The 142,500-nt window shown below is 40.6% G+C and overlaps 1 protein-coding gene and 1 pseudogene across 1 annotated transcript; one reads left to right on the top strand and one right to left on the bottom strand.

The window, feature by feature from the left end:
- Positions 1–51,432: 51,432 nt before the first annotated feature.
- On the top strand, positions 51,433–111,531 carry LOC120538224 (sodium- and chloride-dependent neutral and basic amino acid transporter B(0+)-like). The gene is given in 15 exon segments (XM_039767678.1): positions 51,433–51,515; positions 60,255–60,417; positions 65,767–65,898; positions 83,562–83,723; positions 89,207–89,342; positions 91,715–91,847; positions 93,437–93,577; positions 94,407–94,635; positions 96,082–96,207; positions 97,592–97,710; positions 99,641–99,686; positions 99,689–99,739; positions 101,675–101,784; positions 110,760–110,927; positions 111,379–111,531. Coding segments are annotated over 15 exon segments (1,938 nt in total). The 5' UTR covers positions 51,433–51,446.
- A 7,615-nt stretch (positions 111,532–119,146) lies between these two features.
- On the bottom strand, positions 119,147–120,334 carry LOC120537508 (annotated as a pseudogene).
- Between the last annotated feature and the right edge of the window lie 22,166 nt (positions 120,335–142,500).

Raw genomic sequence — 142,500 nt, 5'->3', positions numbered from 1 at the left:
TATATGGTGTTGTGGCCATGCAGCTTATGTCACGTCCAAGACAACCCTCATGCCTTAATTTCTCACAGGAGTTCCTCCATCTGACTTCCCATTGTTAATGAAATGACATCCTCTGCTCTTCTGTATCTCTATGCTTCCCTTTGAGCATGTTATTCATAGCTTTGGACTGCAGATGATGCTTAGATCAATTTCAGTGTTAAAAGTGACATTCCTCATTCTCTCTCTCTCTCATTCTTCCTAGGGCATGAAGTGGAAACAGAAGCATTCAATGGCCGACAGTAAGGTGAATCATGTTGCAGTAGCTGAAGAACTCCAGGCACTTGACGAACAGATTCAGAAACTCCTGTCCCGACGAAGATACCTTAGAGATCTGAAGGCCCGGCTACTGGATAAACCGTCCTCGCCATCTGTAATCGGCGTAACATCAACCCCGCATTGTGCCTACCTCACCCCCGCGTCTCGTAGGAGCAACACCGCTGATGACCTCGGCGGATTTCAGCTATGCAGGTGGGGGTTCAAGCCCAGAGCACCTCCATTGGCACAGGCGAGCATCCTAACTCAGAACCAGTTCGACCCTCTCCGCGTCTCCAGTTCACCCTCAGCCCCCTGGTTATGTTATAATGGTAGGTGATTCTATTGTTAGAAACCTTAATATCGCATGCCTTAATGGAAAATCGTTTGTTTCTTGTTTTCCCAGTGCTCGTGTCCGAGATGTGATGAGACATGCGTCGGCAATCTACGAGAAGCACAATAAACGATATAAGGCACCGACAATCAGAAATCCTCAAGGCTGACTTCGCAGCTTTGATTGAAGACACAAAGGAGAGGACACCGTCGGCAAAGATCTTAATTTCGGGTCCACTACCTCTCGTCAGACGATCCAACGAGTACTACAGTTGTCTGCTAGGATTAAACAACTGGCTTCAGGGTTTCTGCAAGAAGCAAGACATCGGGTTTATCAACAACTGGAACCTCTTTTGGGAAAGGCTGCGTTTCTTCAAGCGAGATGGCCTACATCCGAACAGCTTTGGGCCCGGGTCCTCTCCGAAAACATATCTAAAGTAATTTGTTTATCTTGACTATCTATCTCTGCTCTTAACCCCTTTCGAAATAAAACTGTTGTACTAGGACATGATAAGTGTTTAATAGAATCTTCTGTTAAAGTGCACAACATTAATACTGTAATAACCAATCTCAATGCACATAGAAAATCTAGGCAATACGGCATAAACACCAATAATCTAATTAAAATTACTAATTTAGAGGAACAATGTATTAAAACTATAAAAACAGATTACAAATTAAACAAAAAATACACACAGAGCAGCGCTAATAAAAATAACTTAGTTCCCGTTCCGAATATCAATAATGGATATAGTATTCATCTCTGCCCCTCCGAAACATTAAATATGGCACTATTAAATGTTAGAGCTCTAACTAATAAGACGTTTTTGATCAATGATCTTATTAGTGATAAAAAAATAGATTTTATTGCACTAAGTGAAACGTGGCTTAGCTCAGATGGCGCAGCTGTTTTAATCGAATCTGCGCCTCCGGATTACAGTTTTACTCGTGCCGATCACCAAGGAAAAAGAGGCGGGGGCTTGGCAAACATTTACTCGAGCCGGTTACAATGTAAAGTAATGTCAGTTTTGGTAAGTTCAAGTTTTTTGAGTATCTCACCGTTGTTATCCATGGAGATTCTCAAGTTCTAGTATTATCCGTGTATAGACCTCCAAAATTCAACGGTTTTTTTTGAGGAATTCTCTGACTTAATGTCAATTTTAATTACGAACTATGACACACTCCTAATAGTTAGCGACTTTAATTTTTTTTTTTTTTTTTTTGTATTTTTACTAATTTTATTACAATCCATACAAAGCCATCAAGTTTTTACAAAAAGAAAAATTGAGTTAAGAACAGATCGATCCCCACCGCTGAGAGAGAGAGAGAGCAAGCCAAATGGCGTAAAATTTAAGGCTTGTAAACATACCTAAATTAATAAATTCTCTGTGCTTTATGAACTTATTTTAAAATATTACTGATTAGATCCTGCCATGTTTTGAAAAAAGTCTGTACAGATCCTCTAACTGAGTATTTGATTTTTCCAATTTCAAATAATATAACACATCAGTTTCCCACTGACTTAAAGAGGAGAGTTTGGGTTCTTCCAGTTTATCAGAATAAGTCTGCGTGCCAAAGTGTAGTGAATGCAATCACAATTTGTTTGTCTTTCTCCACTTTAAGCCCTCTGGAAGAACCCCAAACACAGCTGTTAATGGGTTAGGAGGGATTGTGAGTCCAAGGCTGTCTGAAGGTAATTAAAATTTTTGTCCAGAATAATGTTAATTTGGTGCAGGCCCAGAACATGTGACCTAGTGAGGCTGGGACTTGGTTGCAACGTTCGCAGGTTGGATCATGCCCTGGAAACATTTTGGAGAGTTTTAGTCGAGACAGATGTGCTCGATATATAATTTTGAGTTGTATAATTGTATGCTTTGCGCATATGGAGCTTGAGTGAATTCTCTGCATTGCTACTTTCCACTCCTTTTCTGATATATTAATTGAGAGATCTTTTTCCCAGTGTCCTCTTGGATCTTTGAAAGGAAGGGATTGTAAAATGATTTTATATATTGTAGAGATGGAGTCTAAGTCCTTGAGATTGAGCAATATTTTTTCCAGCATGGATGAGGGTGCAAGATGAGGAAAATCTGGAAGGTTCTGTTTAACAAAGTTCCTGATTTGAAGATAGTGAAAGAAATGTGTAGCTGGAATGTTAAATTTGGAATGTAATTGTTCATAGGATGCAAAGGTGTTGTCTATATAAAGATCTCTAAGCAAGTTAATTCCAAATTTTTCCAGATATTAAAAACTGCATATGTTTGTGAAGGTTGAAAGAGGTGGTTCTCTTGCAGAGGTGCCACAGATAGAAGCTTCTCCGTCTTAAAATGCTTTCTACATTGGTTCCAGATTCTAAGTGAGTGGAGCACAATTGGGTTATTTGTATATTGCCGATAGCGTGTGTTTATTGGAGCACAGAGCAAGGAATACAAAGAAGTACTGCAGGATTTTACTTCTATTGCGGTCCAAGCCTGTGTATGTTCTTCTATTTGTGTCCAGGTTCTTATCGCCTGTATATTTGCTGCCCAGTAATAAAACTGGAAGTTAGGTAGAGCCATGCCACCTTCTGCCTTTTGTCTTTGTAGGGTCGCTCTTTTGATGCGTGGATGTTTTGAATTCCAAATAAATGAGGTTATTGTTGAATCTAATTGCTTAAAGAATGATTTATTAATGTATATTGGGATGTTTTGAAATAAAAAAAGGAGTTTAGGAAGAATATTCATCTTAACAGTGTTAATTCTTCCAGCTAGTGTGAGATGAAGGGTTGACCATCTATGCAAGTCTTGTTTAATTTTTTCCATGCAGACGCGAAATTTTGTTGATAAGAGCTTTATGTTTACTTGTGATGTTTACCCCTAGGTATTTAAACTGTTCTGCAATGATAAAAGGTAGGGTATCTAATCTAATATTATATGCTTGAGAATTCACTGGAAAGAGTACACTTTTATTCAGATTAATTCTGAGACCAGAGATCTTTTGAAATTCTGTGAGTGCTGCTAAGACTGCAGGCACAGAATTTTCTGGTCTGATATATACAGTACCATGTCATCTGCATATAATGAGATTTTCTGTTCCAGTCCTTCTCTGCTAATCCCCTTTATCTGATCAGTATTTCGACAATGTATTGCCAGTGGTTCAATGGCAATCAAAACAGCAGCGGTGACAAGGGGCATCCTTGTTTAGTGCCACGTTCTAGTTTAAAGTATTCTGAGCAAATGTTGTTGATGCAAACTGAAGCTTCTGGGTTAGTATACAGTAATTTAATCCATGCACAAATGTTTGGGCCAAACCCAAACTTCTCCAATGTAGTAAAAGGTATTTCCATTCAATCATGTCGAATGCTTTTCTGCATCCAATGATAATAATATTTCTGGGGTGTTTGATTTAGTTGGTGAGTATATTACATTAAACAGGTGTCGAGTATTTGAAGATAAGTGCGGCCCCTAATAAATCCAGTTTGGTCTTGTGATATTACCGAGGGGAGCACTTTCTCCATCCTTCTGGCTATGATTTTAGAGAGTATTTTAACGTCGTTATTCAGAAGTGAAATTGGTCTGTATGATGCACATTGTAATAAGTCCTTATTTTGTTTTGGAAAGACAGTGATTAGTGCTTGGCGAAGGTTTGTGGAAGAGATTGGTTATCTCTGGCTTCTGTAAATGTTGCTAATAGGAGGGGAGCTAGCTGAGCGGAGAATTTCTTGTAAAATTCTGCAGGGTAGCCATCAGGGCCTGCTGCTTTCCCACCTTGGAGTGACTTTATAGCATCTAGTAATTCTGATAACGCCAGAGGTTTATCAAGTTCCTCCACACTAAAAGCGTCTATTTGTGGTATCTGTAATGTATCCAGAAATGCATTAGATTGTGTATTGTCTTCTTTAAACTCAGTAGTATATAGGGATTTATAGTAGTCTCTGAAAGTGTGCATTATATTTTTGTGTTCGACGATTTTATCTCCGTTAGTGATAACCGAGATTGCGTTGCGCACTTCTTGCTTGTGAATTTGTTGAGCTAAAAGGTTATTAGCTTTCTCCCCATGTTCATAGTAATGATGTCTGGATTTGTAGATTAGTTGTTCAGTTTCTTTAGTTGTCAAGAGGTTTAATTCTGAATGTAGAGCCTGCCTCCTCCTATGTAGAGTCTCGCTTGGTAGTCTGGCATGTTCTTCATCTATTTTAGTAATTTCGCTTTTTATCTCTGCTACTTTCTTGGCTCGGATTTATTTCTGTGGGAAAGATATGAGATAATCTGTCCTCTTAAGAAGGCCTTAACAGTTTCCCAGAGTATTCCTGCAGAGATCTCGGGGGATGTATTTGTCTCTAGAAAGAGTTTGATTTGTTTGGATATAAATTCCGTTACAATTCTCGTTAGTTAATAGAAGCAGGTTGAGGTGACTTTAATTTTCATATAGATAATCAGTGTGACCTAAAAGTAAAAGAATTTATGAACCTCCTGGACTCTTTTGATTTGAGACAGCTCGTTAATCAGCCTACACATAAAGCAGGTCATACCTTAGACTTAGTAATTACTAAAGGACTAAAAGTTGATGTAAAGCAGATCATTGATATTGGTCTATCAGACCATTTTCTTCTACTTTTTAATATAGAAATAATGATAAAAACATCCATGAGAAGCATATTGTTAAAAAACGCTTCTTTGACTCAGCAGCAGCTTTAAAACTTACAAACATTCTAAGCAATCAGTCCATTTATAGTGCCAACTATAATAGCGAGGATAATGTAAATAGTAAGGTGGAAAGATTTAATACTAAAGTGAGAGCTGCTGTTGACATAGTTGCACCTGAAAAGACAGTTAAAAATCTTCTAGCATTGTTATACCATGGAAGACCCAAAGAGTGTATGATTTAAAGAGAACATGCCGGAGAGCTGAGCGTAAATGGAGGAAGACTAAACTAACTATCCATTATGAAATATTAAAAGTTAAAATAACAGAATACAATAACACTGTCCGTCTTGAGAGGCGCTGCTATTTCTCTAAGATTATAAATAACAATGCTAGTAATCCCAGAGTCTTATTCTCTACGATTGATCGTCTGCTAAACCCAGGTAACTCAAAGGAATGCCTCCTAAGTACTTCCAGTAAAACCTGTGAGGCTTTTGCTGTATTTTTCAACCAAAAAATTAATGATATTAGAAATAACATAGTATATCTCCCCAACACTAAGGATCCTCCTAAACCCCAGCATTCTGTTATAAACAAATTAAACTCTTTCACTAGGATAGATTTACCTGATTTACATAAAATAATATCTCAATTAAAACCCTCCACCTGCGTCTTTGACCCAATACCAACAAATTTTTCAAAGAAGTATCAGGCGTGCTAATTGATAATGTTCTTGACATAGTAAATTCGTCATTAGATACGGGGGTCTTCCCAGACTGTCTTAAGACTGCTGTAGTTAAACCCCTACTTAAGAAACATAATCTTGACCCCTCGCTCTTGAAAATTTTAGACCCATCTCTAACCTGCCTTTCTTAAGTAAAATTCTTGAGAAGGCAGTCATTATGCAGTTAAATGACCACCTCAATAAACATGCTATTCTTGATAAATTTCAGTCAGGTTTTAGAACAAATCACAGCACAGAAACTGCACTCGTTAAAGTAGTAAATGATTTGGGGTGAATGCAGACAGAGGCCATTTATCTGTTCTCATCCTCTTAGATCTGAGTGCTGCATTTGACACCATTGATCATAATATTCTTAGAAATCGCCTTAGTCAATGGGTGGGCCTCTCTGGCAGTGTCTTAAATTGGTTTGAATCCTACCTGGCAGGGAGAAAATTCTTTGTTAGTTGTGGTAATTACAACTCAAAGACACATGATATCCGATATGGTGTTCCACAAGGCTCTATCCTGGGTCCGCTGTTATTCTCAATCTACATGCTTCCGTTAGGTCAGATTATCTCAGGGCACAACGTGAGCTACCACAGCTATGCTGATGACACACAGCTGTACTTATCAATAGCACCTGATGACCCGATTCTCTTGATTCACTAACACAATGTCTGACTTGTATCTCAGAATGGATGAATAGTAACTTTCTCAAGTTAAATAAAGAGAAAACTGAAATCTTAGTGATTGGCAATAATGGATACAATGAGGCTATTAGAAATAAACTGGATACATTAGGATTAAAAGTCAAGATGGAGGTAAAAAGCTTAGGGGTAATTGTTGACTGTAATCTGAATTTTAAATCGCATATTAATCAGATCACTAGGACAGCATTTTTTCACTTAAGAAACATAAGTAAAGTTAGACCTCTTATATCACTGAAAGATGCTGAGAAATTAGTTCACGCGTTTGTTTTCAGTTGACTAGATTACTGTAACGCACTCCTCTCAGGACTACCCAAAAAAGACATAAATCGTAACTAGTGAAGAATGCAGCTGCTAGAATCCTAACTAGGAAAAGAAAATCCGAGCACATTTCTCCAGTTTTGATGTCACTACACTGGTTACCTGTGTCATTCAGAATTGACTTTAAAATTCTGCTTATGGTTTATAAAGCCTTAAATAATCTCGCCCCATCTTATATATCGGAATGTCTGACACCTTATATTCCAAATCGTAACCTCAGATCCTCAAATGAGTGTCTCCTTAGAATTCCAAGAACAAAACTTAAAAGTGGTGAGGCGGCCTTCTGCTGTTATGCACCTAAAATCTGGAATAGCCTGCCAATAGGAATTTGCCGGGCTGATACAGTGGAGCACTTTAAAAAACTGCTGAAAACACATTATTTTAACATGGTTTTCTCATAATTTCACTGTAATCAAAATCCTGATACTCTATATGTCAATTCATTATAATAACTATTCATGGTGGCTCTAAAATCTGTACTGACCCCTACTCTCTCTTCTGTTTCTTTTCCGGTTTTTTTGGTGGTGGCTGTGCCACCACCACCTACTCAAAGCACCGTGATGTTCCAACAATGATGGATAGATTAAAAGCCAGAAGTCTGTATGACCATCAATATCAAGTGACTCCGTGAGAACCCTAACTACAAAGAGGACTATTTCATTTATGTTAGGTAGAATGCCCAGAGGGGACTGGGCAGTCCATGGTCTGGAAACCCTACAGATTTTATTTTTTTCTCCAGCCGTCTGTAGTTTTTTGTTTTTCTGTCCACCCTGGCTATTGGACCATACTCCTTTTCTATGTTAACTAATGTTGTCTTATTTTAATTTCTTATTTTGTCTTTTATTTTTCTTTTCTTCAGTATGTAAAGCACTTTGAGCTACTTTTTGTATTAAAATGTGCTATATAAATAAATGTTGTTGTTCATCACAGCTTTCTCAGCTCACAACTTACCTCAGTGAAATTAAATTAAAATTAAAACTTGAACAGAGTAAAGCTCTGTAAAATTAAATTGCAACATAACTGAACTCCTGCAAAGTGGCACTAAAGTGCAACTTAAGAAAACAAGTTCCTCTTTAACCATTCTTGGTGATGATCTCATCAGACCTTCTTTTACTGCAAATAATCTTGGTGTCACTTTGATTCTTCATTTTCTTATTTCACCCATGTAAGCCATATTAAGAAACTTTCTCCACCTGTGTCACATTTCTTATGTTTGCTCATTCCTCTCCTTTTCTAATGCTGAGACTCTTGTCCCTGCTTTTATCACATCCCACATTGATTATTGTAAGTGACTACTGGCAGGTGCCACTTCTAATCTTATATCACAGCTCCAGCTGATTCAAAACTCAACTGCAAGAGTCCTGATATGAACCAACAACAACGAGCACATCACAGCCATCCGGCTGCACATTCCCTGTGTCTAACAGGATTGAATATCAAATTCTGCTATTGACCTGCACACTAAGGTCCTCTGATTCTGTGCCCACACTAACCTGCACTCTGTAGGTGACAGCAGGGCCTTTATCTGTATACCGCCCTGACTTTGGAATGACATCCTAAAATTAATGAAATCAGTTGACTCCATTAATTTGTTTTTAACTCATTTGTTCAGGGAGACATTAAACAAACCTGACATTCTGCCCCTTCTTTCAGTTTACGCCCTCTGTCTGTCCAGGTACTCAGGGTTTGTATTTTTATCACAATTTATGTTATTTGTTCAAGATTTTTTTTGTAGTATTATATGTTGTATTTTAGTCTGAATTATTGTCTTTTATTCTATTTGAATGTTTTGTATATCCTGTGTATATCTTTATTTAGTGAGATATTATTTGTAGACAATGTTATATCCTGTTGTTCTTTCTCAATTTTGGGCATAGGGTGCTATATAAATAGTGTTCTTATTAGTATTTTTCTTTTTATTCTTTTGATGGCCCATTGTTTATAAAAATAAGTGACAAAAACTAGAGTAGTTCTATATAAGGCAATTAACATATAGCACAATTCAGTGTAGAATATGTTTTGCCGTTGAGGGTATTGCTACAGACCGGAGACATGGGCGGATCTGAAGGCGGGATAACCTGTGAATCAAATTCGACTACAGCAAATCATATTGTGCTAATTTAGAACTTTGACAAATGAGATTATTGTTACTCTATGACAATCAAAAACTCACCTGTCCAATTATCAGAGTTTGAAGTTGTCTATCAAGTGTAACTTTAACCAAATGTTTCACAGTTCGTGATCCCTACCACTTTGAGGTTCCGACTTATTGAGTTTCCTAACCTGCCTTTGTACCAAGCGACGAAACTCCATTAAACAAAAGGAGACAAAAAAAGAAGTTGAGGCGATGAAACTCCATTAGACAAAAGAAGAAGAAGCGACGAAACAAATTGCTCATATTTTTGACAATGGAAGTAAGTGTGCTTCGAAATGAAAACGTTTGAAATTTGCAGGTTTTTTTTTCGTATTTTTAATAATTCAGTTTTGCATGGTTATGTTTGTACCGTGAACCTTTACTGTTGTATTAATAATCATGTTCGCTGATTTATATTCAGTGCTTGATGTGGGCCGGCACTCAGAGGTACCGGCAACTCTTCAAATTCCACAAAGCAAGTTTCACGTGAACTCCTTGACTATGCATGGAAAACGGAAAAAAAACTTTTTACAAGCATGTAGGAAACGCTTGATCTTTTATTCTGTCGTTAAGTTGGCTGTTGATAAAGTTCAGATTGACTACAATTTTGCACGATATGACCTTTTTTCGTTTCAGTTTAGTTCCTTATGTTGGAGTAATGTGTCTAAATTGTAATACCAAGTAATCTGTTTTTGTACCGTCGATTTTAATAGAATTTCATGGTAGTTTTGTGCAGATGATGGCTGCCATTTCTAAATTGTTAAAGACTTTCAATTGTCAGTGCACCACTAAACTGTACAGGTGCTGGTCATAAAATTTCAAATGTTTATTCCTTTTAATTTTGATAGATAGATAGATAGATAGATAGATAGATAGATAGATAGATAGATAGATAGATAGATAGATAGATAGATAGATAGATAGATAGATAGATAGATACTTTTGTTAATCCCAAGGGGAAATTCACATAATCCACCAGCAGTATACTGATACAAAGAAACAATATTAAATTAAATAGTAATAAAATGAAAATGAAAAAATAAAATAAAAAGCAGACAATAACTTTGAGTAATGTTAGCATTTACTCCCCCGGGTGGAATTGAAGAGTCGCATAGTGTGGGGGAGGAACGATCTCCTCAGTCTGTCAGTGGAGCAGGACAGTGACAAAAGTCTGTCACTGAAGCTACTCCTCTGCCTGGAGATGACACTGTTCAGTGGATGCAGTGGATTATTCATGATTGACAGGAGTTTGCTTAATGCCCGTCGCTCTGCCACAGATGTTAAACTGTCCAACTTTACTCCTACAATAGAGCCTGCCTTCTTAACAAGTTTGTCCAGGCGTGAGGCGTCTTTCATCTTTATGCTGCCACCCCAGCACACCACAGCGTAGAAGAGGGCTCTCACCACAACCGTCTGGTAGAACATCTGCAGCATCTTACTGCAGATGTTGAAGGATGCCAACCTTCTCAGAAAGTATAGTCTGCTCTGACCTTTCTTACATAGAGCATCAGTATTGGCAGTCCAGTCCAATTTGTCATCCAGCTGCACTCCCAGATATTTATAGGTCTGCACCCTCTGCACACAGTCACCTCTGATGATCACAGGGTCCATGAGGGGCCTGGGCCTCCTAAAATCCACCACCAGCTCCTTGGTCTTGCTGGTGTTAAGGTGTAAGTGGTTTGAGTCGCACCATTTAACAAAGTCTTTGATTAACTTTCTGTACTCCTCCTCCTGCCCACTCCTGATGCAGCCCACAATAGCAGTGTCATCAGCGAACTTTTGCACGTGGCAGGACTCCGAGTCATATTGGAAGTCTGATGTATATAGATTGAACAGGACCGAGAAAGTACAGTCCCCTCGGCGCCTGTATTGCTGACACAATGTCAGACCTGCAGTTCCCAAGACGCACATATTGAGGTCTGTCTGTAAGATAGTCCACAATCCATGCCACCAGGTGTGAGTCTACTCCCATCTCAGTCAGCTTGTCTCTAAGGAGCAGAGGTTGGATGGTGTTGAAGGCGCTAGAGAAGTCCAAAACATAATTCTTACAGCACCACTGCCTCTGTCCAGGTGGGAGAGGGATCGTGTAGCATATAGATGATGGCATCCTCCGCTCCCACCTTCTCCTGGTATGCGAACTGCAGAGGGTCGAGGCGTGGCGGACCTGTGGCCTCAGGTGGTGAAGCAGCAGCCCCTCCATGGTCTTCATCAGATGTGACGTCAGAGCAACAGGCCGGAAGTCATTCAGCTCACTAGGACGTGATACCTTTGGGACAGGGTGATACAAGATGTTTTCCAAAGCCTTGGGACTCTCCCTGTTCCAGGCTCAGGTTGAAGATGCGCTGTAGAGGACTCCCCAGTTCCAACGCACAGGCCTTCAGCAGTCGTGGCGATACACCATCTGGACCCGCTGCTTTGCTGGCACAAAGTCTTTTCAGCTCTCTGCTCACCTGGGCTGCTGTAATTGTGGGTGGGGATGTCTCACCTATGCTGGTATCAGCAGAAGGATGGTTGGAGGATGCAGTACTCGAGGTGAGAGTGGGTTAGAGTGATCAAACCTATTAAAGAAGTTGTTCATTTGGTTTGCTCTCTCCACGTCTGTCTCGATGGCGGCACCCGCTTCGAGCTGCAGCCAGTGATAATCTTCATCCCATCCCACACTTCCTTCATGCTGTTGTTCTGCAACTTCTGCTCCAGCTTTCTCCTGTACTGCTCTTTCGCTGCCCTGAGCTGGACTCGGAGTTCCTTCTGCACGCGTTTGAGCTCATGCTGATCACCACCTTTAAAAGCCCTTTTCTTCTGGTTCAAAAGGCCCTTGATGTCACTTGTAATCCATGGCTTGTTGTTAGCATAGCAGCATACTGTTCTTACTGGAACTACAATGTCCATACAGAAGTTGATGTAATCAGTTGTGCATTCAACAGCCTCTTCAATGTTCTCACTATGTGACCCAGCAATATATCCCAGTCTGTAGTTCCAAAGCAGTCTCTCAGAGCCTGCTCTGCCTCAGGGACCACTTCCTGAATGAGCGTGTAGTTGTAGGTAGCGCCTCACTCTTGGTTTGTATTGAGGCTGAAGCAGAACCAGGTTATGATCTGCTTTCCCAAGCGCAGGCAGTGGGGTGGCGCTGTATGCGTCTTTAACGTTTGCATACAGTAGGTCGATAGTCCTGTTTCCCCGAGTGTTACAATCCACATACTGGGAGAAGGCAGGTAATGTTTTGTCCAGCGTTACATGGTTAAAGTCTCCAGCGATTAGCACAAGTGCCTCAGGGTGCTGCGTTTGTAACTTAGCAACTGCGGAATGGATGATGTCACTCGCCATCTCGCGTTAAGCTTGAGGGGATGTAAACAATAACAACAATCACGTCTCCAAACTCTCTGGGCAAGTAATAGGGGTTCAGACTTACGGCCAACAGTTCGATGTCCCTGCAGCAAGTGGAGATTTTAACGTTTACATGTCCTGAGTTGCACCACTTTGTATTGACATAGAGAGCGAGTCCTCCTCCTTTCTTCTTTCCACAGGTACTTGCGTCTCTGTCCGCTCTAACTGTGCTAAACCGGGTAGCTCCACGTTAGCATCTGGGATGGTAGTTGTTAGCCACGTTTCACTAAAACACAGCAAGCCGCATTCTCTGTAGGTTCTGACATTTTTCACCAGCACAGCCAGTTCATCGATCTTATTTGGTAGTGAGTTCACATTTCCTAGGATCACAGAAGGCACCGACGGTTTATAATGCCATTTTCTCTCAAGTTGTCTCAATTTAATCTTATCTTTTATCTTTGCACGGCTCGGCTGCCCGATATCGTCTTCTTACCTCGTCAGGTAAATAAGGAACTACACCGGCATAAGCATTTCTTCTCAGTGCTTTAAGCTGACTACTTTAATAGGCGATTCTCGGAGTGTAAAATCCATGTCAAGTAGTAAAATAGTAAAAGTGTCCAGGGAGCAATTCCACATAAAAGAAAGTGGTAGAAGTGATCAGTGAAATAGAGAAAAATAGAGATAAAAAGGTAAAAAGATAAAAGTCATATACGGAGCTGCTGGAAAGGCTGCCACTCGGATGCGGCGCTGGAAATGATTTAGAATATCATGACAATTATTGATTATAACTGACAACTAATGAAAGTCCCAAATTCAGTATCTCGTAAAATTAGAATATCAATTAAGACCAATGCAAAAAAAGGATTTTTAGAAATGTTGGCCAACTGAAAGGTATGAACATTAAAAGTATGAGCATGTACAGCACTCAATATTTAGTTGGGGCTCCTTTGGCCTGGATTACTGCAGCAATGCGGCGTGGCTTGGAGTCGATCAGTCTGTAGCACTGCTCAGGTGTTATGAGAGCCCATGTTGCTCTGATAGTGGCCTTCAGCTCTTCTGAATTGTTGGGTCTGGCGTATTGCATCTTCCTCTTCACAATACCCCATAGATTTTCTATGGGGTTAAGGTCAGGTGAGTTTGCTGGCCAATCAAGAACAGGGATATCATGGTCCTTAAACCAGGTACTGGTAGCTTTGGCACTGTGTGCAGGTGCTAGGTCCTGTTGGAAAATGAAATCTGCATCTCTATAAAGTTCGTCAGCAGCAGGAAGCATGAAGTGCTCTAAAACTTCCTGGTAGAAGGTTGCGTTGACCTTGGACCTCAGAAAACACAATGGACCAACACCAGCAGATGACATGGCACCCCAAACCATCACTGACTGTGGAAACTTTACACTGGACCTCAAGCAACGTGGATTCTGTGCCTCTCCTCACTTCCTCCAGACTCTGGGACCTTGATTTCCAAAGGAAATGCAAAATTTACTTTCATCAGAGAACATAACTTTGGACCACTCAGCAGCAGTCCAGTCCTTTTTGTCTTTAGCCCAGGTGAGACGCTTCTGACGCTGTCTCTTGTCCAAGAGTGGCTTGGCACAAGGAATGCAGCAGCTGAAACCCATGTCTTGCATACATCTATGCGTGGTGGTTCTTGGAGCCCTGACTCCAGCTGCAGTCCACTCTTTGTGAATCTCCCCCACAGTTTGGAATGGGTTTTGTTTCACAATCCTCTCCAGGGTGTGGTTATCCCTATTGCTTGTACACTTTTTTCTACCACATCTTGTCCTTCCCTTCGCCTCTCTATTAAATGTGCTTGGACACAGAGCTCTGTGAACAGCCAGCCTCTTTAGCAATGACCTTTGTGTCTTGCCCTCCTTGTGCAAGGTGTCAATGGTCGTCTTTTGGACAACTGTCACGATTGTGTAGCCTACAGAACAAGACTGAAAGACCATTTAAAGGCTTTTGTAGGTGTTTTAAGTTAATTAGCTGATTAGAGTGTGGCACCAGGTGTCTTCAATATTGAACATTTTCACAATATTCTAATTTTCAGAGATATTGAATTTGGGACTTTCATTAGTTGTCAGTTATAATCATCAAAATTAAAAGAAATAAACATTTGAAATACATCTGTCTGTGTGTAATGAATGAATCTAATATACAAGTTTCACTTTTTGAATGGAATTACTGAAATAAATCAACTTTGTCATGATATTCTAATTTTATGACCAGCACCTGTATGTGACTCAGATTAACAGTCGCGATGTTCACAGAGCCTTTTCAATCTAATTACAATTGACATTTATATTTTTTCCTTTCAGCCAGCTTGCTACAAGAATATTTTCTGGAAATTGGATGTTAATGAAAAATAAGGCTAAACTGCAAACACCCATCTGTTAAACTTGTATTTCACTTGTAGTGTTTGACTTTCATGTGTATTTGTTTTTCTTTCTTTCTTTTCCTAGGACATCCCTACTGGTTCAGTAGACTGGAATAGACATGTTGATGATATTTGAATATTAACTGTAAGCTTTATGTAGCTTTACATTTGTGTTTTAGATTGTGTATGATTTCAGTACTTCTTCTCTTATTCTCTCTCAGTATGCTCTTTATCTAGAGAGATAGATAGATAGATAGATAGATAGATAGATAGATAGATAGATAGATAGATAGATAGATAGATACTTTATTAATCCCAAGGGGAAATTCACATAATCCAGCAGCAGTATACTGATACAAAGAAACAATATTAAATTAAATAGTAATAAAAATGAAAAAAATTAAAATAAAATTAATGATAGCATTTACTCCCCCGGGTGGAACTGAAGAGTCGCATAGTGTGGGGGAGGAACGATCTCCTCAGTCTGTCAGTGGAGCAGGACAGTGACTGCAGTCTGTCACTGAAGCTACTCCTCTGTCTGGAGATGACACTGTTAAGTGGATGCAGTGGATTATTCATGTTTGACAGGAGTTTGCTTAATGCCCGTCTCTCTGCCACAGATGTTAAACTGTCCAACTTTAATCCTACAATAGAGCCTGCCTTCTTAACAAGTTTGTCCAGGCGTGAGGCGTCTTTCATCTTTATGCTGCCACCCCAGCACACCACCACGTAGAAGAGGGCACTCGCCACAACCGTCTGGTAGAACATCTGCAGCATCTTACTGCAGATGTTGAAGGATGCCAACCTTCTCAGAAAGTATAGTCTGCTCTGACCTTTCTTACATAGAGCATCAGTATTGGCAGTCCAGTCCAATTTGTCATCCAGCTGCACTCCCAGATATTTAAAGGTCTGCACCCTCTGCACACAGTCACCTCTGATGTTCACAGGGTCCATGAGGGGCCTGGGCCTCCTAAAATCCACCACCAGCTCCTTGGTCTTGCTGGTGTAAAGGTGTAAGTGGTTTGAGTCGCACCATTTAACAAAGTCTTTAACTTTCTGTACTCCTCCTCCTGCCCACACCTGATGCAGCCCACAATAGCAGTGTCATCAGCGAACTTTTGCGCGTGGCAGAGTACATCTGACTATGTAGGAGCCCTTTGCTTAAAGATGCTGATAATATATATATTTTTTCTTCATGTGTGGCATACCTTTAATTGTACCATTCATTTAATGTGCCCTCCACTATTAATAACACCCCTTATTAAAATGTTAATTTTAAAAATATTTATTTCTTGTTGAGGGCTTTGTTTTTCTTTGAATGAACTTGTTTCAATTAAAAGTCAGATGTCTCTAATTTTTTCAGTGCAAGGTGACATTTCTTCAGCAAACAGGGATTTTTTGTTTACCCTTCTTACTAATTTTTACAAGGGGTGCCAAAAATAGTGGAGAGCACTGTATTTATCCTTCTTATTTTAGATTGACATGCCTGTGACTTACATATTACTTTAGGTAGTGTCCATATTGGTGTATTCATAATACTTTGAAATAATTGATGTATTCTAAAAAACTATTGAGATAACCACGAACAAGAGTTTTGGTAGTGAACCACAGAGTAATTTTAACAGTTTGAACTCTATACCAAAGTGTCCACTTTATGAGAAAACAGGAGTGTTCAGACCAAAACCAGACAGCTTACACAAGACAAATACTCTATGTGACAATTTGATGCATTTATTTGTCTGTGTCCATAACGTAGGAGAGCAGACTGGCTGTGTGGCTGCAGTGGGGCAGCTGACTCGAGAACAAGGGGCTTGGATTTGAGGCTGCAGAGATCACCAGGGCCTACAGGAGGAATCAACATGAAAAACTGTTTGAGTTCATCATAAAGGGCCATGGAGCAGATGATCACTTGCTGGTAACTTAGTTCAGACAACAAGTAAAACTTTGTTATTGTAATCTGTAGCAAAGAGCTGTGATGACTTTATAGCACCAAACTTTTGTATTTGATTTTCCTACAGGCTGTTGTATCTGAAAAGGTGTCATCCAAATAGCTTAAAAAATATGAAGATCCTAAAGGTCATCGGGTAATGACCTATATGCAGTAGAAGATGAGAAGCTGACAGATGGCCTCTACAACTACCTGGATGAAGTGCTGTCAAGAGCTGTAGGCACTTTTGAAAAGATCAACAGAGTTCACATCATTCTGGTTGTGCTGATGCCAAAGTCAGTGAATCTCTAATGAGTACAGAGAGTGTCTCTATGAGTGAGAAGCAGAAGGTCTGTTCATTGATGGACCAGCAGACAGTGCTGTGTCATGTGGTGTTGGGGAGCAGACAATCGTTTCTTTTTATTTTCAGCACCATTATTCTGTTAATCAGAATGCCATTTTACTTGTAGTAAATTTAGACAAGAATATAAACTAAATACATATAAATGCAAATGTAAATATATATTTTTAAGTTAAATTTAAAGTACATATTAATACACTTTTAGTATTGGTAAAAGTAAATCTTATTTTTTTTAAAGTGAGTGAAGAGTTTGACACACTTGTGCTTCAACTGTTGGAGTACAAAAACAGACTCAACTTGGGATTTCATCTCAGTAGCTCCTCTAATAAACATGTCACTTGCTTTATTTGACTTTGGTCTTTTTTATTTCTGAGTGTTAAACTGACTGTGCATAATAGAGTTGTGTGTATTTGATTTTACCATTGATCTAAATAATAAAGGACACTTTGTTGATTAAGTTCTGTATATTAGAAATTCTCTGCTTATCTGTTTTAGCCAATTCATGCCATCTTTATTTTTTCTTTACTTTTTATATCCGGGTTGTACAGTTGTATTACTTTTTTGAGCATTACAAGCAAATATGTCTATCCCCATTACATATTAATTATTTGTAATATATAGAAGTGGGTGTGCTTCAATATATTCCCTGATCAGTCCATTTGTTAGAATGCACAAAGAAGATTAATTTTTCTTTCAGTTCAACTGATCCATCATAATTGTTAATTGTAAAAATTTCTTGAAATGGTTGTACAATTTCTGTGGTGGGCTGGCACCCTGCCTGGGCTTTTTTTTCCTGCCTTGCGCCCTGTGATTGGCTCCAGCAGACCCCCGTGACCCTGTAGTTAAGATGTAGTCAGTTGGATAATGAATGGATGGATGGTTGTACAATTTTTACTGAATGATTATTAATAACATTTTGTTTTTGGTAGTGACAATACTGAGTGTTTTAATTTGTGCTGACCAAGTCAACTCGTGTATTAACACAACTAGAACTCACAGATTTGAGCAGAGCCTCCATTTGTATCAATATGGACTAGAAAATGGCACTTTGCTGGACTCGCCGTTAATCCCACAGGATAAAACAGCTTGGAAACTGAGCATCCTGATCAAGACTTTGCTGTTCACTTACAAACATAGTCTACAACAATAAGGGTCTTAGTTATCTTTATTTAGTAGTCACATTTTCAATAAAAATTGCATTGTCTCTAACTGAAAATGCAGTTTGTTTATAAAGGAACAAAATTAAAGGAAAAGGATTGTATACTCTTGATAAATGGAGGGTCAAAACTTTTGAAGCTCAGTATTCTAAAATTAAGATCCACAGCTAGAACCTCATTATTCTAAGGTCTTGACATTAAGTGTGTGTCAGTGTTTATGTATGTGTATATAATATATACACATATATATATATATATATATATATATATATATATATATATATATATATATATATATATATATATATATATATATATATATATATATATATATATTGTGAACGCTGGCCCCGGCACAGACAGACGGACAACATATTTTCACCCATCACACTTTTATTTACACTATGTACAGCAAGTTATCGTGCACTCACAAAACCCCAGTGCCTCTTGCACCGATTCACCAAAAGTCCAGGGCTCACAGTCACTGTGCCTTTGTTCCTGGCCGTCTCCAGTCCTCTCCCCAGCTCCGTCAATACTGCCTCCCGACTTCCACCGCTGAATGGAGGGAGGCGGCTTTTATGGGAACCCGGACGGGTTCCAGCTGCTTCCGGCACTTAGCGGTGGCCACACCCTGTGTGGCGGAAGTGCCGGCTGCGCACTCGAAGCCGTCCGTCTCCCGGTCGTCTTCCCCGCACTTTTGGTGTGGCGGAAGTGCCGGGCTCCCGGATAAACAGGCACTGGGTCGCCGCCTGCCGGTGGCCACGGGTCCCTACAGGGCTGGGCTTCAAAGCCCCCTACCCGAGGCCCCCTGCATAACCAGGACGTCGCCTCAAGGGTCTGGAGGAGGCACAAGCCCTCCTCACATCCTCCTGGGCGTCCCGGCCGGGCTCCAGCCCCGGCCGGGGACCACAATATATACACTTACCTAAAGGATTATTAAGAACACCTGTTCAATTTCTCATTAATGCAATTATCTAATCAACCAATCACATGGCAGTTGCTTCAATGCATTTAGGGGTGTGGTCCTGGTCAAGACAATCTCCTGAACTCCAAACTGAATGTCAGAATGGGAAAGAAAGGTGATTTAAGCAATTTTAAGCGTGGCATGGTTGTTGGTGCCAGACGGGCCGGTCTGAGTATTTCACAATCTGCTCAGTTACTGGGATTTTCACGCACAACCATTTCTAGGGTTTACAAAGAATGGTGTGAAAAGGAAAAACATCCAGTATGCGGCAGTCCTGTGGCTTAAAATGCCTTGTTGATGCTAGAGGTCAGAGGAGAATGGGCCGACTGATTCAAGCTGATAGAAGAGCAACTTTGACTGAAATTACCACTCGTTACAACCGAGGTATGCAGCAAAGCATTTGTGAAGCCACAACACACACAACCTTGAGGCGGATGGGCTACAACAGCAGAAGACCCCACCGGGTACCACTCATCTCCACTACAAATAGGAAAAAGAGCCTACAATTTGCACGAGCTCACAAAAATTGGACAGTTGAAGACTAGAAAAATGTTGCCTGGTCTGATGAGTCTCGATTTCTGTTCAGACATTCAAATAGTAGAGTCAGAATTTGGCGTAAACAGAATGAGAACATGGATCCATCATGCCTTGTTACCACTGTGCAGGCTGGTGGTTGTGGTGTAATGGTGTGGGGGATGTTTTCTTGGCACACTTTAGGCCCCTTAGTGCCAATTGGGCATCGTTTAAATGCCACGGGCTACCTGAGCATTGTTTCTGACCATGTCCATCCCTTCATGACCACCATGTACCCATCCTCTGATGGCTACTTCCAGCAGGATAATGCACCATATCACAAAGCTCAAATCATTTCAAATTGGTTTCTTGAACATGACAATGAGTTCACTGTACTAAAATGGCCCCCACAGTCACCAGATCTCAACCCAATAGAGCATCTTTGGGATGTGGTGGAACGGGAGCTTCGTGCCCTGGATGTGCCTCCCACAAATCTCCATCAACTGCAAGATGCTATCCTATCAATATGGGCCAACATTTCTAAAGAATGCTTTCAGCACCTTGTTGAATCAATGCCACGTATAATTAAGGCAGTTCTGAAGCGAAGGGGTCAAACACCGTATTAGTATGGTGTTCCTAATAATCCTTTAGGTGAGTATATATATATATATATATATATATATATATATATATATATATATATATATATATATATATATATATATCAGTAATCCTCAATCGCGGGGGTTTCGTTCCAGAACCCCCCACGATAGATGAAAATCCGCGAAGTACAAACCATATGTTTGTATAGTTATTTTTATATATTTTAAGCCCTTATAAACTCTCCCACACTGTTAACATTATTAGAGCCCTCTAGACATGAAATAACACCCTTTAGTCAAAAGTTTAAACTGTGCTCCATGACAAGACAGAGATGACAGTTCTTTCTCACAATTAAAAGAATGCAAATATATCCTCTTCAAAGGAGTGTCTGCATCAGGAGCAGAGAATTTCAGAGAGAGAGAGAGAGAGCGCGCTCGCAAAGAAAAGCAAACAATCAAAAAATCAATACGTGTGCTTTTAAGTTTGCCAAAGCACCGCAATAAAGCAGCATTTTTTAGAGAAGCGTCAGTATCTTCTAAGCAAACAGCCTCTGTGCAAACAGCCCCTCTGCTCACATCTCCTCCGTCAGGCGCAGAGAAGGTCAGAGAAAGAGAGAGCGTGAGATTAAAGCAAACAATCAAAAAATCAATAAGTGTGCTTTTGTCCTTGTCTTCGGAAGCACCACGATAAAGCGGCATTTCTTAGACGAGCGTCCGTATCCTCTAGGCAAACAGCCTCTGTGCAAACAGCACCTCTGCTCACACCCCCTCCATCAGGCGCAGAGAATGTCAGAGAGGGTGAGAGAGAGGCAGAGACAAGCAAACAATCAAGCACCGCAAGGGAAGCATATCTTACAGCATTGAGGAGTTTTAGTTAATATGTAATACATGCTCTGATTGGGTAGCTTCTAAGCCATCCGCCAATAGCGTCCCTTGTATGAAATCAACTGGGCAAACAAACTGAGGAAGCATGTACCATAAATTAAAAGAACCTTTGTCCGCAGAAATCCGCGATCCAGCGAAAAATCCATGATATATATTTAGATATGCTTACATTTAAAATCTGCGATAGAGTGAAGCCGCGAAAGTCGAAGCACGATATAGCGAGGGATTACTGTACTGTATATATGTATAAATATATGTGTAAATTGCTCAAAAAAAATTAAAGGAACACTTTGAAAATACATGAGACCTCAATGGGAAAAAATCCTGCTGGCTATCTCTAATGATATGGACTGATATGGACTGATATTTGGGAAAGGATGGAAATGATAATGATCAACCTACAGAGAGAGGGCTGAATTTAAAGACAACCCAAAAAATCAAAGGGAAGAAATGATGCGGTGGCAGGCAGGCGAGTCCGTTTTGCCAAAATTTCATTGCAGCAACTCCAAAACGTACTCAGTAGATTGTATGGCCCCCAAGTGCTTGTATGCATGCCTGACATTGTCCTAATGAGATGACGGATGGTGTCCAGGGGGATCTCCTCCCAGATCTGGACCAGGGCAACACTGAGTTACTGGACAGTCTGAGGTGCAACCTGGTGGCATCAGATGGATTGAAACATAATGTCCCACCCAGAGGTGTTCTATTGGATTGACTTCAGGTGAGTGAGCATGGGGGCCAGTCAGTGATATCAATTCCTTCATCCTCTCACCACATGAGACCGGGTATTATTGTGCACCAGGAGGAACCAGGATAAGGTCTGACAGTGGGTCCAAGGATTTCATCCCAATACCTAATGGCAGTCAAGGTGCTGTTGAGTAGCCTGTAGAGATCTGTGCGTCCCTCCATGGATATGCCTCCCCAGATATACCATCACTGACCCACCACCAAACTGGTCATGCTGAACGATGTCACAGGCAGCATAACGTTCTCCAGACCGTTTCATGTCTGTCACATGTGCTCAGGGTGAACCTGCTCTCATCTGTGAAAAGCAAAGGGCGCCAGTGGTGGACCTGCCAACTCTGGTAATCTATGGAAAATACCAATCAAGCTCCATGGTGCCAACTAGAGGACATTGGGCCCTCATGAAGTCTGTTTCTCATTGTTTGCTCAGAGACATTCACACCAGTGGCCTGCCTACCAGCTGGATGCCATTTTGTAGGCTCTGGCAGTGCCCATCTTGTTCCTCCTTTCCAAAAGTAGCAGATACCAGTGGATCCTGCTGATGGTTTAAGGACCTTCTACGAGTCCTCCCAGAGTAACTGCCTGTCTGTCTCCTGGAATCTCCTCCATGCCCTTGAGACTGTGCTGGGAGACACAGTAAACCTTCTGACAATGCCATGTGGTATTGATGTGCCATCTTAGAGAAGTTGAACTACCTGTCCCAGCTCTGTAGGGTCCAGGTATGGCCTCATACTACCAGTAGTGACACTGACCGTAGCCAAATGTTAAATGAGTGACAAAACAGATGAGGAGGGACAAATGTCAGTGGCCTCCAGCTGTTAACTATTCATTCCTGTTTTGTTGCTCCTCTAGTGCACCAAAGCAGCTGAAACTGATGAACAAGCCACTCTGCAACTTAACTGACCAGATCGATAGCCTAGAAGTTTCATTGACTTGATGCTATACTCGGATTCAAAAGGGTTCCTTTAATTGTTTTTTACCAGTGTATATATATATTTATTCTATAAAAAACTGCATTGATGTAAACCGGTTTTTCAGTATAAACCTACGACCAACAAGAAAAAAAAATGCCTTACCAGAAATATCATTGCCAAAATAAATTCCCACCTGTTCAGACTGGATTATTTAATGGTTAAGATTAGATAGCCTCTGTGTAGTGTGTGGTAAAATGACCAATAAAGTGGAGTCGTTTAGAGCTGTACAAGTTGTTATGTCAGGGCCATCTGGTCAGTTCTACTGGAGAATACCCACTCGGTCTGCTCTTAATATGCCGTTTGCTTGGGTAGTCATATAGGATGATGCCCAGCTGAAATATCTGCCATCTCTATCTTGTTCACAGCCGTGAGGCTCTTGGCCTCCTCCTCCAATCTCAGAGACACTAAAGACAGGCTGATGTGTTCAGCACCCCAATAGGACCTGATGGAGTCAAATGGAGGCTAAATGAGGTATGAACTACAAACAAACATCTGTCAAGTTTTAATCTCTAAATGTAACATTTACATAAATAATATGTATTATAATAAACACTAGACATTAAGCCTGTTACAATAACGGGCGCTAGAACAGTAGTGCATAAACATTAGTAGGAACAGTGTACATTAAATGGCAAGGGACCTTGTATGTAGCTTTAATATACGTCACTGTATTGTGTGCCTTTAATTTTCTCTCTCAGTAATAATGGTTTGTATTTCCGTAAAATGGCTGTAATTTTGTATGACAGTAATACAGTGGAACCTCGGCTCACAACCATAATTTGTTCCAAAACTCTGGTTCTAACCCGATTTGGTCATGAACCGAAGTAATTTCACCCCATAGGATTGTATGTAAATACAATTAATCCATTCCAGACCGTATGAACTGTATGTAAATATACTGTATATTTTTTTATGTTTTTAAGCACAAATATAGTTAATCATACCACTGAATGTACAGCGTAATAGTAAACTAAATGTAAAAACATTGAATAACACTAAGAAAACCTTGAACAACTGTGAAAACTAAGACTGGATGAGTTCGCGCTATAGCGTTACAACCCGCTCGCTAAAAACACCTTTTTTAATGAGTTTTAAGCACAGGGAAAAAAATGAACAGTTGAAAAATTAATAAACAACCAAGAAAAGTAACACTGCAACAATGCACGCGCACACCTGTGTGTGTGTGCGTCCCGCGTGCGCCTGTGTGTGTGTGTGTGCGTCTGTCGCGTGGGCGCCTGTGTGTGTGCGTCTGTCTCTCACGTGCCTATGTGTGTGTCTGCACAGGGAATGCACAGGAAGAGACTGAACACGTGCCGTGTGACCCCGCGCATGCGCACTTCACCAGAAGAACACAGACACCTGGACGCACATAGCGCTTTTATTAAAGAGGATGATGTATTTGATGGTCTTAAAGAGGTATTTAAACCCCAAAGTAATAACGATCCAGTTATCTCAAATAACTGAATACCCTGATTAACAGGTGCACTGTCACAAAAACTGCAAAATTATTACTCTTTTTAAGGCATAATATTTGCCCTTCACAGATCTTTAAACATAGTAAACTTCATTATAAAAATAGTAATTGAAATGTGGACTATTAGCACTATGATAACTGTGTTTCTTATATTAACATTGATAACATGTAGAGACAGCCAGTGGATTCTTTAAAGTCACAATTTTATTGCCAGCTTTCTTAACTTTGTCTATTCCCAAGTATCCATCCATCCATCCATTGTCAAGTATCCATCCATTATCCAACCCGCTATATCCTAACTACAGGGCCACGGGGGTCTGCTGGAGCCAATCCCAGCCAACACTGGGCGCAAGGCAGGAAACAAACCTCAGGCAGGGCGTCAGCCCACCGCAAGTGTCGAGTATGTGATTTGTAATATTCTGTAATCATAATACAGATAAAATAACAAACTTGAATACGAGATCCACAGGCAAGAAACTCATTAGAGCTGCTGATATGTTGAGAACAGACACGAAGACCGCGGAATATTTAACACACATCAGCAAACAAAGAACAGAGGCTGATCTGCTGGCAGAAAAGGCTACAATGGAATATTAGGAATACTTAAATAAATAAACGTGGATAAAAGAAAGTAATAAACACATTTTAGAGTTGTGTATTATAGCTGTAAAGATTTAACTCTGACAGTTTCTTCAACGTTTAAAATTGTAATACGTTTATAGACGGTCTTTAAGGTGACTTGTTAAATGTTGGACATTCGAGTAACCAACAACAGTCAAATATTTGTTTTAATCTGACTGACTCAATCAAATAGAGCCCACACTTAAATCTACGTCAATCCATTAAAATTAGGCGGGCACAATTTTGTAGTGTTATGTTCATTTAAATTTTCTTCAGACGTTGTTCAGTAGCCTAACGATAAAAATCTCATATCCAAATGTTTATTATCATTATTTTTTCAGAAACGCTAATCATAAATGACGGTGGTAAAAATACACTGCAGTCTTAATAATGCACTCGATAGAGTACTATAAAGATAGTGGCACTAGTAGACTATCGTCGCAGATGTATTTTATTTTACGAATATACACTCAGTCTCTTACAGTCACTTTAGTGTACTGTCTTGACACGTCCACCTTTAGAAATTACTCCCACCTTTCCTTTCACGTATCCATAAGGCAATTGGCTAAAGTGGAACATTAAAGACAACACCGATTGGCTTTTTGTTAAATAAAAAGGCGATTGACCGCGACCTTTAAATTTTCGATTGGCTGATCAGTGCCTGAAGTACGCAAATTTAATATATGATTGGTTGAAGTCGAAAATGATATTCATGCCCATTTTACTCCGGTCTGCAGCAATATCTACTTGGAAACCTTCCAAAACTAATTTTACAAAGTTACGAAGATATCGTAGGACGTTCACGTTATGTCCAGTATTTCTGATTGCACGTGAACGCAAACAAACAAACAAACAAAAAAAACAACAGCTAATGGTTATAGGACGCCAGCTGCACTTGGACGTATGGCACAAGCGTTCATTTGCTGCGGGAGTTTGTGGAACTCCCAGTCGTTACGTTTCACCTTCCCCACTTTCTTCCTAGTCGGATTTTTGTGAGAAATGCGGGGTTACTGTTGCTTTGCTCTACCTCCGTGCAAAACTAAAGTTAAGCTAATTTTTTGGTGAAAATGTAGACGAAAGTAAACTAATTAAAACGGTAGTTCGCATCGCTCCAAATATAAATACAATTCTTTCTTTAAAATGGTAAGCACGGATCGCAGGATCTTCTCACGGACTCAACAGTACAAGGTCAATTTGAAAATACTAGTTACAAATCCTGCACTTATTGCGGAAAGTGGAATGGGGGAGAAACCGTAGGAACAACTCGTACGGAGCGTGGGATTTTGAAAGATATCTGTAAACGCATTTACGAGATCTTAACTGTCCATCCATTTTCTTAATACAGTCATTAACCGCATTCTTAAATATGTATAGCGGTTTCTTAATGTCATTTTACTGGATACTAGCTCCTCGTAGAATCTTTTCTGGTAAAGAACAATTCAAATCTATCTATCTATCTATCTGTTTTTTTGCGCATATGAAATCGGTCCTTTGAGCTTTTAATTGTTCCCAATTTACAGGCGAAACAGAAATATTTCACGTATAATAGACAATCTATCAGGATATTACAAGATCGAGAAAACCTGAACACGGCCTTTACTAATGTAAGCAGGAAGAGTGCTTTTAAAATCAGCAACCCACGGGTGTTTTACAAATGACATGTCATTTACTAATTTGCTTAATCCAGACCAAGTTAGTTCGTTAGTTAGTTATTGGGGGGGGTTTCCAGTCCATTGCAGGGCAAATAGATACACACACACAATCCAAACAAACACCAGGGCCAAATTAGCATCATCAATTAACCTCACCTGCATGTCAGCTTGGGAAAACAGGAATAACTGGTTATAATTACTCTGCCAATTCCAAGATTACAAGTGGGTGACAAAAGGCCATGTCATTTAATACTTCATTCAGACCAGGGTCATGGGTGGTGATGGAGCCTAACCCAGCCAGCATGAGGCACAAGGCCATTGCAGGATAAACACACACACAGTCCCACAATCCCTGCCCTGGATAAACAGATTAGGAAGACGGATGAATGGATGTATGGATGGATGTGTACTGTGCTCCATCTTGCCTATCCCAGGCTATGTAAATGTAGTTCCTACTTGGCACTCTAATTTAATCTGTTCACCTGGGATAATATAAGGGATTCCAGTAAATGGAATCCAGAAATTGAATCATCTTGAGAAACTCCATAGAAATAGGGAGAAAATGTGCAAATACAAACTCCACACAGACAATAATAGGAAAGGGATTCTAGAGCTGTTAGAGAGCAGTACAAACCATGGTGCCCGCATTTTTCCTTGAAAGCGAAACAGCCATTTATCCACCTATTATCAAAAACTAGCTGAAATACCCAGCATTGCCTGGGAGTAAAATAAGGTGTTTTTTTAATTGTTTGAGAAAAATGTAATTAAAAAAAAAAAAACATAACTTTAAAAATAAATTAACAAACAATGAAGCCTCATAACCGGCCAACTCTAATTAATTTCAAAAGCAACAGGGGCGAGGTGGTGCTCAAACATAAAGAATGCTGGCAGTCACCTCCAGTTTGCCCTGTACTTGTCATTCCGAGTGCCAACTGGATGACAACATGCATAGAAGACCACAAGATCACCCACCACCCTACCCAGACGAGGGTGGGTTATTGTTGCTTTCACCCTACAGTATTTTTAGTCAACTAATGAGAAACATGTATACCAAGTTTCACGAAAATCGCTTCAGCTGTTCGAAAGTGATACTGGAACATCCATACATACACACACTGACTTTTATATATATATAGATGGCTAATCCAGGTATGGGTAACCCAAACATAATATTTAAACAGTAACATATAAGACAATGGAACACTGATAAACACCTAGTATCTATACGCATATCAATCTCTCTATATATAAAATCCAACATCTGTCTGCTTTTCATGAGAGAACTACTTAACGAATTTAGATCAGGTTTTTTTCTATAATTTACTTGAACATTCTGGTTGACTTTGTGACTTCTGTCGTGATGAGCTAAGTATCATAGTTCGCATGCAGGAGCAATTTATTCATGCTTATTCGAGACAGAGGCTGTGGGCCAAGGGAGGAGGAAGTGTGACATAAAGCGTGAATTGCTTTATCTCTGGCTATGTTTTGCAGCTGATAATATACTTTCCTGTTTCTCTTTATATTTGAGATGCTGTGCACATGCGCAGTGAAGCTGGATTGAAACTTGTAAAGTCCAAAAATTAATAAGAGTAAAGGATAAAGTAAGACATGGAGAGATTTTAGAGAAAAGACCTCATCCTTGGGTCCGATTTTGTGCCTCCAAGAAATTCGGGCTCGTTTATACTTCACGCTCAGAACGCGTACTTGCACGTATCATGGCTGCACGTATCATTTGACGCATTGTCTGAGCAGGTCCTCAGAAATTAACATGACGCGTGCGGTGGTTGCAGTACCAGCAAAAAGTCAGAGGGCGCAATGTGCTAAAAATTGTAATGTGACGGTTCCTACGAGATCGATGTGCGTGCTTCGATGTTTGATGAATGGTTCGTTGTGGTGAAGCAAAATGGCGACATACAAATACATTAATGGAGCTTTTATATTCAAGCATCGTATATTCCCGATTGTAATGACACGGTAGATTTTAAAAGTCTCACATACCGTCTTCTGTGCCGTCTTATTTTTCTGAGGCTCCTCCTGACCTGACAGCAATAGATCGCCACACAGAACACATTAAATGTATGATATTCCAAATCTCTGCACATTTCGAATCCTAAGATTTATAATTGATATCACTTTCATGATGAAATGCAGTAAAGTATGTATGTTACATTTTACAGATAAATCGTTAATTTCATTTAGATAATGAATACTGTTAATAATTATACACATGGGGGTGACACGGTGGCGGAGTGGTGGCACTGCTGACTCGCAGGGAGTCATGTCGCTGGTATTCCCTGCCTGGAGTTTCCTTTCAAAGATATGCAGATTTGGTGACACTATAATCACGCTAGTGTATTCACCTTGCGATGAGCTGATGCCTTGTGCCCAATGCTAGCTGGAATGGACACATTGCTGGATAGATAGATTTAATCATTAAACGTCCTTTTCAGAGTATATTGTGGTAAGGTGTCATCGGAATTTAAAGGGTGTTCCAAGCAATTCACAACACAGCGAAGCCGAACCTGTTCTCACCATGATAATATCTTGCACTGCCACCTGGTGGATTCTTCCAGATTTACGTAAAGTATGCGCGCAAGTATAAACAGTACAATTCTTAAATAGCAGGAGCGTCCGCTGCCGCATGCGCCACGTCACGTGAAATATAAACCCAGCCTTTAGACTTTACTTTCTACAAAAGCTCAAGAAATGGTTTCTCTATGATATCCAGAGAGTTATTTGTGGAGGTGTTCAGCGCAGTGGTGCAGGGTTTAGTGCTCTTATTTGACAGATCCATTATGTTGATTTTAAATTCTGTGCCTAGTCATTGTCTCTATGGTTTTTACAATTTTTGATAATGGACTATCTGTCTGGCAGACCACAGTTTGTGAGGTTCAAGGACTGTGATATGTAACAACACAAGAATCAGTCTTGTCTCCTTTTCTTGTCACCTTGTACACCTTGGACTATAAATAAAACACCAGTTCATGTCACTTACAAAATTCTCCAATAACTTTACACTAATGGGTTGTATTGAGAAGGAGGATGAGACAGAGTATAGGAGGCAAGTGGAAACTTTGTTTCTTTGTGCAAGGAGAACTGTCTGCATCTTAACATCAGCAAAACCAAGGAACTGGTTATTGACATTCACCACACCAAAAGGGTCTCTGTGTTCGGTCACTTAAACAGACAGTGGATGTGGAGGTAGTCCGCTACTACAAGTTCTTGGGAGTTCAGATCAATGATTGGTTGGACTGATCTCGGAACGCAGAGGAGCTCTATAAGAAAGGGCAGAGCAGACACTTTTTTTGTTAGGAGACTGTATTCCTTTAATGTGGGTAGTGCCATCCTTGACGTCTTCTACAACTCTTAGAAGAGGCCCACCAAACTAACACACAGATTAAAAGGACAGGCTCAGTTATGTGACACACGTTCGACCCACTGGAATTAGCAGAGGAGGAGAGAATGATGACAGAGTTGATGGCCATTATGAACACTGCTGCACATCTCCTCTCTGACACACTAATACTGAGGACTTTCAGCTAACAAATTAGTCAGCAAAAGTGTGTCAAGAAACGCTACTGGGGCTATGCCTCACTGTGACTGCTCTTTTATCTTTAGCTAAGTCAGAGGTTTCCATCTTTGTAACATTTGCGTGTAATTAAGTGTGGATTTGTGTGTATTGCTTGTTGTTTATGATATTTCTTGAGCCTCTGTAAAAAGCTAACTTTTTTCTGGTACCAAATAAAGTGCTAACTAACTAACTAACTAACTAACTAACTAACTAACTAACTATCCTTCCGACCTCTGCCTTTGTTGATTTATTCCAAGGTACTCTTGCTCTTCCCACAACTCAGAGATGTCTGCTTTAACTTAACTCTGAATTGGCACTTTGTTAACTCATCCAGGGCTGTTACCTGCCTCAAATCTTGGGCTGCCTGGATAGGTTATGGCTCCACTAACGCCAGAGTGGGATTAATAGGGTTTGTGAAAGGTATGTTTTTGTGGATGAAGTATATCTCACAGAGGGCTGGCAGGCAGAAAGCCTAAGATATTGAACCTCTCATCAAATTAATTTCTGGTTCATTCATCCTTTAGGGTTAATCGCTAGCTAATCACTTTCTAAGGACAGGCTGTTGCCTTCTGTGACATTGAAATAAGAATGGAGATCTGTATTTTTTTATTGTTCTTTGTTTCGCCTTATACAATTTCTCGTTTTAGGAATTTGTTAGTTTTCGCATACCCCTTGGGGTCAGAGCACAGGGTCAGCTATTGTACAGTGCCCCTGGAGCAATTGAAGGTTAAGGGCCTTGTTCAAGGGCCCAGCAGAGTAGGACTTAAACCTCTAATCCCATTAATTAATAGCTAGGATATTGACACCCTGCATTGAGATGCCAACATCTACTGATACAGATGATGAAGTACAGTTCTAGAGCCAAATATGTTCCTGGAAAGCTCCTTGTCATAGCTGACACAAACTCATGGTATCCCTTATCCACTCTCCAAACAGAGACAGCTGAGCTCTCAGATGACATTGAAGCCCAAGAAGAAGTAACAAAGATAGCATGGCCCATCTCTCATTCACAGCTTGACAAGGTTAGAGAACAAACAAAAGAAGATCCTGTTTAGCAGTTACACAAATAGTTAACAAATATTGTCCAAAGTACATTTCTAATGTTCCTGACAGTATTAAGGCTTACTTTGCAGCCAAAGGTGTACTCACCACATCCAATGGATTACTACTACATGTTCTACATGCTGAAATCATTGATGGAGTTCATGATGGTCACCAGGGAAATGGCAAGTGCTGTGTATATGTCAAACAGAGCGTCTGGTGCAGAAACGGACAGTGAGACCATCTCAAAAGAGAGAAACATGTATCACAGCGCCCCTTCCAAGCTGACTTTGGGCAAGAATTGCTGCTGACATCCATGGAGATAATGGACTATTTCTCCAGATTTACAGAGGTGGAATTCTTACCAAACATGTCAAGCAAGACTGTGCAGTCCCATCTGAGTAATATGTTTGCAAGATGGGGATGTCCCTTCATCTTAGTGAAAGATAACAACCCTCAATTTTCTGGCAAAGATTTCCAAGAATTTTCAAGAATCTATGATTTCCAGCCTATCACTGTAAGCCCTCACCTCACTGTAAAAAAATCTGTAAATGTAACAGTAAAAATATGGTGAATAGTGAAAGTAGTGAAAAAAAGGAAAGTTACCTTATGTATTGTGGTGATTATTCTTCCCCAAAGAATACAGCACAAACAAAAACAAAGTTTTGGGGACCGTCCCCATATATTGTCGCCAGACAATAATGAATGTAAGTGATTCAGAGTCTCAAAAATAAAACAGTGAACAGTTTTCTTTAACCAAAATGGCGGCTTTATACAGAAAAGGATTATGGTACAGGAAATGGTTGGCAGGAAGTGGCGTTGAAAACAGGAACCGGAAACAACATCATTATGATTGGACGGAAGTGAGGTGAATTGATGGAGCCGGAAGTGACGTCATCATGGTTGACCGGAAGTGACGTCGTCGCGGCCATTTTGGAACCCTGAAGTGGAGGATTATTTTTCTTCAGGTTTTCTGTTGATCAAAAGAGATTTGGGTAAGTACCACGTGACAACCCTCTATCTCGCGATGTTTCACTCACCTTTAGGCTCTTTGACTGCCTCCTAATCGCACATGTGTGACATGACCCCCCTCAGCCCAGACCCATCGGATCGGGCAACCTGCACTGAGAGGTCGTGGACACAAGAGAGAGCATCTGCGTTGGCCTGCAAGGAACCTTTACGATAAATGACACTGAAACGATAAGGTTGAAGATTCAAAACCACCTAGTGATGCAAGGGTTAGACTCCCGATGAAGGGACATCCACTGTAAAGCAGCATGATCCGTCACCAGAGTAAACTCACGCCCCAATAGGTAGTACCTCAAAGACGTGACAGCCCACTTAATCGCCAAGGCTTCTCGCTCCACCGCAGCATACTTGGTCTCCCGGTCCAGCAGTTTCCGGCTCAGGTACATAACAGGGTGTTCAGCACCATCAACACATTGGCTCAGCACGGCACCCAAACCTGTGGCCGATGCGTCGGTCTGGAGGATGAAAGGAACAGAAAAATCAGGAGAACGTAAAACAGGTGCTGAAGTAAGGGCCAATTTTAAGTCACTGAATGCTTTATCAACGAAATGTCCCATACCACTTTTAAAGGTGCTGCGTTTCCTTGTTAAATTAGATAAGGGCACAGCAATTTCTGAGAAATGAGGTACAAAACGGCGATAGTAACCTGCCAATCCCAAAAATGCTTGTACTTGCCGCTTATTCATCGGACGGGGCCAATTCAAAATGGCATCAATTTTAGAACATTGTGGTTTAACAACACCCCCTCCTACTAGGTAGCCTAAATATTTGGCTTCTCTTAATCCAAAAAAACATTTTTTCGGATTAATTCGAAGACCAGCAGACGCTAGCTTGGAGAGTATTGTTTTAACCTGCCATACATGATCCTTCCACGTGCTGGAATAAATGACAACATCATCTAGGTAGGCAGCACTATATGAATTGTGGGGCCGTAGCAGTGTGTCTACCAGACGTTGGAAGGTAGCTGGTGCCCCGTGCAAGCCAAAAGGAAGGACCCTGTATTGCCAATGTCCACTGGGAGTACTAAAAGCGTTTTTTTCTTTGGCGGAGTCCGTTAAGGGAATTTGCCAATACCCTTTGGTCATGTCAAGAGTAGTTAGGAATTGAGCGTTCCCTAACCGATCAAGTAAATCATCTACTCGCGGCATGGGATACGCATCAAATTTAGAGACCTGATTAAGTCGACGAAAGTCATTACAGAACCTCCACGACCCATCAGGTTTAGAAACTAAGACAATTGGACTAGACCAAGGGCTATAGCTTCCTCAATAACCCCAATTTTAGCATTCGTCTAATTTCCAACTCTACTTCCGCTTTCTTTGCTTCCGGGAGCCTATAAGGTCTCTCTCTGACAATCACTCCAGGGTTAGTAATAATGTCATGAACAATCAACGCAGTACGTCCAGGTATCTCGTCCACAACTTTAGGGACAGACAAGATAGCCGTCTCGAGATCTTGTCGTTGTTTAAATGTCAAATCGGGCCAAAATTAAGGTGGGCACATGACATAAAAAGAGAACAAGGCTGGATTGTCCTTCCATGGTTTCAGCAAATTAATGTGATACACTCGTTCAATCGGTCGCTTGTTTAACCAAATAATCAACGAGACCTTTTCTTTCTTTAACTTCATAAGGGCCTTGCCAATGTGCTAACAACTTTGAATGAGAAGTTGGGACAAGCACCATCACACGATCACCCGGGACAAATTCTCGAATGGTGGTGTTTCGGTTATAATAACGGGACTGCGCTGCTTGTGCCTTTTCCAAATTTTCTTTTAGAATAGGTCTGATTTTCTCTAGTCTATCGCGTAATTGTGCGATATATTCAAGAATATTTGAAGTAGGGAGGACCTCCTCTTCCCATCCTTCTTTTAACATATCCAAAAGCCCTCTGGGTTGTCTTCCATATAATAATTCAAAGGAGAGAAACCAGTGGAGGTCTGAGGACTTCCGATAAGCAAACAAAACGAGAGGAAGCAACTGATCCCAGTTTCTTCCATCCTCGTTAACTACCTTGCGTAACATCTGTTTCAAAGTTTGATTAAAACGCTCCACCAACCCGTCAGTTTGGGGATGATAGACAGACGTTTTCAGATGTTTTATTCGGAGTAATTTGGCTACTTCCTTGAACGTCTCCGACGTGAAAGGAGTCCCTTGGTCCGTTCAAACCTCTTTGGGGATCCCAACACGGGCGAATATCCCTACTAATTCCCGTGAGATGTTTTTCGTATTAGCTGAGCGCAACGGAACAGCTTCCGGAAAACGAGTGGCATAATCTACTAGCACCAAAATATATTTAAAGCCTTTTAATGAGGGTTCCAGTGGTCCTACGAGATCGACACCGACTCGTTCAAAAGGGATATCAATAAGGGGAAGGGGAACGAGAGGAGCTCACGTCCTTCTTGGAATCTGGCGAAGTTGACACTCTGGACATGAAGTGCAAAATCGCCGGACCTCCTCGTTAATTCCCGGCCAATAGAATCGGAGTTTTATTCTCTCTAATGTTTTTTCGGAGCCTAAGTGGACTCCTAGAAGGTGAGTGAGTGCTAATTCACACACCTTTCACCGAAAAGTGCGTGGAATCAACAACAGCGCTCGCACTTCTCCCTCATGTTCTGCCACTCTATATAATAATTCGTTTTAAGTACAAAGAACGGCATCAGTGGCATGGGATCCAGGGTTGTATAACCCTCAGTAGATACTATTGCATTCCTAATATTTTTTAAGGAATCATCGTTCCATTGTTCTCTTTTAAAAGACGATGGTGTTAATAGAAATTGGGCAGTTAAATCTTGTATTGGGTCTTGTGCGACCTCTAGGGGTGTGGTTTCGGTCACCACGTCCTCTACGTTAACTGTACTAGTTCCGCAGAGGTCGATGGGACATCAATTCTTCACATTGGGTACCCGTATGGGTCCGTGCTACTGTGGGACATGGCATGGAGGCAGTCGGAGCAGTATTCTCCATTACTAAGCCTAAATGTTTTTAGGTACAGTTACGTTATTACCGCTGGTAATTTTATTCCAGTCTCTACCCAGTATAACTGGAAAAGGGGGATCCGGTAATACAGCCATGGCCATGCTTGTTAGATGATGATTTACCGATACCACACATCTGGCAGTTTTATAATACTGGATATCCCCATGAATACATTTTAGACTAGTTTTTATCCTAGTCCACTGTTGCGGTAAAGCGAAGCGGGTAGCAACAATGGAAATGTTACTCCCAGAATCAAACATTGCTCTTACCTTCCTGCCATTTATAATAACTGCACCTGTATATGGAAGAGATAAAGGATTAGTCACAGTGGCACAATACCTTTCTCCCCTAACTAATGAGCAATCCATGGGCTCAAAGGAACAGTTGGGGGACAGATGTCCGATCTCCCCACACTTGAAACAGCGGGGAAGATTAGCATCTCTGTCCCGTTTACGGACGGCAGGCTCGGGAGCTTGTCGGGTGGGCTCAGGAGCTGCCCCACGTGCTGGTTGGGTTTGGCGTGAGAACCGTTCTGATTTCCCTGATTTGCAAGCCGCCCAGTGGCACTCTGTGATTTGGATTAAGGTGTCCATGTCTTCAAAGTTTTGTTTGCGTACTTGCTGGGCGATATGGTCAGGGAGGGCATGCACAAAGGTTTCACACGCTAGAAGCTCGGCCATCTTGTGCGAATTTGTAATGTCAAGCCATAGCCAGCGACATACTTTCCCCCAGGCTTCAAAGCCCTGGGTTCTGATCGGTCTCTCCGGATCGAATTGCCACTCCCTCCATTCTCTCGCCTGCTGTTCCGCGAATACGCCGTAGCGCTTGAACACCTCTTTTTTTAGAGCGTCATAATCAGTGGCCTGCTCCTCAGTTAGATCATAATAGGCTCTCTGCGCCGTTCCCTTCAGGTAGGGAGCCAGTAGGTACGCCCTTTCCGACCTCGGCCATGCGTTCCGCTTAGCGGTACGCTCAAAGATCAAAAAATATGTTTCGATGTCGTCCGACTCCGTGAGTGTAGTTATGGCAATAGGAGGTGGCCGAGCGACCTCCGTTTGTACTCCTGCAGCAGCAGCATCAGCACGAGCGTTGGCTTCTGCTACTTGGGTCCTTGTTTCGCCCATATGTAATTTCAAGGTTTGAAGGTCGCCCATAATGGTGTTGAGAACGGTGTTCAGGTCCTGTTCCTCCGACATCTTTAAACAGACGAAAAACAATCCTTGTCGACTACGCCAATTGTGGTGGTTATTCTTCCCCAAAGAATACAGCACAAACAAAAACAAAGTTTTGGGGACCGTCCCCATATATTGTCACCCAGACAATAATGAATGTAAGTGATTCAGAGTCTCAAAAATAAAACAGTGAACAGTTTTCTTTAACCAAAATGGCGGCTTTATACAGAAAAGGATTATGGTACAGGAAATGGTTGGCAGGAAGTGGCGTTGAAAACAGGAACCGGAAACGTCATTATGATTGGACGGAAGTGAGGTGAATTGATGGAGCCGGAAGTGACATCATCATGGTTGACCGGAAGTGACGTCGTCGCGGCCATTTTGGAACCCTGAAGTGGAGGATTATTTTTCTTCAGGTTTTCTGTTGATCAAAAGAGATTTGGGTAAGTACCACGTGACAACCTCTATCTCGCGATGTTTCACTCACCTTTAGGCTCTTTGACTGCCTCCTAATCGCACATGTGTGACAGTATGTTCTACTGAAAATTACCTCTACATCTTAAAACAATTCTTTTCATCATTTTTTTAAGCCAAACTCTGTAAATTCGATATTCTTCAGGTCAGATAAGGTCAGGTTGGAGAGCATGCACTGGTACAGTGCATTGCTGCACCCACCACATGATGAAACAGCTTGAAATCCTGGCTGGCAACCCCCCAGGCAGACACGCAGTCTAGTACCACCCTCCGGAAATTACCCTCTATCTGCCACAGCCAGTTGTCATATGGGCGTCCCCTTGGCCCGGTCCAGCCACTCTGGTCCTCAACAATGAAGATCCTGCAAGCTGGATCAGCCTTGGGGAATCGCGTCACATGGCTGCAGTGCCATAACTGTCACTTCCACACAATGCAGGTAATGTGCCTGATTCGGGACTCAGTGAGCAACTGGTCCTTCAACACAAAGTCAAACCAGCGGTACCCAAGGATTCTCTAAAGAGACAGAGTACCAAAAGAGTCCAGTCTTCATCTCAGGTCACTGGATATTGCCCATGTCTCGCAACCATATAGCAAGACAGGAAGCACCAGGACTAAAGACTTGGACCTTCGTCCTTTGGCATAGATATCGGATGTGTCACACACCACTCTCCAGTGACCTCATGCCTTGGGTATGATGTTAAATGTCATCTGGCCCTGCAAGTGCTCCTCCATCTTGCAGGGAAATAATGGGGGCTGGTGGCAGGTTTGGCACTCTGGCCACTCTAAAAAAAATACTATATGCAGCTCTGAGACAACAGACAGGACTCCTTTCTGCTCTCCGCTGGAGTAGCTCTGCTGCAGCTGCCCATAGGAAGGCTGCTCGCATTATGAAGGGATGGGGAAAAGCCCTCGGGAGCCACATCCCCGGAAGAGTCAAAACTGTCAGAGAGTCAATGGGGTCAGGACTGGTGAGGATCAGAACTGATGTGGTGCTGAGGCATCACTCAGTGTACGGCAGGACTCAAATCTCAATTTGAGGCAGTCCATCTGGGTAGGTGTGTGGAACTTCCTACTCCTGAATTTTTCTACCTTCAAAATATGCCAGATACCATTTACTGATGCATTACAGTCACACTGAAAAAATGGCTGTTAATTTTATAGTGTAAAACTGTTAAAAATAGCAAAGAACTGCAAAACAGCTGGTAAAGCACTGTTACAGTAACACCAAAGTTATGATATTTGCATTAGGAAATGTCCCCCTTTACCATATTTTTCCTTTTGAACCACATACCTTTGCACAGCAGACTTATCTTTCCCGCATTCTGAAGGTTTTTTGAGGTTATGGATGCTGATTTATGGTGGGTTGTATTCGATAAGCTGATGATACACCTGTAGGTCACAATACACCACAAAATCAAACTTTATTGCTCCACCAGACAATGTGCCATAACTTTGTTAAACATTGAATTCTTTTCAATGTATAAAATTAAATAATACAGCATGTTTGGTATTGGTTATTGTTATTTTACTGATGCAGACTGTGTAATACTGGTATTTGATCCTGATATTTTCTAATGGTTTAATAATTGGCATAGCTAACACAGCTATTTACTATAAAGTTATACCGGTGACCTAAGGATATTCTTGCCTTTTTTTACTGTAAAATTTTGGCAACCACAGCTGCCAGTTTTTTACCGTAAATGTAACTTCTTTTTTTTAGTGTACTGTAGACCTAAAAATACTGGTACCTTCTTTTGTTATGGTAAAATTCTGGCAACCACAGCGGCTAGTATTTTACTGTAAATTTAACATTTTCTTACAGTGTACCACAGGCCAATGGAGAGGCTGAAAGAGCTGTATAAACAGTCAAACACATCCTGAAACAAAAAGACCCTTTTTCTTGCTTTGCTGAGTTAATAGAGCTAACCCCCTGCTAACAATTGGCTTTAGCCCAGTATGGTTAATCACCTGAAGACACCTAGCCCAACTCTGAAAAAGAACTTGCTTCCACAGTGGCCAGATCTAAATCAAGTTCAAATTAGCAACAAAAGAACAAGAGCTAGCTACAAAAGGTATTACAACCAAACTCATAACGTTGCTCATCTTCCAGAATTAAAACCTGGTGAAGAGGTCCTGGTGAAATTGGATAAGCAACAGAGTTGGGCAACACCCGCAAAAGTAATCCCAACAGTATACCACACCAAGATCTTACTTGCTTTAGACAGAAAATGGCATTCTTCGCAGGAACAGGAGACACTAACACCTCCTGCTCCAACCACTGCATTGCCTACTGAAGAAGAGGAGGAAGTGGACATGACAAAAAAAGCCAACCAGAAAAGGGAGAAAACTCATTGATAAACAAGAGGCACCAGTTCAGAAAACATAAATAGGGAGAATTGTGAGAGCCGCTTTGCAAGAATTTCTTAATGTACAAGTCAATCTGAAAATAATTGACAATGTTTCAGGTAAATAGTTGTTGACCAACATACTGTTTCTGTTTGTTATGTTAAAACAAATGGGTGTAGATAAATACTATAGAAGATTGTCAAGTTTGTTTAAATAGATAAAATATATCTAAATATATATTTAAGTAAATCCCTTTGTTTAACATCTCAAGGAGGGGGGTGTAATGTAATGGACTAATGCGTAGTAATACTGCAGCACATATACTATGCCTAAAAAACAAAGTCAGTCGGCAACGTTAGGCAGTTAAAAGAACTTTTAGTGACTTGGGGAGGTTTGTTAGTGCTGCAAATAAATATCCTTTATTTTTTAATCTCTAAAGAAATGTTCCAAAAATGTCACTGATGTTGCTCACCAGTGACAAAAAAAACCCATGCAGAATTATTAAGGGAACTGTAAAGAAAAGCCCAAGGGCAAATGCATATTACAGTTAAATGTAACAAAACTGAACCCGAGTTATTATGGTGACAAATACATAAGCGGGTATCATTCATCAATCTTCCAAAAATACTTCTTCCATTAACTGAGCAACATAAAGCCGAAGCCTCGCCTTGTGGCTGCTGCTTCAGTTTCACAGGCGTAATTCTGGGACATTACGTGGCACACTTTAAAACACTCATTCACTCAAATCAGGCCGATCTAAACTTTAATAATTAGTCTAAAATGTGCATTTTGTAGTGAAGCAAGGAACAGACATACTTTGAGAAAAACATTTGTGTACAAAATACCCTGCTTTATGCTAAAAATGGGCAAGACACACCCTCCACAAGACTATTGTGCATGCGCAGCGTGTTCCTGAATTGTAATGTGCTCAGTCTTTACCTGCTTGTTTGCGTTTTTCCAAGTTATAGTTTGCTGTTACCTTTTGTAACCGTTTGTTGTGCGTTACTGACAAATTAAGTCGTTTCTTTTTGTGCAGCGTTCACTGTAACTTAATATCTTAGTTAATGTTGCAACTTATGTTAACGGTCAGTGCAAGTATATAAAAGCGTTATTATGGCTATGTTTGCTGTTTGTGAATGAACATACAGTATTTTTAAGTCTGTGCACTGTTGGCCTTTGGGGAAATATGTGCTTTATTTTACTTCGCTCCAGGAGGGGTATTTTTCGTGAGTGGATTACTCGTTTAGCTGGATGTAATTGTTGATGATTTAACATGATCCTGGATCTGTCGGTTTTTCAAAACTCTTGCTGGATGTGTTGTCATAGCAGCGGATCCAAATCCTCAAACCTACTCGGAGCAGGTCTGTTCTATGTAAACAAGGATTAGCACACACACGTAATCAGTGATGGTGCGTGGAATTCATGCAGTCATGGCTTCGCCGTTCATGAATCAGCGACCAATTGATATTGGTGTGCAAATGATATGAAGAGAATTTCATATAGAGAGGGTTTTGCGCGATCGGCTAGATCCTTTATTGCTCCCGGAGGAAATTCTCTTCGAAAGATACCGCTTTAGCCGAGGGGGAGTGTACCTCAAAGATTTATTAGCTCCTTATATTCGAAGTCAAACTCGGCGAAGTCGGGCTCTCACAACTACACAGACAGTATGCATTGCTTTGAGGTTTCTTGCAAGCGGCACTTTTTTTATATACTGTAGGTGGTGCGGAACATCTATCGAAAAGTGCGGTTTGCCAAGCAATTTGTAAAGTCTGTTTGGCTCTGAAACATTTCCTTCGGGTTTTCATAGTGTTTCCTGGACACCTGCATATGCAGACCATAAAAGAGGGGTTTCATGCCATTGCAGGTAGGTAATACACAGGAAAAAACACCCACAGTTCCATAAAGAAGTTCACAATCAGCCTAACATTCTCATTACCTAGGATTTCCAAATGTAATTGGGGCACTGGATTGTACGCAGATTTGAATAAAGGCCCCATCAGATCCCAATGAGGCAGATTACGTCAACAGTAAAGGCTTCCGCAGTATTAACGTGCAGGTAATGTTACTTTTTGAAAGAGTTGAAAATAGCCAATAGGTATGTTGACAGTAAAATTGTTTGACCTACATGCTATCAATTCTCAAATGATCTGTGATGCCTCCTACCTTGTATCAAATGTGGAGGCTAAATGGCCAGGGTCTGTTCATGAAATTTTTAAGGAGTCACATGGGACATTTGAACATGGTAATAATCTAATTATTAATCATGGTGATGTATGTATTGTATTCACAATTTTTACATATTCCACAGGTCATCATGATGGAATCCTGCTTGGGGACAGGGGATATACCTGTAGGAATTTTATAATGACCCATTTCCTGACCCCAACCCTGGGTCACAAACTCGCTATAATGCAGCTCTGTCTAGGACAAGGGCATGAATTGAAATGACCTTTGGCCACCTGAAGAAGAGATCCATCCATCCATCCATCCATTTTCTAACCCGCTGAATCCGAACACTGGGTCACGAGGGTCTGCTGGAGCCAATCCCAGCCAACACAGGGCACAAGGCAGGAACCAATCCCAGGCAGGGTGCCAACCCACCGCAGGAGAAGAAGAAGAGATTTCAATGTCTAAAAAGGCTGAGGTTTGCACCTGACAGAGTATGTGACATAATTGTTGCATGCTCTGTCTTACACAACATAGCGACCATCAGAAAAGAGAGAGTCCCTGAGGTTCTGTTGCACCCTGATGATGACCCTGACCCAGTGCACCTTAAGCAAACCAGTGGCAGAGCTGCCAGAGACAGAATTATGGCCCAACATTTTCAATGAAAAAGACAACAGTGGTTTCACACAAAACTGATTTATTATATATTATGGACCTTCAGCCTGTAAAGAGGAGAACATAAATTAAGGATACACTCACGCATACACATCATGGGAAAGAGAAGAGAATTTTGTTACCAATTGTTTTTCTAGTATTTTTATCTGCAACTTCATTTTGATTGTCTTCAGTTCATGAAGTTCCATGTCCTGCTGTATTTTCCTCATTTTTAATTTCCAGTACGTGACTTTCTGCTGAAGATCTCTTGTTTAGATCCCTCACATTTTTCTGCAAATAAATACACAATTACAAATGCCTTTTTTCCTCTATATTGTATACACAGTATATCATTTGGAATCATTTCGTATCAAGTACAACAGATGGCTCAACCAACCTCACCATCTCCTTTTTTTGATGTGGATGTCCCAAAAGGTACATGTGTGCTGGCTACAGGCTCCTGCAACACAGTTATATCACGATTAGCACATGGGACTGATCAGAGTGGAGTTTGTCCAAACATTTGGAACATTTACCTCTCCTCCTAATGAATAATCAGACACAATGTCTTCATCAAATATTTGACATTCGTCAAAAGCTCGGTGGTCACACACAGGTTCTAGGGATATGACATTCCCTGCAACTGACCCAACAAAAAAATAAATAAAAAAAAGAGGGCTAAATGGGACATACTTATGGCCAGGGCCGGATTTAGATGAAAAGAGGCCCTAGGCTGTTCCACTTATGAGGCCCTTTCACCTCCCATTTTTAAGTTTGTAAATTACATGAGAGACAATAAAATACATCATTACTGTGATATATCAATATGTTAATAATATAATCATGAAAATATAAAATAAAGCACATAATATACATTTTAAAATATACAAATTAAAACATATGTTAAGAACTTACCTAGAATTCCGCAAAATGAAGATATTGTCACAAAAAATTTTTCAATAGTCTATAAACACTTCACTAAAGTATTAAACCTACTGAACTCAAAAGGCGAGAATCAAATGATGGTGTATGCAATCCTAAAATAAGAATCTTTTCTAATAACATTAACACGTGTTTCATATTATCGAAGTAACACGAATATAACCGAACATCGGGATATCAATAGGTCTGTTTGTTTGTCTGTTCCAATCTACACCAATCTGCACTTTATTTATGCAAGAACAAACCAGAGCTTAGTAGCATAAGGCACGTCAATATTTGCCATAGCAATCAGTGAACGTATGAACTATACTTTGGTGCAATCTAGTATATACAAACGAACAGACCCAATGAGCCGAACGCGTTGATCTTAACCAATACATTTTTATGTTTGTTTATTAGTCATATGCGTAGAATTTTTCCTTATTTTCAGTTCAGTGTTTTAGTGTTCATTGTTTTTAGAATACTGTAGTGTAATTTTAATTTTGCTAACAATTTGAATGTAGGCCCCTCTTGATCTTGAAGCCCTAGGCTGAAGCCTAGTTAGCCTATAGGAAAATCCGGCCCTGCCTATGGCACACATTGAGGACAAAATATATGTAATGACCATCCTTTACCTGAAATGAATTGACCACTGCATCCTGCCACTGGTTCTGAGAAGGAGCTTCCCCCCTGGAATGCCCTCAGAAACAGGGCGATGGGCATTTTGCTGGAGAGCCAACTCTTCTGCAGGGGTTAGGTCTGGACTGCGTGGACCTCCAGCTGTTTTTTGCTTGTCTGCCATCTTATTAGCTTTAAAATTAATGTTTTTTATATTATATATGATTCTTTATGTCAACAATTGTTTAAATTGTTATATACTAATATTTACCAGTTTGAAGTATATTCTTGTACTTCACTTTAACCTGTTCCCATGTTCTCCTTGTGCTCACGTTTGATCTGGAATTATGACATATTAAATAATAATGTGACACATAGGAAATGAAACGCTGTATTCAGTAAGTACAATGCACATTACTTACGCATTTAATTTGTCGGCCACTTTTTGCCAGCCATCTTTTTTAGTTTGGGCTGCTTTTGCAGTGTTACCCCTTGTACATATTAACTCTTGAAATTCTTCATATTCTTCGAGTAACAGGTCCTGCTCAGCTTGTGTGAAAGAATGCGCCCGATCGTTTGTCATTTTGTTGCAGCCTATCAAAGACTATTTTCTAGACTAAATATATATGGGCTTTTCAATCAGCGTGGGCGCACGCAATCATCTCAGATGATTAAATCCAGCTAGACTAATCTGCTACACCACTGCGTTTGAAAAACCGACCTATCCCGGATGAGTGTCAACGGCATTAACTTATCCAATATGAGGCACCTGATCTCGGATGATTTAAGCGACGTACGGAAAATACCCCCCTGGGCTTTTCACTCAGCACGGGCGAGCATATTCATCTCGGATGATTAGATCAAACTAGACAAGGGGCAACCCAAACCAGAAAAGATGGCTGGCAAAAAGTGGCAGACAAATTAAACGCTATGTAGTGTGCATTATACTTACTGAATGCAGCGTTTCATTTCTTATGTGTCAGATTAATTATTATTTAATATGTCATAATTCCAGATCAAAAGTGAGCACAAGGAGAACATGGGAACAGGTTAAAGTGAAGTACAAGAATATACTTCAAACTGGTAAATATTGGTATATAACAATTTAAAAATTGTTGACATAAAGAATCATATATAATATAAAAAACATTAATTTTAAAGCTAATAAGAAGGCAGACAAGCAAGAAACAGCTGGAGGTCCACGTGGTCCAGACCTAGAAGAGTTGGCTCTCTTTCTCGCCCTGTTTCTGAGGGCATTTTTTTGGGGGGGTCAGTTACAGGGAATGTCATATCCCTAGAACTTGTGTCTGACCAACGAGATATTGACGAAGGTCAAATATCTGATGAAAACACTGTGTCTGATTATTCATCAAGAGGCGAAGTACATTTCCAAATAATGTTTGATCAAACTCCACTCTGATCAGTCCCATGTGCCCCAATCACATTTGGAAATCCTGGGTAATGAGAATGTTAGGCTGATTGTGAGATTCTTTTTGGAACTGTGGGTGTTTTTGCCTGTGTACCTGCAATGGCATGAAATGCGTCTTTTGTCTGCACAAGCAGGTGTCCAGGAAACACTATGAAAACCCGAAGGAAATATTTAAGAGCCAAACAGACTTTACGAATTGCCTGGCAAACTGCACTTTTCGATAGATGTTCCGCATCGCCTACAGTATATAAAAAAGTGCCGCTTGCAAGAAACCTCAAAGCAATGCATACTGTCTGTGTGGTTGTGAGAGCCCGACTTTGCCTAGTTTGACTTCGAATATAAGGTGCTAATAAATCATTGAGGTACAATATTCCCCCTCAGCTAAAGTGGTATCTTTCGAAAAGAATTTCCTCTGGGAGCAATAAAGCATCTTGTAGATCGCGCAAAACCCTCTCTATATGAAATTCTCTTATTATAATTTGCACATCAATATTAATTGGTCGCTCATTCATGAACGGCAAAGCCATGGCTGAATGAATTTCATGCACTGACACTGATTAAGTGTGTGTGCTAATCCTTGTTTACATAGAACAGACCTGCTCCGAGCAGGTTTGAGGATTTGGATCTGCTGCTATGACAACACATCCAGCAACAGTTTCGAAAAAACGACAGATCCAGGATCATGTTAAATCATCAACAATTACATTCGGCTAAACGAGTAATCCGTGTACGAAAAATACCCCCCTGGGTTGCCCAATGAGTCGATCGCGATCGACCGGTAGATCAGAAAGGTAGTGCAGGTAGATCACGTTGCACTCAAAAAGTTATTTTTTAAATGTTAGTCTATCATATATCCTCCCTATTGCATTTGCCACTTGATTGACATACAGGGCGGCCAGTCTGAGATCTCTTTTCTTCTAACACATTGGTCATCCCACACTCACGATCAAACGCGCGAGCTACTGCAAAACTCCGGCTCTGATTTAGTTAGCCTTCCAATTTATATCGAGAAGGGATTAAAAAAAATTGTCTGGGGAGTATATCGGCTGGATGTGGAACTGGAAGAGGATTTTTTCTCACAATGTCACAATCGAAGTGTGTTTGTCTGATCTGTCAATTTATCATTGCTATTCCAAAGAAGGAAAATGTGGAAAGGCACTTTCGAACTGTTCATAAAAACTACGAAACTGACTTCCTTCCGAAAAGCGATCTGAGAAAGAGAAAAGAGAGGAAACTCAAATCGCAGTTAATCGGACAGCCATTATTTTTATCTGGGCTGAGTTCAAACGCAAAGGCAGACACACCGAAGCATCGTTCCGGTTGAGTCACTCGATCATTAAGCATAAGATGTCCTTCCAAAATGGAGAGATGATAAAAGATGCCTTCATTGAGGCAGATGGTTAGGGAGAAATTCCTGCTGAGATTTCAAGACCCCTGGCCGGAGAAAAAAGGGTTTCTCCTTGTCATTAAACATGCAGAATACAAACAACTTAATAACGATCAATGGTTGCAGCGCCTTGATTTGGAGAACATCCAAAACCTCGCGTCAGAGCTGGAGACCAATGGAAGGCGTGTGCCAACTTGACAGCATACGCCACACAGAACAGATTGAAAACTGCCTGTTAGACTTTGACAGACGGTTTCAAGACTCAGCTTTACTTGAGCCAATCGCTACATTTAAGCGCTATCCATTTAGGGAAGAAGTTGAGGGTGATTAACCCGCATCAAAAATTGCAACACTGTTTCACCTAAAACTCCTCTACAGTGGAGGATGAGATTTTGACACTACATGATAACATTCAGCTGAAGTCTGGGGCTCCTGGAAAGTTTTGGAACTTACTCACTGAGGACAAGTACCCAAACATGAGGAAATTAGCTACCTCCCTGCCTGCATTATTCGGCTCTACTTACTGTAGTTATGCCAGTCAGCCTTTTCCCACATGATGATTATTAAATACTGTAGTGACCATAAATGTATTGAATTGTTATTGTGCCATAAAGGTTATTCAGATATGCAAGGTACGATAGCATATATTTTATGTATAAAGTATACTCTCTCTCTCTCTCTCTCTCTCTATATATATATATATATATATATTATATATGTGTGTGTGTGTGTGTGTGTGTGTGTGCGTGTGTGTGTGTGTGTGTGTGTGTGCGTATGTGTGTGTGTGTGTGTGTATAATTTTTAATGTAAGCTGATCATTTCGACCTGGTCATTTTAAAAGTGGCTCGCAAGCCGAAAAAGTGTGGGCACCCCTGAGCTAGACTAATCTACTACACGGCTGCGTTTGAAAAACCGACCTATCCCGGATGAATTTCACCGGCATTTGATCTCGGATGATTTAAGCGACGTACGGAAAATACCCCCCAAAGATGTTAAAATGTGTTGATTCTTCCAGTATTAAACGTAGTTTTTTTGTAAACGAATGCCCTCTTGGGCGTTACGCTGTACCTTTTATTCTGGTCAATAGTGCCACCTACTGGTTTGATTAAACAATACATAAAGTTGAGTGATGTTTAACATTGCTCTTCCTGAATACTGTCATTTAATTAGTTATTTGCATATATGTATTTCATTTGTATTTGTGCACTTATTGTATTCCTTTATTTTTATTTAGATACCACACATACACATACATATACAAATATATTAAAGTACTTGATGCAAGCTGGAAAGGGTGTTATCTACTCTCTGGTGAAGCTGCGGTTCTTTCTAACCGAAGAATTAGGCCAAGATGTGCACAATCAGCACAATAACGTAAAACTGTCCCTCACACTTTGGCGAGGCAGAACGCAGTTTAAAGCAAAGAAAAACAATCAAGGATCGATGGCGATGCGCCTAGGTGTTGAATTCGATTCCCGCTCCATTCCCCGTTTCTGTGAACTTAATGGTTTGTGTTTATTTTGGGTTTTCCAGCTTCCGTGCTTTGCACAAATAAGTAATCAGGTGTGATAAATGAATGTTGGTGCGCGCTTGGGCGTTCTCTGCAGTGCTTTACAGTCCCGTCCCGGGTTGAAAATACGAGTAATGCGTTTTCTTTACAGTGGTGTGAAAAACTATTTGCCCCCTTCCCGATTTCTTATTCTTTTGCATGTTTGTCACACAAAATGTTTCTGATCATCAAACACATTTAAACATTAGTCAAATATAACACAAGTAAACACAAAATGCAGTTTTTAAATGATGGTTTTTATTATTTAGGGAGAAAATAAATCCAAACCTACATGGCCCTGTGTGAAAAAGTAATTTCCCCCTTGTTAAAAAATAACCTAACTGTGGTGTATCACACCTGAGTTCAATTTCTGTAGCCACCACCAGGCCTGATTACTGCCACACCTGTTTCAATCAAGAAATCACTTAAATAGGAGCTGCCTGACACAGAGAAGTAGACCAAAAGCACCACAAAAGCTAGACATCATGCCAAGATCCAAAGAAATTCAGGAACAAATGAGAACAGACGTAATTGAGATCTATCAGTCTGGTAAAGGTTATAAAGCCATTTCTAAAGCTTTGGGACTCCAGCAAACCACAGTGAGAGCCATTATTCACAAATGGCAAAAACATACCCCAAGAGCGCAGAGACGACTCATCCGAGAGGTCACAAAAGACCCCAGGACAACGTCTAAAGAACTGCAGGGCTCACTTGCCTCAATTAAGGTCAGTGTTCACAACTCCACCATAAGAAAGAGACTGGGCAAAAACGGCCTGCATGGCAAATTTCCAAGACGCAAACCACTGTTAAGTAAATAGAACATTAGGGCTCGTCTCAATTTTGCTAAGAAACATCTCAATGATTGCCAAGACTTTTGGGAAAATACCTTGTGGACTGATGAGACAAAAGTTGAACTTTTGGAAGGCAAATGTCCCGTTACATCTGGCGTAAAAGGAACACAGCATTTCAGAAAAAGAACATCATACCAACAGTAAAATATGGTGGTGGTAGTGTGGTGGTCTGGGGTTGTTTTGCTGCTTCAGGACCTGGAAGGCTTGCTGTGATAGATGGAACCATGAATTCTACTGTCTACCAAAAAATCCTGAAGTAGAATGTCCGGCCATCTGTTCGTCAACTCAAGCTGAAGCGATCTTGGGTGCTGCAACAGGACAATGACCCAAAACACACCAGCAAATCCACCTCTGAATGGCTGAAGAAAAACAAAATGAAGACTTTGGAATGGCCTAGTCAAAGTCCTGACCTGAATCCAATTGAGATGCTATGACATGACCTTAAAAAGGCGGTTCATGCTAGAAAACCCTCAAATAAAACTGAATTACAACAATTCTGCAAAGATGAGTGGGCCAAAATTCCTCCAGAGCTGTAAAGACTCATTGCAAGTTATCATAAGCGCTTAATTGCAGTTATTGCTGCTAAGGGTGGCCCAACCAGTTATTAGGTTCAGGGGGCAATTACTTTTTCACACAGGGCCATGTAGGTTTGGATTTTTTTCTCCCTAAATAATAAAACCATCATTTAAAAACTGCATTTTGTGTTTACTTGTGTTATATTTGACTAATGGTTAAATGTGTTTGATGATCAGAAACATTTTGTGTGACAAACATGCAAAAGAATAAGAAATCAGGAAGGGGGCAAATAGTTTTTCACACCACTGTATATAGCGCCGTTCCCATGCTCAAAGCGCTTCAGAGAAATTGGGTTGATTCCTGTTTTATAGCCCAGTGATGTGCCTGTCGGTAACCCGTGACCCAGTAACTGAAAAACAGAGATCGTGGGGGTTACATGAATGAATGTAAAACTTTGTTATTGTTTAAAACCATGCATGTTGGTGTTTATAATATAATATTTTATTTATATTAGCTTTACAGACTCTTGAATCCAAAGCGATTTACAAAAGGGGGTCTGCATAATCGGGTAATGTAATTAACATTAATATTTTATTAATCTGTAAGTGAAAATAAAGACTGATCGCGTGAACAAAGTGTAAAACTATTGTACATTACGAGATGTTTAATGAGAATTGATGGCGTCCAGTTTTTAAAGACCAATGGTCTTCTCTCATCCTCAATCCCGATAGAACCAATTCGGATTAGCTGGGTGTAGCACGGAATGAAATACTGTACAGTAAAGCCCCAGAGAGGATACAAGTAGTGAGGCCCACTCACACAAACACCGTCAAGGAGTCAATTGGGAATTGTTAATAAACGTACCTGAACGTTTTTGAAGTTGAGGAAGGAAAGATGGTGTGCTTACTTGAAATCCCTACAAACATGAGAAGTATAATACCCAGACTGTCTGGTCTCCCCAGTCGCTGGATCCATGGAGTGGCAATGCTATTCACCGCCCAACCCGTTAGCATTCCTAAACTGTTACACATTTTATAAGTTAGAAGACTTGTTTTATTTATCGTTATTAATAAAACTCAGATACTGAATACAGAATGTCACTACTTCTCCAATCTCTTATTACGTTTATATCCCAGCTTAAGTGGTTTGTGTGGGTTTTTTTTCGTTCACCGCGGTTTCGTGCTACGTCGACTGATCGGTGACTCTAAAGTGACCCATATGAGTAAGGATGAAGACCCCCACGGTAATGCAACGAACAGAGCTCCCTAACAGAGAGCTGATCAATTTTATCATTTCTTTCAGCGCACTGACTCGTAGTCTTTTCATGCAGCGCGATTCTTCCCATGCTTGACTTCGGTTTGCGGAGGCTCGATCGTTTCATAGAATAGAAGTAGGGATGTTGATCTGTCGATTGTTTCAACGAGCCGGGGAGCAAGATGGAAAGGTCCATTGATGTCAAGTGACCCTGTGCATGCACCCATAACACTCTCTCTCTCTGCGTGAGAGCGCGTGGGCCCCACGATTTGCCGGCCAGCAGAATCGACTGCGGCTTTTAGAAAGGTGGGTTCTGTCCCATCCAGTGCTTGTTCTTACCTTGCGTGTAATGCAGAGCGGCTCAATCGTATTCATGAAACGATCTAATCAGACTAATGACATACAAACTGAACATTAGTTCTGATTGATGGTTTCCATTGCTTTCGAAAGTAAATCCTATCATTAACACTTTCTCTAGTCCCTGAATGATGGCTTGTGTTATTTAACAGCTTATCATTATGGGTTTCTGTGTGTCTGACACAACATACTTGAAAAGAGAGTGAAAGAAAAATCAACCCCCCGAAAATCCCACTGTTAGGTAATTCTGCTTATCTTTCTTCAAGTACTGCCAATACAAGAAAGTGCTGTGAAAGGAGGAGGGGAGGTGGGGGGGTATTGGGGCCGACAGAGGGGTGTGGGTCCGTTATAAAGTAGGTAGCTGAGACCTGTAGAGCTCAGGTGATGAAGGAGCCGCGGAGCTCTGCTGGACAGAAGAAACGCCTCGAGTAAGAATGGTCAAAAACTTGGTGTCTAGAATGGAACTTCACTTTTCAAACCGTGCTGTAACGAGAAAAGAGAATGTAAGTGATATTTTCTTCTTCTTTTCCTTGTACCAGAAAAACAAGTGTAAATGTGCTTATTGCTTTAAAAGCAAAATAAATAAATAAACAACAGTATGCACAAGTCTGGGGCTATAATTTAAACGCCAATTCAATCATTTTGCAGGTAGTTTTAAGTTAATCAAACAATTGTTCATTTCTAACTCTACAGTACTGTGGGATGACAGCATTAGAATCCTAGAAAAAAAAGTCAGAGGAAGGAAGGATACTCCCAGAAGACACTGGTTCAAAGGTTTAGTTCCTACCTACAACCTTATGGGCTGCTCATACACTTTAATTGCTGTATATCTCTGGTGTATTTCATTATTTACCTTACACAGCAATATTGTGTGTAATACCTATTTAATGTGACAGTCCTTCGCTGCTTCTGCATCTGATTTCTTCCAGTTAAGCCAATTTTTCTTCCCACATCTCACAAACGTTCAGGCCAGGATGACTGCTGACACCAAGTTAGCCCCTTGTGAGTGTTAGTGGGTCCTGTGATGGTCCTGTCCAAGGCTGTTTTCCTGCCTTGCACCCAGTGTTGCTAGGATAGGCCTCAGTCACCTGTGGGTATAAAAATGCTATGTTTTTAGAGCTTTGGTAGATTAAGTGAGTCTTTTATAATTACAAGCTCCGTCAGACTTGTACTTTGCATTTCAGTGACGTTGCAGCTAAATCACTTTGTCTGCCCTATTGTGCTGTGAACATCTCGCAAATATTTGCCTTTTTAAATATCTGAATCTGATGAAAGATACTAAACTTAGTTCATTTAGCATTGCAACTTTTTACTTACTTTGTTTCTTCTGTATGAGGATGATTTGAACATATTGACAAAATATCCACATGTCAACTCTTTATTTTATATAATTTTCTCTATAGTCAGTTGATTATCTCTCTATTTTAAAAAAATCCTATGTGATGGAATGACTAAGAGACAATATGTGATCTTCACATTAAGATCACGACAGACAAATAAAAGACCCGAGAGAAACAAAAGAGAATGGCCAAGGAGCATGAAGCGGGGATACAGAACATGAGATTCTTGCAAGACATGCCCTACTTACAAGTAATATCAGAGCACGGCCATCAAAAAAATCAGTATTGTAAAGGCACGCAGCACACACAGATACAGGGGTTTCAGTGCATATAAAGGGTATAAAGGACAATACGTTATAAATGAAACGTCGACAACTAAAAGATCGCAATAGCGCAAACAAAAGGAAATGAATCATCAGGACCAGGTGTAATTGGAAAAAATAGCAGGACAAAGCAAGGTCAGAAATAAAAGGCAAAGAGCAGAAAACAAAGTCTTTTTGCATTCGCATCATTCAATGCACAAAATGTAGATTTTCACAATAATGGACCATACGCTATGAGAATCTGTGGTCCCGCAACAGTTAAACCAATGACAAGTTTAGTTTCAAAGAAAACACAATTTGGTCAGGTTTATATTTATGATCACAGAGAATTGATCACAACGCGAGCAGCAGAGACACGAAGTGGCAAAAAGGACAACGGCTGTATAGGTTTTACATAATTGAAGGGCAGTGCAACAGCAGCTAACCCCACACAAATGCAAGCGGCATTATACATCCTGCAAGAAAGAGATTTAACCACGCCCGGTGCCAGAAATAGAGGACAATTATTGTTTTTACAAAACATCACACGAGACAAGGCAGTGAGCCATCATTTAAAACATGTCCTCAGACATCTAACCTAACAGTTGTTGGATTGCTTTTGGCAGACAAGCGTCATGTGCTCCCAGCTCTTAAAACAACTACATGCGACAAGCAGAACAGGCAGCTCACCAGCAGCAAAAAGACAGCAGATGATCCGATGGCATATCCTTAGCGTGCGTTCAGCCACACCCCTTCACAACATGAGCAGCATTATATGACGGACAAGAAAGAGATGTAACCACGCACGGGGACGGAAATAAAGGACAAGTATTGTTTTTACAAGTTTTTAAAGTAAAAGTGAAAATAATGTATATGTAACAATTCCCATGAAAATAACAATCTCTTTAAATTGTATATCTGTTAAACCAAACACGGGGGTGGGTGAGTGAAGCAAGCAGGGAGCAGAGTCCCCTAGTTTTATATAATTTTCTTTATAGTCAGTTGAATGAAGTAAAGTATTGAGAAAATAAAGTCAGTAAAGGCTGGGAAAGTGGCCGTTGAGGTCTGTCCAGCACTAGAAAGGTCACTAAATGTAGAGTGTGTTGGGTGGAAGATTAGTGGAGTGAAATTATAATGGTCTTGGGGTCGCACAGATTCATGAATTTTGATATGTTTTACATCTCCAAGGGAACTCCAAAAATGGCTTTACTTTGTGATTTTTGTAGCATTCAACAGGATATCACTCGACACAGACTGAAGTGTCTTACCTTTTATGTTGTTGATCCCCAAATTCATGTCTGGGTACTCAATGAGATGCAAGTGCTTGTTATTTTTATATGTAAAGTAAAGTGTGGCACAACTGGAGCTTGACAGGACTATAAATTGACACAAATCATTATTCCTTTATGAGTAGACAATGGAAGAAGTGCTGTATATATACTGAGATACATATGGTGAACATTACTATATTTTTTCATCCTTATTTTATTGTTATGGTTATTCTGGATAGTCACAAATCTAAAAGTCTGTCAATATGCTATACACAAAAAAAAAAAAAAAATTTATTTTATGTTGTCTGTTTAAAGCGAACTGTGCAAAGCTGTTCGCATTACAAATTAAAGGGAATCAAGTAATACTTTAGATAATGCGTAAAGTTTGGGTAAATATGACAGATATGTCTCCATAAAAACAGAATTAACAGCAGATTGAAATTTAGATTAGCAGAGTTGCCACAAACTTCCAGGGATCGGAGCTCAGTTCTCATCCTAGTTCCTGACTGTGTGAAGTTTGCATGTTCCTGCCAAGTATGCAACAGGTTTCTGTGGGCATTTTGGGTCCTCCCACATCAGAACATAAAGTAAATATTCACTGGCAGTTCTAAGTGATTTAAATGAGATTGGTTGTATGTGCCTGACTGGTTCTTGTGGTGGAGACATATTGAGTGGTGGCCTGTCTTGTACCCAGTGCTCTCTAGAAATCCTGTGCACCCGCAATTCCTAGAAATTGATAAAGTGAGATCAGATGATAGACTGGTGTACATTGGGAATTGCAGAGGTGTTATTTTTCAAATGTAAGTGTCAGGGAGGTACAATATTCCAGAGGTGAATCACTTTTAATGCTTTTTGTGTTATTCACAACATTGTTTAGAAGTTAAGGGCAGTGGATTTTACACCACACAATGCTTGTTCAGTCACCATCACTATCTGTGTGACTGTAAAAGCACATCACTGAAAATTCTGTAAATAATATATGTATTTAAAAATTATGTTATCTGTTGGTAATTGTAAACCCCCATGGGATTGTGTCCAGTATAGAAAAATAATATATAAAAGAAATGGTACTGAACACAGTCATTTAATATAGTCTAATGATGTCCCTACATTTTCAATCTCTGGAAGTGTCTGACAAAGATTGGGCCCATAGTGATCTTTGTTCAGAAAGGATACCAGATACCTCTAGGTTATATAATATGTTCAATGAGCACACACTGAATGGTGCTTACATAGCAATAGTCTATAACATAAATCTAATGTTCTCAGTCAATAACAGCAACCAACTGGCCAATAACTTAAAAAAAGGGAAGGAGGTTTACATAGTTTGTAATGAAAATCAGGTGCACACAGTCTGCTCTGGGATTCAAAAGTTTTTAATCTATACTGGATGACAAATACTTAACAGCCCAATGCATGAATTAAAAGTTTCTACACAGTAAAATGAAACAAATACTTGTATTTAATTATGAGGTTCAAAAGTCTTTAGTCAACAATTATGAAATTTTATGGGTCTAATATGGGACAAAAAGCTTCAATTCTATAATAGAACCCAAATTATTTTAGTCTTATTTCAAATGAAATTTTGGAGTTAAGCATCATTTGTCCAGTAATAGTCATTTCTAACCCGCGTAGTCCTTAATAGAGTTCTATGCTGGAGCCTTTCCTAGCTAGTATGGGGTGCATAGGTAGGAACAAACCCTGGACCGGGCTCTAGTCCATTACAGGACTAACTCACAAACCCCATAAACATACTACAGCCAATTTAGGATAACCAGGATTGGCAGTTCACTTAACCTGCATGTCTTTGGACTGTGAGAAGAAACCTTCTCAAACACAGAGACAGCATACAAAGTTCATGGTGGGAAGACCAGGACACAAAGCCTCATCTCCTTTCTGTTCGGCAGCAGCACTACCTCTGTACCACCATGTCACTCCCATTTGTTCAATATATGGATTAATAGCTTCTAGTCTGTAATGGCAACAAAATACTTGCATTCTAGTAGTGAGGGGGGCATAAATGCCTTTAGTTTAACATGTAAATCAGTGGCTTCTATTCTATAATAGGAACTCTAAAAATCTCTAAATTAGGAAGTTTAATAGCCTCAAATTTACTTTGGAGTCTTTAATCTACAATGGGCACCTAACCTATTACAAATTCTGGATCACAACAAACAAAGTGGGGTTCAAGTTACATAGAGCCAGACATCATGTTCTGAATGTCTAAATAATCATCCATCCATCCATCCATCCATCCTTCCATCCATCCATCCATCCATCCTCTTCCGCTTATCCGAGGTCGGGTCGCGGGGGCAGCAGCTTGAGCAGAGAGGCCCAGACTTCCCTCTCCCCAGCCACTTCTTCTAGCTCTTCCGGGAGAATCCCAAGGTGTTCCCAGGCCAGGTGGGAGACATAGTCCCTCCAGCGTGTCCTGGGTCTTCCTCGGGGCCTCCTACCGGTTGGACGTTTTACCCAGAGGGGACTGGGCAGTCTAATGGTCTGGAATCCCTAAAAAGTTTATTTTTTTCTCCAGCCGTCTGGAGTTTTTTTTTCTGTCCACCCTGGCCATTGGACCTTACTCTTATTCTATGTTAATTAATGTTGACTTATTTTAATTTCTTATCTTGTCTTTTATTTTTCTATTCTTCATTATGTAAAGCACTTTGAGCTACTTTTTGTATGAAAATCTGCTATGTAAATAAATGTTGTTGTTGTTCACGTGCCCGGAACTCCGCACGAGGAAGGCGTCCAGGAAGCATCCTGATCAGATGTCCGAGCCACCTCATCTGACTCCTCTCGATGCGGAGGAGTAGCGGCTCTACTCTGAGCCCCTCCCGGATGACTGAGCTTCTCACCCTATCTTTAAGGGAAAGTCCAGACACCCTGCGGAGGAAACTCATTTCAGCCGCTTGTATTCGAGATCTCGTTCTTTCGGTCACTACCCATAGCTCATGACCATAGGTGAGGGTAGAAACGTAGATCGACTGGTAAATTGAGAGCTTTGCCTTATGACTCAGCTCCTTTTTCACCACTACAGATCGACGGAGAGCCCGCATCACTGCGGATGCCGCACTGATCCGCCTGTCGATCTCACGCTCCATTCTTCCCTCACTCGTCAACAAGACCCCGACATACTTGAACTGCTCCACTTGGGGCAGGATCTGTTCCCCAACCCTGAGAGAGCACTCCACCCTTTTCCGGCTGAGGGCCATGGTCTCGGATTTGGAGGTGCTGATTCCCATCCCAGCCGCTTCACACTCAGCTGCGAACCGATTCAGAGAGAGCTGAAAATCACGGCCTGATGAAGCAAACAGGACAACCTCATCTGCAAAAAGCAGTGACCCAATCCTGATTCCACCAAACTGGACCCCTTCAACACCCTGGCTGCGCCTAGAAATTCTGTCCATAAAAGTTATGAACAGAATCGATGACAAAGGGCAGCCCTGGCGGATTCCAACTCTCACTGGAAACGGGCTCGACTTACTGCCGGCAATGTGGACCAAGCTCTGACACTGGTCGTGCAGGGACCGAATACTCCCCCCATACTCCCGAACCCCACAGGATTCCCGAGGGACACAGTTGAATGCTTTTTCCAAGTCCACAAAACACATGTAGACTGTTTGGGCAAACTCCCATACACCCTCCAGGATTCTGCTAAGGGTGTAGAGCTGGTCCACTGTTCCGCGACCAGGACGAAAACCACACTGTTCTTCCTGAATCCGAGGTTCGACTATCCGACGGACCCTCCTCTAAAGAACCCCCAAATTGACTTTTCCAGGGAGGCTGAGGAGTGTGATCCCTCTGTAGTTGGAACACACTCTCCGGTCCCCCTTTTGTACTGTCCCCGATGTCCATCCCCACCATATACAATGTTGACACTGCACTGCTTCCCCTCCTGAGGAGTTTTTGACCACCTCGGGACCTCGGTGGACTAGAATCTCCTTGAAGCTGTCTTCAAAGTCATTCTCCGTGGCCTCCCCAAACTCCTCCCATGCCCGAGTTTTTGCCTCAGCATCCACTCAAGCCACATTCCGCTTGGCCTGTTGGTACCTATTAGCTGCCTCCAGAGTCCCACAGGACAAAAGGGTCCGGCAGGACTCCTTCTTCAGCTTGACAGCATCCCTCACCGATGGTATCCACCAACGGGTTCGGGGATTGCCGCCATGACAGGCACCGACCACCTTACGGCCACAGCTCTGGTTAGCCGCCTCAACAATAGAGGAACAGAACATGGCCTCTGGACGTGGTCAAAGTTCTGCTGGAGGTTGGAGTTGAAGGTACTTCTGACAGGGGATTCTGCCAGACGTTCCCAGCAGACCCTTACAACATGTTTGGGCCTACCAGGCCTAACTGGCATCCTCCCCCACCATCAAAGCCAACTCACCACCAGGTGGTGATCAGTTGACAGCTCCGCCCCTCTCTTCACCTGAGTGTCCAAGACATGTTGCCACAAGTCCGACGACACAACCACAAAGTCAATCATCGAACTGAGGCCTAGGGTGTCCTGGTGCTAAGTGCACATATGAACAACCCTATGCTTGAACATGGTGTTCATTATGGACAGTCCGTGATGAGCACAGCAGTTCAATAAGAAAACACCGCTCGGGTTCAGATCGGGGGGGCCATTCCTCCCAATCATGCCCTTCCAGGTCTCACTGTCATTGCCCACGTGAGCATTGAAGTCTCCCAGCAGAACGAGGGAATCTCCAGAATGTATGACGTCTAGCACCCCCTCCAGGGACTCCAAAAAGGGTGAATACTCCAAATTGCTGTTCGGTGCATACGCACAAACAACAGTCATGACCCGTCCCACCACCCGAAGGCAGAAGTAGGCCACCCTCTCGTCCACCGGGGTAAACCCCAATGTACAGGCTCCAAGCTGGGGGGGCAATAAGTATGCCCAAACCCGCTCGCCGCCTCTCACTGGTGGCAACTCCAGAGTGGTAGAGAGTCCAGCCCCTCTCAAAGAGATTGGTTCCAGAGTCCAAGCTGTGCGTCGAGGTGAGCCCGACTATATCTAGCCAGAACCTCTCGACCTCGCGCACTAGCTCAGGCTCCTTCCACTTCAGAGAGGTGACATTCCACATCCCAAGAGCCAGCTTCTGTAGCCGAAGAGCCAGCTTCTGTAGCCCCCCCTTCGGCCAACACTCAAGTCACACTACACCCAGCCTCCTTGGCCCATACCATAGGTGGTGAGGCCATGAGAAGGGGGACCCACATTGCCTCTTAGGGCTGTGCCCGGCCGAGCCCCATGGGTGCAGGCACGGCCACCAGGCGCTCGCCATCAAGCCCCACCTCCAGTCCTGGCTCCAGAGGGGGGCCCCGGTGACCCGCGTCCTGGCAAGGGAAAATGCCGTCCAAATTTTTTATTCATCATAGAAGGTCTGTTGAACTGCTCTTTGTCTCATCCCTCACCTAGAACCAGTTTGCCTTGGGTGACCCTACCAGGGGCATAAAGCCATGGACAACAGAGCTCCTAGGATCATTGGGATACGCAAACTTCTCAACCACGATAAGGTGGCAGTTCGAGGAGGATTAAATAATCATTTTTCAAATGATATTAAAACAAATCAGCCATTGAAATTAGTGAGCAGCAGCCAAAACCTCCATGACAAAGCTAAGTCTTACCTGTGAGCCTCCAGTTCTATTTTTTTTTCCTCCATCACTACATTCAACTGGCAGCTTTACTCTGCATGAATTGTCTTCCAAAAACCATCTCAGAATGATCAAATGACCAAAAGAAATGTGTGACGCTATTACTGCAGTCACTACCTCATTAGTTAGCTCTTCCTTAATTATACTGTAAATGCAAAGTTTGTGCTCTTTAAGGAATTAAGAGCTATGACTTCTTTCAAGGCATCTTATTACTGACAACCACTTTGTATAAGAGGCAAAAATCTAACATTACATTCCTCTAAATGCTTCCTCCATGTGCCTTCCAAAGTAGCAAAAAGTGCAATTCATTTAGCATGGTGTGTAAATTTGAAAAATGCAATCTTTTTAAGCACATCTTTGATAGCTCAATGGTATATCATGTAATGGAAATGGAGGGATTCCTTCACCTGGGCCATTGACTTAGCTTGCATATTAATAAGCTTAAAAACATGTGAATCTGTTTAGGTCTTTTAAAATTTAGACATTCTGAATTCTTAGTCAAATATGACAATGGCAATTATCACTTAATTTCATCTGTCTCTGATTAGAGTAATATTTGCTCTTAAGTAATTTGTTAAAAGTCTATATGTCTTACAGTCACACTATAGCTCTTGTTTCATTCTCTCTTTATTGAACATAATTTTGCAAAAATGTAAAACTTATTTCTTCTCAAGGACAAGACTGATGTTCAGAACAGTCATGTTGGAACAACTGACGAAAACTTGGATCGAGGAAACTGGTCAAGTAAAACTGATTACTTGCTTTCGTTGATTGGCTATGCAGTGGGGCTAGGAAATATTTGGCGATTCCCCTACCTTGCCTACAAGAACGGAGGAGGTAATGATATTGTTAAATTTAATTGTTTAATTATTTAACATTTGAACATCATTGAAATACATAAGCAGAAGCAGGTAATTTTAACAATATTTTACAAAATAAGCAATTGACCATACATTGTTTGGATCATGGCAGGCATTTGGTATGCTGGTAGAGGTCTGAAAGCTTCTGAACTTAAGAGGTGGCTTATAATCATTTAATATGTGCAGAACAATATCCAAAAAACAAAATACTGGAAATGTTGCTAAACTATGTATGTCGTACACAACTTTGGGACCACATCTTTTAGTAAAATGACTGACCCCTAAGTTTATTGGAACAGCTTAGCTATTAGCTAAACAAATGGGCTTGACATAATGAATGGACTCTTCTCATTTGTTAAATTTCTTATGTTCGCTTCGGTGTGCATAGTGGAGCTCATGAACATGGAAACAATTCATGGTAGCACATTAATTATTGGTTTGGGCAGAAAACATATAGTTCCTTTTCTGGCAAAGGTGTGCTCATGAATCAGCCAAGGTTTGACAATTGATAGTTCATATATGAACTCCCCATACCCTTTCCTACCTGTCAGATCTGTCAAAAGGTGCCACATTGGAAGGTGTAGCTTGTGTAGGTTGTGAACGCTGGCCCCAGCACAGACAGACGGATGACATATTTTGCACCACACACTGTTTATTTTTCACTATATTTACAAGTTATAAGTTGTGCACTCCGCCCCCAGTGCCTTCAGCACCGAATCTCCCAAAAGTCCAGGGCCCACAGTCACTGTGCCTTTCCTCTGGCCGCCTCCTGTCCTCTCTCCAGCTCCGTCTTCTTCCTCCCGACTTCCACCAAATGACTGGAGGGGCGGCCCCTTAAATAATGCCCCGGATGAGCCCCAGGTGTTTCCGGCCTCTTCTCTTTAGCCACACCCCAGCGTGGCGGAAGTGTCGGCTGCTTTCCTGGCGGCTCTCCGGGCGCCACCCAAAGTCTTCCCAGGAAAATTAGAGGTGTAGACTGTGCCCCAAAGTTGCCTCTATACTTGCTTGCCAGTTGCCAGATTTCAAGCACTTCTCATATTTCTATCATATTTCAAATATAAATAAAAAATAACAGGAAAATTAGTAGTGTATCACTGTATATAATAATCTATATATATAATTCACTAAGGCAAGACAACCATGGAAAGCTGGAAGGGGCGTGGACTCACTGAGCCGCCGACAAGTAAGACAACTATGGCGCACGCAGAAGGAGCCACACCCACCAACTCCTGGCACCTCCGAGCCACGTTGACTGTTCATAGAGGCATGTTTCTCGCGGAGATGAATCGCCATATGCAGCGTGTTAAACGGTTTGTGAGGGGTATCCCATGGGATCCTCAAAACAATCCTTTACAACTGAGGTTAAAACACAATGAAGTAAGCAGTCTTTAAAAACCGAGTTTTCGGTTATGACGCACAACCGCGTACACCATAGCAAGCTGTTTTACTGTGTTGGTTCGTTCCGTGCATTGTTATAATGTTGCTTTTCTTGCTGATTTATTACATTACCAATATTTCAAATGTTAATTTTCTCCCTGTGCTTAAAAATCATTAAAAACCAGCCTAATTATGCAGCGTATGGTACGCCGGGGGTTGGCTAGTTCTTTATATTTATATAGCACTTTTCTCACTACTCAAAGCACTTTATACATGGACAGAGGGGAACCACTTCAACCATCACCAATGTGTTATACCCACATGGATGATGCAACAGTATCCATAGTTGTGCCAGTATGCTCATAACAAATTATCAATTAGGTTGTGAAGTGCTGAGGGACAGAGAGCTGATTAGAGACAGAAGATAATTAGGAGGCCAGAATGGACGAAGGCCATAATGGGCAATTTAGCCAAGACATTTGAATACACCCTACTCTTTTGAAAGATGCTTGGGGATCTTTAATGACCACAAGTCAGAACCTTGGGTTTTATGTCTTTTCTGAAGGATGCAGCATATTGTCAGCACAGTATCGTTGTCTCTGAACTGGGGTTGGGGCATTGGAATCCACACATAGACCACAGAGTAAGTGCCCCCTGTTGGCCTCACCAACACCTCTTCCAGCAACAACCAAAGCTTTACCTAAATGGTCTCCCATCCAGCTGGCTGGTCGCAAACATGCATAGCTTCAGGTGGATGACCTGTTCTGAAGCTCAGGTGGTATGGCTAATTGATCCTTTATGCTTAACATTAATAACATTAATTTAATTATGCAAATCTGAGATACATTACAGAGGAAGATTCTGAAGAATAGTATTCATCAAGTAATGATGTACCTACAATGGTTTTTGAGAAACGTAATTGGTGGTCTCGTGCTTCCAAGCCAATAAAAATAATCATCATATAGCAGACTATTATTCTTATCACAAAAAAGCAAAATATCATGCCACTAATCCAGATGTTCAAGCTTAAGTCAGATGGCACCTGGTTTTTAATCTGGAATCAATGATGTGCACTTTTCCCACAAACTTGGTGATTATGTGCAAAACACATTTTGACAGAAAAGAAAAATATAACAAAACAATGTAATTAAGTATGAGAGAGAAATTAGACTTCCTCAGCTATGCTCAGTTTGGAATTTTGAATAAGGAGCTGCACTGAGAGCAAAACATAGACACTTTCACAACCAAGTAATTGTTTATTTGCATTATAAATATAACACAGTATAAGTTGGAAAAATGCAGGCAATGAAGCACCACAGCCCTGGAGTTTTAGTGCTCTGAGGTGGCAGAACCAAAGACCAGAGGGACATGGTCTAACATCCCATTACCACAATGTAAAATATACCATAATATGATATAACAATCTTGTTTCAAACTCAAGTAACCAAACTCTGGGTCATGTGGCAGCAGCAGGCAAAAGGCATTAACCAGCCTTGGATAGGGCTTCTGTTAGTTATAGGGTCAACACACTTGCACATTGGGCACACATGGCCACTTTGAAAGTCTCCTAATAAACCTAAAATGTACAAAATGTGAAAGGAAATGTGCAGACTTCATATGGATAAGGACCAGGTGCAGGATTTGAACTCAGGATTCTAGGACCATGATGCAACAATGCTAGCAGCTGCCACTCTGCAATCAAATGCTTTGTTATACAATAGGATTAAATGATTTACCGTATATGCAGTTAACTCATTTAAAACCCACCTTGTGCTTCAGTTTTACTAACTCATCCAACAGCTATTTAAAATCAATATAGGCTTTGTGAAATGAAAAGCAGAAAATCCACCTACTTTGCAGTGTGTGGCATTAATTACTGAAAAGACTAACACTGCCTGGAGTCTTTTGAAACCTAAAACTATTCTGTCCCAGGGAAATGGGAAACTGGTGTTCCTAAACTACTGCACAGCGAACCAAGACAGTGCAAGTGTGCGATAGCATAATAAGGGCCTTGTGAGGAGGTAAGGAATATCTTAAAGGTCAGGTAACCAAAACAGACTATATTGTGCATCCTTAGGTCAATATTCTCTGTGAAGCCAAGCTGCATTATATATATTTTTTATTCTTGTTTGATGGTCTGAGTTTTTTAAATGCTTACAAGAGACATTTGACTGCCACAGACGTTTTTGACTCCATTGCCATTCAGTGCAATCGAAAGCAAAGAAGATCCGTTGTGTGCTAAAGTATAATAATTGCATAATGCCAATAAATGTCCAGAAATAAGTTGCATTAATAAGTAATCAGTGGAGTCCTGCACACATAATAAAGTAAACAACATTTGCAAATATTTTACATCGAATTTCCATTATTGTAACTATGTATGGGCAGCAGGTACTCTTGATGTCTAATAGCCTGGGCTCACGTTTTGATTGGTAGTTGGGGTGCCAATAATACGCTTGTTCTCTCCATGGCCAGGTTCCCCAAACTTTCTCTTTTTTCTCTTACAGTTCAAAGACATGTAGGAAAGATGCACTTGAGACTGTGATTTGCTCATGTGTGTGAAGATATGCATTTCTAAAAATGAATGGTAAAAGCTCTTACATTTTGGCCTTGGTCACCATGATGAGTATTCATTTCCCGAGTGTAAATTTACCTTACCTTCTTGGTGACTATGTTGTTCACTTTACCATATTTGTTTCCATAGAAAGTGAATTTGTTCCATCAGTGCTGTTATGTATTAACAATGGATGCTGGAGTTGAATGAATCATAGAATTGCTAGTCGATTATGATTATGTTCATTACACATCTAGCTCTCTTCTGTGATAACAGTGCAGTTTTATAATTTTAATTAACTATTTACTTAACCTAGCCACAAGGGGAGAAAACCAGCCCAACCTGATGCCAGTCACAAGACTTGGTAATTAGGGAGGTTTAATGTCAGGAAGGTCCTCTGGCTGTAAAATGTAATCAAAATTTTAATGGTTGATTTTCAGAAAAAAATAAAGTGTACCCCACCGGTGACACACACTTTTGCATTTGTGTAATTACCTTCCGTAGTGTGTCCCCTTGGCTATCTTCATGTGCCTGCACCTCATTGGCACTGATACCTCTTGTCTTGTTATTAGGGGTCCTATTCTCTGGTGATCTCATATTCCCTGGTAGCATGTTAGTAGTCTGTTTTGACTTTGATGTTCTGTTGTCCATATCACATATATCATGTGAAATTTTTATATGTATGTATCACATTTACCAAGAAATAAATTGTCACGTGCAAAGCACTGCATAATTATACATGCTTACCATCCATTATGTGAACCTAATTCATTCATTGCTGAGCTGTGAAGAACCAGAGCATATTCCAGTGTATCCTCCAGTATAGCATACCAGGCAGGAGCAAATGCTGAACAGAACTTCAGTCAATCCACACAAGAGAACATAAAGACTCGGTATAGACAGTGGTGGACCAAGATTGTCACCAGCACAATCTAAATTAAGAAAGCTTAACACATTACTGTTCAGTTTTTTTACCATAATTAATATACTTATGCTTTCTTACAGTTTGCAAAAGAGAGAAAAACAGAAACATGGCACTTAAAAACCCATCATTAAATTACAGTAATACAGATTAGTAGTATTTTATCCAGTCATCCATTTTTCTAATCCTTCTTTTCCTAATAGGAGAGCAGGAAACTTGCCCCACATGCCAATGTTTTCCAGATTAGTAGACCATGGAAGTAACTTGGAAACTCAAAGAAATGGAAGTTGTATCAGCCCAGAAGTCAAAGTGCTGCTTGTCCTCAACAGTATCAACTGACTTGTTACACAGAATGTGATTTCTGAAGGCCTATCTTTTAGAAGATCACTTGTAGTAAATTTTTACAGCTTTGAGTATTTTAATGATTTGATGCAAGGTCTTAGTCTAACATAAAAATGTGTATTATTTTGTAGGTGCATTTCTGATTCCATACACCATAATGCTGGCCTTTGCTGGCCTCCCCCTCTTCTTTCTGGAATGTTCCTTTGGGCAGTTTGCAAGCCTTGGTCCTGTTTCTGTGTGGAAGGCTGTCCCAATCATGCAAGGTCAGTATAAACTGCATTGGTTTTAAAAAATGGCTTTTAATATTTCCATTAAATGTTGATTTTAAACCCTAGCTTTGGGGCATTAGTACTGGGGTTTGTGTTTATTTCCTTCTAATGCACCAGCAGTTTGCTCTTTAATTGTATTTTAACCAAAATGAAGGGTAAAGCATGTTTTTGTTGCCTGGAGCATTGCTACTCAAGCTGGTCTCAAATGTATCTAGCACTTTCTATGTTGGAACCCTTAAGCATGGAAAAAATTAAATTAAAACAGTAATTCTTTTAAGATATGCTTTGTTGATAGACGCTGCTTAGTGGCATGCAAATTTTGGGCACCATTGCTTAAAACATCTGTTACTGTGAATAGTTAAGTGAGCAGAAGATGAACTGATCACCAAAAGGTATAAAGTTAAAGATGACGCATTTCTTTAATATTTTAAGCAAGATTACATTTTATTTCCATCGTTAACAGGTACAAAATACCAAAAAAATTAAATGGGCCTGAAGCAAAATTTTGGGCACCCAGCATGGTCAGTACTTAGTAACACTCCCTTTTGGCAAGTATTACAGCTTGTAAACACTTTTTGTAGCCGGCTAAGAGTCTTTTACTTGGGGTATTTTCACCCATTTGTCCTTGCAAAAGGCTTCTAATTCTGCAAGATTCTTGGGTCATCTTGCATGCACTGCTCTTTAGAGATCTATCCACGGATTTTCAGTGATGTGTAAGTCAGGGGATTGTGAGTCCATGGCAAAACCATCAGATTGTGCCTCTTGAGGTATTTCCTTGTAGATTTTAAGGTGCGTTTCAGATTATTATCTTGTTGTAAGACCCTTTTTCATTTTAACTTAAACTATTTTACATATGGTGTGGTGTTTGCTTCCAAAATGTGCTGGTATTTATTTAAATCCATTCTTCCCTCTACCAATCACATGTTCTCTGTGCCACAGGCTGCAACACAAGCCCCAAGTATAATTGATCACCCCCATGCGTAATACTTGAAGAGATGTTCTTTTTCTGGAATTCAGCACCCTTTTTTCTCCTAACATATCTTTGCACATTGTGGCCAAAAAGTTCTGTTTGACTGCATCAGTCCATAGGACTTCTTTCCAAAATGCACCCAACTTGCTTAGATGTTCATTTGCAAACTTCAGGGGCTGAATTCTGTGGCTTGGACACAGGAAAGGACTCTACCATGAAGGTCATACTTGTTCAAGTGTCACTGTTATAGAACAGTGCCCCACCACTACAGAGTCTGCTAAATCTTCCTGAATGTGTTTTGCAGTAAAACAGGGTTTTTATTTGCCTAAATCAATGAGCAGTTCTTTCAGAAAGTGTTCTTGGTTTACCAGAGCTTAACTTGACCTCCACCGTTCTGTTACTATTAATGTTTCTTAATAACATTATGAACTGAGGAAACGGCTATCTTCCTGTAGCCTTCTCCTGCTTTCTGAGCATCAAGTATTTTATTTTACAGAGTCCTAGGTAGCTGCTTAGAGGAGCCCAAGGCTGTTGAATGTTGGATCAAGGTTTAAGGGGTCAGAGAATTTATACAACTTTGCAGTATGCATCACCAGGGGTTTCCTAACGATGACTGTGAATGAGCCATTGCCCTAATAAACTAATGAAGGTCTGAGATCTTGGAAAAAGCTATCTGAGACTTCATATATCTTGGGGTGCCCAAAATTGTGCATGGTGCTCCTTTCATTGTACACTTTACAATTGCACAAAACAAAAACAATACACTAATCTTGCATAAAATGATGAAAAGAAATGTGTCATCTTTAGTTTATGCCTTTTGGTGATCAGTTCATGTTCTGCTCACTTAACTGTTCACAGTAGCAAACATTTTAAACAGGAGTGCCCAAACATGTGCATGCCACAGTATACCATTATGTCTAAGTGAATTACAGTAGCTTACATGGTGTAGACACATGAACAAACCAAGGAGACGTTTTCTACCTGCACTGAACTAATCCAAACAACAGGAACAAAGAAAACCAACGTGAGCAATGCAGCCAGTTAAATGAAATGATCAATCATTGACATGTAACTTAACCTGCTGAGGGTGCCAGAAGCAACACACCAAATGGACAGACCAGGCTATCCCATCCACTAACCTCTAGTTGGAGAATTCCCAGATGCTCCCCAGGTAATTTCAGATTAAACCCTCTGTAATCTAGATTAAGTAGTTCCATGCCACCTCGGTTTTACTTGATTAAAGAAAGTCAAGACTCAAACGGGTTACTGAAAGCAATGCACGTTTCTTATTACTCAATCCAACAGCCCCACAAAATCACCCATCACTTTCTGTATGTCCTGTCCGAAAGCATCATGGAAACTGTAGTGCTTATCATATAATTATATACAATTATATATACACACACACACATCTCACCATATCGCCCCCTTTTGAGAAATACCCTTGTAGCTTAATATACTGTACTAGCAAATCTATGCTAATAAAAGGCAAAGCCCTCACTGACTGTCTGACTCACTAACTGACTGACTGACTCACTGACTCATCACTAATTCTCCAACTTCCCGTGTAGGTAGAAGGCTGAAATTTGGCAGGCTCATTCCTTACAGCTTCCTTACAAAAGTTGGGCAGGTTTCATTTCGAAATTCTACGCATAATGGTCATAACTAGAAGCTATTTTCTCCATTTACTGTAATGGAGTTGAGCTCGAAAGCCGTAGGGGGCGGAGTTTCGTGTGACATCATCACGCCTCTCACGTAATCATGCATTACGTAGAAAACCAGGAAGAGCTACAAAAAGCGCTGAAGAAAACATGCATTATATAATTAAGAAGGCAGCGAAACAATTAGAAGTGAGCGAGTGACATAAAACCATATTCAGTGGCTCACGTGAACTGGCGCGTGTGCAGACAAAAGCAACAGTTCCAAAGAGTGCTGAACAAAACGAATTACACTGCTACGATCAAATAGACAAACCGCACAAAATAGTAGAGGCTTAGCCTCTAGACTCGAGGTTCGATTCCCGAGAGGGGATGCACTAAGTATGTACGCGCGCTTCTCGATTCATTTTAGCCTCGCATCCCCTTGGTTTGAGACGTATGAAAAAATATGCGGTTAACGCAGAAAGACAGATCACCAATTGAAGCTTTATGAATAATGGATACTTTATTCGCGATCAATGATTGTTTTGGTAAAGCCATACTCAGTGTATTCATTAGATGAGCGGTAAAAAGTAAGAGCGAGGGAGGGTAACTTATTGAGGCACACAGGCAAAACCACAATAGCAGCGGGCTCGATGTACTGTAGTGCGTCAACTCGATCTGAATTGCGATCACATTGAAAAATATTTCTTTTCAAGTTCTATTTAGTCCATATGTGTCAAACTCAAGGCCCACGGGCCACATCCGGCCCGGCGTGTAATTATATCCGGCCCGCGAGATCATTTTATATACTGTATTATTGTTATTAATGGCCCGGGGATATGAAGCGCTGGTAACACAATAAACTACAGATCCCATAATGCAGCGCTTCAGCTGCCTTGCCGAACACTTCCCGCGTTAATCAAGTCTAGCTTATGATGCTGCAAGTTATTGCGAAGCTAGCCCACGATGCCAAGAGAAAAGGTGATTCTGAACATAGAGCCTTTAAAACCGATGGGAGGCTGAGTATATGTTTACTGACATTGCCGGTAAACCCGTGTGTCTCATTTGTGGAGCTAATGTGGCTGTAATTACAGAATTTAATCTAAGACGGCACTATGAGACAAAACATCAAGATAACCTGAAAGACCTGAATGCAATGCACAAGATACAGAAAGCAGAAGAGTTAAAGAAGAATCTGACACTTCAGCAGACGTTTTTACCGTGCAAAATCACAAAGTGATTTCAAGTGAAGCTACTTTTATGGGAGACACAAATGCACCAGTGCAACTTGCCCCACTTTCCCTGTTGCCAAGTAATGTTGAACCAAATCGGCACAACGGTGTTCCCAAATCGCACTTTGCTGATAAACTGGCGCACTGAGTTCGCGGCGCTTTGGTGACTTTGAAGAACAAAAAGAATTTTGAGTTGTTTAGCAACCCATTTGCCGTCGATGTGGAAACTGCACCTGTGCAGATTCAGATGGAGGTGATTGAGCTGCAGTGTAATGGCACACTGAAGGCAAAGTACGATACTGCAGGCCCGCACAGTTTATTCACTCCATTCCGCAGAAATGCTCCAGCTCCGTCTACATGCGGCTCGAACCTTGTGCATGTTTGGTAGCACATATCTGTGTGAGAAGCTCTTCTCAGTCATGAAGACTAACAAAACAGCACACAGGAGTCGCCTCACTGATGAGCACCTGCAGTCCATCCTGAGAATCTCCACAACACAGAACCTCACACCAAACATAAACGAACTTGTTGCCAAAAAAAGATGCCACACGTCCAGCTCTGATAAAATGACATAAGAGCAAAGACAACTGAATGATTTGATTTGTTATTGCTGAAAAGAACAAATTTTATTTATATTTCCAGGTTTTGTTATGCACCATGTTCATATTTGAATTTGTATAATTTTGACAGGATATATTTTTATGGAGAGCCAAATCTTTTGGGATATTTAAAATGTAAGTTTGTTTTTTATATAAAATTACATAAGAGTAAAGAAATTTGAATGTTTGTTCTTTTAACGTTTACTTTATTTCTAACTTGTATAATTTAGACAGGATATATTTTTATGGAGAGCAAAATATTATAAGTTATTTAAGGTTTGATTTGATTTATTCGGAATAATATTCTGTCGACTAAATAAAAATTCCTTCTATTTAAAATTTAAATAGAACTTGAACAGAACGATAGTTCATAATATCCAGGCAGACTTGCACGTAAGGCGGAGTCATCCGTTTTAACAAACAGCGTATTGCACTGATCTGAAATAGCCTGCCCATTTAATTATTTAGGAATGGATAAATAAATTAAGATTTTGTACAAATAATGTTTTTCATTTTTCTTCCTTCATGGATTCTGGCACCCCCAGCAACAGTTGCTCGCACCCCAAAGACTGTATATACACACACCTAAAGGATTATTAGGAACACCATACTAATACGGTGTTTGACCCCCTTTCGCCTTCAGAACTGCCTTAATTCTACGTGGCATTGATTCAACAAGGTGCTGAAAGCATTCTTTAGAAATGTTGGCCCATATTGATAGGATAGCATCTTGCAGTTGATGGAGATTTGCGGGATGCACATCCAGGGCACGAAGCTCCCGTCCACCACATCCCAAAGATGCTCTGTTGGGTTGAGATCTGGTGACTGTGGGGGCCATTTTAGTACAGTGAACTCATTGTCATGTTCAAGAAACCAATTTGAAATGATTCGAGCTTTGTGAAATGGTGCATTATCCTGCTGGAAGTAGCCATCAGAGGATGGGTTCATGGTGGTCATGAAGGGATGGACATGGTCAGAAACAATGCTCAGGTAGCCCGTGGCATTTAAACGATGCCCAATTGGCACTAAGGGGCCTAAAGTGTGCCAAGAAAACATCCCCCACACCATTACACCACCACCACCAGCCTGCACAGTGGTAACAAGGCATGATGGATCCATGTTCTCATTCTGTTTACGCCAAATTCTGACTCTACCATTTGAATGTCTCAACAGAAATCGAGACTCATCAGACCAGGCAACATTTTTCCAGTCTTCAACTGTTCAATTTTGGTGAGCTCGTGCAAATTGTAGCCTCTTTTTCCTATTTGTAGTGGAGATGAGTGGTACCCGGTGGGGTCTTCTGCTGTTGTAGCCCATCCGCCTCAAGGTTGTGCGTGTTGTGGCTTCACAAATGCTTTGCTGCATACCTCGGTTGTAACGAGTGGTTATTTCAGTCAAAGTTGCTCTTCTATCAGCTTGAATCAGTCGGCCCATTCTCCTCTGACCTCTAGCATCAACAAGGCATTTTCGCCCACAGGACTGCCACATACTGGATGTTATTCCCTTTTCACACCATTCTTTGTAAACCCTAGAAATGGTTGTGCGTGAAAATCCCAGTAACTGAGCAGATTGTGAAATACTCAGACGGGCCCGTCTGGCACCAACAACCATGCCACGCTGAAAATTGCTTAAATCACCTTTCTTTCCCATTCTGACATTCAGTTTGGAGTTCAGGAGATTGTCTTGACCAGGACCACACCCCTAAATGCATTGAAGCAACTGCCATGTGATTGGTTGATTAGATAATTGCATTAATGAGAAATTGAACAGGTGTTCCTAATAATCCTTTAGGTGAGTGTATGTGTATATATACTGTATATATATGTGTGTGTGTATATGTAGATATGTATATATATATATATATGTATATATAGATGTGGATGTATGTGTATATATGTATGTATATATATATATATATATATATATATATATATATATATATATATATATATATATATATGTGTATGTATATATATATATGTGTATATGTGTATATGTATATATGTATGGATATGTATATATATATGTTTATATGTGTGTGTGTGTATATATATATATATTGTGGAAACCGTACCCCCAAACACAGACGGACCAACACCAGGATGTATAAAACACGCTCCTTTATTTATTTTTCTTTACTGCACCACAATGCCTTCTCTCATCAACTCTTTCCTTTCTTCTTCTTTCACCAACTCTTTCCTTTCTTCTTCTTCTTTCTCTTCTTCTTTCCCTCTTTCTTTCTCTCTCTTTCTCTTGAAACTCCTCCTCCTCCTCCTCACAAGCTTCGTCTCCTTCCTCCCAACTCTGGCTCTCTGTCTGGAAGGAGGCGGTCCCTTTTATCAGGACCCGGATGAGCCCCAGGTGCTCCCCTTGACGTCACTTCCTGGTGTGGCGGAAGTGTCAGGAAAGCCCCTGGAAGCACTCCGGGTCATCTTGGAACTGTTTCGGAGCACTTCCTGGTGTGGCGGAAATGCTGCCATCCAGGACTCCCCAACTGACCGGGCCCCCTGGCGGTGGCCACGTCCTCTCACGGGCATCCCAGCTCCGTCTCTGTGGCCCCAAATAGACCCGGCGGCTGCCCTCTCATGGCCGAGGAGAAGTATTGTCCCCGTTGGGGACTGTCCAGGCGTCCCGGCCGGGCAGTGTCCCCGTACATCTGTGACAATATATATATATATATATATATATATATATATATATATATGACAGTAACACTCATCACTCACAACAGTGACAAAACAATTACATTGACAATCATGTTACGTTATTTTCAAAATGTTTCCTTTTCTTTTTCGTTACTTCTTTAACACACTACTTCTCCGCTGCGAAGCGCTGGTATTTTGCTATATATAGATATATATATATAGATATATAGATATGACAGCAACACTCATATCAATGACAAAACAATTACATTAACAATCATGTTACGTTATTTTTAAAATTTTTCCTTTTCTTTTTCATAACTTCTTTAACACACTACTTCTCCGCTGCGAAGCGTGGGTATTCTGCTAGTATTTATATATATGTACAGTGCATCCAGAAAGTATTCACAGCGCATCACTTTTTCCACATTTTGTTATGTTACAGCTTTATTCCAAAATGGATTAAATTCATTTTTTCCTCAGAATTCTACACACAACACCCCATAATGACAACATGAAAAAGTTTACTTGAGGTTTTTGCAAATTTATTAAAAATAAAAAACCTGAGAAATCACATGGACATAAGTATTCACAGCCTTTGCTCAATACTTTGTCGATGCACCTTTGGCAGCAATTACAGCCTCAAGTCTTTTTGAATATGATGCCACAAGCTTGGCACACCTATCCTTGGCCAGTTTCACCCATTCCTCTTTGCAGCACCTCTCAAGCTCCATCAGGTTGGATGAGAAGCGTCGGCCACAGCCATTTTAAGATCTCTCCAGAGATGTTCAATCGGATTCAAGTCTGGACTCTGGCTGGGCCACTCAAAGACATTCACAGAGTTGTCCTGAAGCCATTCCTTTGAAATCTTGGCTGTGTGCTTGGGGTCGTTGTCCTGCTGAAAGATGAACCATCGCCCCAGTCTGAAGTCAAGAGCACTCTGGAGCAAGTTTTCATCTAGGATGTCTCTGTACATTTCTGCAGTCATTTTTCCCTTTATCCTGACAAGTCTACCAGTTCCTGCCACTGAAAAACATCCCCACAGCATGATGCTGCCACCACCAAGCTTCACTGTAGGGATGGTATTGGCCTGGAGATGACCGGTGCCTGGTTTCCTCCAAACGTGACGCCTGGCATTCACACCAAAGAGTTCAATCTTTGTCACATCAGACCAGAGAATTTTGTTTCTCATGGTCTGAGAGTCCATCAGGTGTCTTTTGGCAAACTCCAGGCGGGCTGCCATGTGCCTTTTACTAAGGAGAGACTTCCGTCTGGCCACTCAAATACTATACAGGCCTGATTGGTGGATTGCTGCAGAGATGGTTGTCCTTCTGGAAGGTTCTCCTGTCTCCACAGAGGAACTCTGGAGCTCTGACAGAGTGACCATCAGGTTCTTGGTCACCTCCCTGACTAAGACCCTTGTCCCCCGATCGCTCAATTTAGATGGCCAGCCAGCTTTAGGAAGAGTCCGAGTGGTTTTGAACTTTTTCCACTTACGGATGATGGAGGCCACTGTGATCATTGGGACCTTCAAAGCCACAGAATTTTTTCTGTATCCTTCGCCAGATTTGTGCCTCAAGACAATCCTGTCTCGGAGGTCTACAGACAATTCCTTTAACTTCATGCTTGGTTTGTGCTCTGACATGAACTGTCAGCTGTGGGACCTTAAATAGACAGGTGTGTGCCTTTCCAAATCATGTCCAATCAACTGAATTTACCACAGGTGGTCTCCAATTAAGCTGCAGAAACATCTCAAGGATGATCAGGGGAAACAGGATGCACCTGAGCTCATTTTTTAACTTCATGGCAAAGGCTGTGAATACTTATGTACATGTGCTTTCTCAATTTTTTTATTTTTAATAAATTTGCAAAAATCTCAAGTAAACGTTTTTCACTTTGTCTTTATGGGGTGTTGTGTGTAGAGTTCTGAGGAAAAAAAATGAATTTTAACCATTTTGGAATAAAGCTGTAACATAAGAAAATGTGGAAAAGTGATGCACTGTGATGCACTGTGTATATACAGTATATACAGTATATATATATATATATATATATATATATATATATATATATATATATATATATATATATATTAGTTTTAGGACATAACAAGGTCTCCTTTATTTTGTGGAGACAAACATTTATAACATAACTAGTCACAATATCGTGCAGGGGGTTTGATTACCCTTCTTCTAAACTCTTTTGAAAGTCCCTGTGGAGTATTCCCAACACTTGGGGTAGGAAAAGAATTTTCCAATGATGTAGATGTAGCAGGTGAACCAAGATCCTCCTGAGGTTCAGGTAGGCTACCTACATCTTCTCTGCTGTCAGTTGCCACCGCTGGTACTGACTGAAGGTGACGTCTGTTACAGCGCACTACCGAGCCATTACCTGTTTGCACCAAATATGAGCATGGCTGATCCGTTGGGTTTATGACAGTTCCTGGTGTTTGCCAACCCTTTTCTCCATCCAATTTAAGAAGCACCTTCTTTCCTGGTTGCAAAACAGGGAGTGTGCGTGTTGAATGTCTTTTATCAAAAAAACCTTATAGTCTGCTATAGCCTTAGAGTCCTTTTCGGCTATCTTATTAAAAGCAAAGATGTGTGGTTGAAGTTTTCCCTCTACCACTGGGACCCTTGTATGTATTTACCTTCCCAGCATTAACTGGCCAGGACTTGCCTCTGTACCTGTAGTACGGGTAGCTCTATAGTTTAAAAGGGCCAAGTAGGGGTCCGGTTGCTTTAAAATGCTCTTGGTCGCCCCCACAGCTCTCTCAACTGCACCATTTGCCTGTGGAAAATGTGGGCTACATGTGACATGTTTGATACCCCAATCAAAACAAAACTGAGCAAATTCCATGGAACTGAATTGAGTACCATTGTCTGTAAAATGTTCCAGTGGAATTCCCCATCTTGCAAACATGGTCTTAAGTCTGGCAATGATGTGCTGACTTGTAGTTGATTGTAGCTGTATCTATATCTCTTGAATAATAATCCACCATCACTAGGTACTGTAATCCTTTCCAGAGAGCTCACACAGGTCTGCCCCTATCTTATGCCAGGGTCCTGGTGGTAAAGTGCTAGGTATAAGTGGCTCTTTCCTCTGAGTAGACTTATGTTCTTTGAAAAAGTTACAGCTTGACACCTTTCTGTGAATCTCTACTCCAATCCCTGGCCACCATACAGACATTTTAGCCCTTTGTCTGCACTTTGTTGACCCAAGGTATCCTTCGTGTAAATGATCTAAAATTTGTTCTCTTCTCTAAGAGCAATTGGAATGACAATCCTGTCCTCATTCAAGAGTAAGCCCTCAGCTTCAGTTAAAGATGCCCTTACCGCAAGGCAAATGACGAGGCCAACCAATACCGAGAAACTCTTTAACCTTGCATAATTCAGAGTTTTTCTCTGTAGCTTCTTTAATATTTTTAGCTTTGCTTCCGACATTGCCCTGGACTTGATCACCGACTCAACATAGGCCTGTACCTCTGACTCTGTATTGGAGTATTCCTTATCATGCACTGGATTACATGACAATGTGTCAGCCACCACAAGTAACTTGCCTGGAACATGCCCAGCTCTTACATTAAATCTCAACAAATGCATCAGGAGATGTTGACATCTCAGGTGTGTTTTATCAAGATCACGTGTTAATTAATGGGACTATGGGTTTATGATCTGTTTGCAGAATGAACTCTCTTAACCCATGGAGATAACGGGCAAACCTCTTGCATGCCCATGCTGCCGAAAGACACTCCTTTTCGATTTGTGAGTATCGCTGTTCTGCCTTTGTCAATGTTCTACGTAGAGCAAAAGGCCACAGGCTGTGCTAGATCTCCATGTGTTTGCAGCAATGCAGCTCCTAAGCCATAGGTCCTAGCATCAGCTGACACAATTGTGGGCCACTGCACATCATACTAGGCTAATACTGGTGTGGATGATAACATACTTTGACCCGTTCAAATGCTTGCTGTTGTGGTGCGTCCCACACCCACACTGCGTCTTTCTTCAGTAACTCTGTTAGGGGATGATACTCTGTTGAAAGACCTGGCACAGACTTACCCAGAGAGTTTAACATGCGTAGAATTTGCCTAAGCTGTGAAATGTCTACTGGGTTTGGCATATCAATGATTGCTTTTATTTTGTTAGGATCAGGTTTCACCCCCTCTTTGCTAATAACATGCCCAAAGAATCGCATTTCACTCTTACTGAACTGACATTTATCTCTGTTAAGCTTCAGTCCTGATTTTTATCATGTTCTGCTTGATCTTTACCATATGCTAAAATATCATCCATAACAACCTCTGTACCAGTGTGATCTCACAACATTTGCTCATTTCTCATTGAAATATCTCAGGTGCTGAGGAGATTCCAAATGGTAAACGCCTGAAACAAAACCTGACTTTGGGAGTTATAAATGTAGTTAGCATTGTACTATTGGTGTCCAACGGGATCTGCCAAAAACCAGTGGATGAATCAAAAGTGGAAAAGACACTAGTTTTTGTAAGTCTCGGTACTATATTCTCTAGTGTTTGAGGTGCTTGAGACCTACACAAATTCTTATCTTGTCATTCTTTTTTATTACTGGAACCATGGGAGCACACCATTCAGTGGGCTCAGTTACTTCACATATTATCCCAATTGACTGCATACATTTCAATTCCTCATTCACCTTTTCCATCAAAGGTAATGGCACTCTGCGTGGCGTGGCTAAGCTGTATGGCTGCGCATTGGGCTTTAGTTCTATCTTAACTGGCTTACAGTTTAAAAGACCTGTTTCCCCAAAAACACATGCACTGACTTGGTCAGCTCTAATGACTAACCCCATACTGCATGCTGCACGTCTACTCAAAAGGTTGTTAGCATATTGTCCATTCACTACAAAAATACACAACTTTTACTTTGCTCCTTTTCTCTCAGTTTCTGCAAAAAAATTTCCAACTATTTTTACTGGCCCACCTGGACTCTTGGGGATTACTGATGTTTTAAATAAAGGAGGGTGGTTTGGGAGAGCCACATTTGTGCTACGTGACATAAGTGTGATATCTACTCCAGTATCAACCTTAAATGTTACTTTACAACATACTGGGAGTTTTACTTGACAATGGCTCTCAGAATCAGGTTCCTCCACACTCCCCAAGAAAAATGGCTCATTATTGCTGTCTGCATCTTTTACCACAACTGCTCTGTCTTACTTTTACAAACGGCAGCAAACTGTCACATTTTATTACACTTACGGCATTTCTTATTATAATCTGGGCAGTCTCTCGGGCCATGCAGTCTGTTGCACCTTGAACAGTGTGTTTTCTCCGTCGGCTTTTGCTCTTGCTGTGCCTTCTTGCTGTACTGTCTTTTACTTCCTGGATGCCGTTTTTCTCCACTTTGCTGCACCATTTGCACCCCCACGTCCGCGTCTGTGATCGTGGCATTCTGTTTTGTAACAAGCTCTGACTGGTGTGCAATTTGCACAGCTCGACCTAAGGTTAAATCGCTTTTTATCTGCAGTTTCTGTGAGACTTCTCGGTCCACAATTCCTATCACGACTGTAGCAAAGGACCACTTTATCTGTAGTGTGTTCAGGACATATAGTGTTCACCCCAGAGTGTCGATCAGGACACTGGCAAATGATGCAGAGAATTCCACACAGCAGATTAGAATGAAATTGAATTAGTTTATTCGAGCATATACACCTGTATTCGAATAGGTACTGTATAGGTGTATTTGTGTGTGTGGTCTCTGGTCATTAACGCACACTTCTTATTTATTCAGGACACTACTGACTCTTACTTTTAACAAACAAAGGTTTCTCTACGCGGAAATGACTACTGCAGCACACGTGCATCTCCTTCGCCTTTTTAACATCCCATAATATGCGCTCTCGTGCATGCTGGGAGGTGCACCTTGATATGTGAGCCATGTCTCTTTATTATTGATATCTCTCTAAAGTGATGGGCGGAGTGAAGCCTCACGAAGCATCAAAACATTTGAAGCAATTGTGTCGGAAATCATATCGAAGCTTCGAAGCATTTGACACTCACCTCTCTAGTGACCCCTCCTGGCCATTTTCATTAACATTACACAAACTCATGATCCACTACAATGACGTCTGTTGTAACTCTTATTGCTTTTATTTTTTCACTGCTACAGACTGACAATGAAGAGAAGGGTTCGTCAGCAACTTCTAGTGTCTGATGTCTAAAAAATATAAATATATATACAGTATATGCCAGCGACATTCATAACAGTGACAAAACAATTACATTGTCAATCATCTTACGTTATTTTTAAAATGTTTCCTTTTCTTTTTCATTACTTCTTTAACACACTACTTCTCCGCTGAAAAGCACGGGTATTTAGCTATATAAAATATGTATATGTGTATATGTATATATGTGTATATGTATATGTATTGTCACAAGAACGAGACATGGACAGATAAAGGTTTGGGGCAGCCACCCGTATAATGTGGTATCCTGGCTGCAAAAGTCGTTTTAACAAATAATCAGCACTGAAGTGGATTCAACTGAGTCCAAAACAAGACTGAGGAAACAAAGGAAAAGGGGCAGGTTTTAAAGGGGGAGACAGGAAGTGAGGTCATATGGATCCGGCACATGGTCTTCCACCATTGGTTCATAGCCGGATGTGACATCAGAGGGACTGGAGCTGGTGTGGCTTCCATTGGCTCAGTCCCGGAAGTGATGTCAGGAGAGCCAGGTGAAATCCCCCGGGAATGGTCTACAGGCAAGGGAGAAAAAGAGTCAGTGCACTCTGCCACACCCCAGCATGCCTCCGAACTGCCTTCACTCAAGCCCTTTAGCTGCCTCCCATGCGCATGTGTGTGACAGTATATATATGCATATATATGTATATGTATTGTGGAGACGACCCAGACACAGACAGGCGGACATGTTCTTAATCACCACCACACGTTTATTATTTACAAATATTTACAATTATTGGTCACTCAGACTCAGTACATTAAGTGCACAACCCCCAAAACACACAGTCCTGGCCAACACACAATGCCTTCTCCTTCTCTCCTTCTCTCCTTCTCCAGGTTTGGGCTTCCAAGCTTTCTACCCGTGGCCCCCAAAGCAACCAGGATGGTGGCCCCCACGTGATCCCAGTTGGGTGCACGCCCACTTCCGGTCCCTGAAGGAGTCCCGGCTGGGTAGTCGCCCCTGGCATCCCTGACACTGCCCCACAGCCAGCGAAGACCACTCGGGAGGAGTGGCATGTCCTGCGAGGGCAACATACCCCCAAAGCAGGTCCTACTCCTGGGCCGCTGAAGTCCGGCCCTGTTCTCCCAACAGGGATAGGGGTGGAGACGCCACCTGGACACCACCAATTGGTGTCTTCCTGTGCCTCGCACAGGTTGCGTCCACCCCTCTTACCAGCACCCCAGTGCCCACTCGTTCGGCACCCCCTCCGAGGTTTCCGCACCCCTTTGGTAGGAGCCACTCACTCCTCCGTGGCTTTCGGCAGCCGTGGTGGCACCCCCTTGCCAGCGGAGAGTCCTTCCCGCAGACGGCCCGTCTCCTGAGGGAAGGTTCCCAACGAAGTGGGTCCTACTGCCAGTCCGGGGTCCGGTCCTGAAATAGACAGAAAGAAAGGGGCAGAACTGCTGCCTGGACACCCTTCCCTGGCGTCCCTTTGTGCCACGCACTGGCAGCGTCCCCCCCTCCATCCGGCACTTGCCTGTTCGGCACCCTCTCCGCGGGTTCCGTGTCCCTCCTATCGCTGGAATAGACGGAACCGTCTGCACTCCTTTCCTCTCCGCTGACCTCAAGGGTTCCCTCTGCCCCTGTAGAGGGCGGCCAGCACCTGGACGTGTGCACCCAGCACCACGTCCCATCCTATTGGAGGAACTGGCACTCAGCCTCCAATTCCTCCTGTTGCTCTGGGACACCCTGATGGTCTGAGTCTCCTTATGGAAAAGAAAGAGACTCCGTCCCGTCTGCGTCCCTGTAGAGCGGCGCGTGACTGCCGCCGGCTTGGGGTGGAGGGCGCTAGGACCTGGGGCACTCAACAGCCCGTGTTCTGCCAGCCCCATCGCTGTCTCTACCCTCACCGCGCACGCAGCCCTGCGCCGCATCCACTGTCGGAGGGCTGCTTACTTGAAACTGCTCATTAGCTTCACAGCCGTTTTCAGCAGACCCTCCTTCATGCTGTACGGGGACGGCTGTACTCACCTTCCCCGCCGTACACCTCTGACTGAAGAATCCAGCATTGCACCGTTTAATCGCCATCAAAAGCTCTTCAATAGACACGACCACCTTCATCTCCAGGAACCGCAAATCCGCCCGGACGCGGAGCCTACCTGTCCTTCAGCCCCGGACGCTGGCAACTTCCTGTGGGCCTCTTCCTCCGGCCCAATCGGGTCTCCCCCCTGCACGTGATGGACATTCCTTGGTCCCGCCTCTATATAGTCATTGGCGGGCACGCAAGACACACCATCCAATCACATGCCTGTCAGGGGGAGGGACTTCTGGTCCACTGCCATTTTGGCTCCCCTCCTGCGGCGGCGACGTACTTGCCGGCAGCCTTGCTGTTGCTGCAGCGGCTCCTTTTCCATGACTCCCGCAGGCGCCGCTGCGCCGTCGAAGCCCCGGCGACCAGCATGCATCTGCCACTGACACGGATCCGGGCAGTCCCTGCCTGCAAGAAAGAACACATGCCCGGCCCCCCAGGGCCGGCTGCCGATAGGCAGGGAACTCATCTCCTGGGTTCCGTCTGTCCGAGGAGACGTCCTCAGCATGGCCTCCGTAGACGTGATGCTGTCCCGGGTGCCTTTAGCACCGGTGCACCCACAGGAGCCTGCTGCAGTCCGGCTCCACACACCGTCGATCCGTCCTGAGGAAAAATGGCTCTCCTGCGGACCCCTGGCGGTCCATGGGGTACCTTTACCCCGCGGGGCTGTGTGCACGCTGCTCCCGCGGCACGTGGGTAGGATCCCCTGCTGTGCCGGGCCGTCCACAACAGAATATTTGAATTCAGGTCCACGTCTTGTACCAGACGGAGCATCCTGCCGACTACAGACAGGCGGACATGTTGTAAATCACCACCACACGTTTATTTACAAATATATACAACAAGATCAAGTGCACACAAAGTCCTGGCCAACACACAATGCCTTCTCCTCTCTCTCTCTTCTCCTGCCTCGTCCTGCTTCCACCCGACTCCAGCCTCGAATGAAGGGAGACGGACCCTTTTATATTGTCCTGGATGAGCTCCAGGTGTGTCCCGGCATTCCTCCCTTGACACACCTCTTCTTCCCCCCAGCACTTCCTGGTGTGGCGGAAGTGCTGAGGTCCAGGGTCCCCAAGGCATTGGGGCGCCCCCTGGTGGTGACCACGGGTCCCTACAGGTTTGGGCTTCCAAGCCCTCTACCCGTGGCCCCCAAAGCAACCAGGATGGCGGCCCCCACGTGATCCCAGTTGGGCGCACGGCCACTTCCGGTCCCTGAAGGCGTCCCGGCCGGGTCGTCACCCTTGGTATCCCTGACAGTATATATATATATATATGTGTATGTGTGTGTGTCTGTGTCTATATATATGACAGCAACACTCAGTGACAAAACAATTATATTAAAAATCATCTTATGTTATTTTTAAAATGTTTACTTTTCTTTTTCATAACTTCTTTAACACATTACTTCTCTGCTGCGAAGCGCGGGTATTCTGCTAGTGTAAGATAAATGTGTTATGTGCTCCACGTCTAATGTTATTAGAAACCTCAATTCTTTTGGTAAACAAAATAAAAATAAAACTGACAAAATGCACTTTACCCCATAACTGATCCAGAAATGTTGAGAAATTGCAGGAAAAAATTGTTTAAAAACTGTGACATCTGTATTTTTATTTCATTACAAAACAATGTCAGTATGAATTGGACAAACGATTGCTTCAGTGTATTTTTGTTTTGTGAATTAGCTGCCTACAGACAGAACACAAATGCTTTTAAGGTGCAAGTTAAGTAGGAGGAAAACATTTTAAAACCATTTTGTTGAAAGCCAATGAGAGTTCAATTGACAGGGCAGTACTTCCTATTGACCCCCTGTGATCTGATCGACTAGTATGTTATGCAGTGGAGTTTCTCTCAACAAAAATGTGCTCTTTTTGCCTAAATGTATGCCACTAGTCCTGCAGCCTGTTCTCTTTATGAAACAAAGTAGAGACCTTAACTCAGGATGACAAGTGCAGAAAGATGTTACTGGAAAGACTACCATGTCATTTCAATTACATTCAACACAAATAAACTTTTATTACACTTCCTAAATTAATATTCTCATTCTTTTTCATCTATTGTCACTCGCATGGGTGCAAGTCTAGAATGAGAAAAACACTCAATTATAGAAGAAAGCTGCAGTAGTTGCCCACACGAGCAGGTTTTAAATGAGATATTTCTGATGCAATAGGTTCTCATTGTTGTGAGATGGTCTGCACATTTTTATTTTTAGTAAAATAAAGCCATGCTTTATACATAAATATTCTATTCCTAGAGGCTGACACTCTTTTTTAATTATTATTAAACTAAACATTGTTTGTTTGTTTTTTCCCAATTTTTCATTCACAGGTGTTGGTGTTACAATGGTGCTGGTATCAACTCTTGTGGCAATCTACTACAACTGCATCATTGGCTACAGTATCTACTACTTGTTTGCATCCTTCCAGTTCCCCCTTCCATGGAGTGACTGTTTTGAATGGTCTGATGAGAACTGCAGTAAGCAGCCCAAAGGTATGGATAACTGACCTAACAAACAGAATTGCCACCTCATGGTACTTGCGCTTTCTCTGCAGAATTTGTATTCTAACTCCATGTTCACTTGGATTTCCTTGGGCAGTTTTTCAAATGCTCTAAAAGTATGCTTTGAGCTTTAGTGATAATTTTAATTGATCACTTGTGTACAAATGTGACCCCTGGACAGGTTTAAGCTCTCTTAATAAACATCATAAATATATACACCAATGAAATGTACTACAGAAGACAGATGGAACATGCATAACATGCCATAATTAATTTAGACAGTGAAAGGCACTATATGATAGGCAGATACATAACCAACTGAGTTCTCACTGAACAAATGACATTCTTTTCAGATGGCATCCCCACAGGGTGACTTAGGTGCAAACCCCATATTAGAGTGCAGAAAGCAACTATCTTAGCTGGGTGAGCCAAAGGAGAACTCCGTCAGCATGAATCAGTCTTCTGTCTCCTTCTAAGCCTAACTTCAGAAAAACAGTGCATATAGTGTTGTAATTAATTGACTTGTTATTTTGCAAAATATCTGATGAGACTAATGCGCCATGTTGGGTTGAATTGCCTGATTTTGTGAGTTTTTTCTTTGATGGAAGATAGTGATAAAGATGGATGTGCAGGTTGAATTGACTGGTGAATATAAATTGGTGTGGTCTAAAGTGTACTACAGAATGACCTGGCACTCTACCCAGGGTTGGTTGAGGCCTTGCACTCAGCAGTGCCAGGAAAGGCATCAGCTTCACTGACGTAAGCATGTACAGAATATAAAATCACTAAGTAACATTTTTTTTATGATTCCTCTAAAAGCAAAAGCATATTAATGTTGTGTCTGAATCCCTTAAATGCAACATACAAGACTGTTACACCTGCAGATTAAGTAACCAGTCTGGAATCTCTCAGGAAGTCAGTAGTGTAGGCTGAACTTGCAACCTTGTGAGTTCTTCACATTCTAGACCACACTCTGTGTATACCAAAACGCTGCACTGCTTGCTCATGGCTTATGACTGATGTTTGAGGGTATTGGTAAAGCTAAATTTCGATTCATATGTTTTTTTACCCTTAGTCCCCAAAAGTGAACAATTTCCTAAATAAAAAGCTAGTCTGACCTAAAAACCAAATAATTTATAGAATGAAACATCGGTCGTTCTATCAAAAATGCTATTGTTCAAATGAGAGGGAGTACTCATTTACAAGGACAGCCTAGTGTGATTGTAGAGTGTAAAACATAATAAAATTAGTGATTTATTCAAAGGCAAAACACAAGGAAGGAATAAACACGGGAGATTTAAAATAGTAGAAGAATTAAACCAAAAGCTCTAGCCTTAGCAGGACTACTTATTAACTCTTTTATATCACTACAAAGTGCTCCTTGCTACTTCATTTCACTTTCTTTTGCTATCACAACCCCAATTTGGCCTTTCTTCCTCCATATCCCCAAGATATCATCAAACTCATACCCCTAAATATATACACTTGGCTGTTATTTGGGACAGCATACTCCAAGGTTATTATAGTTTTATCTTTTTATATTAGTTTTATTTCTATATTTTTCTGACCTTACTTGGAAATTCAGTTTAGTTTTTCTTCATCATATATTTTTTGTTTTAATTTAGTTTTTATTACACAAAGACATTTCTATTTTATTTTTATATCTATTAGTTTCAGTTTTAGTATTAGTAATTACGGTCTGGTTAAAGAGCTAATATGGAGTTTAGTTTTGTGTCACAATCAGACAGATCTTTACACTTTACAGGTTCAGATATGAGTTTAATGTTTGTGGAAGATTACTACAGTACTTGGTTTACTATCTGGTTTTGTTTTTGTCTGATAAAATCAAGCATAACAACAACAACAACAACATTTATTTATATAGCACATTTTCATACAAACAGTAGCTCAAAGTGCTTTACATAATAAAGAATAGAAAAATAAAAGACACAATAAGATAACAAAATAAATCAACATTAATTAACATCGAATAAGAGTAAGGTTCAATGACCAGGGGGGACAGAAAAAACAAAAAAACTCCAGACTGCTGGTGAAAAAATAAAAAAGCATAGTCAAAACCAGTTACTGAATATAAACAATTTTACAAAATTTTAAAATTTTAAAAATATATTGTATGTCATTTGTGCTAAACTGTTGACACGTTTCATCTTTTCTGTTTATTGCCCAGAATGGGCCAATTTGAAGGGAAATTTAGGTGAATTTTAATGTCTGAGGGTTTTTTGTGTCTACAGCACAAAACATATCCTGCTTCAAGAAATTGTGCTTACAATGAATGCCTTCAATATTGCATTAAAAAAATCTCCCATACAGGGCTTTGTTAATTTTTACCTGCCATATTGACCTCTGGCACATACAATTTATAGACAGAATGTTGCCACCTGGAGGCCTGAAAGGATATAAAAAATCAGAAAATAGATTGTACTGTGTTCTGACAGGTGTGATCATGAAAACCATGGGGGTTTAGGAAGAACAGAGCTTATGAGCTTGAATCAGTGTGCAGACCCCACCTAGCTCTGCTGAGGGAAACAAAGAAAAACAAGCATGTAGTGTCAAGGTTAGAGGCAGTGAAAGTTGAATAGCCCATCATAGGAACAGTAAACCCTTAATGAGCAGAATAAGAGCAGGTAATAAGAGTATGGATAGACACAAAACAACAGAGACAGCAACTAAGATTAGGAACAATATATAGATATCTAAACCTGTTTTTCCAGAGCAGGATGGCAGGAAACCTGGAGCCTACCGCAGCAGTTTGGATGGAAGGAAGAAAAATCCCTGGTATGCAATATGTATGATATGGCAGATGTTAAGAACAAAAAGAATATGATATTTCAACTATTTATTTTAAGAGAGAGAGAAAAATCAAAAAAAAGGGGGGTGAATATTTTAAAACATAATTCTGCCACTGGATTATTTTCACAATATCAGGTATTTTGAGCTGTGAATATGAATTAAAAAGATAAATGAATAAATAGAGAATACAGTAAATACAAAAACACATTAGTATGTTTAGTTTTCCACCAATTGGCAGACTCTCTTCACCTACCTATCTGTAGTTCAGTAGAGACGATGTCAACTCAGGAATTTTACAAGGTTTGTATCGCTTTGTTGTTAAACAACCTTTTAAAAAACAAAAGTGATTGTTCAGTAACAGTATGCTGTTCTTGTATGATGACCTGGTCAGTCTCTTGATCAGTGCCATTTATTTTCAGAAAGTATTTCTCCTGTGTAAAGTGGCAGGTAAATTATTGTCAACAAATGCAGCCACCTGGGAAATAAACTGAAACGTTACTCACTCCTAATTTTTCTGCCCATACGGTAAAGGTTTTGTTGACCAGCACATTCTGATTTCAGGCATTTGAATTACACAGTAAATCACTTTGTATTTCACACGCTTCATGCACCAGTAGTTAACTTGCTCTGTCACCACAAATGCTGTATGAACAGTCGCCCTCCGTCACCAGTCACTGTTCACTGGCTGAATATATGCGGGTGGCTTGTGGTGCATGAGTTTCTATTTTACAGATAAACATTACAAGGTTTAAAGACTAATGGCAAGTATATTCATTCAAAAACAAAAACTAAAAACAGTTTTAGAAAAATTATTACTTTATTTCAGTTAGTCTTTCCAGCTACTTTAATAGTTTAGTTTTAGTTTTTCATTTCGGTTTTGTTATTTATTTCACTTTACGAAAATGTGTTTTTAGTAATAGTTTCAGTTTTGATTTTAGTTTTAAATAAGTATAAAAACCTTGGTATACTCTACCAGGAGTTACTCCAGACCAATCTCTGTAATTTCACCTTGAGCCAGAAGGGTCCAATGTACTCCAGGGTCACTTGCTCACATTGGCATCCATTAGAACCTAGAGAGACCATCCCTGTAGCTAATGCATTGCTAAAGGGCCAGACTACAAAGGCAGCATTCAGGACACCAGTTCGTTTTGTTGGAAGGCCAGGTTCCAGCTGTTCCATCCTGGATATCTCTGCTCCCACCTATAAGGACAGAGACACTGTATTGACTTCCTTCTAGTATTCCTTGGCCTTTGTCTCCCCAAGGTGTCATTCAGGAAGCTGCTTCCAGGGCATTTCATCCTGCACCAACCCAGTCTGCCAACATACATATGGATAAAGCAACAGTCTGTTTACTACTGCGAGTATACAGCTTGCTCTTTTAACTGTATCTTGAGCATTTGGTGCAGTTTTTGCCCCCACCCATCCCTTGCCAGTTTTTCAACCTCTTATGAGCTCAGAGGATGCTGCTCCAGAACAGCCCTTGTCCGCTAAACTCTTTTCCTATTCTTGTCTAAACATAAGGAAAATTGGTTGAATCTCAATATATAGTATGTTCTGTTCCTGTTAAACCAATTAACATACATTATGTTAAAAATGTCTCATATAAAAAAAAGAAAGGCAGTCAACTGTAGACAGGGAACTTGAAATAAGCAGGTTAGAAAAGGATGAATGGAGATAACATTTTACCAAGGGTTACTGATGTGCAGCTTTAGAATTCTGTTGGGTGTGCATTTTGCAACGTTATGTTGCAGTGCAAGTTAAATTGAAGGCATAATATAACACAAGTGCTATTTTATTTACTTTTCTAAAAGCTTTGTTGAAAGTTCTAAGGGCTGCAGTGTGTACATAAGCAACAGTTAATACTTAACCAGACAAACAACACTGGAATTCCTGACCTCACCTTGACTTGTAGTCTAAATTGGACTAACTATGGACATTATTTCCTGTACTTCCCCATCACACTTTCAAGATGTCAAGGCTTAGGGTTAGCACCAGTATTTACAGTGCAATAGCTATTAATAAACATTTTCATGTGTAATTTGTTACAAGGAAATATGCAGAGCACACTTATCACTAGGAGCAAGGAAATAACAGCATGAATGGAATAAGTCAACAAATTCATCATTGGTTCATTTACAGAATTCTAAATCAAAAGTCATCTTTTAAAGATGTCAAAAATTTCTGTCCATTTTCTAATGCATTACTTTAGTTCAGGGTCATGGGAAATTGGTGTCTATACTGAGGGGATTGGGCCCATGGTGGCAACAAGCCAGGTGTTCTACTCAGGACTGGCAATTGTTTTGAAGCAGAAAAGCCCCCTGGATTCCCATATCTTGTAATAGATAAAGCAGGTCCCCAGTTACTAATCAGTACTTCACTGTATCAAGGGTTGGTCGTTCATTTTCATGGACTCATTTCTTGACCTAGGAGTTTTTATGATCCTGCTCTCACATATACAGTATAGTTGATTAAATAGGTGATTGATTTGTCTCTTAAGAGGCCAAGTACACCACAACATTTTGTTCCATTACTTGGTCTCCAAGACCATTGGTGTTATCTGTATAAGATGAAGACTAGCGGAACACTGTGAAAGTCCTAACATATTTCAAATTGATGATCTGTTTTTATTAAGACCAAAATTCTTATGAAAGTTTTTCTTTCAGAATATTGCAACATTACATCTGCAAATGGAAGCTTTGTATTGGTCAATTCAACATGGTTAAACGACAACAATGCCACCTGTGAGGGATCAAATATCTTCTCCATCTCTGTGCAGAGCCCGAGCGAACAATATTGGGAGTAAGTTTATGTTTTGTGTTTTATTTGTATGAAGTTTATTTAAGCCTTTCTGAGTTTGTCAGCCAGCCCATAGCATGCTGAAATCCTCATTCTGGATCAGGTCTTAGGTCTTCTAAAGTGCTCAAAGCTTTCCTTTGCCTGGACCTCAGGCATAACTGACCCTTTGTGATGAAGCGCAAACCACTAGTAGTGTCAAGCTTTTAAGTGTTAGGCCATTCATGTGGCAACATGACAATGTAGATAAATGCTGCAGCAAGTAAACGATCCAAGTATGAAAAGTAATGAAAAGATGAAAGAACATGAGTATGTAGAATGTCAGATAACAAGGTTTAAAACAAAAAGAAAGGCAAAAAATCATTGAGGCTCAAGGAAAAGATTCAAAACATCAGTAGACAAGCAACTTGAAAGAGACTAGTATTGTAGTCTGGTATAGGGCCAAGACACAGCTTAAATTAGAAAGATGTACATTTCATACATTTTCTGGAAATGCCAGAGCAGTTCTATAGCATTGGTAAACAAGAGGCAGAGCAATTACAGTACTAAATAACATTCCTCCATCCTGTTATAAGTGATGTGAACTGTTGATGGCATATCTTCACATACAGTGTTAAGTTTTCAATACATTAGCCAGCTTCACTACATTTCATGTAAAATATATCAATATGAATAAGTTTTGAAGAACAAATTTCCATTTTTAACTTGGTTGATTTTCAGTCTGTACCTTTGGTGAAATAGTTTGTTATTTTGGCAACTATTACCTCATCCATTCTCCATTAGTGAGATGTTATGGAAGAAGAACTACAGTGGTCCTCAAGTTTGCACAAAATATGTTTTTTTATGTGGTCACAAGTATTCTTATATATTTTTGGAGATTTTTTGAGGGTATATAACTAGTAATTTAGTAAAATGAGTGGCATAGTGGGAAAAGGATGGCTGCTTACCTAACTTGACTCCTTCCATTGTGACCAGTTTCCATCTAGACCCAGTATTGTTGTGCTCTGTAATCTTTTTTTCTTGGTGTAGTTCCCAGACTGGCCCCATTGTAAATCAATAACACACCTACAAGTACATGAGCCATTTTGGTATTTTGGCACACATTCAATGTCATGATTATTTTCAATTTCAATTTGATTTATTTTTAACATTATTTTTGCCATCTCCCTGATGATTTTGCAAACATTTGCGTTATAGTGATGTACAGATTTGCTTTTACATTGCGGAGATGCTGCCTTGCTTGCACTAATAATGATAAAGGTGTTCACTGTCTTTTTGTGAGACTGAGAGGTTGTGGAAGCTTTCCAATCTGAACACTGAATGTAATTAAAGGAGAGGCTCAACTTCCGGTAAAATAAATAATATCTTAATAATTTTAGGTTTACAACTTTAGCTCCTTTATACTTCTAATTTAATTATACCCCTGTAAAAAAATTCACATTATTGATCAATCCTTGCCTTTTTTATTGTTACTAACTCGGCCTACTACTCAAAATCAAAGTGAAACAAGAATATTTTTAAAGAACAGATATGCAAATTCGTCATAATTGTCACTAACAATAAATTACGCAGCAATGTTAAAGTCTAAATAATTCCATATCATGACACATTGTCAGGGTCTTGTCATTATGATAATGATTTAACTGCAATATTTTTATTTTTCTCTTTTGTTAACTTTCATTTTTTTATTTATGATTTGCATTTCTGAAATGTTAAACAGGCGTGTGACACTATTTAGCCTGAGCTGGAGTCGCTGTTCCTCTGCACTTTCAGTTCTGGGTACCAAACCTTTCTAAATTTAATGTGACTTCTAAGTTTACAATGTTTTTGCAAATTTTCAAGTTCTGTAACCACAACTTCATTTAGCCTCATGCACTGGGCTACTACAGTAATTCTGAAATGTAAAATATACTGCCTGTACATGCTCTCATTTATGCTACTAAATTACTTTAGAACTGTTATCATTGATCAACAAATGAGAAATTAAAGCAAAAAGGAGGCTTTTGAAGACATTGGTATTTCTTAACAATTAAATGCCATCTGCTCCGTTGGGCCCTTGAGCAAGACCCTTAACCTGCAATTGCTCTGTCCTTGGTATTACGTTAATCTGAATCCAGCCCTGCAAACAGGTCTTCCAACTTGCAAGGAAAACCTGGGGGTTGGTGGCAGGATTGGCACTCCTGCCACAATAAAAAACCTCACACTCTTCAGTGTGATGCTACGGTGTCACCCGTTGCATGGCTGCACTCCAATCTTAATCTGGGAGGTTTGTTGTGTTGCCTTATATTGCATGCGTTGTATGTCCAGCTCATTAAAGCAGGTTTTTATGTTGAGCTTCTGTTTGCATATTTAAAATTTTATCTTTGTTACATTTTCAGCAAAGTAGCCCTTCGTCGATCAAGTGGATTAGATGAATCTGGAGGCGTTATCTGGCATCTTGCTCTCTGCCTCCTGCTGGCATGGATAATAGTTGGTGCTGCATTGTTTAAAGGAATAAAGTCATCAGGAAAGGTATGATATATTTTTATTTATGTAAATACACTTCATTTTTATTGTAAACTGAATTAAAAATAAAGAAAATAGAGCTTTCTGCTTTATATGGGAGAAGATAATCTGGTTGTTTTAATCTCTGAAGAGAAGATATTGAACTGTTAGAATAGTTAGAAAGATGGGATAAAGGCGTTATCTGCTCATTGAGATTCGGCAATCATACCCAGTTCCCCAAGGCCTTTCTTAGCTTTCAGCATGTACCTGTCACACATAAGGTATTTTCCCACCATAGGAACTTTATTTTCAGGAGCTAACTAGGGGGCTTCGCTCACCAACCCCTTCTAACCCAACCACCCGGCTTCGCTTCGCGCTGTTGTGAAGATGGGGACTGAAAGCACCCCAAGGAGACACGTCCGCTCCTCCTAAACTTTAACTCCTCTTTGTTCGATCAGCTGTGGGCTTGGTGCTGCTGATGTTCTGCATAATCTGCGGTTCACTTGCTCATCCCTTCCCTACGCACCATTGTGAAAAGGTGGGCTGAACACACCCCAAGGAGACACAGCCTCTCCTACTGAAACCAACTGCTAACCTGTCAGCGCCACACACCATTGTGAAGAGTTTGGCTGAATGAAACACTATGCCATCTCTTTTCTATGTTCTATTTTAGTAAGTAATAGTTTCTGTTTGTTTGCCCTACTGTGATGATTTCACTCATTTCAGCAAAATTTCTTAGTTCTATTAACTTTAACCTGTTGTGCATGTGTATCACGGGACTTGCTTACAAAGGTTGCGAGTATGATGTCAAGTGCCTGTATCGCGGGACTTGTGGCTTGCTGTTGTCTTAACTCTCCACATGTAGCATTTACTGCTTCAAGCACTATGAAATCTCTGTTCGTTTTGAGATTTTCGAATTTTCCTACTTCCATTATCTGAAACTTGCTCTGTATGTGTAGCAACGAGTCTTGCTTACAAAGGTTGCAAGTATGAATGCCTGTCTCTGAGCGGCCGTCTCCCAAAGCACTAATGTTCCGTGGGATGTGTGTATCTCGATCGAAAGTGTACTCTGATAGCATGGACGTCTTGTCGCAAGTTTATCTTTTTAAATAATAGAGAGATGGGTTTCTGCATAACGTAAGCCATCGACCTTATCTTGTTTAACATTTACACCACACAACAGGAACAACCTGTGAACTAACCTTCATGCAAAATGTGCAGCGTGCAAAGAAGAGCAATGGGGTACAAAGTGATGCATGATCTGGAGTTCACTCATTGCTTCAAGGTAGCGCAGCGCACCATCTTCACCCATAACTCTCCAAAGTACAAACTACTTTGTAAGATGGCTTCAGTGCTGGTGGTCAACCAGTCAGCACAATTCATCACCTACCATACATGATAGTACCTAGCTGATCGAAAAGTACATCGCGTGGAGTAGGAGTTGAAAAATGTGTCAGGAACCACAAAATGTACAAGTTTCTATGGAGGGAATGCTACAAAAGTTCCTGAGCTTCTAAAAAATTCTTGGTTCCAAAAAATGTCCATGCAGTTGGAAAGTGCCTGCAGATGATGCACTTGTGCAACACTAACTTACTTCTTGTCCTTGATGTTCCTAGGTGGTGTATTTCACAGCGATCTTTCCTTATGTTGTTTTGATCATCCTGCTGATACGAGGAGTAACTCTGGAAGGAGCTCGGGAAGGAATCGAATACTACATAGGAACTCATTCTGACATTTCAAAGCTGTCTGACGCTGAGGTACACCATGTGTGATTTGATATCCTTGTGTGAAAATTACAGCTTCCTCTTTTGATTTTGAGGCTTTAGGCCTTTGCTTGTCTTCCTCTATGGATAAATGCTAATTATTTTCACCATACCATATAATATAAACATGTTATAATATCTATATTTTACAAATAAATTTAGAGGAGATTACATGGAGCTAGTAAATAAAAATTTATTAGCTACAAAAAAGTACATGTTGTAAGAGACAGACACACCAATGTTTAGGGGTGCACCCCAGGAAAACATATTCTGTTTGTTCTGAGATTTTTTAGGGAAGGGAGAGTGGTAACATATTGTTTTTTTCTGAGCATATGTAAGCAAGAATTTCACTGTACTCTGTACTTGTGGAAACAAAAACCCTATAAACCTATAATACCAAGATATTTCTAAAATTTCCATCAGCTAATTTTCTAAACCAGCATAGTCCAAGGCAAAGCAAATAGTGTGATGCTGTGACCAAGACCTTGGACTTCAAACAGCTAACAACAAGGTTGCTGTTTCAGTTTGAGCCTGTAACTCCCGTCTTCATCTTGTTAGAAGAAATGTAACATTTTTTTCAGAATTTAATCTTCAGAGTCATGTAAACACATGCATTAAAAAATTAGATTAATGAGTAAGCCCAGACATTCACTGGGATCTTCAGGTTATTGACCAGAGTACATAAACTGGCTCTGTACATCCCCTTAAACTGTTACTGAGTTTAGGCCAGATGCTCCCATTGTTAGGATGTAGCAGTAATCAGCCCTTAAGTTAATATTTAATATTAACTTAATATTAATATTTCATTTTTGTTGTTTTAAAGGTTTGGAAGGATGCTGCCACCCAGATCTTCTTTTCCCTTTCTACTGCATGGGGAGGCCTTGTTGCTCTGTCTTCGTACAACAAATTCAACAACAACTGCTATTCAGATGCAATTGTCGTTTGTGTGACCAACTGCGCTACAAGTGTCTTTGCTGGATTTGCCATCTTTTCTGTTCTTGGGCACATTGCTCATATATCACATAAGCCTGTTTCTGAAGTCGCCCAGTCAGGTATTTGGGACTACTCTGTACTCTCACTAAGAAAGGAATAAAAAGATGTTTGTTTAATTGATCAATTGTTATTAAAAGTATTCTGTATTGGAATACTAGGTGGTTTTTCCCCCTGGTCGCTTTGCTTGCCAATCCCCCCCGAGTCTGCGCTACATGCCAGCCACTTCTCATCTCTGCCGCTCATGTATGTGAATTTTATTTTCACCAAACAACAAATTTTTTAATTCTTGCAGATATGCCTCTTCATTGGGAAGAAACAATACCTTTCCTTGAAAGCAACACGAATTAGATGAAGTCTCCAACTTAAAGTTTAAATGCGAACAATATATTCGATCTGTTTTTGCTGTTCCATTATTTCACCGAGTAATAATTTCCGTTTGTTTGCGTTAATGCTATGTTAACCATCATTTTTTTGAGACTTTCAAATTTTAGTACTTTCATTATCTCTAATCTGCTCTGCATGTGTATCGTGCCACCGTTTTTGACTTCTTAACGACGTTTTACTTTGTCATCTACTCTTTGTCTTTTATTTCCGGCCCCGGGTGTGGTTAAATTTCTTGGCACAAAGTCTTGGCTCATGGAACATGAAGGTATCTCTCTCAGAAAATCATGTCTCGTCCCAGGATTTTTTTATTATAATAGATAGAAAATGCAGTGGAAGCACAAAGTTGTATATTGTTTAGTACCGATACATAGATTCAGTGTCTTGGGTTCAGATCAACATGCTTGATCAGTGTTTGTGTGGAACATTCTCCCTAGTGAGATGTCAATACACAAATTTTCCTCACAAATCCCAAAGATGTGTATGTTAGATTATTTAACAAGAGTTTATAAATTGGCTTCATGTGGGCTCTATGATGGACAGATACCATTATCAATATTGACTCCTGGTATGTGCTCAGTGCTGGCCACATCAGTTTTCCCCCCTAAATTCAAACTCCACAACAGTCATCATTTGAATGGAATTTCAAGTTCTCTCCATGTAAGTTTTTGTTGGGTATTATGGTTCCCGTAACATCTCAAATAAGTAAGGATAATGTAACTAGTAAACATAAATGTTTTCTTTTAAAGGTAGTGGACACTTTATCTGGGCTGGAATTCCATCCAGTGTTGGTTCCTACATTGCACCCAGTGCTGCAGTTATAGCCTATTGCTCTCCACAACTCTATATTAGAAAAAGCCAATGCACAAACTAGTTGAAGAGATATTGTTAATCCTAAATTGTAAATCTGACACTTCATACTATTCTGATATTTGCTACTGCTACATCAGTTCTCAAGTGACCAACACAGATTGGACTAAGAGTCAGTGAAAGTCTGCCATTTATAAGTAAAATTTTGTCAGACTTGAAATCCTGGACTCCTGACTTCTCCTTCTTAGAGCCACCTTTTACCCCTGCTGAAATGGAATATATTTGACTTAACCCAGTTCTTTTTATCTCTTTAGGCTTTGGCTTGGCTTTCATTGCATATCCAGAAGCCCTTTCAAAGTTGCCCATATCACCACTGTGGTCTATCCTTTTCTTCTTTATGCTACTGACGCTCGGTCTCGGCACTCAGTTTGCAACAATTGGTAAGTCTCCCAGTTTGTAATGGTTTGCAGATTATTCTGTCCTGATATGTGATTTGTTATGTATACCTGCTCATTTTTTGTCTACCTGAACATATCAGTGTAGGCTGCCATTTTTAGTTTCCAGCTGAGGTGCCTTTCTAGGCTCTCCCCACGTTCACATGAATTTTTAGTTTGAATACTCTCCTAAAAACCCATCACCACTTCATCCTGGGTCAAAAACTGGTAATATGATTAGAATTCAGTTCTTGTTTAGGAATCTGCAACACAAGTACAGGTGCATTATGTGGTTGTGCAGGAAATAGATGAAATTTTCAGAATCAGAGATAGATTTTCTGTATTTATTTAGTTAGAGATCTTCCAGTCTATCCACATTTAGAGAAATGTGGTACAAGTGCATATCATTATTTAGCATATCTGAGTGTGATATCACACTGATGACAATCAAATTGATGCCTGGGTAAAAGAATCGGGAGATGGGGAAAGGAGAAGATCTAGAAGTGTTTAATATTGCCTGACGTTTCAGTCCAGCCTGTCTTTCACTTAATTCAGTAATTCAGAACTCCATTCTCTATGTCAGCTGACAATAGGGGAAAATGGTCATCTTGCCCTTAGATTGTCCTCTTTCCATTTTAGCATAAAGCCCATGAGAATACCCACGCATTCAGTAATGATTTCTATATCATTTAATATAGCTACTTAGTGTTATGCTGAATCCACAGGAAAAAAGGTCAGTCCTACTATCATGGTGGTGTGACCACACATTGTAGGCCACATTCTCAGTCTTCATCTGTTCTGTAATTATGTTCTCCCATTTGGACCACTGCATTTCATTAGTGCATGTAAAAACCTGCTGCTGTGTCAGGACTAAAGTAGAATGCTAAACTGTCTGTCTATAGCAAGAGGCTGTAATTTTCTAATAACAAAAATGGCAAAGCGTGCTGATGGGATGAATGGAAATCAGGACTATCTTAACCAATATCATTGGCCCTGGGGCTAAGTAGTGTGCTGGGGCCCCTGTTTTGATAGCAAAACAGAAACATGCATAGCCATCAGAAACATTGTGGGCCCCTATGCTCCTGTGGCTCCTAGCCAGTGCCATTGTGCCCATACGTTAAGGCGGCCCTGATAGAAATACTGTTTTCCTATAGTGCTTTAGTAAAGTTTGCAATAACAGACAAGACAAGAGAAATGGAAGTTATAAAAAAGGGTAAAACCTGTCTGGGTTGAGTGACATCCAAAGGTGTGTCAGAACCAACTCAGGGTTGCTATGTTTCATATAGGGTAGACAACCATTGGCTAGAGGTCATCTAAGCACATATTGCTTCATGAAAAACTCTTGATTTTTTTCTGGAGTTGCAATAAATGAATGCTTATCTTTTCTTAGAAACCATTACAACAGCGCTACAAGATGAATTTCCCAAGTACCTTCGTTCAAGGAGAGCCCTCATTACAGTAGTTGCCTGTGTTGTGCTTTATCTTCTTGGTCTGCCCTGCGTAACTGGGGTAAGTAAATCTTTTGAGTTAACCTGATGGGGGGTAGGTGGAGGGAACAGTTTAATATGGAAAAATGGTTAATTTGTCAAAAATGATAGTGTTATTACCAAGTAGCTGATAATGTAATGAAAACTGACGATGATGTCTTGTAATGACTAAGGAAGTGCACTTCTGATCTCAAGGCTGAAGGTTTCAAATCACATCCCTGGCTGTCTAGGTGATACTGAACACGTTACTTCTACCACCAGTGCAGCAGCAGTTAGGAAGTAAGGATGGATTTTAAGAGCTTTACCATTTGATCTTCATTATGGAAGATCATCATTATAAAGTGCCTTTCACTGCATTGCCCATCACAAAGTGATTTTCCAAAAGCAAGACACAATTGCAAGATAATTAAAATATAAGGCAACCACAGATGTTCTGAAGTTTATTATAACATGAGACAGATTTTGTCAGGAAAAGGCAATTCATCACTAAACAGCTCATTAACAAATAAGTCATGATTTGAAGGATTGTAAGGTGATAATTCAGCTATACTACTAATTTGCTGAGGTACACCATGTGTGATTTGATATCCTTGTGTGAAAATTATAGCTTCCTCTTTTGATTTTTATCAATATGCTAAATTAAAATTATTTTTCACTCAATCAATTGTTCTTCATTTAATAAGACACGTCTTGATATGAATGTTTTTTAATGTGCTAATACTACAAAATCTTAGAATGGAAAGAGACACTGAAGTGTTTTCTGAATGAACTTGGAAAGTGTTTTGTAGCAGATGCTACATAAAGTATTTAAAATACAGGCAAACTGTTGTCAAGGTCAAAATAATAACTAACCATAATTTGTTATGAATATCTTCAAATATGATCTGAACATCTGTAAGGTGATAATTCAGCAATACTATTAATTCACTTGTTCTAAAAATAAAAAGTCATACATCTTTCCATTTCTCGAACCTTTCTAATCCAGTTTTAGGTTAGCAGAGATCAAATCTTCCAGCTTTAACATCAGCATCAAACTGTTGCAAGATGCAGTCACACTTACTCTTACCAGGCCATTTTGGAGTGGTCAGTTAACTTGCATATCTGTGGCATGGGAGGAAATCAGAATAGCCAAAGAGAAAACCCCTAACAATCTCCACAAAGGCCATGATTGTGAGAAAAACTGATCTAAAGTACCTGGAGCTGTAAGAAAGCAGTACTAGCTACTGTACTCCCTTGCCACATTAAACAAATTTGGGTAGTTCATGTGTCTGGGAAAACATTCTGTGATATAGAAGTATGTCTTATGAAGTACATATCATAATATAAAAGGAAAAGTAATTCATATCAGGATGTAAATACCAGTAAATAGGCAGACCAAAAAAAGAATACACAAAACTAAGTGAACATGGCAGTCGACTGACGAAAGTATTTATTAAATGTATGGCCCTAAGGGCCTCCAAGGTGAATGACTGTTGAACAAAATTTAAGTGTAAATTTATCATTTTTATTATTTGTGCATTTTTACCACTATAGAAAGTAAATCCTGTTAAGTGCCACTGCATAAAGCAAGGGGCCCAAGGTAATTCAAACACCTTGTGTTATTTATTTGGTGTCATTTCAATATGCTAATTTTTATTTAGATTATGGAAATGTTTATTTATTTATTGCTGGTAGAGTAGTTAGCCCCATGGATCCAGTGTTCTGGGTTCAAATCATGCTCTGGATTATTGTCTTTGTGGAGTTTGGATGTTGTCCCCATGTACCCCAGTTTTTCTCCCAAATGCCAACTGACATGCAGGTCAGACAAACAGAAAAACAGGTGACCCTAAATTGGACCAAAGAGAATGTTGATGTGTGACTGATCGGTCTGTCGGTCAGTCGATCTGTAGGTCTGTCTGACTGTAAGGAATGTTGTATCAACTTCATTAATTCATCATGGATGTCTTCCATAGGCTGGAATCTACTGGGTGAATTTAATCGATCACTTCTGTTCTGGATGGGTACTTTAATATCTGCTGTCTTGGAACTCGTTGGGATAATCTACATCTATGGTAAAATAAACTTACTTGCAAACTTCTTTGTCAGGCTTATTTTTAACAGCTGATAATGAGCTCAGTGTGTATGTTCAAATGCCCCATGTGAGAAATGAGATATTTTTTTCCATTTTGATTTATGGAAGCTACTGTAAGAATTACTGATTGTAATAGCAATTTTTTTTTTTTATAATTTGTGTCTTATAGGCCAAGGTCATTTTATTATACACTGTTAGTGAAAAGAATGGATATGTCCAGAAATTTTCATGATATTGATTGAAATGTATCCCTTTTTCATCAAAATACCATTTCATTTTAAAATATATCCAATACATTACTAGAGTTTTTAATGACTGTTGCTGCTTGGACAAGCTAAGGGAGTTGACCATTAGGACACTGAAGGAATTGCTGCTGAAAATGGAAGTTTGGAGTCATATGTGAATAATAAATAACAAAAATCAATCATTTCTAGCAGTAATACCCATATTATTAATGTTGTATCTGTATTTTTAAGTCAATTTCATGGTATTTAGATAAAAAAATCATGAAAATATCTTAAGTGTGTCCAAACTTTATATATGATAGGAATAGCGAGACATCTTTTCAGGTGCAAGTCAACAGATCAGACTGGCTGAAGATGGCAATGGAACCCATTAAGAGGAAGCCATTACTGGAAGAGGGCAGCATGGTGGCGCAGTGGTAGCGCTGCTGCCTCGCAGTTAGGGGACCCGGGTTTGCTTCCCGGGTCCTCCCTGCGTGGAGTTTGCATGTTCTCCCCGTGTCTGCGTGGGTTTCCTCCGGGCGCTCCGGTTTCCTCCCACAGTCCAAAGACCTGCAGGTTAGGTGGATTGGCGATTCTAAATTGGCCCTAGTGTGTGCTTGGTGTGTTTGAGTGTGTCCTGCGGTGGGTTGGCACCCTGCCCAGGATTAGTTCCTGCCTTGTGCCTTGTGTTGGCTGGGATTGGCTCCAGCAGACCCCCGTGACCCTGTGTTCGGATTCAGCGGGTTGGATAATGGATGGATGGCATTACTGGAAGAAGCAGGTCCAGAAAACCATGACCCAGAAGTGACATCACTGGTGCTTTCAGTTGTCATGAGGCAACAGTGCCAACCCTTCACTTATGGTGGAATTACGATTAGATGTGCCCCCAAGCGCACATGTATGACACCTTTTATGTATACCTGTATACATACAACTGTCAAAACATACAAGAAAAATGGTGTTGTCACCATCAAATTCATTAAAGATGATGGTTACAAATAAATGAATCACTTTATGGTGCATACAGACATACATGTAATTTTTAGGAGTTTATAGTCTTGTAGGTTATTAACCTATAAATGTAAGTAAATAACAATATAAATTAGGATATGGTAGAAGCAATTTGGAATCAAGATGAAAACAAATTAAAGTCATTTGGATCTTGAACAAAATGTTACCTTGGGTGTCCATCATGATTAGAAAATGGAAGGTCAAAATCTAGGTGGTCTGTCATTGCCACTCGGGTCTTTCTTTGGTACTCAATGGAGCCCTGTGTTCATGGCTCATCTGGTGGTCTAACTTTAGAGTCTGCCAGTAGTGAGTTTGTTGTCTTTCATTTCCTTTGAGATCCATTTTCAAGGCCAAAAGTACAGTGATGTCATGCATAACTTTCAGGACACTGAGAGAATAAAAAGAAAAAATGTATACAAGCTTGTTTAACAGGAGATTTTCTAAAGACCTAAAAACCTGACTCAATTGTAACTCTCTGCCATTCTATGGATATGAAGAGATTGGAGTTAAATTAAAGTTGTACTGCTTTGTAAATACTTTTTTCTCATTATCGCATCTTTTGTTATTTTTGTGGGTCAAGGCCAAATCAAACCCTTTTGGTTTTTGTTTCATAAATTTTATAAAACTGTTATGTGAAATGTTTCACTATATGATTTTGCTTCTCTTTATTTTTTCTCCAGGAGGAAACCGATTCATCAAGGATATTGAAATGATGATTGGCAAGAAAAACTATTATTTCTGGTTGTGGTGGAGAGCTTGCTGGTTTTTCATTTCTCCCTGTTTACTTACGGTGAGTACTGCATTTGAGTTTCATTTTAATGTTGAAAAATTCATAATATTGGAGATGTAAAAGTGAGGATCAATCAGACAGGTGCTGTCCATCTCCAAACAGAAAAATCGGGAGTGGTCTCCCCTCGACTTTCTCGTATACTCAGATATGGGGATGGAAATTTGAGGAGTAAACTGCAAGACAATGATTATATTTTTATATTATGTACATTAAAAGACCATCAACAACAATCCATCCATCCATCCATCCTCTTCCGCTTATCCAAGGTCGGGTCGCGGGGTCAGCAGCTTGAGCAGAGAGGCCCAGACTTCCCTCTCCCTGACCACTTCTTCTAGCTCTTCCGGGAGAATCCCAAGGCGTTCCCAGGACAGCTGGGACACATAGTCCCTCCAGCGTGTCCTGGGTCTTCCCCGAGGCCCTAGCCACCTCATCTGACTCCTCTCAATGCGGAGGAGCAGTGGTTCTACTCTGGGCCCCTCCCAGATGACTGAGCTTCTCACCCTATCTTTAAGGGAAAGCCCAGACACCCTGCGGAGGAATCTCATTTCAGCCGCTTGTATTCGCGATCTCTTTCTTTTGGTCACTACCCATAGCTCATGACCATGGGTGAGCTCGTTTTTCATCATGACAGACCGATGCAGAGCCCGCATCACTGCGGACGCCACACCAATCCGCCTGTCAATCTCACGCTCCATTCTTCCCTCACTCGTGAACAAGACCCCGAGATACTTGAACTCCTCCCCTTGGGGCAGGATCTCTCCCTCAACCCTGAGAGGGCACTCCACCCTTTTCCGGCTGAGGACCATGGTCTCGGATTTGGAGATGCTGATTCTCATCCCAGCCGCCTCACACTCAGCTGTGAACCGATTCAGAGAGAGCTGAAGATCATGGCCTGATGAAGCAAACATGGCAACGTCATCTGCAAAAAGCAGTGACCCAATCCTGAGTCCACCAAACATGACACCAGTAGTGCAGGGACCAAACAGATCTTATCAGGGGGTCTGGTACCCCATACTCCCAGAGCACCCCCCACAGGATTCCCCGAGGGACACGGTTGAACGCCTCTTCCAAGTTCACAAAACACATGTAGACTGGTTGGGCAAACTCCCATGCACCCTCCAGGATTCTGCTAAGGGTGTAGAGCTGGTCCACTGTTCCGCGACAAGGACGAAAACCACACTGTACCTCCTAAATCCTAAGCTTCAACTATCCAACGGACCCTCCACTCCAGGACCCCCGAATAGACTTTTCCAGGAAGGCCGAGGAATGTGATCCCTCTTTAATTGGAACACACCCTCCGGTCCCCCTTTTAAAGAGGGGGACCACCATCCCGGTCTGCCAATGCAGGGGTACTGTCCCCGAACTCCATGCGATGTTGCAGAGACGTGTCAGCCAAGACAGTCCTACAACATCCAGAGCCTTGAGGAACTCCCGGCCTATCTCATCCACCCCAGGGGCCCTGCCACCAAGGAGTTTTTGACCACCTTGGTGACCTCAGCCCCAGAGATGGGGGAGCCCACCTCCGAGTCCCCAGGCTCTGCTTCCTCATTGGAAGGAATGTTAGTGGGATTGAGGAGGTCTTCGAAGTACTCCCCCCACCGACCCACAATGTCCCGAGTCGAGGTCAGCAGCGCACCATCCCCACCATATACAGTGTTGACACTGCACTGCTTCCCTCCTCCTGAGACGCCGGGCAGTGGACCAGAATCTCCTTGAAGCCATCCGAAAGTCATTCTCCATGGCCTCCTCAAACTCCTCCTATGCCCGAGTTTTTGAGTCAGCAACCACCGAAGCCGAATTCCGCTTGGCCTGCCGGTACCTATTAGCTGCCTCCAGAGTCCCACAGGATAAAAGGGTCCGGCAGGACTCCTTCTTCAACTTGACAGCATCCATCACCGCGGGTGTCCACCAACGGGTTCGGGGATTGCTGCCACAACAGGCACCGACCACCTTATGGCCACAGCTCCAGTCAGCCGCCTCAACAATAGAGGCACGGAAAATGGCAATTCGGACTCAATGTCCCCCACCTCCCTCGGGACTTGGTCGAAGTTCTGCTGGAGGTGGCAGAGGACTCTGCCAGACGTTCCCAGCAGACCCTCACAACACATTTGGGTCTACCAGGCCTAACCAGCATCCTCCCCCACCATCGAAGCCAACTCACCACCAGGTGGTGATCAGTTGACAGCTCCTCCCCTCTCTTCACCCGAGTGTCCAAGACATGTGGCCGCAAGTCCGATGACACGACCACAAAGTCGATCATTGAACTGAGACCTAGGGTGTCCTGGTGCCAAGTGCACATATGAACACCCCTATGCTTGAACATGGTGTTCATTATGGACAATCCGTGACTAGCACAGAAGTCCATTAACAAAACACTGCTCTGGTTCAGATTGGGGGGGCCATTCCTCCCAATCACGCCCTTCCAGTCTCACTGTCATTGCCCACGTTCCAGAGTCCAAGTTGTGCGTTGAGGTGAGCCCAACAATATTTTGCCGGAACCTCTCGACCTCGCGCACTAGCTCAGGCTCCTTCCCCTTCAGAGAGGTGACATTCCATGTCCCAAGAGCCAGCTTCTGTAGCCAAGAATCAGACCACCAAAGTCTCCGCCTTCGGCCACCACCCAACTCACACTGCACCCGACCTCCTTGCCCCCTCCTATAAGTTGTGAGCCCATGAGAAGGGGACCCACATTGCTGTGCCTGACTGAGCCCCATGGGTGCAGGCCCAGTCAACAGGTGCTCGCCATCGAGCCCCAACTCCAGGCCTGGCTCCAGAGGGGTCCCCGGTGACCCACATCCAGGCGATGGAAAACACTATCCAAATCAACAACAACAAATCAAATCAAATTAATAATATATTAAACAATTATTATAAAAGTAAAGTTGAATAAACTGGACTCTGCAGCTGCAAGTGTAAAAGGTAAAGTACAATTTCTGGATAGCGGAAATACCCCAAAAGTTGATAGAAATCTTCGTTTTGTACCTAATACTTGTATTCAAAATTTGGTTGACTGAAGTGAAAGCGTACTCAAGTAATCGTGTTTACATACACACATGCACACATACAGAAAATCACTCAAAAATAATTCCAAAAATGGTATTTTCAGTCTCAGGGAGGTCTAAAACATCGAGATTCATCAAAATCTCAAAATGGAATTTTGGACGCTACTTTGTATAAGAGAAAGTAAAAATAATTTTGCAATTTAAATTTACAAGTGAAGTTGAAGGACATTAATAGCTTCATGGAAGCACAAAGGCATTTAAGTCAAGTTGTTTACATAAATAATGCCAAACTGGATTCAAGTACCTCTAAGCATATTCGGCTGAAAATAACTGTATGAGAGAGATGCACTTCTTGTTAAAATGAAAGCTTATTTTGTTATTTTCTGAGAGAAACAGACCCAAACCTATCTTAGGTCAAGTTTAAATGAAGCACTATAAATGTACAGTGTGTGCTAAAACTGCAAAACAAATCTTCACAGTCTCTGACCTAACATTGGTACTGCAAAAGCTTCTTCTTTGTAATATGGTATTTTGTACTGTATTCATTTGTGGTTAATTTGTTCAGTCCTGAATTTTATGCCAGCTTAAGGGAAATGTCATATTGTCTTTTTTTGGGTTGTATGCCCCCCACCCCACTCCTATATTGGGGCATAAATAAAGAAAATGGTAAAAATTCAGTGCTCAACTCCATTAAATAAGGGCACTCATCTGTCAGGATCATTAGTGAAATTAGGAAAATTGCTATTTAAATTATAATAATTAAAAAATAAATTTTAAAAATAAAAGCTGACTTTATGCAAATTGTTGTTTATTACAGTGGTTGTGGCTGTAGCTTTATTTATCACAACCTGGCATGTACTTTAGCAATGTATATGACACAACCCACCCCAAAAATGGTCAGCAGTGAGCCCCTTCAAATACCACAGAATAGTTCATACCTGGGAAATAATACGTCATATATACAACCCAAGCAGAGCTTACCAGGAACATACTTGTAGACATAAGTCTTAAGAATTAGTAAGCTGTAATACCATCCATCCTTCCATCCATTTTCTAACACTCTGAATCCAAACACAGGGTCACGGTGGTCTGCTGGAGCCAATCCCTGCAGTCAAAACAGGGTGCAAGGCAGAAACCAATCCTGGGCAGGGCGCCAGCCCATCACAGGACACACACACACACCAAGCACACACTAGGGACAATTTAGGATCACCAATCCACCTAACCTGCATGTCTTTGGACTGTGGGAGGAAACCAGAGCACCCGGAGAAAACCCATGCAGACACGGGGAGAACATGCAAACTCCACACAGTGCTACCCAGATGTAATACCATTGTACAGTACATAAACATTAAGAATTAGTAAGTTATGTGATTGTACAGCAACACATTTTACGAGGCTCATTCCACCTCTCGGTGAATGTGATTTACTGTATAAAGTGTCCAGTCTCACGTAGGAAGTGTTCCACTCAGAAAATAATGAAGCAATCCTCCTCTCCATTTAGACTTCGCCCCAAACATAAACCTCTCAAGTGTGTCCTGTGCTTTGGTATTCTAAAGACTTCTAGCATTTTCATTAATAAGTTACTGTCTGAAAAAAACTATTTTTCCACGCTCCAGTTAAACGTAAATCAAATTAGTTTTTTTTTCATTCTTCGTCATTTCAAAAACATTAACATTTGACTTGTATTGGTTGCAGCAGGATATGTCACAAGGGATATTTCCAAATGAAATCTCTGTGGATATACAGTACTTCACCTCCCTTTTAAAACCAAATTTAATTTGTGCATTTTGTTGATGGTTAAGTCAGTGTGATCAGGGGATGGGGTATTGGTTGTAAAGTTTTATTTATTATGAACATGTTCTTCTTAAGTTTGCATATGCTGGGTTTATGTCCAAATGTCTGTTGATGGCGTTCTCCTTTGATAGCCAAGGTTCGGCCAGCTCTCTGGCACTTTTAGTACTGGCCTTAAATCTTACTTGTACATTGTCTCAGTTCAATGTACAGTATGTCCTGTTAATTTAGTATGCGTATAGATCAGTGATCGTGACACCTATACATGAACATGGCAACGCCGTCAGAAGAAAGGACTCACAATCACTGATCTTTCCACAACAGACTCTTTATTATCACAATACCTCAGTTGAGTTTTGCGCAACACTTTAAAAATACGGCCAGAAGAGGCAACTCAAAATGCAATGCAGGAATGTATTTTATACTGGTTGTGTCAGTTAGGAATGCATTCAATAAAGTGAATAAAATTACAACATTACAAATTAAATGTTGAAACAGCAAACTTAAAAGCAAAAAGTACTGGTGCCATTTTACTTGTGTTTGATCGATACAAGCTTGTGTGGCTCGTTACAGTGGGATCCCGCAGCATTATGTTGTGCTGAATGAAGTTCTGTTTGCTGTAATCTGTTGCTTGTGCACTTGTAGGCATATCTGTGATGAATCGAAGATAATGTGGCCCAATGTGAAAACCAGTGCCTCTACTAAATGTAACCTGGTGACGATTTTGCTTCGTGTTCGAGTTACTTATATATTCAGCGCGTCAACGTGCGCCTCAATAACCCAGTTATCCACGGAAACCGAATTTCTAAAATGCCATGTAAACCTGGATTCTGGTTATAGAAGTAATGTTATATTGGCCTCTGAGAAACCTGGTAGATTCCTCCGCGAATAACACAGGTAATGTAAACCCTTACTGTTATTATGTTATAGTTTTTGTAGTTTTTGTAGTGTTAGCGTCACACATGCTTTCAGCAGCCACAGGTAGAAGCGTCCACAAAATAAATTCCCAGTGGCAAATGTTCAAGCGATTGCATTGTTCCTTCTCCTGGCTGGAATAATCTATCACAACAACAAAACTGTGTTGTCAAATTACTTTTTTTTAAGTAGCGTGTAACCTCACAAACAAAATTTTTTTGTAATAAATACCTGTGTTATTATCATTACATCAGCACTAGGGCGTGAGACAAGAAGCACACATACCGGGTCATTTGCAGGGACCAATCACAATGTCAAAGTAGGACCGAGTATGCTGTGTGCAATCCGGTAACAGAAACATACAAGTAATGCGACACTTTGACTAAACGTTTCTATAAATCACAAGAAAATTATCATAGATGTCATACTTATTTTCAGATTCACGGTCGTCGGTGATGGTGTTTTAACTCTTTTATTGCAATAAAAAATAATAACATGAATAATAATCGGTTGTGGCCCCCAGAGGGCGCTCCAGTCGCCCAAGCCCCGACAAAGACAGACGCAGACACACGCTTTGCCACACAGCACATGTTTATTATAGTGGGGAAGCACTTTTCTCTTGCTCCCCATCGCAGCACTTTTCCCTTGCTCCCCACTGTAGCACAGTTCAAAAGCTGACCTAGCACCAATACAAATAAGACACAGTGCTTTCTTCTTCTTTCTCTTTCTTGTTCCGCTCTCACTCCTAATCTGGGGCCTCATGTATAAACGGTGCGTACGCACAGAAATGTTGCGTAAGAACTTTTCCACGTTCAAATCGCGATGTATAAAACCTACACTTGGCGTAAAGCCACGCACTTTTCCACGGTACCTCATGCCTTGTCGTACGCAAGTTCTCCGCTCGGTTTTGCAAACTGGCAGCACCCAGCGTCAAAGCAGTGCTACTGTTCTTGTGTGATTACTCATTATTTTCATGACGCGGCTTTATAAATACACAGAAACTAACCGCATATTGTTTATTAGTGTAATGCATCTGATTGTAATTAACTCGTAACAATATAATGGTCCAGGGAACAGCCATAGTATTCCAAATACCATAACTGCTTTAGCGTTGTTACTCTCACTTCTTTTCTTCTTCTTCTTTCAGCTCCTCCCGTTAGGAGTTGCCACAGCGGATCATCTTTTTCCATATTTCTCTCACTGCACGACTCGGAGTATTTATATCACTGTATCTGAGTGTGAATCACAGCAGCAGCTGATCGGAAAGAGAATTATCGGTATACGCATTAAGCACACGCTGTCTCTGCCACTGCAAAATGTTTTAAAGCCTTTCCTGTACGGACCTCGCGGTTCAAAACAGTTTAATCCCAAGAACTTTAAATGCACTCAATCAATTGCTCCTTGTAGAACGGTTTGTACTTATAAGTACAATCACCCCACTGTAAACTTGCACTACAGTTATAATATCTCACAACCTGAGCCACTTTATAAAGCGCGTATTTACATATGATGACGATATCATTTTTAAGGTGAAATGCAGCAAAATATGTTTGTTAAATTATACACATAAAACTTTAACTTCATTTAAATAATCTATATTCTTCACTGGGAGTGTCGTGAAGGATAGAATAATTAAACATGTACTACGAAGATATTTCAATGTTCTTTAAACGTTTTGAAGAATCGGCGCTAAGCTTACAGATGGCTTAACGTCTATTACAGAGCTGATTGTGTGGCGATCGGTTACTTGGGGAAAGAAAAGCAAGGACTCTTGGGCGCCACGCCAATATATATTGAATATAAAACAGAAAGAAAATAACAACACAGCTAAAAATGCAGCGACAAATTTCGACAAAAGATAAATGCTTGTCATGAGCACGAGGCTCATGAAACACATGTTTAATAATGTGCTTTAGCTCCTATCATCATGAAAATGACATCACGTATACATCTCAGTATTTTAGTTATTCAGAGAGCTGTAATATCACAAATGTAATGGACTCTGTGTCCAGTTGGAGGAAGAGAGCCAGTTTAAGAAGCAAGTAGTGATTCACACACATAGATCACATACAGTAGAAGATCAAATACAAAACAAAGCATTTAACGTGCTACTTTAATTACGATGTAATTTTGAGAAACTGGTTAATTAAACGATTTTAAGATGAAGTTTATAATGTTCTACTAAATGACAAAATAAACTACGTGATTAAAGTGGAAAATTCGAGATTAAAGTTGACATTTCGTGCTTTTTCCCCACCGTGTGCCTTTTTTCTCTGTACCCTAATAAACTTTCATATGACACTCAGACAGTGGGCTTACAACTCTTCTTTTCACGGCAACTTTGATATGTGACTTCTTTTTTATTTCCGGCACTGTGCGATTTTGTGAATGTGAGCTTTCAAGTTTCTCCAACACGCTATGTCACTCGATCAACTTCTTTTGTTGATTATACCACGGTTTATTTGAACAAATAGTATGTTTTTCCTTTGCCTCCACTTGGTATTCGCTGAAATTCTTATATTTTCCCGTGCTTTTCCCATTGTCTTTTTACAGAAGGCTGCGCTTAAGGGCGATTTATATTGATTTGCATATTCAAATAGGCGTAATTCTGGGAGGATTTGGGGCGTTACATAATGCGCGTGCACGAGCGTTAGTTTTCACGCTGATCGGGATTTATGTAACGGAAGGACGTGGAAGTTGGAGTACGCACAGATTCCTGCATCTGGATTTTTCTGTGCGTAAGCACATTTCGGCTTTTGTGCTTACGCCATGTTATAGTGCGAGTTCTACGCGCGGCGTTATACATGAGGCCCCTGGCAAGCTCCGTCCTCTTCCACCTGACTGTGACATCCTGGTTGAAGAGAGGTGGCTCCTTTTACACTGCTCCTGTGTGTGCTTCCAGTGTCGCATCCTTATGACCCGCGGGAGCCCTATACACAAAGGGCTCAACAATCCCTGCCGCACCCCCTGGCCCGTCGGCACAAAACCCAGCAGGGTTGTAGCAAACAGCGTGCCCTGTGGGAATCTGGCGACGTGACGGTTCGGGGGAGGCAGTGCCCTTTATAAGCTACCTCCCCCTGTCCTTCCATTCGGAAGGAGTCCCGGTTGGGCAAGAATGCTGGCCGCCTATTTCAGGCTACAAAGGTATTCCAAATACTGTGTATATTTAATTAGAAAAGTTTTAATGTCTAATATTACAGTTTTCAAAGTTGTGTGACCTTTTTAGCAGTCAAGACTAATACAACTTTTTTTTTACATATTCAGATCATATTTGTGTGGTCCTTGGTAACATTCTCAGCACCTTCATATGGACCCATTCCCTATCCAGTATGGGGAACAGTGCTTGGATGGTTAATGACAGCCTTCTGCATCATCTGGATTCCCATATTTGCTGTTTTCAATTTTGCAAAAGCAAGAGGAGGCATATTGGAAGTAAGTCTAGAAACTAAAATTAAAGAGAATGTCTGCTGTTTATATTTTCTGCATCTTAGTGGGCTTATATGTAGATTAAATTACCAGCTAAGAGAAGAATTTAACAGCTATTGTTAGTATGTGAATAATTTATAATGAATACTTTATAACGTGAACTGCAGAGTCAGCATTATTCAAATAGTATTAGTTTGAATGAATTGTCTTTGTGTTTGGTTAAACCATGTACCTTACATTTGACATTTCATAATATAATTTTAATATATTCAATGAATAAGAAGGGTTGCACCAAGGTAATGTTGCATGGTAGCTGGAGACACATCTGTAAGTTTGACTATCCTATAGAATTAAGTCTCATTAAGGATTTTTAAGCAGGCAAGATTAAAAATATTTTTTAAAAAGTTTTAAACAAAGAAAAATAAAATATTTAAATATTTCTCTTTTTTCAAAACAGCGCTTCAGGCAAATTTGTTCTCCTATACCTGACTGGGGTCCTTACCTTGAATGCCACCGTGGTGAAAGGTACAAGAATCAGGAGGGTCCACAGAGGATTCAGCAATCCAATCAAAACGAAAATGATTTGTCGATTGGTAGCATGATATGCTAATGACTTCATCGCCAAACTGTGATCAGATGCGTGTATAGGAGGCTACCAAAGAGATTATTGAAGAAACATCACCAGCAAGGAGTCAGATAAGGTGACATCTGAAGCTAGTGGGCAATCTCATGGGATAAATCAGAAAAAGAAAATGTCATCTCTATGTGACACACATACAGCGGGTATTCATTGGTGCAAAGCATTCCTGCATTTAGTGCATAATTTCGTTTAAATCATATGCTTAGCCTAAAGATCAAAAATATTAGGGACTGACAACAAAAGTTTTTAGTATGAAGAAATAATTTTATCATTTTCACTGTAAAGTTTAAAGACAGTTAATAGTAGATATACTGTAAATACAGTAGCATGATTTTGTGATTTTATTCATAAGCTAGTCTGTTTCTTAAATTCCGAGTAGATAAAAAAGTTTTTCTACTGAATGTCATTGAGGACATAATTTTTGGTATCTTTACTGCTGGCAGTTTACTTGAATTTTATTTTATTGATGGGACGTTTCATACATCTAACTGTCATTATTTGTATGTGAAGAAAGGAACCTCTCACCTATGCAAAGATTGGGCTATCATTTTCTTTTTTAGTTCCAGTTTGGTCAGTTGCAGTTTACATGGGTTTATGCTCACCACTGGTGTCATTTACATTTAACAGGGGTGAGGGGGGCCATTTGTCATGATATCAGAATATAATCCTACCAAAGAATCAATCCAGTAGCAAGTAAATAACTTACTAAGTTGCTCCATTGCCCTACAGTTTTGTGTGAGCAGTCCAGTAAGATATTAATGGAGACTAAATCTGGGAGATGATAGTGTAGCTTAGCGCCTAATCACAGTATGTCATATGTACAACAGGCTGGCCTTTATCCAAAGATCATGAGGGATCGATGATTTAATCATTTTAGAAAATGGACCACTTCTATGGTATGAATGTATTGATGGGAATGAAATGTCAAAGCTTGGTAAATATTCTGAACAGACATATATTAGGTAGGCTCATGTGAATATCAGTGTTCAATGGCAAAATGATATGATATGTAACTCAAATGTCTATACTGGATTTGAAATCGTTCTGTGCACATAAACATATGTGAATATCTAGCAGACAGGGTATCACATTATCAAGGTACTGTAAAAAAACAAAAACAATAATAAACAAGAAAAACATTTCAATTAAATGTCCTCCATCAAGGAAGCACTTTGTCAGGGAAAGAAAATGTTTTCACATTTTGTACTTTTTCAGTTTCTCCTTAAATGTGTATGTAAATAGCAATCTGAGTTTCTTTCTGTAGTGCATTTTTTATGAACTATGTAATCTTAGATAATTTGAGAACATTTCATTGTATATATTCTGTTCAAATTTAAAGGGGGTAATGAATTCTGCACAGTTTTTGAACCCCATTGTAAAGAACAGAGTTTTTTGATGTTTTTTTTAATTTCCAATAAACTTTATGACTTGCTTTGTTTGTTTCTTCCAAAAATTTCAATTGCATTCACTAATTCTTTACATTTTTTGATATGCTGTTTCCCACACAGTCTTGATGTAATTGTTGTATTGGCTTCTTGGGTATAATAAATGTTAAACCTACACATCACAAGTTCTCATTGATCCATTCATCCATGTCTCAGACCACAATAGTGGACCATTTTAGTGTATAGTAATTAGGACTGATTTATGAACGTTTCACAAGTATTATGCACTGTTTTGTAAATTTCAGTCAGCTCAGACATGGTAACTCATTTGTTATAATTAGATACCAATAATGTATGAGTGCAGTCTCCCATTGTCTTGAAAGGAAATGTTGTATTTTCCTAATTACAATACATTACACTCTTCTTTTTCTGTGATCAGATCTACAGTATATTACTAGGACCAAGAATAAAGAGAAAAACACTAAACATGAGAAATAAAGTAACACCATTCACTGCAACCACCCTTCATTCTTTCACCGTAGTATACAATGATCAGTCACAACATTAAAACCACTGACAGAAAAAGTGAATAACATTTATTATCTTGTTATAATGGCACCTGCCAAGGGCAGGATATGACAGGCAGCAGGTGAACAATCAGTCAGTTCTTGAAGGTGATGTTTTGGAAGCAGGAATGGTTTGAGGAACATGACAAAGACTTCATGGTGTTGACTTGGATTTCAAACTCTCAGGTTCTCAGTCTGAATGAGCATCTGTGAGATGTGCTGGAAAAACAATTCTCATCAAAGAAGACCCCACCTCGCAACTGAAAGGACTTTAAGGATATGCTGCTAGTATCTTGGTGCCAGATAGCACAGGACACTTTCAAAGGTCTTGTGGAGTCCATACCTCCATTGGTTTGGTGGTACAAGGTGGACCTACTCAAATATTAGGCAGGTACTTTAGGTTTAACGTTGTAGCTGATTGGTGTATTATGCCAAAAGGAGTGATGGTGATGCCCACTTGTCACATTCTCTAATGTGGACAGGTTAAGAAAGAAAGAAAGAAAAAGAGGATCATTGCAGCTATGGACTCATTTTTGTGGGCATTACTGGGTGTTCTGTGTAATCCATGCTGCAGAAAGGTCCAGGTAAATTAAAAATGAGGAAAGCTAATTTCCTAAAAGTAGTGATGGCTTGTATTGAGAAACAAGCAATGCTTTGGTAGTTACTCTGTGCAAGTAGCATGAACTTGAAATGGTAAGAGGAGACGTAAAAAAATAAATAGTTTGAGGCAAAGGCAGAAACTGCAATTGAGAAAATCTAGAAGAAAAAAAAGACAAGGCGGAGAGGGTTGTAAAATCCAGAATGCCAAGATAGGATGAGCAATACCATCATATGTATGATAATGTACCGGAGATAAAGAGAGATTCGGCACATATTTAAAATGGAGTAAGGAACTAATCAGGCTTCATGGAAAAATGTTTAAATTGTGCTTCAATAGAGGGAGAGGAAATGAGGAAAAATCACAAGGGGGTGGTTAATAAGAATATGGGATTTAAGGATTTACATGGTGAGAGTAAAGGACAGAGATGTTTTTTGAAACAAAGCTGTTTGCAAGGAACTTCAAGTGGTAAGATGAGAAAAGGTGATAATAGTTTTCAATGCTAAGTGAATTTGCAAGCAGAACAAATGAAATGGCGGGTGGGGGGGTGACAAAGGGTGGTTAGAAATTTCAGAGCAATTTCATCTTGGACTCAACAATCAGGTCAAGAGTTGTACACAGAATGGAAAAGTATTGGGTAAACCGCCCCACTAGCTGGGTAGGATGTAGGAATAATGACGAGCTAGAATGCCACCTGAAGGGAGCTGGGCGATGACAGCACCTTTGGTCACCAATTTGACAGAGTAGACAGAAAGTAGCATGGCTAACAGTTGAAGGGGGGGAAGAGAAGCAATCAGCAGTGACCTGTGAAAGCTTTATATCCTTGGGGCTCAGAAAAAGAAGAAGAGTAAAGAGGAAGCAAGGAGACAGACCCAAAGTAGACAGATAAAGATATCATCTGTTTCTCAATGTTAACTATGAACTACTGTTGTAAACGGAAAGAACCAAATCCAGTCACTGAACATTATTCTTGCTTGAAATTTCAAAAAAAAAAACAAGAAATAAAGTTACTTGCTTGATATTTTACAACCAAAGCAAGAAAGAGAAAATGTTCTTGACATTTGTAATTTGATATTTTTAAACAATTTGATAAAACTATAAAATAACCTAAATTATAAATATCTGCCATACCCTAATCAACCACCTGCCACCTCTGCAATCCTTCCAGCCACTACTGCCAACTATTTAATATTTTTATTACTGCGGAGAAAGAAAGAGAAAGGTCAGTACTCTTTTTTAACCCTCTTCTCGACCATCTACTCACCGTGGGTTTTGTTGAGTGTCTCCTAATCGCGCGTGCCCAACACTGGCTGATATTACTGTACGATGAAGAGCTTGTGCAACTCTAAAACAGGTCCTCCCAAACTCTACTGGATCTCAGTAACCTTGGATTTTCATGGAAGGCCAATTTCCACCTTCCATTAGGATTTTGAAGAACCAGAAGTCTTTGTGTATAATTACATCTGTCCATCTGTTTTCAAAACATGCTCAGCAGAATATGTAAAGTGAAAAGGGGTCAGAGTCTACCCTGGAATCACTGGGAGCAAGGCATAAAGTTGTGATGATTATGATATTTTACTTAAATGTGTATCAAAGTTTAACTCCAATATGAGGCAGAGGAGATCCCGGACAGATCTGGAATCAATATTCAGAAATGTAAGAAATCTAAAAGCAATTTAACAGGAAAGGTTGAGCTTACAGGCAGGATCAAAAATCAAGAACGTCAACTGGGAACTGCTTTGGAAACTAGTTTGCTCCAGTTAAACAACAAGTTCTTTCCTATGAAACAATGTGTAATTGCAGGGCATCAAGCTTTCATAATTTTGCCGTGTGACTATCCCCATCACCAGCACACTTTGATGTAACGTTGTAGAAAGTAACACATTAATAAAATCAGTGTTGACACACATTGCGGTTTAAATTCTTGTACTCACATTACAGTTTCTAACTTAACAAGGAACTTGTGTTACACTTAAGTTTCTAACCAATGATATGTAAATGTCTCGAAGGGTTGGAATTTTACTTCAAGGAGGTGAGTATGAAACCATTCTGCATCCTCCACCTGTTCTGCACTGCATGAATGCACTCTTTTCACAAAGACATCGAGTGTGTAGAGTTTTACTGCTCTGACAGATCTCTATAAAAAATGTTCATTATTTTTTGATATTACATAATAGCTTGTTTTATTTTGAGACCTTATTGAGTCAAAATTTGTCTTTATTAAGAAATAAAGATTTTGAGATTCACTTTGAAAGATAATAGCATTTTAGTTTTACAACACATTGAAAATACATATAGTTTAACAGTATAGATTAGACAGCAGTCCCCGTAGACTATGATGATGCTGATGACATTGTGATCTGTAGCGATAGTAGGGAGCAGGTTGAGAAGACCCGGGAGAGGTGGAGATGTGTTCCCCTTAGAGGAGAGGAATGAAGGTCAGTAGGACCACCAAGACAGATATCATATGTGTGAATAAGAGGGAGGTCAGTAGAATGATGAGGATTTAGGGAGTGGAGCTGATGAGGATGAGTTTAAATGTTTGGGATCAACAGTACAGAGTAACGGGGATTGTGGAAGAGAGGTGAAAAATAGAGTGCAGGCAGGGTGGAATGGGTGGAGAAGAGTGACAGGAGAGATTTGTGACAGACAGACATCAGCAAGAGTGAAAGGGAAGGTCTACAGGACAGTAGTGAGACCAGCTATGTTATATGGGTTGGAGTCGGTGGCACTGACCAAAAAAACAGGAGACAGAGCTGGAGGTAGCAAAATTAAATATGCTAAGATTTGCATTGGGTGTAACGAGGATGGACAGGATTAGAACCGAGTACATTAGAGGGTAAACTCAAGTTGGACGGTTTAGAGACAAAGTTAGAGAGTTCAGATTGCGTTGGTTTGGACATGTGCAGAGGAGAGATGCTGGGTATATTGGGAGAAGGATGTCAAAGATAGAGCTGCCAGGCAAGAGGAAAAGAGGAAAGCCTAAGCGAAGGTTTATGGATGTGGTGAGAGAGGACATGCAGGTGATGGTGTAACAGAACAAGATGCAGAGGACAGAAAGATATGGAAGAAGATAATCCGCTGTGGAACCCCCTAACGGGATTAGCCAAAAGAAAAAGAAGGGAAAATTTAATTCTGCATTAAGGAAGACAGAGTGAAGTGAAAATCAGAGTGTCTTCGGGAACTTCACAATTAAATACATCATAGCTACATTAATAGTTTTGTTCCTTAGGATGTTCAGCCACTTATTCAAAGAGCTCATAAGAATTTAGATTTATAGAGGCAAAGTCTTCAATATCTAATCTAATGTTATAAATCTCATGAGTTGTAAAATGTATTACTGCATCTCAACATGAATTTAATTTTTTTCACCACAACTCCTTAACATACCAACAAATATTGAAGAAGTGTCTGACTACAAATAAGTTATTTCTGACTTTACTTTAATTGTTAGGTAATGTAATATAGTTGATTACAAAATGTAAATGCTTTCTTTTTGAATGCTGCATGCCATTTTTGATAGGGTAAAGAGCATAGAAACAGGAGAGATGCGTAGACGTGGATGTATTTGTTGTGTTACTCAATAAACACTGCAGGTAGCTGGCCTCATTCGATCAATAAGTGCTCTTGTGTGCTAGACAATACACTAGCAATATGTTTAACACGTATTAACTCCATGTTTGCAAGTGCTTAAGTGGTTAATTCCATTTTATATGGAATTGTTAAGATGCAGTTTTTATTAAGAATTTTTACGGTGAACTTGAAGCATCTGCTTGCTGGTTTATATGTTTGAAATGACACAGAGCTAATGAACATTTTACTTGTTATTTCACATTCAGCACTGTTGTTTTTTTCATTCTTACTAAAATATTGAAATATTGAAAAATCATTTCACTTGCCCACCCCCTTTCCAAGGGCACGCTACATTCCAGCCACTTTGCATCTCTGCCACTCACATTGTGTCGGGGCTGAAAGCACGCTCAGGACATGCGGCGGATGGATCAGCTACTACTGTTGAGCTGCGTGTTCTGTTTGTCGTGCTCTGCGTCAATCATTTAAAAGCCTGTACAGCAGCTGTCCTTTTATCTCACTGCCTTGTCTCACGGGACGTTAAAGTATCTCTCACGGGACATTAAAGTGTCTCAAACGGGACGTCAAAGTGTCTTCCGAGAAGATAACGTATTGACCCAAGATTTTTTTATTATAATAGAGGGATGTATTTGGGTGTCATCTATATATTTTCCAATTGGTACATATTTTGGTACATATTTTCATGGTTTTGGAGCGAAACATATTTAGCAATTTTTCATGAAATAATGTAAAGAATAGAAAAGTAAAATGTAAAGATATTACACCACAATGTAAAAAAATAATTTGTAATGAATTGCCTTCGTCTACTCTGATCAACAGTATATATCTAATAATATTAGAAAAACCAATAAAAAAAGTAGAACAAAACATTAAAATGTATTATGTCATTCTGATAGTATCTCCGGCTATGGTGCCAGTTCATCACAGGGCACACTCACTCATACATCAATGGCCACTCACACCAATATAATTTGGAATTATCTGTTAACCGAACAAAAATATCTTTGGCATATGAGAGGAAAACCGAAACACATGGATAAAGCCCAAGAGTATACAGAAAGAACATATAAATTCTATAAAATTAGGGTGCTAACTACCGTGCCAAACAGAAGGAAATATAAACTATTTCAAAGGGCCTTAATTAAAAAATTTGATGGGATGAAAACAAGTATCAAAACACCAACCACATAACTGCTTTCACCCATATCTGACTGAAACAATTTTAAATTAAGTATTACTTAAGCCAAAGTTGCATTTATACACATAAGCTTTTTTGAAAAAAACACTACTTTTTCCATGTAACAAAACACTATTGTTAAAAACACATTTTTCTTAAATGACTTTACTTATTTTTACTATAAGACTGAATTAAAAAAAAGAGCTTTTAATGATGGTTATCATTTAAACTTGTATATTTTGGACTCAACGAATTGGTAGCATAGAACAGAGTCAGATGCTGAGTTTTGAAGACCAGCAAAAGAACACATCAAGTGATCCACAGATATACACTCATCTTAGGAATGGCCTGACTTGGGTAAACCTCCCAGCTCCTTCACATCACTTAATTTTCTTGAAACATAGCTCAGCTGTGTGCTGATAGAGTTCCTTTTGTTAAGGAACGCTGATGAGCGTCTCTTCACTAGGTAGCTGAGCTCCGGGTGGAAATCATTGCCCACAAAGCAGTATAGCAAAGGGTTAACAGAGCTATTAGCAAAGGCCACACAAAGTGTAAAAGGCATCAAGGTATCTGAAAACCTTTAACTTGCAACTTGAGGTTTAACATGGTAAGGACATCAAGAAATGTTAGAATGTGAAAGGGAAACCAGCAGATGAAAAAAGCCAGTACTACAGCCAGCACCATCCGCAGGACCTTGTTCCCCTTGTGCTTGTTTATTTCCAGGTAGCAGCAGGTACTTTCCAATGCCTATGTAACAGCTGATGATGATCGAAAATGGAACAAGAAAGCCAAGCGTATTTTTCATTAGTCCCAGTGCAGCAGACCAGGCAGGGAAGTCATCCTGAGGGAAGTCCATTATACATGCGGTCACCTTGTACTTTTCCAGATAGTATGTCTTTCTGAAGTAAATTGTTGGAAGATTCAAGAAAAAAGCCAAATTCTACACCAACATGGTGATAAACTTGAGCCTGGCATAAACTTCTTCTGCTCTGATACTATAGGGGATGCATGATAGCAAAATATCTGTCCACACTCATACAAGCAATAAAAAATACTCTAGCATACAAATTAATTGACAAAACAGCGCCACAGTTTTTACACATGAAAGTCCCAAACATCCGGTTGCAGTTTTGGGCATAACAAACAGCCCATAAAGGAAGACTCAGGAGGAAAAGCAGGTCCGCAATTGCTTAATTCAGAATATAGGTGATCGCTACTGTTTTTCTGCTGACTTTGAGGCAGCGAACAACTATAACTATGGTGTTGCCAATAAAAACAACAACAAAAATTGTGCCATAAATTGTAGGAATGAGAAAGGAGTGGAAGTCAAAGAGAAACACTGAGTGACAAGATGATTCGGGGGACAGCTTTTCAAGAAAACTGTTGGAAAATGAAATATTCATCTGTTCAACAGTAGCATGGGATGAGCAATTTGAAATTGTTGCCATTATGTCCAGGTTTTCCCATAGGTTGCTTTGTATAGCGTTTAGAGCATTTCTGAAAAAAATAAAATAAAACAAATGAATACATAAATACCTTTCATAAATAAGCATAACTTGAAACTGTCTCACACCTCTAGTAACCTGAGTTAAGTTCCTGGCCCGGGAGCTGTCTGTGTCATGTTTTTTTGCCAAATTTACATGAGGTTTCAATTTCTATCCTCATGTCTAAAACATGCATGCTACCACGACTGGTATGAGAGAGCGCATCCTGTAACAAACCAGAACCTGTGCGTATGCCAACTTCCATGTTTTTCCGCTACATAAATCCTGGTAAGCGTGAAAAGTAACACATGTGCACACGCCTGCTGTCCCGCCCGAACTCCTCCCAGAATTACGCTTATTTGAATATGCAAATCAATATAAACATACTATTTCTTTGTTTAAACATTGGTATAAACAACAAAAGGAAGTTGATTGAGTGACAAATGTAGAAGGAAAAATTTTTATATTAGCATAAGAGGATAGCAAATTAACATAAAGAGCCATAAAAAGTAATTAAAAGCTTCTAAAACATTAGATTGAGTATAAATTAGAATGTTAAGCAAATAAGATAGGTCAAGCAAAAAGTTAACTAAAAAAATCAGTTATATTGCATTATTTTTTAGGCTTACAGTAAAATTTCCAGAGTAAGAAAAGAACAGAAAATTGACGCACCGAAACCAGCTTCGGACAGGATAAGAGTTTGAGAACACTTGTGATTCAAGGCTAGGAAGCGATAACACTGAGAAGATGACTCTGAAAGGCTTGTATCGAAAACCAGCTGGGTTGATGAATCAGCAGAAAGGCAACAAAAGCCTTTTGCTGTAAGCAGGGTCACACTGACATAATGCATGAAGAGAAAATCTTAGTAAATTCAGGCATTAGCAAAAACATTAGAAGAATATATTAGACATTAACTTTAGTGTAGAAATTAAGACAAATCAAGCATGCCAAGCAATGATTAAGTGAAAGTATATACTATACGTCTTTTTAATTAAAGGTTAAGCTTCAGGTCACTATTATAAAAAGGTTTGGAAGGTTTAAGAAAGGAAATGATGAGAGGAAACCCATATATGGAATTGAAGCCTTGGCCAGTTAGAGAAAATGGGAACAGCATAGAAAAATAACAAATACCACGAGGGGGCCAGTGATAGGAAAGTAAGGAGATAATAAGGGTTCCCATGGAAACTCAAGGTTCGGCCGGACAGGAGTAGAAGGGAGTCAGAGAAGATGGGCAAGAGAGCTCATTCGAGCGAGGTCAGAAAAGATCGGAAATTACATAAGAAAAGCCCAAAGATGGTAAGAGGAAGCCATCCACACAGTCTTAGACCAATCAAAATAAGCCGAACAGACACCAAAAGTAATAATGGACAGTAAAACCAGGTGCAGAATGAGCTAATCGAACGAGGTAAAAATGATAAGAAATTGTTATAAAAACTTCAATTGCTGTAATGTTCGGGGCTCAATCTCATTCAGCCGAATTGGGTTGAGTCTGTATTGTTAATTTATTGCAATAAAGCCTTAAAACTCTGTCTGTCTATCTCGAGTCCTAATAGCCTTTATTTTTAGGTAAAAAGCCTTCTGATGATGAATTTTTCGCCACGACTCAAAGCATGTCGGAGAAACTCGAAAGCTCACTTTCACAAAGTTACACATTGCCCGAAATTAAAAAGAAGTTGTTAGATATCAAAGTCGCAATGAAAAGGCGAGTCATAGTCCACTGTCTGAGTGTTATATGAAAGCTAATTAGGGTACAGAGAAAAAAAAGGCACACAGTGGGGAAAAGCATGAAATGTCAACTTTAATCTCTAAATTTCCACTATAATCACATAGTTTATTTTATCATTAAAGTAGAACATCATAAACTTCATCTTAAAATTGTTTAATTGACTAGTTTCTCAATCCCATTGTAACTAAAGTAGCACGTTAAATGCTTTGTTATGTATTTGTTCTTCTATGTGTTCTATGTGAGTGAATCACTACATGCTTCTTGGCTATCTCTTCCTCTGACAGGACACAGAATCCATTACATTCATGATATTACAGCTCTCTGAATAATTAAAATACTGAGATGTATACGTTATATAATTTTCATGATGATAGGGGTTAAAGCATGTTATTAAACATGGGAATACGGTGGCACAGTGATTGTTCATATCTCATGCAAGATGCTTGCTGCGCTGTGTGCGACCTTCGATGAAATACTTTAGCTTTTTTCCTGTAGCAGTACTGTCTCTATCCAACATACTAACCTCCAATTCCTATCCTTACTTTTCTTTCCCCAAATACCCAATTGCTACACAATCAGCTCTGTAATAGATGTTAAGCCAACTGTAAGCTTAGAACGCAGATTCTTCAAAACTTTTAAGGAACATCGAAATATCTTTGTAGTACGTGTTTAATTATTGTATCCATCTATCCTTCCAGTGTCGCGTCAGCACCAGCAAGAATACAGTGCAAGGCAGGAACAATCTGTGAAAGGAGTGCCAGCTCCTTGGTAGCACTGCGACACCGTGTCCTCACATGTTTAATTATTAACAATATAGATTATTTAAATGAAGTTAAAGTTTTATCTGTATATACATATTTTGCTGCATTTCATCTTAAAAATGATATCGTCATCATATGTAAATATGCGCTTTATAAAGTGGCTCAGGTTGTGCAATATTATAACTGTATTGCAAGTTTACAGTGAGGTGATTGTACTAATAAGTACAAACAGTTCTACAAGGAGCACTTGATGGACTGATTGAGTGCGTTTAGAGTTCTTGGTATGAAACTGTTTCTGAACTGCGAGGTCAGTACAGGAAAGTCTCTGAAGTGTTTGTCATATGAGAGCAGTTCAATAGAGAGCATGGCTGAGGCAGCATGTTGCTTGATGCTGTATACTGATAATTCTCTTTCTGATCAGCTGCTGTACAACTGTGATTCACACTCAAATATGGTGATATAAATACTCCGAGTGGTGCAGTGAGAGTAATATGGAAAAAGATTATCCGCTGTGGCAACCCTTAAAGGGAGCAGCTGAAAGAAGAAAAAGAAGAAGAAGGTGCAGTGAGAGTAACAACGCTAAAGCAGTTATGGTATTTGGAATACTATGGCTATTCCCTGGACCATTATACTGTATTGTTACAAGTTAATTACAATCAGATGCATTACACTAATAAACAATATGCGGTTAGTTTCAGTGTATTTATAAAGCCACGTCAGGAAAATAAGGTGTAACCACACAAGAACAGTGGCATTGCTTTGACGCTGGGTGCCGCCAGTCTGCAAAACCGAGTGGAGAACTTGCGTACGACATGGTATGAGGTACTGTGGAAAAGTGCGTGGCTTTACGCCAAGTGTAGGTTTTATACATTGCGATTTTAGCGTGGAAAAGTTCTTATGCAACATTTGTGTGCGTACGCACCGTTTATACGAGGCCCCTGCTCAGAGGACGCGTCAAATGAACGCTGGGATCATGTTCTTAGCATGAAGTATAAATGAACCCTAAGACATGAGACCTCAACACCTTACCCACCCCATCAGAATGTGAGAAATTAGAGAACACTATTTGAAATGGCAAGGTGCACGTTGATCGAAAGTTACCAAAAGTGATTTATGCAGTAATGAATGCTGTTCAGATCCAAAACAGGTGCTTAAACAATTGCTTAGCACAGACTCCATACTACATAATGACAGGTAGAAACCTAATCTTTCTAAGATGAGAGTTTTGGGGTCAGAATGTTTAGTATAAAAATATGACCAGAAGAAACTAAACTCGAAATGTGAAAGAGGGGTTTTTACTGGATATGAGAATAATAGCCCATCTTACGTGGTGTTTTACTCAGACACTGGGAAGGTCCTTAAACACAGGCTTGTAAAATGTGTTACTAAAAGTGTTGTTGAAAAAAAAAACTCAGAGTGATTTGATGAGGATTTGCATAGGGAGAGGTGTGCATACCCTATACCAAAACCTAGCAGACTGTAAATGAGTGTCCAGAGAAAGTACAGATTCCTGAAGTAGAAACTTTGGAGGATGAGAATAATGGTCAGACACGGAGTATCCATAGTCCATGTTACCCCAAAAGAGAAAGGACGACTCCTCACTACTTGGAGGACTATGTTTCAGATTTTGAGTGTGGTGATCAAATACTAACAAACATTGATTACTGTTATAGAAGGTATGATGTGCCGCAAACTTTTATTGAAGTGGTAAACTCACCTCAGTCAGAGAATTGGCTGAATGTTCTGAGAGACTAGACAGATTCATTAAGAGAAAATAAGACATTTACTTTCGTCACATTACCAGAAGGCAAAACGTCAGTAGGGAGTCGATGGTCTTTACAAAGAATGGGTGAGAAACGTACAAAGCTACATATGTTGCTAATGCTTACAAGTCAGGTGAAGGGGGCTGATTACAAGAAAACATTTTCTTCAACTGTAAACATTTAATCAGTTAAAGTTTTGATGCAAATGGCAGCATAATATAATGTAATTCTTCATTAGATGAATGTGAAAACTTAAATGCTCCAACCTGGGGGGTTTTGGGGTTAAGTCCAAAACAAACGAGAGGCAAACAAGTCATTGTATGGTCTGAAACAATCAGGTAGAAATTAGAATAAGGTGTTGCATGATCATCTGAATGAAAATGGGTTTTAAAAAAATCCAGCAGACAACTGTGTGTATGTCAAACAATCTGGAAATGACAAAGTGATACTGATAACACGGGTCGATGATCTCAATAACGGTACCAGTAATAACAATATTTAATTATGTGAAGGGAATACCCACACCAAAATTTAAGATGAAAGATCTTGGGAGAATTAAACATTTCTTGGGTATTGATTTTGAACAAAATGATGGTATGGTAAAGATGAGTCAAAAGAGGTACATATCAAAGATCCTAGACAGGTTTGGAATGACCGATTGTAAATCAAGGTCAGCGCCATGTGAACAGAAACTGGAGTATAACAATCATAATGAAACTTTAGATGCTAAGAGGTGTCCAGAGGTAGTAGGTAGCTTGATTTATGTGATGACTTGTACAAGACCAAATGTAAGCTGGGAGATCAGTACATTGTCACAATGTTTATCAGAGAAAAATGAACAACATTTAACCACAGCTAAGCATGTTAAGAGGTACTTGAAGGGTGCTATTGATTACGAGTTGTGCTACAAGAAATGTGATAAAAGCCTGGAACTTCAAGGGTATAGTGATGCTGATTGGGCCTTTGATGTGACCAATAAAAGGAGTACAACAGGGTACTGATTCAGTCAAACTAAAAACGGTCCGTTGATTTCATGGAAGTCAAAGAAACAGCCCATAGTAGCTTTGTCTTCATGTGAAGCTGAATACATGGCACTGGCTGCACAAGAGAGTTTATACTTTGTACAGTTACTGAAAAGGGATGACAATGAATGTCAATCTGAATCAGTGAAAATCCTTGGGGACAATCAAGGAACAATAGCTGTCTCCAAGCTAATCCAGTTTGCCATCAGAGATATAAACATGTTGATTTCAGGTATCACTTCATTCAATCTCTATTCAATGAAGGTAAAATAGTTCTTGAGTATTATCCAACAGACAAAATGGTAGCAGATGTTATGACTAAACCTGCAACAAAGTTTAATTTAAGTTTAATTTGTTTGGAATGTAAAGTCATAATATATGACTACAGATGTAAAGAAACATTGTGCAGTATAAGAAACATGAGAGAAAGTGGGGGTCTTGAGGTATTGGTTGGAGTTTTTTCTGTGGTACTATAGAATGGGGCTTTATGCTTCCTCAGTTATGTAATATCCGTGTTAATAATGAAAATGTAAATAAAGTGCGTTTTTTTTTTTGACCAACGAGAAAAGTACTGCATGTATGTGTTGTTTTCTCCACCATTACATTTATATTAAAGTATTTATATATACCGGTTATTCCATCCTTAACATGTGATTGAGATGGCAACAACTTTAAGTAACCTGGGCCAGTCTCGAGGGGGCAGTCATTGAGCAAAATATCCCAAACCAAATCCCATCGTGCACAGGAATATGAATACGCTCATCATCGTACCGAACATTTCTGCAAGATGTTGAGGAAGACCAATAATGTCAGTCTGCTGGCTCGTAAACATATACGGGCAAAGCCAGTGGGTGGGATGCAAGATTGAGCAGAGTTGCAACTGTGCTCAAATCAAGCTTTATTAAGGTATTGCAATATAATTTAATACAATTTGTAGATTTCTAATAATGCGACTATTGTTTTGCTGTAATTTTAAAGATACGTTATCAGATGAAACTTTCTCCTGGTGTGTCGCAGCGACAAAGACAGAAATTACAAAGTGGGTGGGCGAGTGGGCACTAAAGGCCTGCAACACCACTGCTGATTCGCCCGTTTTGTCAACCATCATGTATTAGAGGTGCACATTAAACAAATCAAAGATTTCTGGGACTGCATTATGTGGTTCTTTAACAAACAACGAAAAAACACAAAATATGGAATATTTGATCAATCAGTAGTTATAGCAGGACCTCAGCTGATGGCACAATGTCCAGACATTGTGAACTGATGATTGTATGAGCACCCTGGTCTTTTTGGAGTCACCATAGACAGAGAATGCTCTGCCTTAAGAGGAGCTGGCCAAGTGTGGAGTGAGTGTGTTTTTTTATTAGTTCGCCGACAACTTTGTCAAGTATAATTAACAACATCTGAGATACAATTGGTTCTTTTTCGCTTAGTTTTTACATGTGAAGTGGCTTGTTAATAGTCACACAGTAGTGGGATTTACAACCTTACGGTTTAAGCTTCAAAGCCTTAACCACACGGCCTGCCTGATGTGATTGTGAGGTGCGTCCTAGCTTGACTGGATTCCTGCCTGTTTCCCAGTAAAGTCCTGTGTATTACCAGTTTTCAAAAAAATGCAACTGACCTGTACCTGCATCTCTTAAACCACAGCCTGCAAGGAAACATTAATTGAATCCGCACCCCAGACTGACTGACTGATTGAAGAACTGCAACCTGAACCGCAATGGCAGACATTCATAATTAGGAACGAGTACAAGTGTGCAGTATTTTTACATTTCTGCTGTATTTAGATGCATAGCAGCAGACACTGCAAAGTCATCCATTATCCTGCTTCTGTGTAAAAGGTTGCATGTTAATGAAAATCTACCACCCCTCCGGTTTCTATTTTAGGAAGGAAAATTAAATGTCTTCAATGGTCCCTAAATGTTACACGCCCAAAACTGTTTTTTTAAACTTCTGAGTAATTTATCTCAGGAAAATAATGTGTGCATAATATGTGAACAACAGTATCTAATAAACAATTCATAGATAAAAATATCATAAACAGTTGTTTTATTTTTCAAACATACAGGAACCACTCTAGTTCCTTAACACATGGGTCTCCATATTATTTAAACTTATAATTTATTTAACAATCACAGGCCCAGGTGCTGCTCTAACGCATAATGGCAAACACCAGACAAATACCCTCCTTGTAGTCTCACTAAATGTGCTGCACATCTTGTACATAAAGCCCCCTTGCTTTCTCCATACAGTACGCATGGCTTAGTTCCTTCTACAGGGACACAATGTCCATTAAAAGGCAGGACATGGAATAGCCTGTAACACTCTGTGACTCTGCATTTGGATTAAAGTTTTAAAAATGGATGGATGATCAAAGGTTGGTTTCTCCTTAGCATTTGAATCAACCTTGAAACTAGAATATGTAGTTTCATTTTTAGATGGATAAAAGAGGGATGGATTTGATTAATTAGCACAAACACCCACGCTTTAGCTATCAGGTTTTTGTTTCATCCAAAATAATTTTCAAATGTAGACTTGTTTTCGTATTTTTGCAGTGTAAACCCTAACTGACTGAGCGGTTTGCTCAGTGTACATACACCATGGTGGGAAATGACCTGGGAGCCTTGTGGTTTACAATCCAGCACCTTATCAGGAATCCAAACTGCATATTTCCACATCTGAACTCTTTGAACAAACTTTTTTTAAGTTACTAGGGGGCTTTGCCCCCTGCTCACTTTGCTCGCCCACCCCTATAGCCCCCAAGGGGTCGTGCTATGTGCCAGGCACTTCGTGTCTCTTGCACTTGCGTTGTGAAGAGGGGGGCTGAACACACACTAAGGAGACATGGTCATGCTCCGAAACCCCCTCTTAATCAGTGATACAATGGAAGACAAATAAATTTTTTTTACCTCCTCTTTGCTCGATCAGCTGTTGCCTTGCTGCTGCTGCTGCCGCCGAGGTGCATTATCCGCTTGTCATGCAGCACTTTGAACATTTAAAAGCATGTACAGCAGCTGTCCTTTTGTCTCACTGCCTTGTCTCACGGGACATTAAAGTGTCTCTGAGAAAATCACGTCTCCTCTCCTTCCAAGACTTCCAAGATTTTTTTTATAATAGACAGATGTGCAACTTATTTGGGAATTAGCAAAGTATGCTTGTGAAATTACATTAAGTCCTAAATGCTTTTCCATCTGCTATGTTTTAAGTTACCTCAAGGGATACAAGTAATGGGACCTGCCAATAGTACATCAGTGAGTGAACAGTCACGAATACCACATAAAGAACAGAAATGTTAAAAGCTTTAAAAGGTACTCAATGACAGAACACAAGGTGTGTGTCATGCCACCTGCAAAGAGAACAAAAAGTTGTATGGAATGAAACTTCAGAGAAAGTTAACAATACGCAAACTTGTGTTTTGGTCATTGGCAATGTTGTTTTATTTAAGATTCACTCCAAGATGTCTGAGAGATGTGACCCTTAGATCTGAATTTACATTTCATCACACTCTTTAAGTATGACTACTGTACTATCCTAAGAAGATTTTACTTCATTTTTCTGGCTGTGTTATGTCTCATTGTCACATATTGAAGACATGTTTCTTGCTTTATAGTCATTTACTTATTTATCTTCCTATTTATGCATGTATTTATTAAAAGAGCTTCTGTAAAAAGCCAAATTCACCCCCAACAAGGTCTACCTATCTATCTAAAAGACCCAAAGAAGTTCTGAAGTGGAGCCTGTCCCTGTAGTACTGAACACAAAGCAGGATCCAACACAGGGCTGGATGCCTGTTCCTCCCTGTAAGGTTATTCACACATCTTCACTCACTCAGACCCAGTTTGGACCCAGCAGTTAGGAGGATGGGAGGCAAAACAACGGATTCCTCTCAAAAAGCACCCCAACTGGTGATCAGATTGCGTGGGTGGGCACAAAGAACAAACTAGTTTGTAGACAGACTGTCACCCTACCAAAGGTTCAGACAATGAACCCTAATAAGAAAAATCAGCCCACGTTATTTATTTCTCATCCTCATTGCATTCATAATCACTATTTAAACTTTTTTGCAATACCTAGTTCAGATGCTCAGCTTGTATAGTCGTACATGAGAAGCCCACAGAGCCCACCTGGACAAAGGTGCCTACCTGAGGAATGACGCCTGCGCTGCACGCTCGCCCGTGTCATGGACTCGATATTCTCGCCTCTTGTCTGGGTGACTCCCGAACTGCGTGATTTCTTCTTCTTCTTCTCTCTTTTATCTCCTCCTATTCTGCTGGGACTGATTGCCTTAAATGGACACAAGTGTTGATCTTTTGCCAAGGAATGAAGAAGAAGAAATTTGTCTTTCTTGAAGTTTCCCAGTTTCCTGGCTAAAGTAAAACATGCCCCCAGTGGAGCGGGATGGTGAGTTAATAAATCACAGTCTTTTAGACACTTTGAAATGACAGAATGTAAAGATGGAATATTAGATGAACAAAATTGAGATTATCGTGCGTAATCCTTTTTCTGTAGATTTTTTTAATGGTCTCAGAAAACATAACTTTTTGTTTAATTATTTTGTGCCTTTCATGAATATTTCGCTTTCATTTCGCGATTTGGTATTTACATGTACAATTGCTGTTCATTTGTAATTGTGACTAAAATTGTGAGAAACAAAACAAATTGCTACAAAGTGAACACAACAAATTTTAAAAAGGAATAAACAAACTGCATAAAAGAAGCAATCCAGCTGTCATGGCTTGAAGAACAGAACAGCAGTAAGCCTCGACTAGAAAGTGCAGCACTGGCGGGAAATATAAACAGATCAGGCGAAGTTTATTCTGTTCAGCACCTTTCACAAAGCTCCATTGAACATGCTGGCCACATCAGCCAAGATCAGAAGATTAAGTTGTCCAAATAAATTCAGAGCTAAAAACTTTAAAGAGCTCTTAAGAAACTTGGCAGGGCACCTCATTTAGCGAGCAGAATTGACGGAGCTCCATGCACAGATTTAAAGAGAAGTTTTGGAGAGCGACTTAAGCATTGTTACTATAACTATCCACCCATCCATTATCCAACCCGCTATATCCTAACTACAGGGTCACGGGGGTCTGCTGGAGCCAATCCCAGCCAACACTGGGCACAAGGCAGGAAACAAATCCTGGGCAGGGCGCCAGCCAACCGCAGGTTGCTATAACTACTGCACTTGGATTCAATTCCCAGCCCGGCCACTGACTCCGTGGAGTTTGCCTGTTTTCCAAGTCAGTAACTGGAATTTACTGAAACTTCCAAATGCAAAAGATGGTGGTGGATTGGGATGTGAGTTTATTCCCACAGCAGGCAGTTGGTTCATGCAATGGATGTCATTCACTCTGAAAAATGAAGATATCATGTGATTCTTCAGAGTGATGGCATAGACGACCATTTCTGATTTCCGAAAGGCCCATCCACGTAAAGGTTCCTGAAAGAACATTTATTTAGATCCTTAACAGGCTCCATACAGTAAATAACCATGAGTAGATGGTAAAAGATTTATGGCTCATGATTTTAAAAGGAATCTCGCTGCATACAATAACACAGGCTAAGTCTACGTTGTCTTGAAATGTTACTGTCCTGCTAGCCCATACGTTAAAGAGTTAATTTTTTTCACAACAATAATAATACATTTTATTTATATAGCGCCTTTCCCATGCACAAAGAACCAACTTCATATACAATGAACACTTCCAAAAATTAAATGAAGCGCTTTATCAAGAAATATTTCTATGAGTAAAGAACCTTAAAGTGACATTAAATAACCTTTATTTTTAAGAGTGTACTATCCAAGGCTAGGGCACCTGTAACACTGAGCTGGATTAAATGGTATGACAATGAGAGGGTGGGTTTAATGCTGATGGAGGATGAAGGTTTGCTGTCAAGATTCAACTCCTGGAAGTTTCCATCTTCTCTCCGGAGGGCGTCTCTTATTTACTGACACGAAACACTTTGCAGGTTAGCCTGATTGATGAGTGGGCTGCCGCGTTAGTGTGAGTCCATCAGAATAAGATGAGGCTGCTCATCCGCTGTTGGTTGGGAGTTTTTTTTTCCAGCCAAAAGAAAAAAACAAAATAAAAAGAACTTTAACAGGCAACTTGTGAAAATGCATCATTACTAATAATACATGTCTAATTAGAACTTATGTGGTCATTACACACACACACATATATATATATATATATATATATATATATATATATATATATATATATATATATATATATATATATATATATATATATATATATATATAAATGTGCGAAATCCAATTTCCAGTGACGCCAGTTTACGTAAAGGTACATCCGGGAACGTGGAAGGAACACCCACGCTGACACGGGACATAGCCCAAATTCAACCTGGTCCTGATTCACCTCCAGAGTTCTGACGAGAGACCAGTGCTCACTGCCGCTATATGCAGACATCATTTTAGATGTTTATGTAATTCCCGTGCCATAGACTGGATATATCACATACCATTCAGTAAGATCACGGTTTTCTTTACAAGCCACTTTCCAAACCAGCACATCCATAGCCGGGTTTTGGGGCAAACATCTCAGCGAGCACTGGATGCAAGGCAGAAACAATAAATAGACAGGGAGCTAGACTATCACAGGGTGAACACACGAAGTCAGCAGGGGCTAATTTTGCAACACCAGCGCACATAACCAGCTTGCCTTTAGACTGTGGGAAGAAACCGGACAAAATCCACGTGGACACAGAGAGAATATGCAAACTCCAAACAAAGAGTATTTAGTTTATTATTAAGTGTGTGATCCCTTTTATTGACTTGTACTCTCAGTTCAAATGAGTTGCCAGCACGTCCAGTTTTTGAGATGTCGGCATCTTCAACTTGCAAAGGTTAATGAAAACCTTTGTCACAAGCTGAAGTTGGAAAATAGATGTGTTCACTGTAAACTCTAGAAATAAACCGTATACCTGATTTCTTTTAATACAAGCTAACAAATAGTTTTATTTATCTGAGCAATAAATCCTGGATTCTCAAACGAGGCGCAAGATGCCGCACCTTGCAGACGTCTTAGTTCCATGAAACCTAAAATAAGAGATGCAGCACTTTTGCACTTCTTTCTTACATGCTGGTCGTCAATTCCCGTTATAGCGTCTTTCACAACGTCTGAGTGCCTTACAAGGCAATGAGGACCAGAATTACAATGCGAGAGAAGCGGCAGCGCTGCTCACGTAGTGCACGTCAACTGTTAAGCCGTGTTTGTAATCGGCTGCTGCAGATATCATGGGAATTTCGAGACCCGGGAGCATTTGGTCTCAATCATTTATGCAGTTATAATTCTTAGCGAAGCAGGGAGGTGTGGATATGTTCCAGCTTTTTTTTTGCATTTATGCATTGCTTGCCGTTCTCCCATTTGAAATAACTTGTGCAATTTCATTATTTCAATGTCTACAAAATTGTCCTTGCATTTCAGAACTGCATATGAATTTGCTCTTCAATGGGCCAGTGCCCCGCACCCCTGTACATTGAATTACAGTATATGGGTTCAGTAAGTGGATAGATTTGTAAATGTTACAGATTTTATTTAATGAGCTCGTAATGGAGAGATATGCTAGTATTTTACATCTGACCAAGTGAAACAAAGATGGCTCAGAGTCAGCATCTCCATTCTTATCTGTGGCCAAAAATGATATGTCTATGTTAATCTGTGGACCCCATAAAGAGTGAATATTAAAGTTATGGAACGTCCCTCAAAAAAAAAAATTAATAAAATTACACATGTCCCATTAGAGTCTGTGAAAAAATATAGTCAGTGGCGAAGGGTGGCATGTTCTTGGAGGCACATGCTCACTACAGCCTATCATGTCATCTATCATGAATACTTCATGTTACATTTTGAGAATAGTAGCTTGCCATTAAATCAATACAGAGCTCCATCATTACACTGCAGTTAGCTGTGTGTACATGAGCTGGGCTCACACAAAGCCTATGTTTTCAGTTGAACTATTTTCTTAATTACATCCAAAAAATATTTCCATTTTCATTTTCTCTTTCACCTTGATTGTAAAAACAAGTGTCCCTTCTGAATTTTAAGTTGTCTATTGCTAATATGGATGTCACAATCTTATAAGAAAGACTGAAGCAGATCTTTGTGAGTACAGGACACTGGGCTTCATGGCTGCCCAAACGTTTGCAAAGGACCCATTTGAGGACACGAAAGTGAGGGGCAGTCCTGAAGCAAAACAGGCTGAAGTCCGCACTGCAGAATTCCTGTTATGAGACTCCTGATTAACCTGTTAATGATGCACTTAAACAGTTGGAGGCAGTTTGTTATTTTTATTTAGTTGTGGATGTTGCAATCTCTGCCCTTAAGTGAAAATTCCTGACTTTGGGAAATGTAAGAGGAAAGTTTGGAATGCTCTCAGACTTGCCGTGGAGCTGCCAAAACATTCTGAATCCCTTGACAACACATTAAGCAGAGCAGGTCATTCTGACTATGGAAGACTACTTGCACAGGAGTTGAAGGAATTGCTTGATTTGCCATCAAAGAACATGAATGTTTAAGAGCTGCTCACATTCACTCATGAAAAGCAGCTCACCGAGATCTACCCTGACCTATGGAGCGTCCTTAGGATTTCTGCCACTCTTCTAGTGACTGTGGCTGAAGCAGAGAGCAGCTTTTCTAAACTAAGCTCATTAAGACTTACCTGAGGTCCACCATGATACAGGATCATCTCAGTGGTCTTGCTGGCATTAACATTAACCATGTAGTTGCTGGCCAGCTCTCCTATAGTGTTGTTATTCTTGGCTTTGCAGCAAGGAAGAGTAGAAGGGTGCAATAATTGTGTGCAAAGTAAAAACTGGTGGAATATGTGTTCTTTTAGTATCATTTTGCATTATTTATTTTAATTATATCATTTTAGAACCATACATTATTGCAGTTTTTCGAAGTAAACTATTGTGTTTCCATTTTTGTATTTTTTGAGCTCTTTAAATACAGGTGGTGAGTATTGTACCACAATCAAGTTAAAACTATGTTGTCATCCCTGGGGGGTGATGGGCATGAATTTCTAAAGCATTTCCTTCTGAGGAAAAGGTGAATAGCATTTGGGGGCTTCTGGACAGGATTTTGCCTAGGGTAACAAATGTTCCAGGACCACCACAGGACAGTCAACTGGCTGGTGTCCTCACAAACATCTTCAACACATTGCTGAGACAGTCATCAGTCCCAGCATGCTTCAAGTTGACCATCATCATACCAGTGCCGAAGAAGTCATCAGTGACATGCTTGAATGACTCCCAACCAGTTGCACTCACGCCGATCATAATGAAGTGCTTGAAAAGGTTAGTCATGTCACACATAAAGACTAATCTCCCTGCCTCCCTTGACCCTCTTCAGTTTGCATACCGCTCAAACAGGTCAACTGAGGATGCCATATGCTTTGCCCTTCACCTCTCCCTGACACATCTGGATAAAAAAGACACATATGTCAGGATGCTATTCATAGATTTTAGCTTTGCCTTCAACACAATTATCCCTCAAAAGCTGGTTGTAAAACTGAGCAGGTTGGGCTTGAACACCACCCTTTGCAATTGGATCCTGGACTTCTTGACAGAGAGGCCCCAGTCAGTTCGGATGGGCTGCAGCACTTCCAGCAACATCACACTGAGCACTGGAGCACCGCAGGGCTGTGTGCTTAGTCCACTGCTGTTCACCCTGCTGACTCACGACTGCACAGCCACGCACAACACAAACCACATTATCAAGTTTGTGCTGAGAATGATAAGCAGGAATTATGAAACAGCATACAGAGATGGGGAGGAACACCTATCTGCATGGTGTGAAGACAAGAATCTATCTCTCAATGTTGACAAGACAAAAGAGATAATTGTGGACTTCAGAAAATCACATCCTGCCCACATCCCACTCAGCATCAACGGTTTAGATGTGGAGACTGTTAGGAGTAGCAAGTTCCTCGGAGTGCACATAACTGAGGAATTTATGTGGACGCATAACACCTCATCTCTAATCAAGAAAGCCCAGCAGAGAGTACACTTCCTGAGTCGGCTGAAGCGAACAAGTCTTCCCCCTTCCATCCTCACCATGTTCTACAGAGGCACCATTGAGAGTGTTCTGACCAGCTGCATTACTGTCTGGTATGGCAACTGCAACATGACCGCAAGCGCCTGCAAAGGATAGTGAAGACAGCAGAGAACATTATTGGAGTGCCTCTCCCTTCACTACAGGACATATTTTACAAACACAGTGTCCACAAGGCCTGCAGCATTGTGCAGGACCCCTTACACCCCTCACATGGACTTTTCACACTTCTGCCATCCAAGAAAAGATACTGCAGCATCAAAGCCAGAGTATTTACCCCCAAGCTGTCAGACTCCTTAACACCATGCTGCCCCCTGGGATCTTTCACACTGCTGCAACCACCTCTAAAAACAGAACTTTTATACATGCAAGCCACTTTCCTGCAAAGACGAGTGGGCATGTAGAAAAGAACTGAAAATCTCATACTGACCTTTAAGTATTTTGACACTCTTCACATCCTTCTGCTGTGAAACATTCAGACCTGTCATTGTTTACACATGTCTTAAACAACTACTATCATACACTGATAATTTCTGTGTTACCTATATCTATTATTTATTATATTACATACCTATTGACTATATTTATGTATCTAGATTGTAAATACCTACATTGCATCAATGTTCATATTGCTAACTACATGTCAATATTGCTGCTACTGCTTTGTCTTGTCTTGTTTGTGTTGTAATTTTAAATTTACATTTTAATTCAATTTTTAGGGCGGCACGGTGGTGTAGTGGGTTCGCCGGTTCCTCCCTGTGTGGAGTTTGCATGTTCTCCCCGTGTCTGAGTGGGTTTCCCCCGGGTACTCCGGTTTCCTCCCACAGTCCAAAGACATGCAGGTTAGGTGCATTGGCGATCCTAAATTGTGGGTGTGTGTGTGTGTGAAGACGGGAGGATAACTGACCCCGAGCGGCCTGGCAGAGGCAGCTAAGATGGGGGTCGGTAGAGAGAGGGCCGCGGCGGCTGAAGTCTCATTGGCTGAGCAAACCATGGGTGAGCTGAAGAGACTGGGAAGGAGCTGTGCTCCAATGTCTGCTGCTGTTTTAGTCTCGTTATAGCCTTGTTTTAAACATTTGGATTTTATCCTTGCATGGATAATTTATTTAATGAACATTTGACTGCACTACTTTTTTGGACACTGTTTGTTTTTGGTTTGTTTTTAATAAAAGCACTTTGCACCTTTTGCACCATCCCCTTGCTTTGTTGTATCTTCACTGTCCAGCTCATCCGGTGACATTACTGACGGTGTCGGGTTCAAGAGCTCCCAAACTGGAGACGGGAGCCTGGAGCAGAACCCATATTGCCACATTTACCATATAAGGTGTTCCTCTCTCCCGCATGGTGGGTGGGACAGATGTGAGCAGGTGAACCCAAACAGGAAAAAGAAGCTCACAAAATGGAAATGATTGGATTTGTGACCAACAGAAAATGGCCAATGACAAAAAAGATACTGAAGTGGTATCGAAGGAGAGCCTGTTCCTTTAAGTCAAAAGTATTCAAGAATGAGGGGAGACACTTTCATAAAAAAGAAATCAATCAGGTGAGGGGCATCATCTCAGTGATGATGGAGAGTGACTGCAACTGCTAATACTGTGATACTAAAGGTGCATCTTGTTTCCAGATTATGTTTATGACATTTTGTGTTTTCTGTGGCCCTTAAAATAAAGAAAGTAAACTTAGTGATCGCCTTAGACTCTTAGGGAACGGCGTTACTGTTTATCATTCTTCAATAAACAATCAGTATGGGGTTGAACCTATGGCAGTACTACCAATATAGACTACAACTCCCAGCACTTAGGAGCTGCAGGAGTGAGGGAGTAGGAGTGTTTAGGGTCCAGTGAGAGCAGGCCTTGATCAGAGTGCACTTCACAATGCAATACAATACAATATAATACAATTTATCTTTGTATAGCTGAAAATCACACAAGAAGTGCCACAATGGGTTTTAACAGGCCTTGCCTTTTGACAGCCACCCAGCCTTGACTCTCTAAGATGACAAGGAAAAACTCCAAAAAAAAAACTCTTGTAGGGAAAAAATGGAGAAACCATGGGAAAGGCAGTTCAAAGAGAGACCCCTTTCCAGGTAGGTTGGTCGTGCAGTGGGTGTCAGAAGGGAGTCACTCTTCAGTAGGAAATAGTTGGGACTGAAATGCAGTAGCCATAACAAACACAGCATGGAAGTGTGCATATGTCACAAAAACAGGCTTTTCAGTGTGGTGCTGATCAGAAGTACAAGGTGGTATAGCTTTTGTATTCAGCGTGCATATCAATATATGATTTGCTTGTCTATTTAAGACATGCCTATCCTAAGTGATAGCATTCTACATAATTACTTAATTGTAAAATTCATAGAAGAAAAGTCAGTTTTACGTGTTCAGTGAAAACTGGAGCACTAATGAGACCATATTAAATCAGATCAGTACATTCCTCCATGGATATCCTCAGCTTCATCTGCGGGAATCAAAAAACAGGAAAGTACATTTCCTATGAAACACAAGGAGCAATCTCCATTACAATATTTTTGGGGAATCTGTGTAAGAAATATGCAAAATTTCACATTTAAAAAAGCACAATGTTCCTCCGCTGTGATGCGAACAAGAAACATAAAATATTGATTTTACTGGTGTGCTGTGGATAACCTGCATTACACAGCTATGGCGAAAACACAGGTAAATGCAGTCTCTAGGGAGCTAAATTATAAATTATTATCCTCTTTCCAAAAAACGTTCAAAATTTCAAAAAAAGAATTTAAGCTAGTATGGCGTCTCACATTGTGAGATCATACACAAAATGAATTTGAGCATAAATCTTTTGAAACTGTAGGCAAAATGAAACTTCAGCTGCAGAGATTCAGTCCCCAGACTCATGAAGTTTAACATCACCTATCAGCCTTTTGCTGTTTTTGGTAACTAAATATTAAGCTTGTAATGCACCATCAATGTTATTCTAGTTCCTTGTTAAGTGCATCAGTAGGCTAAGCAAGAGTCTGTGTGGATTTGAGAGTGAAAACATGCACAAATCAAAAGGAAAAAAAAAAAAACAGGAAATTTGCATGGTGAAAAAAAAAATTTTAATGTGGTGTTTGTGCATTTCTACAGAACCATAAATCACAATCGCCTTGTAAATGTTCATTCGTGAGCACACCTCGATACAGATGCCTTCACGATGCTGCAGATGTTCATTGGCTGATAGAGCATCCTGAAATATTGAGACCCCGCCACCTGCATTCAAGAACATCTGCTTTCATTCCACAACCAAGCACGCAAAATCTTACTCATGATTATAGCGTCTCTCCTGTGTTCTGGGGTTCCGGGAAAGGCATCAATTGCCAGCATCTGAGTGGATATCTAGTATTACCTGGCACATGTAAAGACACGATTGTTGATACTTTTTTCTTAATTAGCTGCCAAACAATAATGAGATATAAAATGAGCCAAAACATGACCAGCAAACTGTGCCCATCATACAATACAGTGGAACCTCGGTTCATGACCATAATTCGTTCCAAAACTCTGGTCATAAACCGATTTGGTTGTGAACCGAAGTAATTTCCCCCATAAGATTGTATGTAAATACAATAAATCCGTTCCAGACCATACAAACTGTATGTAAATATATATTTTTTTTAATTTTTAAGCACAAATATAGTTAATTACACCATAGAATGCACAGCATAATAGTCAAGTAAATGTAAAAACACTGAATAACACTGAGAAAACCTTGAACAACAGAGAAAACTAACACTGCAAGAGTTTGCAAGAGTTCGCACTATAGCTCTAAGAACCGCTCGCTAAAAACACTTTTTTAATCAGTTTTAAGCACAGGGAAAAAATTCATTAAATACAACGAGGTCAAAACAATGTTCAATCTGTCTTTTTAAAAACAAGCCCGGTGCATTCTTTAACTGCCTTCTCGGCCTTATGCGTCCAGCAATCTCTCTCTCTCTCGTGCATGTGTGTCTCTCTTGCGTGCGCGTGTGTGTCTCTCTCTCGCGTGCGTGTCTCTCTCTCGCGCATGTGTGTGTCTCTCTCGCGCACGCATGTGTGTCTCTCTCGCATGCGCATGTGTCTCTCTCTCGCATGTGTGTGTGTCTCTCTCTCTCGCGTGCGCGTTTGTGTCTCTTGCGCGTGTGTCTCTCTCTCTCACGTGTCTCTCTCTCATGCACGTGCGTGCATGTCTGTGTGTGTCTCTCTCACGCGTGCGTGTCTGTGTGTGTGTGTCTCTCTTGCTCACGGCACAGGGAATGTACAGGGAGAGACTGAATACATGCGGAAATCATTGGCATGCACAAACTGAAAGGGAAATTGGCTTGTTCGTATACCGAGTGTGTGGTCGTGAACAGATGCAAAACTTTGGCAAACTTTTTGGTCGTAAACCGATTTGTACGTGTTCGGAGATGTTCGTGAACTGAGGTTCCACTGTATCTGAAAATAAAGAAAGATGAAGGTGAAATGAATGCTGATCTGCTCAGATCTCCAAATCATTTTACCAGTCCTCTTAGAAAAGAGAAAGTCAACAATTAGAGCAGCAACAAGCCATGGAATTAAAGAACGGGTTTATGTCAAGAGTCAGCACCTAATAAAGCAAATGGTTGGAATGAAAATGGTTTGAGGCTCTGAATTAGTTGGCCTTCTGTTGGCTCACTCAGTTTACCTTTCATTTCTGTTTGGGTGCCATTTAAGGAAAGAAATGAAGCAATTCGGAGGAACAATGAAGAAATTCAGGAGAACAAATCTTAAAAAAGCAATTCAATAATAATGAATTCACAAGAAGTTAATTAAGAGCTGTAACAAAAGGTGCTATATTGTGCCCGACCTGACACAGATTTGACACGGGAGGCACGTATAAAATAATCTTTTGATTTTTCTTCAGCTGAAGGGCACGTCTTCCCTGTAATCCCTCCAGCCACAACATAGTCCCCAGCACAAAACTTCACCACCAAAACACTCTTCTTCCACCACCACTCCTCCTCCTCCTCTAAGCTTTTTCCTCCTCCTCCTGACTCTGGCCAATGAGTGGTGGTTGCTGGCTCCTTTTATGGGTACCTGGAAGTGCTCCAAGTGGGTGATTGCCGACATCTGGCTGCACTGCCAGGTGTGACAAAACCAGTGCCCAAAAAGGGCCAGCCGCTCCTGCTGCAGCACCACCTGGTGGCGCCTGGGGAACCCAACTGGGCTGTGGAGAACTCCATCCACCATGGAGCCATGTGGGAGGCTGAGGTACCACTCCAACCCAGGGGGGCGGCCGGAGGTATTGCACTGTCCAGGGCTGCTCCCCCTGAATATGTAGTGAAGGGGCAGCCCGGCCGGGCATGGGACCTGGCTGTCTGCCACACAGCACAAACAGGGCACTCAATTAAAAAGGGTCAGAATGAAAACCGACAGCCACTGTGGTCCTCCAGGACCGGAATTGGGGACCCCGATATAGAACATATAAAAAACTGATGTCTGCCAAAGCTGTTTTGCCTCAAAATAAGTGAATCATGCATTGATCCAGTGCCACATTGGTCTGTTAAAGGCTTCCAGCACAGCAGGCATGACCGAGTGAAGCTTGGCTGAGATTTTACTGACCGTGTCAGCCTGTTCCCTGGTAAATGACAACAGGTAGGCTATATATAATCTGACAAGAAAAAAGTTCTTCAGTGAAAATGCACAGCATTAACCATTTTAAAAGGCAACTGAAATACAATCTGTACATCATATTCAACACTTCTGAGGTGTAATATGTTAGTCATGTTATAATAACAGCTCGGTGATATTAACTATTATTATGCGTGCCAGTTGTCATTTATGAGATTTGGCTATGTTTCTCTACTTGACCAAGAGTGTTGCCATTTCCCATTTTCTCCAAATTGTTAGGTACACATGGGTCAGTAACAATGAATACACACTCGTTCCCTGCCAAGTGTTCTTTTATATCTCTCAACGTTTGTGTGAGAATTTGTGTACGCGCATTTCGGGCCCCTTTTTGTATACGTCCGTAAGCTTTATAAATGAAGATCCGATGTTGAGACGTTGCATATGGATTGGTCAGAATTGCACTGTGTGTACATTTTTTTTCCGTCAAATTTTCTTTTATAAATATTAACTTTTGCCTAGAAAGTTGCATTTATGCACACTGCAAGTCTCTTTTTCTGCTTACGCAACTTTTATCAATCTGACTCTTAGTGAGTTTGATGTTCTTAAAACAATAATTCCAATTTTAAATATGGTCTTTAAATTGTCTAACAGTTTTAAATAAATACAAAATTTTTTCAGTTGTTTCATAAAACTAATCCTGTATCAATGTGGCTATTGACTAGTGCAGCAATTCTCAACCTGTGAGGTAGAGGAGCAACTGTCAGGAGATACAATAGATAGATAGATAGATAGATAGATAGATAGATAGATAGATAGATAGATAGATAGATAGATAGATAGATAGATAGATAGATAGATAAGGTGCTATATGATAGATTGATACATAGTTAAGAAGTTGAGTCAGCATGCTCCTCCGCCACCCTCTCTCTTGCTGTTGCTCGCTGCAGCCGCTGCTTGCCTTGATTCCACGCCAACTCGAAGTTTCCTGCTGCTCACCTGAGGTGAGAGGTGACAGCGACTCACTACAGACCTCTTTTAGACGATCCATGACAGGTTGGAGACAGCCCGGGAACCACGTGCAAAGGCTGGTGGATTTTTTTTTGCGGAAAGGAGCAATACAGCAGGTGAGTAGCATCTCCCTCACTCCCTTATTTGTAGTACACATTGTCAGCACAACATGGTTCCATGTTCAAGAAACA

The sequence above is a fragment of the Polypterus senegalus genome, chromosome 10 (assembly GCF_016835505.1).
Source record: "Polypterus senegalus isolate Bchr_013 chromosome 10, ASM1683550v1, whole genome shotgun sequence".
NCBI classification, from domain to species: domain Eukaryota; kingdom Metazoa; phylum Chordata; class Cladistia; order Polypteriformes; family Polypteridae; genus Polypterus; species Polypterus senegalus.
The sequence above is the reverse complement of the archived record's forward strand: the minus strand, read 5'-3'. Positions and strand labels throughout refer to the sequence as shown.